This window comes from Spermophilus citellus (genome assembly GCF_964194105.1).
Source record: "Spermophilus citellus genome assembly, chromosome: 7".
Classification (NCBI taxonomy): Eukaryota; Metazoa; Chordata; class Mammalia; order Rodentia; family Sciuridae; genus Spermophilus; species Spermophilus citellus.
In genome coordinates, this window is record NC_138188.1 from 155,038,327 (window position 1) to 155,182,505 (window position 144,179).

Genomic DNA, 144,179 nt, shown 5'->3' on the forward strand with positions numbered 1-144,179 from the left:
GAGAGCAGAAAGTTATAGGAGTATAGATTTTATGAAAAGAAGGGTCAAACCCACATAAATAACTGTCTCCAGCTCACTGAGTTACCTTCTACCATGAAATATTTGACACACAAGAACATTCCACATCTATATTTTTTTTTTCTCCACAAGTCTCCTTCATGACCCTTACCATGCAACCTCTCAGCAAAACACATTGCTACATATTTCCTGTAAAAAGCAGATGCTGGGGGCTGGGGTTGTGGCTCAGCAGTAGAGCACTCGCCTAGCACGTGTGGGGCCCTGGGTTTGATCATCAGCACCACATAAAAATAAATAAATAAAATAAAGGTGTTGTGTCCAACTGCAACTATATATACACAGATGCTGTCACTCAGGAACTCTTTTACATTCTCAATCCAAATCTAAACACATGATCTGTGTGCCTTTCCTCTGTTAGAAAAAAAATGCAAAGTCTCTGCTCCTATGGAAGTTCAACCCATTCAGGTTCCTGGATGCTTCCCACTATTCCCATCTCAGCAACTTCACTCTCACCTTTATATCAACTCTTCCCCAGTATTAATGTATCACTCTGTTCAGGATCATGCTCATACACTATGGGCATGCATTATAATCTCCCACCTTAAAAATATCCACCCTTTGAGATGCCACTGCACATCTGTTAGGGTGGCTAAAATCCAAAACATGACAAAACCAAATACTGGTGGTGATGAGGAACAACAGGAACTTTCATTCATTGCTTGTGGGAATGCAAAATGGTGTAGCCATGTTGGAAGACAGTTTGGCAGTTTCTTACAAAACTAATCATATCTTGCCGTATGATCTAGCAATGTAGCTCCCCGGTATTTAACCAAATAAATTTAAAACATATTCACACAAAATCCTGCATGTGGACATTTATAGCAGCTTTCTTCATTATTGTCCAAACTGAAAGCAAACAAGATTTTCTTCCACAGGTGAATAATACACAAACTGTTCAGACAATAAAATATTGTTCAGCACTAAAATGAGCTGTCAAGCCACAACCTGACATGGAAGAACCTCAAATACATATTGCTAAGTGAAAAAGTCACTATAGAAAGGCCATATACAGTATGATTACAAATAGATAACATTCTAGAAAAGCAAAAATTGACAGTTTTGAAAAAGTCAATAGTTGCCTGGAGTTGAGGAAAGGACAAATGAACACTGAGAATTTTTAGGGCAGTAAAACTGTTCTGTAGGGGCTGGGTTTTATGGCTCAGCGGTAGAGCACTCGCCTAGCACATGCAAGACCCTGGGTTCCATCCTCAGCACAGCATAAAAATAAATTAATTAAATAAAGGTATTGTGACCAAATACAACTAAAAAATAAATATTTAAAAAAACTCTTCTTCTGTGGAATACAGTAATGGTGGATAGTTGGTATTATATGTTTGGCAAAAACCACAGACCATACAATAACAATATTGAAACTTACTGTAAACCATGGACTTTAGTTAATAATAATGTATGGGTGTTGGTTCATCAATGGTAACAAATGTGCCACATTAATGCAAAATGTTAATATAATAATAGGAAATTGTCAGGGCAGAGCAGAGGAGGATATTAAAAGGAGTTATATGGAAACTCTATCTTCCACTCATTTTTTTCCATAAACTGAAACCTGATCTTAAAAAAAATACAACTGGGCTGGGATTGTGGCTCAGTGGTAGAGCGCTCGTCTAGCACGTGTGAGGCCCTGGGTTCCATCCTCAGCACCACATAAAAATAAATAAAATAAAGGTTAAAAAAATACAACCTATTCATTAAAAAATAAAATAAAGTAAAATACGTACCCTTGTCCCAACAGCCTACTTTAGCTCCCTCAGTCTCTCATGTCAAATATGATACTCCATCCAACCATTGCTCAAGCCCAAGGGACAAGTCACCCCAACCCCACGGAGGACTCCTTCCTTTCCTCCTTGGCTGGGCCTTTTGGACTTCAGCATTTGCTTTTCTTCCAGCCCAGCCCTGTGGACCACAGCCCCAGGATGGTCCTTGTTCAGGTCTCAGCTCAGGGGTCCTCCGTGGAGGGAGGGCTTTCCACACTGCCTTGTCTCATGTCCTCCGCTTTTCCAGGCCCTCTGCAGCTTATCACCTGTCGCTTTGCCTTCATGTCATCCTGAAATTAACTTGTTTGCTCCAGGGTTTGCATAGGCATCGCCATCCCCACTAGAATGTGAGGGGACAGTGACTCCTTCTGTACCATATAGCCCACACTGTCTCCAACACCTTCAGCAGAGCTTGGCATGGGAGATGCTACGAAAATATGTACTAAGGGAAGAAGCAGATATGCATTTTGTTTACAGGAAAAAAAATTTGACTATAGACATCTGAGATTTCCCATATATCCCATCTCCCTCCATGCAGTTTTCTTCATAACTAACATCTTGCATGAGTATGGAATATTTGTTACAATTGACAAGCCAATATTGATACATTATTAGGAATTAAAGTCATATGGTTTATATCAGGATTCATTCTTGGTGTCAAACATTCTAGAGGTTTTGGAAAATGTACAATGACATGTAGACATCGTTATAGAATCCTACAAAAGATTGATTGTCACCCATCTCTCCTAGGCTCCACTTATTCATCTCTATCCTGTTCACCTTGAAATCCAGGAAACCACTGAGTTTTTTTCTCAGCTTTTCACTATGTCTATAGCTTGATGTTTCCCAGAATTCCATAGAATTAGAGTAATATAGTATGTAGCCTTTTCATACTGATTATTTTTCATTTAGTGGTACACATTTAGGGTTCCTCCCTGTATTTTTGTGGTTTAGTAGTTCATCTCTTTTTTATTTTTGAATAATATTCCATTGTATAGAGATGCCACAGTTTGCTTATCCATTTAACTATTGAAGAAACAATCATTGCAATCTTGAAGCAATTGTTGCTTCAAGTTTGTAAAATAATTGTTGCAAAGATTGTTTCAAGGTTGCAAAAATTATTAATAAAGCTGCTATAAATGTTTATGTGTAGGTTTCTGCCTGAACATGTAAATGGATGATTCTGGAGGACAAAGTAAGATGTTTTAGCTTTCTAAGAAACTGTCAAACTGTCTTCTAAAGTAGCTGTATCATTTTGCATTCCCACCAGCAAGAAGTGAGAGTTCCTGTTGCTTCCCAGCTTCACTAACATCTGGGGTTGTCAGTCTTCTGGATTTTAGATATTCTAATACGGGCACAGCAAACCTTGTTTTAATTTGTAATTCCCTAATGATGTGCAATGTTAAAAATCTCTTTTTTTGTGGGGGAGGGGCAGAGAGCAGGGATTGAACTCAGGGACACACGACCACTGACCTACATCCCCAGTCCTATTTTACATTTTATTTACAGACAGGGTCTCATTGAGTTGCTTAGCACCTCGATTTTGCTGAGGCTGGATTTGAACTTGTGATCCTCCTGTCTTAGCCTCTTGTGCCACTGGGATTATAGGTGTGTACCACCATGCCCAGCAAGAATCTTTTTACATTTTATTTTTTCATCTCTTGTCTTTCTGATGAAAGGTCTGTTCAAATTCTTTCCCCAGTTTTTAATTGGGTTGTTTATGCTTACCTTATGTTTACCTTAAGAGTTCTTTGTATATTTGGGATACATGCCCTCTATTAGATGCGTGTTTTACAAATATTTTCTCCCACTCTCCAGTCTATAGTCTGACATTTTCTTCTTAACAGTGTCTGTACAAAGAAGAAGTTTTTAATTAAAACTAAGTCCAATTTATCTTTTTTTTTCTTTTCTTTCAAGGATTGTGTTTTCAGTGTGGTGTCTAAAAAGTCATCACCAAACCCAAGGTCACCTAAATTTTCCCCAGTGTTATCTTGTAGTAGTTTTCAAATTTTGTATTTTATATTTAGGCCCGTGATTCACTTTGAGTTAGTTTTTGTGGAAAATGTGAAATCTGTGTCTAGATTCATCTTTTTGCATATCCAATTTGTGAGTGTGAGCTTTCTGGAACTGTAACTTAACAAGAAAAAAAAGTTTATTTTGGCTCCTAGTTTCCAAGGTTATGGTCCCTGATGGAGGCTTCATTGCTATTGGGTCTGTGGTAAGCAGCACATCAAAGCAGGAAGCCCAAAGTTGTTCACCTCATGACCAGGAAGTGAAAGAGAGAGGAAGAAGACCAGACAGGGAGTCCATGATCTCCTTCATGGATACACCCCCAGTGACCCTAAGAGCTCCCAATAGGCCCTTCCCCTTAGACTTTCCACCTCCTCCCAATGGCACCAAGCTGGGGTCTAACCCTTTAACACACAGGACCTTGGGGGACACTTAAGATCCATTTGTTGAAAAAGCTATCCTTTCTCCATTGAATTGCTTTATTATTTTGTCAAAGATTGGTTGACTATTTGTGTGGGTCTGTTTCTAGGCTCCCTCTTCTGTTTCATTGATCTGTTTGCCCCATCTCCAATTAATCATAGTTAACATTTTGACATATTTCTGTATTAATATATATGTTTATATAAAAGGGTACATGGAGTTTTGGATTGTCTTTCTCCCACTTACAGAGGATATTTTTGAAACTTCTCTAAAACAGTGGCTGAAAACATTGTCAATGTTGAATGTCTTTTATAAGGAATCAAGATCCCAAATGAGTTCCCTTCAATCTTGTGGGATTGGTGGGAATTCTGCCCAGCATAACATGATAGGTAGGGCCGTGGCATTCACTTTATGAATACCCCTGTTCCTAGCCTACAAAGGAGTATCAGCCAAGGTTAGACTCCACAGATGAAAATATTCCTTTTTATTCCATCTACAAAAATTACGAAGCATAATCTGAAAAGGAGGAGTTCTCTTTTTCCTCAGTCACCAGAAGGTAAAAGTGAAAGCCTAATTATCATAGGCTAGGTTTATAATATTTCCCTCCTCTTCTTGGAAATGATTTTAACATTTCCATTTTCATATCTTTAATATTTAGAATATGCATACACTTTTTTTTGGTACCTGGGAGCAAACCTAGAGGTGCTTAACCACCACATCCCTGGTGCCCCCCACCCTTTTTTTTGGAGATAGGACCTTGCTAAGTTGCTGAGGCCAGTTTTGAACTTGTGATCCTCCTGCCTCAGCCTTCTGAGCCCTAGGATTACAGGTGTGCACGATCGCGCCAGGCCAGAATATACTTACATGTTACTGAAAGCTGCCTCATGTTCTGTTTTGGAAGTTGAAAGGATATAATATTAGGTAAACGAACTAATATTGTATTTCCTGTCCACCTACTCTGAAACACCTTGAGAAGCAGGGGCTGAGCGTGGGTAGGAGCAAGAAAGAAAGACACACTGAGGATCAGGGTGGTGGGTAACGAGGTCCACAAAGGCCTTCTTAAACCCCCAACCTGCCAAGTCTTTTACAACTGAATGGTAGGTATTTTTAATCCCTGTTTAATTGACTGGAGAATTATGATCAGATAGGTTTTTTAAAGTAGTGAGAAAAGCTAGAAGCCGGGGAGCGCTAGCTTTAAGTTGGGGGCTGGGGGACAGGAAAGGATCCATTTCCCTGATTCATTCATTCAACACGTTTGTGCTGAATGTCTGTAAATATACCGCTCTAGCCCCGGAGAACGCGGATCCCTCTTGGGTGGGAAGGGATGACATAATGTCGAGATATTCTGCATTTATTGGGTGATATTCGTAGCTTGTGTTTTTACTCAGAGCAAACCAGTTATCTGCCCTAGAGTGTTGACCCCCTGTCCATTTATTTCGCTGGCGATGACTTCATTGCAGTAAACGAAACAGACAGGAATCCATCAGCCCTTCCTCTGTGGACCGCCCTTGCCCCAGGCGAGCCAAGGTTAGGACAGTGAGCAGCAGATGCAAATTACCTCATCGGGTAGCCCCGCCCCCGGCTCCGCCCACGTCTGCCCGGAGTCCCCGCCCCGCGTCCGAAGCCTGTAGCTAGCGCTCCCCGGCTTCCAGCTCTTCTCGCCCGGCGGCCAGGAGAGCCCGGGGGCGCGCAGGTGACCCTCCCCAGCGCGGTCAGCGGGCCACCACCGGCCTCGGGACCGCTTTTGCCCCACGCGGGCCTAGTCGGCGCCCGTCAGAAGAGGCCGCCTGCTGACACTGCCCCCGGGATCGCCAGCAGTGTCCTCGCGGCCGCGGGAGCCGAACCCTGGCGCCGACCGCGGCCGGGAGTGGGCGGAGGGGAGCGTCTCGGAGCTGCACTGCGGGGCGAACTGCCAGGGTAAGGCGCGGGCGGCGGGTCGCGGCGGAGGCCGCTGGTGCCGATTACAGTAGAACCAAGGCCTTGTGCCTGCAGTTAGTTCCCGGAATCCCTCTCCTGTTCCTGCCTCTTTCCCGGATTCCGCCTCCTCCTGCCCAGCCTTGCTGTCCTGGGCATTTTGGCTCCTGCGCTCCTGCGCTCCTGCGCTCCTGCGCTCCAGCGACCCCGCAGCCCCACCCGAGAGCGGGCCCCTCTTGGGTGGGAAGGGATGACATAATGTCACGATATTCTGCATATATTGGGTGATATTCGTAGCTTGTGTTTCTACTCAGAGCAAATCAGTTATTTGCCCAAGAGTGTTGACCCCCTATCCATTTATTGCGCTGGCGATGACTTCATTGAAAAATTATGGATGTCTCACCTCCTTTTGTGTTTTACTAAATTTGATGTCCTTGTTTTGCTTAGCAAGAGGTCTTAAAACTTAGCCTGAGCCTGGGACAGAACCTGGTGGGAGGTACTGTTTCTAGCACCAGAGTCCTGCTGCCCCACCCGCCTCATGTCATGACCCAGGAGCTTGTCCCACCAACTGTCCCCAGTCCCACCCTTGCCAATCCGACTGTAGTTATTTAGGCAGATGGCAGAGGCCACACCAAAATCTTCTCTAAGGAAACTAATAAATGTCACTAGCAATTTGGCTGTGGTTAAGATTTTTTCAGTCTCAGGAAGTAGCTTGAACTTTTAGTTTCTGCAGTTTACAGGCTGTCTTCAATTTTAAATCATCAAAAATCTGCATGACTCTTCATTCTTTACCTGTCTTTCCTCCAAAGTTTCTCCTGCATTTATTTAAAAGTTAAAGAAAAATCTGCATGAGATTTGGTTCAGATTATTTGACAAAAGGTACCTTGTTTAAGATAGAAACCAGAAGGATCATAGTCCAAGAGGTACTGTCTTACAAGTGAAATTTATATTAAAATATGTACTCCATCACTCACACCCACACAAAACCACACTGGGTTTATTTTCCTGTTACATTAATAGACCTTCAAACTATTGAAGAGTCAATGACATATATGTTCTTTTATTATTAATCTTTATGTTTTATCAAAACTAATACCCAAACTAAAATTCCATTGATACACTAAAATTATATGTAACTAAGTTTTTTTTAAAAAAATCACTGTAAGGCATGCTATGTGTCATACTACTGGAAATGCCCTCTAAGTAAAGAAATGTTCTAATGTGGAAAATAAAAAGTGGCTTTATAATTTATTAAATATTAGTAAACTAGCATATTGCCTGATATTATAGTCAGCCTTCCTCATCTGCAGGTTCTGCATCTGCAGATTCAAGTAACAGTCTGTACTGAACCTTTACAAACATGTTTCCTTGTCATTATCCCCTAATAATGCAACATACCAACAATTTACATTGTATTGATTTAAAGCATGTAAGAGGATGTACATAGGTTCTACACAAATACTACACCATCTTATGTAAGGAATTTGAACATCCTTGGATTTTGGTATCCTGGGAGGTAGGTCCAATCTCCAAGGGATACTGAAGGTCCACTGTTCTTTTCCCTGTCTTTTCTTCCTTACAGAATAAACTAGTGGTAGGCAATCCAGGAAAAAAATAAAGGAAAAGTTGTTATTTAGTAGAGGAGGTTGGCTGCCTTAAGAGTGGGGAGGGGTAGAGAAAAGAGGAATGTAGCATGAGGTATAAGTAGTTGGGAGCCACTGAAAATGTTCTCTGGAGCCAGCAGGAAAACGAACACACTCAGTTACCCCAGGAAGCCCGGGCTTTACTTTACAAACCAGAAAGCCTTAAGCTTTATCACTGGTTTTTGTTTGCTTGACTGTTTTTCAATTCTGAGGGCCCAAAACTATGTTTAAAATTTAAGTGTGACTGGGTGCAGTGGTGCACAGTGCTCTATCTAAAGTGCAAGTGGTAATCCCAGCAGCTCAGGAAGTTGAGACAGGAGGGTCACAAGTTCAAAGTCAGCCTCAGCAAAAAAGTGAGGTGCTAAGCAATTCAGTGAGACCCTGTTTCTAATAAAATACAAAATAGGGCTGGGGATGTGGCTCAGTAGTTGAGTGCCCCTGAGTTCAATCCCAAGTACCAAAAAAAAAAAAAAAAAAAAAAAAAAAAAAAATTAAGTGTGCCCTAACCACTAGAAACTGGCAAGTCAACAAAAATCTTGAAAATTCTCCCTAATCAATAAGAAAGAGTGCAATAAATAAATGTCTTGCCAGACATAATCAGCCATGAGTTGTTCTTTTTTAAAAATTTTTTATTCTAATTTGTTATTGTGACGGCAGGATGCATTTGTGCTGGGCAGGGCGAGTGAGATGGGAAATTAGAGGGCTGATGGGGAGCAGGGTGCGCCTGCACTAGAGTCATGCCCAAACTGTTGACTGTGCCTCACCTCACCCATAGGGACAGGGAACAGGGTATGCAGGATGCTTACGGAAACCCCCTAGGAGTGTCAGACTGATCTCTCTTTACTCTCCTATCCCAGCACCAATCTTTCAGGCAGGGTCTGGAGAAGCTTCCCTGGCTTTCCAGAACACACTGGTACCAGTAGTAAAAAGAAGTCAAGATGTCACTGCACAATGTCACAGTAGGAGGTAACCGAAGCCTTCCAAGTACAGCAGGAGAGATGGGGGAGAAAGGGAAAGAACAACAAGGAGTTGTTCTCTTTTTTTTAATTTTTTTATTCTAATTTGTTATATATGACAGCAGAATGCATTACAATTCATATTACACATATAGAGCACAATTTTTCATATCTCTGGTTGTATACAAAGTATATTCACATCATTCTTGTTTTCATACATTTACTTTAGGGTAATAATGTCCATCTCATTCCACCATCTTTTTTACACCCCCCCCTTGCCTCCTCCCTTCCCCTCCTACCCCTTTGCCCTATCTAGAGTTCGTCTATTCCTCCCATGCTCCCCCTCCCAACCCCACTATGAATCAGTCTCCTTATATCAGAGAAAACATTCAGCATTTGGTTTTTTGGGATTGGCTAACTTCATTTAGCATTATATTCTCCAACTCCATCCATTTACCTGCAAATGCCATAATTTTATTCTTTTATTGCTGAGTAATATTCCATTGTATGTATATGTATATGTGTGTGTGTGTGTGTGTGTGTGTGTGTGTGTGTGTGTGTGTATATATATATATATCACATTTTCTTTATCCATTCATCTATTGAAGGGCATCTAGGTTGGCTCCACAGTTTAGCTATTGTGAATTGTGTCGCAATAAACATTGATGTGGCTGTGTCCTTGTAGTATGCTGTTTTTAAGCCCGTTGGGTATAGACCAAGGAATGGGATAGCTGGGTCAAATGGTGGTTCCATTCCCAGTTTTCCAAGGAGTCTCCATATTGCTTTCCATATTGGCTGCACCATTTTGCAGTCCCACCAGCAATGTATGAGTGTACCTTTTCCCCATATCCTCACCAACACTTATTGTTGTTTGTATTCTTATTAGCTGCCATTCTGACTGGAGTGAGATGAAATCTTAGAGTAGCTTTGATTTGCATTTCTCTAACTGCTAGAGATGTTGAACATTTTTTCATATATTTGTTGATTGATTGTATATCGCCTTCTGAGAAGTATCTGTTCAGTTCCTTGGCTCATTGATTAATTGGGTTATTTGTGTTTTGTTTTGTTTTTGTTTTGGGTTTTTTTTTTTTTGAGTTTAGCTTTTTGAATTCTTTATATATCCTAGAGATTAGTGCTCTATCTAATGTGCAAGTGGTAAAAATTTGCTCCCAAGCTGCAGGCTCTCTATTCACCTGACTGTTTCTTTTGCTGAGAAGCTTTTTAGTTTCTATTACTTGATTTTAATTATTGTGTTATAGGTGTCTTATTAAGGAAGTAGGAGCCTAATCCGATATGATGGAGATTGGGGCCTACCTTTTCTTCTATTAGATGCAGGGTTTCTGGTTTAATTCCTAGGTCCTTTATACACTTTGAGTTGAGTTTTGTGCATGGTGAGAGATAGGGGTTTAATTTCAGTTTTTTATATATGGATTTCCAGTTTTCCCAGCACCATTTGTTGAAGATGCTATCTTTTCTCCAATGTATGCTTTTGGCACCTTTGCTAATATAAGATAACTGTAATTATGTGGGTTATCATCTGTGTCCTTTATTCTGTACTATTGGTCTACCATTTTGGTGCCAATACCATGCTGTTTTTGTTACTATTGCTCTATAGTATAGTTTAAGGTCTGGTATAGTGATGCCACCTGCTTCACTCTTCTTGCTAAGGATTTCTTTAACTATTCTGGTGTCTTATTTTTCCAGATGAATTTTATGACTGCTTTTTCTATTTCTATGAGGAATATCATTGGGATTTTGATTGGAATTGCATTAAATCTGTATAATGTTTTTGGTAGTATGGTCATTTTAACAATATTAATTCTGCCTATCCAAGAACAAAAAGTTAGTTCTTTGAGAAAACAAACAAAATTGACAAACCCTTAGCCATGCTAACGAAGAGAAGGAGAAAACTCAAATTACTAACATATGTGATGGAAAAGGAAATATCACAATAGACACTACAGAAATAAGAAGATAATTAGAAATTATTTTGAAAACTTGTACTCCAATAAATAGAAAATATTGAAGGCATTGACAAGTTTCTAGAGTCATATGATTTGCCCAAATTGAATCAGGATGATATACATAATTTAAACAGATCAATTTCAAACGATGAAATAGAAGACACTATCAGAAGCCTATCAACCAAGAAAAGCCCAGGACCAGATGGATACACAGCCGAGTTCTACAAGACCTTTAAAAGAAGAACTAATACCAATACTCTCCAATTTATTTCAGGAAATAGAAAAAGAGGGAGCACTTCCAAACTCATTCTATGAGGCCAATATCACTCTGTGTGTGTGTGTGTGTGTGTGTGTGTGTGTGTGTGTACACACACACATACATATCTTGAAACCAAAGAAATTTGTACACCCTACAACTCAATAAAAATTTGAACAATATCAAAAATGAGAAAAAAATCTAAATGAACTTTAAAAGAAAGATTGCAGACATAATGGAATAAACTGAAGATCATAAAAACACAATAACTAAAGAAATAAGTTAGAGGAAAGAAGAAAGAAAATATTAAAATATTTTAATAGAGGAAAGGCTTGATGTAAGCCCCCTTGGGGATGAAAGAGACAAGATGAAGTCAATTAGAAAGAATCTAATCTAGAAGATAGGCCAAACACAACCAAGCATTTAGGATAATTGGATCCCTGGAAGAGAGAAACCAACAAATGGTGCAAAAGTACAAATAAAAATAGGACAAAAGAAATTAATTGAAATGATGATTTTTTAAAAGTGGTCTGTAAACTAAAGAACTGGCCATTTCCAGGAAATTTTCAAATGGAAATGTTCAGCACCAAGATATCTTAAATGGTTTCAAGTCAAATAAAAAGAACTATTTAGGAATGCAAGAAGAAAACTTGAAGGAGGGAGAAACAAAATCAAGCAGTGGAACACTGAAGGCCAGAATGTAATGATTTGAGGGTAAAGTTCTAAGGGAAAGAAACTTTCCCCAAGGGATTCTGTCATTCAAGTTGAAAGTCAGAGGGGGACCTTCACAACTCTGTAGAGCAGAGTGTATAGCACCATGAGCCTGCTGAAAGAAAGAAAACACACACACACACACACACACACACACACACACACACACACCTGCCTGGAAAACAAATTCCAGGAAATGGCCAATTAGAGTTAATAGAAGGGCTGGGGCTGGGGCTGGGGCTCCGGGTAGAGCACTTGCCTGCGTCTGATTCTCAGCACCACATAAAAAATAAATAAAATCAAGGTTTTGTGTCCAACTACAACTAAAAAATAAATATTACAAGATGAGAGAACATAAGGAGATAACAGAGGTAAAAAAAATAGTACAGAAGATGTGGTATTTATTCTATTTAAGTGTGGAAACAATACAGAACATCTATAGAAACTGTGTGTAGTCTAGATGTAATTTTTATAATTCCAGACCAAAGTATATACAGAAAAAAAAGAAAGAAAGAAAAGAAAGTGGGGGGGGGGGAGTAACCAAGGACAGGGTAGGGACGAAGAGCTTGAGAAGAAGATCAACATTAAACAGGGATGAGAGGTGGGAGGGAAAGGGAGAGAGAAGGGAAATTGCATGGAAATGGAAGGTGATCCTCAGGGTTATACAAAGAAGAATAAGAATAATACAAGAAGAGAAGAATAATACAAGTGGAAGAAATGATTTACAGTAGAGGGGGTAGAGAGAGAAGAGGGGAGGGGAGGGGAGGGGGGTAGTAGAGAATAGGATAGACAGCAGAATACATCAGACACTAGAATGGCAATATGTAAATCAATGGAAGTGTAAATGATGTGATACAGCAATCTGTATACGGGGTAAAAATGGGAGTTCATAACCCACTTGAATCAAACTGTGAAATATGATATATTAAGAACTATGTAATGTTTTGAATGACCAACAATAAAAAAAAAGAAAGTGGGGGAGAAAAAACATTAGAATGCTAATGTTCTGATCTTTCAAAGCATGGATCAATAAATATGGTTTCAAATTAAAAGGTACTGTGAATACTTAATAGTATAACTTCCTACTGTTTTTCAAAATTTTTTAAACCTCAGAGGGATATGGTAGTGCAGCACACTATTCTTTCTGATGGACAAAAAAAGTTTTATATTTCAACAATTCCTTCAGCTTTGCTTCATTTTTTTTCCTAAGTAGATTTAAATTTGTAAATCAACCCTGTGTGTGTGTGTGTGTGTGCGTGCGTGTGCACTTGCATTTGCATTGAAGGACATAGGAAGATCTGTGGGATCATGTTCACCCAATGTGAATGATGATATTTGGATGCTGGGATCTGTACTTTTAGACATTATTTTTTAAATGAGCATGTTGAATTTTTACAGAAACAAAAAATATATGTGGAAAAACAGTCTTGAAACAGACATGTGAAGGTATTAATGACCGATACTGGATGGTAGCAATAAGGATCATTGTTACTTTCTTCTCTGTACTCTTTTGTATTTTTTTAATTTCCAGGAAAAGTTGTAGAATTGTATTTGTATAATATTTCTGAATCCAGTCCATTCATTCATTATTCACGGGCTGCCTGGCAGTGTCCCAACCCCCAGGCCAGCTGGATAGAAGAAAAGACAGTTATGCTGCCTACCAGGGTTGGTGAGATAGCAGGTTCCTTGAGGGTTATCTGTCTGTTCACTTAGGAGGAGTTGGAATTCAGAGAAGAAGAATTTCATCCAGGCTTGAGTTAAACTTTGAAAATCAGTAGTGTTTGTTCGCGTGTAAGTGGCAAGGACAGCTCCCAGGTAACAGACCCCCAGAATGGAGAAGACCACGCCAGGGGTGATCTATGTCTGGAGCTTAGCACATGGTTGGGACAGTGACTCCAGGGGAAACTGAAAAGTTGGTGACAGCCTTAAATTCAGTCTTTGGAGCTTGCATGCTGTCAGGCCATGGTGGGCTAAGACTGAGCTGGCTGCATGATTTGCAGGGTCCACCAGAACAAATAAAAATGTAGGGTCCAGTCATTTAAAAAGCAAGGACAAGTGTCACTAAAGAGAAAAATAGGAAGTCTTTTCTTCCTCCCTTTTTCTACGTTCCCCCATTGTCATATTTTTAAATTTCCTTTTTAATGCCATTCTAAGTCAAAAAGTAAAATTTTAATCATTTAGCATGAATTTAGCAGTTGTGCATATTGTGCAGATATCAGATTTATCATATTTAAATGCAGATAAAAGAGCATTTAATTCCAACAAAACACTGAATTAGGGTTTGTAACATATGTTGGGAAGTTTCTTCAAGCCAGCTAGAAAAAGCAAACTCAAGCTAGATTTAGGAAGATGTAAACCAAGGGAGTGTCCTTGGGCACCAGGATGCGGCCTGACATTGCCAGGATCCACCTCTTGCTAACTCCCTCTATCTCTGGTGAAGTCAAGCTTTACATCTCCCTTTCTCAAGGACCCACCATCCTAACCCACAGCATACTGGCCACATCCAAGGGTCTTTAAACCGCTGCTCTGAATATGCTAGCACCTGGGTCAAGCATGACCTAGAGATTATTTCAACCAGACCCAACCTCCAGCCAGCTGTCCCTGGGTGAGGCATGCACTGCCAGCCGAGAGAGAATAGCCTCTGCTCTACCTGGCATAGTCCATGGCGGGACTGGAGCACCAAACCGGGACCTCCCAGGACTGGCACCAGGAGGGCTCCAGGGAATGCTGAGCCCTCTTCCAGTTTGATGCAGTTGACACCCCACCAAAGGGTAGCAGCAGTCAGGGGCACAGAGAGCCCATCCTGTTGAGGATGGGGAAGTGATCCAAATATGAGCTGAAGCTCCCAGCCCTCTGTGTGCACCATAGTGCCGGCAGTAACAAACACAGATTCAAAGATGAAATTATTAGGAATTTTAAGATGGCCGCAGGAGAGCATTAAACCAAGCGTAGGACCCTTCTACATGCCAGGCCCTGATGGACTGAGATGCCCAGGCTTCAGAAATGAGACAACAGAGCTCTTGTTAGGAAGAATGATCTATTCATAGGGAGAGTTTTAAGGAGCCTCATTAACAATTCAGGCTGGACTCCAAGAACTCAAAATTAGATTTTGCAATAAGTAATTATCTGGTATCAGACATCTGGTTCAAAGAAGACAATGGGTCACCAGGAACACAGCAAGGAAGGAGGCATTCTGTGGACTAGAGGGGGTAAGCAGGGCTTCTAGTTCTGTGTATGTGTGTGTGTGTGTGTGTGTGCACGCGGGCACGCCCAAGTGTTTTCTTGGCTCTTGAAGAGACTGAGTCTTGCTACAGACACCTGACAAAGATGTACCATGATCAGAAAAAAAGCAGCAGGATGAAGGAGAGCACAGGTCAGATGTTGAAGCAAAACTCAGTAACCTCAGATGTGACATTCTCCAATTCCAGGTGTGCCCTGCATCTAGAGGAATGTCCATAACCATGCTGCCATGGAGGTATGACAGGAAAGATGACAACATATATCACAAAGATATTCCAGCAGATGTTGGAATATATTATGGGATAAATTGTGAAGAAAGGTGCCTGGGTATTTCATGGGCATGAGTTTGCATCAGGAGTAGAAATTTTAACTTGAGGTGTCTTGGATTTTTCTAAAAGAATACCACGAGTGGGAACCATGGCAGTCAAGAGAATTTTTAGTGGGGCATAGTGGTGCATGCCTATAACGGCAGCACTCGGAAGGCTGAGGCAGGAGGAAATTATGAAGTTATTAAAGCCAGCCTCAGCAACTTAGTGAGACCCTGTCTCAAAGTGAAATATTTTTAAAAAGGGCTGAGATGTCACTCAGTGCTTAAGCGCCCCTGGATTCAATCCCCAGTACCAATAAAAATAAATAAGACTTTTAAAGTCAAGTTGTTTGTAGCTTGAGCTCTGTTTGCTGCTTCACAGTCCTTTCCCATATTGACAGGGGGCTCAGTACTGCCTTAATATTTGGGGGGACTGAAGACAGAACCTATAGGACCTAATTGCTTGGATGGAGAAAAAAGCTCTGAAAGAAAGAAGGACATAAGTGATTGGGGCTCCTTGAAAAATTCCCATCTCACCTTGGAGTAGGGAAGACTCTAAGACTCAGAACCCAGAGGATGAGGAAGAAAATAGTCCTTGCTCAGTGTCCTTGGGGCTGGTTCCAGCATCCCCTATGGACACCCAGCTCCACAGATGCTCAACTCCTTTGCATAAAATGGCATAGTGTTTGCATATAACATATCCTGTGGTATGTTTTAAGTAATCTCTGGGTTGCATATAATACTTAGTACAACGTTCATTTTTTGATCTACATTGGTTGAATCCACAGATGGAAAACTCGCACACAAACATGGCAGGCCAATGGTACCTTTAAATCTGGAAACAAAACTCAGAAACTTCTGAGTGGTTTAAAAAAAAAAAACAGCACAAGCTAGTCAAAGGGCAAGTGACAAACTAGGAGAACAGAGAGAGAGAGAGAAAAAAAAAGATGTGATTCATATCATCAGGATCAGTTTCCCTCATACTTAAAAAGAAGTTCCTGCAAATTAATAAGAAGAGGACCACAACTCAATAGAAAAATGGGCAAAAGTTGGAATAGACAGTTAACAGGAAAGGAGATACAAAGAGCTCTTAAATATAAGAAAGGACACTTAATCTCAGAATAAAAGAAATGCAAATTAATGTTAGTGTGAGGACATTTTTGCACTTAGAAATCTGATAAAAAGCTTGGTGATACCTCTATGAAAACACTGTGGGGAAGCAGAAGTTCTCACGCATTTCAGGTAGTTATGTAAATTGGTGCAGCCCAAGGGCAAGCAGTATGGCAGTTTTTATCAAAATGACAAATTCATAGCCCCAAGGCCAGGTCTCTTCTAACTACCTCTCCAGACACCCCTTCCACCTTCCCTGCCCTCCACTTTGCCCAGGCTCTTGTCCAGTAGAGAACCACTGCCCCTTTGCCCTAAAGCTTCTGATTAGCTAATGGGAAACCCCAAGAAAAGAAAAGGAGAAAAGAAGGATATTTATCCCTGATCCCTTCCCTGCAGTCACCTGGGCCTCCTGTCAGCTCCTCACAGGATTCTCTGCTTCCAAATTCCAGTATTAGCACCTTCTCCTTTTCCCTACAAGTCCTGAGTGGTAACAGCCCCGCCACCGCCCCCTGTTGTTATCTGGAGGAACTGCATGCTCCCCTATGGCCGGCCTGCGTTTTGCGCACACATTTATACATAGTCCTTTGATTAAAGTCATTCTGAAATTATCCTAACTGGGCTCTGCGGTTTGCTGTCACAACCCTGGCTCATACGCCCTTTGCTTAGTGTCTTAGCCCATTTCATGCCACAGTGCCATAGGCTGGATAATTTATAATGAATGGAAATTTATTTTGCTTATGGTGTTAGAGGCTAGGAAGTCCAAGGTCAAGGGGCCATCCATATGTGGTGAGGGTCTTCTTGCTGCATCATAATGTGGACATCACATGGCAAGAAAGCAAGAGAGGACCAAACTTGCATTTACAACAAACTCTTTCCATAATAAACCTTCTTCCTCAATATCAAGGTTAATCCATTCTCACTTTCTCAGCTGTTGAATTGTGGATTAACTCTCTAGTACATGAACTTTAGAGGACACATTCAAATCCTAGTACCTAGCAATCCTACATCTGAAAGTCTGCCTGTGTTTAGACTTTCACATGTGCAAAATGATATGTGTCTAAGAGAATTCCTTGCAGAACAGATTAGAAACAATTCATATGTCCATTGTAGGGGACTAGTTACATAAATTATAGTATGTCCATAGAAGAGAACATCATGCGACTATTTTTAAAACAAAAGCAAGAAAATTTTCTTGGATGAAAGTGCTTCCCAGATATATATGAAGTGGAAAAATCAAGAATAGAGTCTGTACATACTATCTCTTGCCTAAAAAGAGGGAGAAAATCAGAATATATATTTGTTTTTGCTATGCATAAAGGATTCACCAAAATAAAAGTTTTCTGAGAGGAACAAGACTCTTCACATTTTTGTAATGGATTTAAAATTTTTTTTTAACCAAATGACCATGACTAGCTAAGAAATTGGTGCCAGAGCTGTTTGAGTAAATAGGGTAAATGATTCAGCTTCTTGGCAGGCTTGGAAAGGCTGGAGCCAGGAAGTTCCCTCTTTCTTGCTGACCTTTATTTATTTATTTATTTATTTATTTATTTATTTTTGCTGCTGGGGATTGAACCCATGGCCTGTGTATGTGAGGTGAGGGAAGCACTCTACCAGCTGAGCTGTATCCCCAGCCCTCTTGCTGACCTTTTATTGTCATGTCTTTGCCCCCATTTTTATCCTTATAATTTAATTAGAACTTCAGAATTTTGATCACCTAATGTTGGTTTTCCTTTCAGATGTGAAAATGAAGAAAGGACTTAACTAACAATGATGCTCTTGAGCCACGGTTCCTCAGCTGTCAGATCACGCAATTTGTGCCTCATGGGTAAGTGCTGCTTTTCACCCCGGGTGTTTAAGAGCATGCCATTGTGTTCTTCACCCAGAGAGCAAACAGATTTCCTAGGCTGGAGGACCCAGATGGACCCGCCCAGTGTCAGGGGTTCAGCAGAAGGTAGTAAGTCAGTGCCAATGGCTTGGATTCAATACAGGTTTCTGCCTAATATTAATTAAAGGGAACCAAACAGATGAGCAGGAAAAACATAAGCCACAACACTGTTGGGGACTGTCCTTATGTACAACTGAAAGAGCAATTTTTCCTGCTACCCTCACTCCAATCCATTGTGGAGTTTATCCCCTACCCCTATATTTGGGAAGAGGCCAAACCCCTTCTCTCTTACCATTCCCCCAGAGAAAAATCATCCCTAAACTTAGGTTTCTGCATTTCATTTATTATTGATCTTTTTTATTTTTCCCTGGAGTCCTATTCATTCATGCCTTTTCTCTGCCTTCTTTCTGATAATAGTTCAGTATCTTAGTGTCTTCTGTTCCATATTTCATCAGTAGGCATCCATTCACTGACAGTTGTCTCAGTGTAGACTGTCCACACACTGGGGAATGTACAGCATCCTTGGTCTCCACCTCTAAAAATGCCAGGGGCCCCATATCCCCTAAAGCCATTGTGATACCCAGAAAACAAATGAGCCCCCCATAACCTCAAGGGGATGAGACTCACCAATTCCCATTAAAATACGCTTTCTTCTTCTACCACCCTTTAAAGTGTGTTGGTTAGCAATATGCTTATTCATAACTGAGAATTTTTTTCAGGTAGATAACTGCTTCTTAGGAAACTCCCTCAATCAGCCCAACCCTGGTTGTTAGTACCAGCTCCCAAATCCATCTCTTATTTTGGACCCCCTCAGGACACTGCTTGGACCATGTGTCATGGTACCAATGTCAACTAAGAACCATTTACTTGAGTATTTTTATTAGTACAACAAAGTCTCAATCCAATATTAATACATGAGTGTAAAAGAATATCAAACCTAGATTGTTTTAGGTTGAGCCCAGAGTAAACATTCTTGCTTCTCTAACTTGTTTTTCTTCTTCCTAGTGTACCTGAGTCTAATGTTCGTCACTTCACACAACCTTCCTGGTAAGAGATGTTCTTGGCTTTACTAAATATTGGATAGGATCAAAGTGTTGGGGTGGCCATTCAGATGTATAAAATATGGGAAATTTGATTTTTTTATCCCAAATACATTGCTTATTTTATTGGAATCCTTTTTCTGTAAAAGGAGGTCAAATTAACTACTCTTGATTTTCTTGTTTGTCCCACAAAACTATTATAAGAAATTGATACTAGAGATCATTTACAAACCCCTTGAAAAAATATCTAGCTCCCAGTAGTCTCACTAACAGAAGAATAAGGAGACACACGGTACGCCAAACAAAAAAAAATAATTTCTATTTAATTTACATTCTTCCACCTGCTGGTTCCAAATAAAGAAAAATAATCTTTCATTAAATCTTACCTGCATATATAAATCTGTCTACAAAACTTCAATAGCTTCCCATATTAAATGCATGTATCGCCTTCTGCTAAATGGTGGCGATGAGGAGGTAGCAACCAGGAAGCAAAGGCCTTGGGTCTTAACCACAGAAAAGTTAGGTGATCTTTCAAAACTTGCCCAAAGAAAATCAGGATTTGACAAGAGGAGCATTAGTCCCATTCGCCATTGCCACTTTCCAGTGCCTGCCACCGCGTAACTAATCTCACGGTCTAGAAAATGGCTCTATTTGTGACTTAGCATTGTTGTGGGGCTTCAATGCCCAGGAAGGACCAGTCTGAGCACACATTAGATGCCCTCCTACCCATGACCAGGGGATTAGTGCAGGGAGAATCCAGAGGAAGGAAAACTTGCAGTGGGCGGAGCTGAACTGCCTCTGGAGGGGCCAGAAGCATACCAAGAGTCCAGGATGAACTGGATCCAATTGGTCTGGTGAGCTCCAGAAAGTCCCTGATTGGAGAAGCCCTTCAGTCCAAATTCTGTTTACACAGTGCCGAATTCCTGGTTCCTAAGCTTTGCTACCCTGACAGCATATTACTCATTAATAAGCTGTATTAGTTAATTTCCCATGTCTGGAGTTTTCAAGATACCAGGCTTCCAGAAGACGCCTCTCTGCAGAGGCCCCAGTCCTAGATCCCAAGGGACAGACTGAACAGTGGCCAGAAAGCCTCTTTTCTCCTCCTGTTCTCTTTATGTCTTTCAGATGGAAGTTGTAATTTAAAGATGACATTTCGAGATTTCCGGTTAATTCTATCGTGGGAATTAGAAAAACAATCCACCGTGCCAACTCACTATACATTATGGTATACAGTCATGAGGTTGGTTACATCTCATTTTTCTCTTGCTAAACATATCATCTTTTGATTATGTGGTGTCTTCCCCCGCCCCATTGTTTATTGGAGTCTTTTTGACCAAAGGTAAAACACCCATTCATTTTTTTTCTTTTCATACTTACATATGTGTTTATTAGCAAATATAATAATTATAGAACTAGTAACAATGTGATAAAGTAGAGGAGGTGTATAAAATTAAATATTGTGCTCAATTTGAACTTCTTGTCATGTAAAGTCTACTGTACTCTCTCCTGGTTTGTTTTGTTTTCTTTTTTTAATGCAACTAAAGTAAACAAAGAAAATTATATTACAGAGTATTTTTGTGGCAGTAAAGGAAGGAAATAGTTTTGTCACCCATTTGTTTTTAATTAATTTGAATGCTTCCATAATCCAAAGCTACTTTTGACAAAGCTGTATTTATTACCAAAGTCAATATCTACCTGTCAGAACCTCAGAAGCAAAACAGTTATAGGGTTCTCACAAATGATTTCTCTAATTCAGTTAATCTGAATGTTTAAAAGTCCTGTGTTTTCCAAAAGTCCAAAGGTCGATTGACCATATTGATGGTTTATGTTCAGTTTTCTTTACTCAAAGAGGCATGTGGGACACCAGAGAGAAGTCTGGACCAATCCAGCACATGCTGAGTACTAAGATGGTATGATCCTTGACCAGCTTGACACTCAGCTTGGGGCTCAGCCTCTGTGTGTTAATGCCACCACTTAGGGGTGTTTCGAAAATCAGTGACATAATGGATAGAAAACTTCTTTGTCTCCCTTCTTCCCGCATCTGACATTGCTACCATAAGTGGTTCCTTTGATCCGGTAGCCCCTTGGAGTGTCTTTTAGCTGATGGTTTATTTGACTTGTAGCTGTTGCTGCTGGCCCAGGGGAGGACGTATTGTGAGTTTCTCCTCTGCCTGCTAAAGCCTTAAAATTTCTCTCTGCACTGAGTGCTCACATGTGTTGTCTACCTACCCTTCTGTGGCTTGGTACAACAGATATCTGTATTGTCTCTAAACTAGCTCAGGGATGAATTAGGACCAGACCATGTGGCTTTCAGCTAGAGAGGGAGGGAGGGAGTCTCTGGAAAAGCAGTCATTATTGTCCTGAAGGGGGAGAAAGATCTAAGGCCTCTATGATGAAAGCCCAAGGTTCATTCATTAATTCATCCAGCAAATATTTGCTGAGCACCTACTATATGCCAGTAGATCCATCTGGGAGCCAAAGTCCCTACCCTCTGTGGGCTGAAATTCTGAAAGTGGAGACATCATTAAACAAATACAGGTATAATGTAACAAGTGGAGATAAATACTATGAAGAAAAATGTTGAAAGGGTAAGAGGGATTGAGGGGTGGGGGTGAGGAAAGGATCAAGTGTTGAATTTCCAATAAGGTGGTTAGGGAAGACGTTATTTGTGCAGGGCCCTAAAGGAAATGAGGAAGTGGAGCACACAGACTGGATTCTAAATACCTAAAATGCTGAAGTTTTCCATTTTCTATTTCTTTCCTTTCCAAAGTAAACCGGGCGGTATGGAGATTATTGAGAGCTGTACAAATGTCACCACACCATTTTGTGATGTAACGGATGTGTGGAAACAAGCGTTTGAGACCTATGTTCTCAAAGTGCAGGGATTCCGAGGGAAAACGATGCTGTTCAACTGCACCAGCTCCGCCTTGTCCACCAACAGTGAGTCGATCTGTTTCTCTATGGCTTCCTCCTCCTCATGATCATCATTATTTGCTCTGCCATGAGAAAGGAAGGGCTGCAAAGGTGTCTTGGATTCAGAGTTAGGCTTCCTTGTGGCTTGCTATTTCCTCATTCTGTAACAGGGACTAGTTACTAGAGCTGCTCTGAGTCTCAGCTTTCTTACGTGAAAATGGAACCTGTTCTTTGCAGATGGTGGCTCCAGACCTCTGCAAAGCAAGCTCTCCTGGGCATTAGTAGCTGTTATTTTTCTGTTCGCTTTGCATTCTGACAGGAAGTAGGGAGCAGGGTTCAAGTACCTTGTATCTAAACATCAGGCTTCTTTGGGCCAGTATTTCCCTTGTACCACAACCCCACCCCAGACTGAAACTCAACTGCTAAATCTTGCACATGCAAACACCCAGATGTGAATACAGCTAGGGCCCAAAGCAGCATAGAGGCAAAGAGCATAGGTCTCCTTCATCCTTCCTTTCTCTGTACCCAGTGTCTACACCCTAAGGCATTTGCATTAATAGGTCCAGCTTCATCACTTTTTTCAGTTTTCCAAATTTCAACTTGTTTCCAAGAGAACGGGTCAGCTTTGGCCCTGTTACAGGGTGGGTGGGAGTGTACACACACACACACACACACACACACACACACAGAGTTTTCACAAAGTCATGATGATGGCTGAATCCCATGCTTGTGAGACTGATGAACAGGAGTGCACCTTTGGAACGAACAGTCATATCTGTGTGTATATGTAGAAAGGAAAGGAGAACACAGTATATAGACTGTGGTGTCAGGATTGTTGAAGAATGTGTAATGAAGTAATAATGAGGTCTTTTTCGTGGTCCAAATGACAAATATGAAAAGTACATAAAGAGAGAGGACTAGAAGGAATGCAGAGTGTCCTTGGACACAGTCCTTCTGTAGGTATTGGGCAGTGGTATTAAAAACGTGAGCACTGCCAGGTGCCGTGGCGCACACCTGTAATCCCAGGGGCTGGGGAGGCAGGGGGATCACGAGTTCAAAGCCAGCCTCAGCAAAAGCAAGGCACTAAGTAATTCAGTGAGACCCTGCCTCTAAATAAAATACAAAATAGGGTTGGGGATGAGTCTCAGTGGTTGAGTGCCCCTGAGTTCAATGCCCGGTACCCACCCACCCCCCAAAAAAACCTGAGCATGTGTGTGCTCAAATCCAGAATTCCACTTTGCCCTAAAGACATCATTAGGACAAATGCAAAGATTGAGTTCCAAAAATATTTACTGATACCTCAGTTCCGTTCAGAAAAGTAGAGATAATCTAAATGTTCAAAACAGTGAATTGGTTAAATCACAGTTCAGCCACTTGGAGGAACTGAATTAACCATAAACAATTATGGTGTAGGGGACTGGTAGACTTTCTGTAAAGGACCAAAGAAGGAATAGTTTAGAGTTTTGTGAACCACATATGGTCTCTGGCTCATATTCTTCTTCATCTCTGTTTATAATCTTTAATAAACTTGCAGACTGGCCTTTGATGTAGGTAAATATATGTCAATATGTTTATAAAATGTGGTTAAGTGAAATTATGTGTCATAAAAACAGTGTAGGTTAAGTTATTTAATTTTAGTTTATATAAATGTGTGTGTATGTGTGTGTATATATGCATATTTATGTTTGTAAATATGTGTATCCTCGTTTAGTTAATACATGTGAATATGCATGTATTTATATATACAAAAAAGATGATTAAGACAATTGCCTATACATATTTTCTACAATGATTAAGTGTTAGTAGTAGTACATTTCATTATTGAAATATAAAAATGAGTCATTTTTAATTTTGTTTAGAAGACAGAACAAAAATTGGCAAAATAACCATGTTCAAAAAACAGGGGGTGTTGTTGATATGCAGTCATCAACTCAGGTGGGATTTTCTTTCTATTTTCTAAACAGTATTGTATGAGCCACCGGAGTTTGAGATTGTTGGCTTTACAGACCACATTAATGTGATAGTGAAATTTCCACCTATTGCTCCCAAGATTTATGGGGAAGAAATACAGCACCATTTATCACTTTGCATCAAAGAAGAGTCCATGGGGATTGTTAAGATGGTAAGTGGTCGCCGACACTAGGCTCAAAACAGTTCTGACAGACTCGACTCTCAAAAACAGAAATGTGTAGTTGCGAAATTCAAACCAATGGGTCTGGGCTTGAATGTGGCCTCAATTTAGGAAAGAAGAAGTCCGTTTATTGCTGAGATATCTTGATTTAGCCCAGTTGTGAGCTCTTTAAGAGAATAAGCCATGCACACAGCATCAGGGGACACAGAAGAGAGAAGTGTGTGGCGTAGATGGGGGGATGGCCAAATCTCAGCAAGCCAGGGTGACATTTCCTTGAAAGGGCAGTTTAGCTGAGCCATGCATGGAAAACATCTGTTGCTGCCTCTCCATTCCTCAGACACAGCACAGAAAGTGGCACTTTCCAGCAGTTCTGTCCCCACCCAATCTCCCCAAAGGACCCAACTGGATGTCAGTAACCTCTGGGTGACCCTGGTACTCACCAGTAGGCCTTGCTCTATTAGCATCTTTTATTTGCCGAGCCCTTTGCCAGTTGAGCCTTGCACTAAGACCAGCCCTCAGGATTAGGGCAGGGGCACTTCAAACCGAGGGCACAGGAAGTTCAGAGGCTGTGAGGTTGGAGTGGGCCTCGTGGCTCACTTGAGAAATGGCAGGAGGAGGTGACTGGAGTAAAGAAAACAGGATGGGTAAGGTCCGAGAGGGAATGAAGCCAGACCTTGGAGGGCTTTGTGATTCCAGGTCTCCTGAGTGTGAGAAAAGCAGCCACTGACCTAACAGGATGTCCTGGCTGGTACGCAAGGACAGACCATAGGTGGCAGAAGTCAAAGTTGAGATACTATTTGGATGGTAATCACTTAATAAGCAGCAATAAACTATATAATTACTATCATTTTCCTTTAATATCCACATGGGATTATAATCAACACCCTAGGAAAAGAGAACAAAATAATAGGGGAAAAATAAGTTTATATGACTCAAGGACTGTGTCAGATACCATTAACTATTATATTTCAGCCCCGTCTCTTTATGTTCCAACCATGAGCTATGAACTATTACAAATTAATATTTCTAAAATGCTTATTAGACAATTAACACCACTGTAAGAGGAAAACTATAGTTGACAGGCATCTTCTTTAAATTACATTTTTTGTTAAAAAAAAAAGGTTACTTCCCAGGTGAGGGGAGGGGCAGAGTGTGTGTGAGAGAGAGAGAAAGGGAGAGATGCTTGGATTATTTGGTGGTAGTGGAGGTAGTGAGAAGCAATCAAATTCTGCATGGATTTTGCAAGTGGGGCACAGTTATTTTCAGTTAAGTCGGATTCATAATGAGGTAACAGAAGAAGGAAGTTAGGACTCCATCACTTGGGCTTGTCATTAACTAAAATAGGGAAGATTATGGATGAAGTTGGTGAGAGTCGGATGGCAGCTCAGTTTGAGACATGTCAAGTTCAAGGCACCTAAAAGGAGATCTGGAGCAGGAGTTGGATGTACCAAGTGTTCAGTGGTGATCTCCCAGCTAAAGAGGGGTCCTGGGAAACCACTCACTCCTGCATATTGAAGGCCCTGAGATCAGACTCTAGATTAGAGCAGCTTTGGTGAGTCACGGGGCAAAGGGCTGGTTGGAGTGAGTTCTAGAAAGAGGGAGAAGGATTAGAGAGCTCATTCTTCTGAGGAGTTTTTCAATAATGAGAATAAGGGATATGAACTGGTAGGTGGAGGAAAAGGGAAGATGGAGTGAAGGGAGAGACTTTTTAAGATGAGAGAAATTGTAGCATGTTCACATGCAGATGAGAAGTCTCAGGGGAGGTTGCTAGAGCAATGTCCTAGCATAACTGCAGTGGGTGGGATCTCCAGAAGTGGCTGGGAGCATTGCCAGTCACAGGAGTGGATTGTGCAACACAGATGTATAAAGGAGGGTCTCTTTGTACATTTTCTATTATTATAACAAAATACCTGAAGTTACATACCTTGTAGAGAAAAGAGGATAATTTGGGCTCATGGCTCTAGAGGTCCAAGGTTGAGAGATTGCTTCTGATGATGGCCTTCTTGCTGGCAGAGTCTGGAAGTGACAGAGGGCATCACGTGGTCAGAAACAGCAAGCATGTGTGTCTCTTCTGGTCTTTTTCTCTCATCAAACCACCTGTATTCAACCTGGGGCTCCACCCTGGTGAACTTAACCAATACTAATCACCTCCCATAGGCCCTTCCTCTAAACACTAGAGTCAATTTTCAGGACTCTTACTACCTCACAGTAAGGCTTAAATTTCCACACATGAATGCTTGAGGGACACTCAAAACCATGCTCAAACCACAGCACAGGACCATTGTGGGAACTTCTGTTTGCTTGGTGGGAAATAGGAAGTCAGCAGTAGAGACTTGCTCAAGGCCCCATGGATCCCAGATGTTCTGTCCTCCGCCACGTTGTGCTTTTCCGTGGGAGGCAAGAGCCCTCGCACCACGCTGTTTCCACTCTTTGTCACGTTTTCCTTCTTCATTACTTACTTCCACGCATGAGCTTTGACTTTGTTTTGTGTGTGTCTATTTAATAGCTCCTTCTCCTTCCCAAAGAAATGTATAGAAACATATTATCACCAAAGGCTGCCTTCGAACTGCTAGAAATCCCAATTTACAGAACTGCTGGTGAGAATATATTTTAGAAACTAGAGAATGAAATTTTGTAAAAAATTGTTATTCAGGAAAGAGCCTTCATAACATCTTTTTAATTCCAAAGTGAAACCAAACTTCAGGGGAAAGGAAGGGGTGGGGTGAGTTAGCCAGCAGCCTCAGGGCGTGGCTGCAGACAAGCTCTGTGACCTGGAGAAGTTACCTGGCCACTTCAGCTGTGGTTTCCACATCTGCAGAATGGAATGATGCCTAGGCTGTTTTGAGAGTCAGAGGAGTTACCCTAGTGGAAGTCCTTTCTGAAGTGTAAACTAGGTACACATTATCAATTCAACAAGATCATCTTGAAAAATGGCAGGCTAGAGACCTTTATCATCTTTGGGACCTTTTCTCCTCGTGTGTATAATGAAGTTGGTAGACTAGATTTTATGGTTTTCATATATGTGTGTGCCTAGGCATAAATACATGTAGCTTTCTAACCTAATGTGATATTTCTAACCCTATTTGAAATTTGAAGATGGAACCTCAAGGAGTCTCTTACAGAGCTACCTCCAAATGAAAGTCTCATGTGAGTCTTACTAAGTTTTTTTTTTTTTTTTTTTGCTTCTTTTTACAGCATGAACCCAAAATAAATGGAAACACCACTGGAAATTTCAACTATGTCATTGACAATTTAATTCCAAACACAAACTACTGTATATCTGTTTACTTTAAACCTAAATATCTGGAAACAAGAATACAGTCTTCCTCAAAATGCACCTTCCTTCGCCTTGACCAGGAATCAGGTGTGTGGCTTTCTGAAAATCATGTTTTGAAATTTCAATAGGTTTACTCTGAAGAAAACCTATTGAAAGCAAAGAATGTGGAATTCATGGCATGCTGAAATTGCTTGAAGCAACTGCATGCAGAGGCATGGGAGGGTGCCCACTAGCTGGCTGCTTGAGGCTGGGTATGGTCTGTAGATAAGACCTGGCTCCCAGGAGCATTGACTCTAGCTCACAGATGAGAGCGAGCTGAGCCTTGCCAGCAAGGAGGAGAAGGTGAATGATGAAGGTGGAAAGCCTTTCTGTTGCAAAAACACCAGAATAGCCAACAGTGTGATCTTTAACCCTCTTCTGTGTGCAGAAGTGTGCAGGAGAATGATAGAGCTTAGGAGTTTTCCCTGCTGGTTATTTTCTCAGGAAGTCACTCTATTGCTAATATATATTGTTGTAACAAAAGGGAAAAAATCTATGAAAGGTCTTCTGGCAAGAAGCTCTTCTAATCCTCCCAGCCCTGGTGGAAGTATCTTTAGTGTTCTGCTTTACCAGAGTAAGATAAGTGGGATGTGTAAGGAGATGACTTTAAGTGACATGGTTGTTGCACATGCAGTAAGACATGCAGCAGTGCCTGGCTGCAACTGGCTGTGGCCATAGCACAGTGTGATTTTGTCCTCTCGTGTTCCTCAAAGCTGAATGATGCACATGTGGGCTGATTTTAAAGGAAAAAGAATCTCAATCCTCTCGTTTCAGTTGTTTTTACAATATCAATTAAACAAGAGAAAACCAAAAACTGCACAGAATCTTTTTCCCTTTAGCTCTTACAAACATATAAACACAGAAGAAATTTATGTAATTATGTTCTTTTTTTTTCATTTCTCATTTTTATTTCACAGAAAAAGTTGTTCTTGCTGTATAGATTTTTAAAAAACAAAAATGCCTTTTAAGAAACATGAAGAAAAATTGGGGGAGGGGGCCACAATCTCATGGGGGTAGGGGCCAGCTAATTTTTTAACTCCTGCCCCATCCATTCAAGAACACCTCAACATAACTTCTAAATTCTAAACCATCACCCCCAGGAACTTCAGGCGGCTGCACCTCCCAGGGCCTCTCTGATTCTAGGCCTCAGGGTCTGAACTGTATCCTCTCCTCCCCCATGTAATCATGTTCTAAAGCTAGTTATCCGACCTCAAGATGTCCAACAATTCAATTCATTTCTGATACTAACTACCCAAAGTCAGCATAGACCCCAGATGTTAAGGGCTCAGACTCATGATGGCCCCCACTTCAGATGGCAGCCACAAGTTTGGGGGTCCCAGGTCAACTTGACTACAAATTAGAGTGTTCCTTTTGGGTTCTGCATCTCTCTGACCTAACCTATTACTCTTTTGTAATCAAAATTTGCTAAAATTGACTCACAGAACTCAGTGATATGCCACACTTCTGATTATCATTTTACTACAGAGCCTGTGCACCAAGACCTAATGCAGAAGTACGTAGAACCAGGTCTAGAAGGGGTCCCAATGCAGGAGCTTCTGCCTCCATAGAATCAGGGTGTACCCCCTCCCAGTACATCAGTATGTCCACCCACCCAGGAGCTCCCAAGCCTTAGTGTTCTGGGCTTTATTGAGTTTCACTATATAGGTGTGATTGGCTAAATCATTGGCCATAAGATTGGACATAGTCTCCATCTTCTCTCTCCTCCTGGGGGTAGGGCTGGGAGGAAGTTCCAACCCTCTGATCAAATGATTAGTTTTTCTATTGATCTGCCTTCGTCCTGAAGATACCTAGCTGCACCCCCATGAGTCACTTCATTAGCATAAACTCAGAAATCAGTCTTAGCTATTTTCTGCTGCTATAACAGAGTCCTGAAACTGGGTAGCAGGATGGAGGACATCACATATGGAGGAGAGTGCTCATTTTATAACAAAACTACTTCCAACATCTAACCCTTTCCCACAATACCAGCATTAATCCATTCAGAAGGGCAGGGTCCCATGACTTATATACCTCCCCAAAACATCACAGTGACAATTAAATTTCAGTGAGCTTTGGAGGAGTCATTTCAACCACAGTAGTCCCTAAATGGGGCTTGTTAGAAATAACAAAAGTTGGTGCTATCTCTTAGGAAGTTCCACAGCTTTTGAGGTTTTATGCCCAGGACAAAAAACAGAAATTCCAGAGGTAGATTGATGGATGGATGGATGGATAGATAGATAGAGAGACATAAATGAAATTATATCCTAGTCTTATATAAAAACAGAACTCTCACATATATAATACAACTTAAATTGTTAAAATGACAATAGGATGACGCTTTGATGAAACTTAGAGCTGCTGATTGGGCAGCTGACAGTTCTTTGGAGGCTGACATGTCTGGGAGGATGCACTTCCCCCTGACTTTTCTCTAATCCACCTGCTGAGAAATGGTCATGCAGCACCGTTCAGTCATTCCATCTGCACTTGGCCTGACCAAGTCAGCCTTCACTCATCCATCATGTCCAAGACATTTAGACTATCCAAATACTTGACATCTAGATTCTTCTCGTCTGAAACTCAGGAACCAAATAGGTTTGGATACGGTGGCATCTGTCCCTATCTGCTCACCATCTGAACTGCCCTCAACTAGACAAGCTCAAGATTTACACAGGGCAAATGCTGAGGGGTTTAGAGGGGCAACCTGAGACCAGCACTGACTTACTCAGACCCAGCAAAAGCACTGCAGGCTTGGATGGGTCAGACCGATGGGGTAGTTGGGCAGAGTGGGCTGGGCATGGGATGGCAAGTGTGAGCTGAGCAAAGGAAGAATTGAGATGGAGGACCCAGATGTGGGACTTTGGATGCCATTGTGGGTACCCCAAAGGGATGTGAACAGATCTGAATGTCTGGTTGCCACCAGGTGGGGGAGCCAGGGGACTAATGGGCTGGAACTACGGTAACCTAGATGCCATGTCTTGGTTTTTGGTCCACACCAATAAACTGACATTAGTCATCAATCAGCCTTTTGACAAAGTTCTTTTTCTTTTCCATTAAAAAAGAAAATAGTAATCAGATATTACCATTCTTGTTGCTCAGCTCAGCCCTCTTCTCATAAGGTCCTTTATTTTTTTGAAAATCCCAATGCAATTCCATGGAAAATCCAAATTTTGAAGACACAACCTGGTCTCCCCTTCTCAAGATGCATTGATCTTACCCCTCTTTTATGAAGAAGATGGTTAACAGAAATAAAGTCCACTTACAACTTCCTCCTGAGTTGGAACATTGAAACAATTCCTTTCTTTTCAAATAGGAATATTTTAAAATAGTATCCTTGCATAATCTGCCAGTCTTTTTAGATTATCATCAAGCTAAATATAAACATTATAGGCCCATGCCTATAATCCCAGCAACTCAGGAGGCTGAAACAGGAGGATGGCAAGTTTTGAGGCCAGCCCCAGCAAATTAGTAAGGCCCTAAACAACTTTGTGAGACCTTGTCTCAAAAAGTAAAATGGACTGGGGATGTAGCTCAGTGGAAAAGTGCCCCTGGGTTAAATCCCTAGTACTAAACAATAAAAAAATAAATAAAGACAAAAATTTTAAGTTCTCACAAAGAATGCTCAGATTTGTGAGAATACCCCAATTTGACAAGCATTGTTCTAGCTTGTTAATTTCAATTTACATAATTTAGTTTGTAGGATGTCCTATTTCAAAGATTGCATTTGGTCTGTGTTAGTTGCCTTTCTGTTACTGTAACAAAACCTGAGATAATCAACTTGTAAAGAGGAAAGGTTTTTTATTTTGGCTCAAGTTTTAGAAGTTTTGGTCCCTGGTCGATTGGTCCAGTCACTCTGGAGAGGCAGCACATCTCAGTGGAGGGCACATGGCAGTGCAAACTGGTCATCTCATGGCTGGGTGTAAAAGAGACAGAGAGAGAGGTGACTGGGTACCCATTGTCCCCTTCAAGAGCATGCCCATAGTGACCAGAAGATCTCTCACTAGGCCCTCCCTCTTAAATGTTTTCCAACACCTCCCAATAGCACCACAGACGGAGGACCAAGCCTTTAACACATGAGCCTTTGGGGTACATTCTAGACATTCCAAACTATAGCAAGATCCTTTGTAGCTACTCTCCAGAAATTGAATGGGTACATGAGTCAGAACCTCAGTTTTATGCCATTGCTTCACCAATGAAGTCCTTTTGGGGTTCACCATCCTTTTCAGGAGATGTGGAAGAATTTTGCATCATAAAGGTGCATCTGTGCAGCTAGAACAGATTTTAGGACTGTCCTTGATTTGATGATCCTGCACTCAGTTTTTAAAAATTTTTATTTGTTTTAATTAGTTATACATGACAGTAGAATGCATTTATGCACTTTGATATAACATACATAGATGTGATATAATTTCTCATTTTTCTGATTGTGCATGTTGTAGAACCACATCAGTCAGGCAGTCATATATGTATACAAGGTAATAATATCTTTTTCATTCTACTATCCTTCCTATCACCAGGTCCCCTCTCCTCCCTTCACTCCCCTCTACCTAATCTAAAGTAACTCTGTTCTTCCCTAGCACCCTCCCCCATTGTGAATTAGCATCCACATATCAGAGAGAACATTCAGCCTTTGGTTTTTGGGGATTACCTTATTTCTCTTAGCATGATATTCTCCAACTCCATCCATTTACCAACAAATGCCCTAATTGCTTTCTTCTTTAAAGCGTAGTATTATTCCATTGAAAAGAATACATATATATCACATTTTCTTTATCCACTCATCTATTGAAGGGCACCTAGGTTGGTTCCATAGTTTAGCTATTGTAAATTGAGCTGCTCTAAACATTGATGTGGCTGCATTACTGTAGTATGCTGATTTTAAGTCCTTTGGGTATAAACCAAGGAATGGGATAACTGGGTCAAAATGGTGGTTCCATTCCAAGTTTTCTGAGAAATCTCTGTACTGCTTTCCAGAGTGGTTGCACCAATTTGCAGTCCCACCTCATTCATTCTTCATGGAGATGAGGCTGGGTTCGTGAAGTCCATGCTACCTACCAGTGCTGGGTCTTCACCAAGTTTCTTTTTGTTCTTTGCTCACCCTTTCAAAAGACTTAAAGTATGTAGCCCACTTTCATTTCCTTTTTACTCTCCTGTATCTACTTTTTCTGAGCCTTTGGATGCAGGATTAATACTAATAAAGATGTTTCTGGAAATTTTAGAGGACCTTGGTTAAGTAACTACTGATTACTTCTCTGACCATTCATACTTAGGGGGAAAAGTTTCTGTCAGAAAGTTGAAATTTTCCAAAAAGAATTTTGACAAGAAGCTAAGGGGAACTCACAATAGGGAATGGCGAGTTCAGCTGGGCCTGATTTTCGTTCCTAGTGTGACCAACATCCACACGATGGCCCAGGTGGCATCTTCAGTTCCTTCCTCTTCTCCCTGCCTGTGACACATGCTAACAGGTGTCTGTTGGTCCCTTGAGGTGCGGTTAGTGTGATGAAGAACTGAGCTTCTAATTCTGCACAATTTTATTTGTTTGTATTTAAACAGTCACAGCTAGTGGGACAGTGCAGTTTCAGAACATAAACCAAAAGAAATTTCACTTTGAAATACATGAAAAGCTAAATATATTTTATTGGTTAAAGACTACGCCCTTGGCTTGCTCTCCAAGCTTTGGTATTTAGCAAATAGAAAACATTATTTTTCAAACTTCTGTTTCTCAGATAATCACTTTCTAACCCCTGACCAATGTGCATTTATTCCCATCTGTGATCATTTATTGGATTTCTTTTGAAATAAAGTCTTTTTTTTTTTCAACAGAATCATCCGAAAATGCCAAAATAAGTGTGATAATCACTGTGTTTTCAGTAGTCTTCGTCCTCCTAGGCACCATCGTACTACTGAAGCGAATTGGTTATATATGCTTAAGAGATAATTTTCCCAAAGTCCTGGTATGTGGTTTTAAAAATTTTTGTATCTTAATTTTTCTAAACTAAAAATTTTTACTATATATTTAAATGTTTTCATAGAAGAAAGTCTCATTTCCATAAACACCAACAAGTCTTATCAGGCTGGGTTCTTTTCCATCCCTGCAAAAATATATTTACAGTGTGTCTGTGCCTTATGTTTTCTCTTCATATACTGTCCACCTATTATTTATTTCCACCTATTATATTATTTCTAATGACTACGCAGAATTCCACTGTTATTACTGTATCACATTTTTTTAGAGAGAATTTTTAATATTTATTTTTTAGTTCTCAGCGGACACAACATCTTTGTTTGTATGTGGTCCTGAGGATCAAACCTGGGCCACACGCATGCCAGACGAGCGTGCTACAGCTTGAGCCACATCCCCGGTCCTATTGTATCACATTTTTAACTATAGCACATTTGGATTGATTTCTTTTTCACTTCTTTTCCTTTCTTTCCTTGGACATTATGAATAGTGCAAAAGAAATTTTTGTATGGATTATGTTTTGTTTTATTTTGAATTATTTCAGGGGAATCTACACACCAAGTAGATTTTTCTTATAAATGATATTTTAAAGAACTGATACTAAGCTAGGCGCAGTGGCATACACCTGTAATCCCAGGGGCTCTGGAGGCTGAGGCAGGAGGATCACAAGTTCAAAGCCAGCCTCAGCAACTTAGTGAGGCCCCAAGCAACTCAGAGAGACCCTGTCTCTAAATAAAATATTTTTAAAAGGGCTGGGGATGTGGCACAGTGGTTAAGTGCCCCTGGGTTCAACCCCTAATGCCAAAAAAAAAAAAAAAAAAAAAAAAAAACCTACAAGAACTGAGCCAGTAGTGATGTGTATCACTATGTGTGTCACTATGCTCCACTGACCACAATGAATCATTTTTACTGTCTTTATTCATTGTGTACATAAGGCTTCCTGGGAGGTGCTCTCATGTGTGTTACTTTGATTATTAACAAAAACAGCCATTTGTTTACCTTCATTTCCTCTCTGTGCTTCTCGAACTTAGAGCCTTTACAGAGGCTAGATATTGATCGTACACTTTTTTAAACCACGTGGTTGTTTTTTTTTACTCAACTGCATTCACCATCATTTTCCATTTTCCCTATTTTATTCCTTCCTTTTATGTTAGTAACATTTAGAAATACATTATTGTTTATGTTTGAACTCATACACCTAATTCTAATTTTTCAGCAACCATTATAATTAAACATTCCTTCATGGTTGATAGAAGTGCACTCCTAGGCCAGGCGTGGTGGTGCACACCTGTAAGCTCAGCAGCTCGGGAGGCTGAGGCAGGAGGATCATGAGTTCAAAGCCAGCCTCAGCAATTTAGTGAGACTCTATCTCTAAATAAATGAAATATAAAAAAGGGATGGAGGATGTAGCTCTTGGTTCAATCCCCTGGTACCAAAAAAAAAAAAAAAAAAAAAAAAGTACATTCTTCATGCTCATCTTACCATGTTGACATCTTATGTCTGTCTAGTATTTCTCCATTAAAAATTGTTATTCTATGTTTAGGTTAAAAACCCTGGGAATGGAGAAACTGACTCTAGGCCTAGCACTTTTGCTTATGTGTGTTCAATCAAGAATAGCTGTTATGAGCTGGGGTTGTGGCTCAGTGGTAGAGCACTTGCCTGGCATGTATGAAGCCCTGGGTTTGATCCTCAGCACCACATATAAATAAATGAATAGTCCATTGACAAATAAAAAAATATTAAAAATAAAGAAAAAAACAGCTGTTAACATTTTTTTAAGCAGCATCTTCTCTTCATTTAGCAAGTGTAACAAACTTGTCAACATGTTTCTGGGTGTGGAGGACACACCTTAGAGTTGAAAGTGCTGTAGAGACAATGATACTTATTGATGATATATGATTGTCTAAATTTTAAAAGTCACATGATTCTAAAGATAAATTATTTAGGATTAATACGTTTAGCAAAGTCCTCACATTCAAAAATATTTGGGAAAGATTGCGTCTGTACTGACTTGTTTTCTTGTCGTTGTTGCCTAAGCAATACAGTATGCCAGCCATTCACACAGCTGTCCCTCCAGTGTGTGAGCCACCTCCAGGGGACTGAGAGTTGAGAGGGAATGCGTGGAGGTTCCATGCAAATGCACGGCGTTATATAAGGCGCGTGTGCTCAGGGGATTTGGAGGGCCAGCTGTGCCGTGCATCAGGAGCCTGCCTGGCACCAGTGAGCACTACCTAACCCGGGCTCCCCCTGTTGTTCCTGCAGTCATCATCCCCATCCCCGTCATGGTGCAGCTTTATTATGTAGAAAATAAAGAGCAAACACAGTGATAGACTAATTATCTGTCTCTTCCTCTCCCCCCGCTCGCTCGCTTTCTCTCTCTCTCTCTCTCTCTCTCTCTCAAGAATTTTCATAACTTTGTAGCCCAGATATTTCCCGGTCTGCCACCAACAGAGGCTGTGAATGCAGTGGAAGTCATTTCTGTCAACAGGAAGAAGAAAGTATGGGATTATAATTATGGTGATGACAGTGACAGTGACCATGAAGTGGCTCTCAGAACCAGCGCCGGTGGTTACACCATGCACGGACTGACCAGCAGGCTTCTGAGCCAGGTCTCTGCTACCTCCCAGGAGCCTGAGATGGAAGGCTCCGAAGCGGAGGAATCTGATCCATACCAGGCTGAGCCTGAGCCCCACCCCGGGCCCCCTACGGTGCCAAACCCCAGCCCCTGCCACACAAGTGGTCCCTATGAGAGGAGAGAGAGCTGGTGCCAGGACTCTTTTCCTGAGGACAACTGCAGCTCCCCTGGAGGGTCCGGGGACAGAATTACCTTTAATGTGAATTTAAACTCTGTGTTTATGAGCGCTCCTGATGACGATGACTCAGAAGAATCCCCTTTGGTGTCATCTCTTCCAGAAGAGATCATCAACCTAGAAGAGGATCCTGACCAAATGGAATCCTGTCTTCTGGTGGCGAGTGGGGAAAGGTTGCTCGACCTTAGCCCCTTTTCCCAGTGCCTGTGGTCTGAGGAAGATACTCCATCTGATAGAAGTGATACTTCTGATTTTGATGTTGACTCTGGAAGGGACGGTTATATCATGAGATGATTCTGAATATAGCTCATTAACTTGAACTACGAAGTCCACACAGGGTTCTCGCCCTGTACACAGACTTGTTGCCTTATGAGCCACAAGTGGTCTGTGAGGAAAGGAGTACAAGGAGTACAGAACTGTAGGGGCTGGCCAGTTCTTCCTGATGACATAATCTGTGAGCATTCCCAGTAAGGGAATATATAGTATCATCGAGTACACTGTTTACAAGTCCAAGTGATACATTTTGAAGATGCATGCTCTGCCTTCTCCCTTTATTCTAATATACTTCTTAGGAATCTCATCTTGGTTCCCAGTAAGCAAGATTCCCTGTGTTCTTCAGGGTGATCTTGTCCCTCTGGCCCTGTAATGTTTCTGGGAAACAATTGAATTGCCAGGATGGGAGAAGGGAGAAAGAAGGGAAAATCCTAGCAGGAGCTATGAGTAGTGTGAGCAGGTAGAGACCCTGAGTCCAGGAAGCTCAAGGAATGAGCAATAAACCAGGTTGAAGGGATGGGTTGGAGCAGTATTAGCTGGAGAGAAAGGATGCAGATGCATAAGGAAATAAGGGAAGGGCCAGCAATTTCAGTCAGTGGTCCCTGGGCACCTCTCAGATGTCATATTGTCACCACCAAGCTGAGAACTCCACTCAGGTGCTCATGCAGCCCTTCCTGGCTTTAAGAGTGAAATACAGATATGCACATTAATAACTGTAGTATCAGGCAGGGCACATTGCATGAGGGAGAGGGATAAAAATCTCAGTGTCCCATTTTAAGATCTAAAAAAAGAACAAAATCAAAAATGCTTCAAGGTTTTTGGAAGAAAGGTGGCCTACAAGTCTAAGAGATCCTGTTTGTCAAATTTTAAAGTGCTATGTGCTGATTGCAAATGTCCTCAATGGGACCAGTTACTGTAAATGGGGCAAGGGAGGGGGATGAAATCCTAGAATGTCATGTAGCAAACAGTATTAAGCACTGAGAGTCAGAGTCGGAGCTGTATGACCCTGGGCATTTTACTTGGCTTCTCGAGTCTCAACTTCTTTTATTTTTTAAACAAAATTTCTAAAATAAATTATTTTTTAGGGTGACTATGTAATCTCTAAGACCCTTTGAATCTAGGAGAAGTATTTAAAAACACACAGGAATGAGAAATAAATACAGAAGTTCTATGACCCTGCCAGGCTCCCAGGAAGGATGAAAGGTTGAGGATCTTCCCATCTCACTCCCCTTACCCCAAGAGCAGGTTTCTCAGACCCGTCTCCTGGGCCTATTCAAAGGGGGAAAAGCAAAAGTCATGCAGGTTGTGGCTCAAGGATTTTTAATAGGTAACTTATGTAATTGCTGTAAAGTAACCCAATTAGGAAACCCTTATTTAAGGATCTAATGAAATCCCTTAGGAAAGAGGCCTTGTCCTACACAAAAGCCACCACTTTGCCTTCTGAACGCATGTATCGTATTTTGAAAGATTTCGCATTGCTCTTTTGATATGACCTCTCTATGGTGCTGGTTTGTCACCCCTGGCGCTTATTTTTAAAGTTTTGTATAACAGTTGGGTGTTTGGTAAAGGGTAATAATACAAGAATACTTTTTCGTACAAACTTGATGTGGGCCTCAGAATTTTTTCTCATCCAACAGTGTATTTGTGCCGCAGATTTCTGCTTCTGCTGGCATCCCGGAATTGCACCAGCTCCCTCTACAGCGGCCAGGGCCCGCGCCGGGGTCAGGGGAAGCCCTAGGTTGCCCAACACGTCCGCCGGCTGTGTAACCTCACCCACCCTTGCGCAAGTCCCCCAAGAGGAAGTTAAAGCTCTCCTCAGCAGTCTTGTGACGAACTAGCATCTGGGAAACGAAGGACGGGTTGGCCTGTTCCTCCCGGGGAGCCCTGGAGAAGGCTGGGGTCTGCTCACCGAGCGCTTTCTAGAGGACGCGGCGTTCCCGTGGGAAGAACCGGGGGAACACAGAACTGCACAAACCCGGGGCACCTGGTGGCGTGGCAGCGCCTTCTCCAGGCCGAGGCCGCCTGGCGCTCCTGCTCGCCGAGGCCCCGCCCCCGACCGCCGCTTCTCCCGCGGCTCGGGCCGGGCCGGCCCGGGGGCGGGGTCGCGGCGGGGCGGAGCGCTGAGGCCGCTCCACGCGGGTTCCCGGAAGCGCGCGCGGGGTGGTGCCCGCGGCGAGTGTCTCGCGCTCCCTGGGCGCCCCCGGCGCCCTCGCTCGCCCCCGGCGCGGCCATGGCGCGGAGCCTCGCCTGCTGGCTGGGCGGCTGCCTGCTGGTGTCAGGTGAGGGGTCTGCGGGAAGGGGCAGGGGGACCGCCGCGGGCGGAGGCGCCAGGGAACCGCGAGGCCCGGCGAGATGCTTTGCTACGCACAGGGGTGGCGATTCCCCAGATCGCAGCCGGTGGGTGCCCGTAAAGGGACCCAGTGCCGTGACCGGGCGCCGCACCAAGCTGCTGCAGCGGCTGCCCTGGATCCTGCAGCTGGGGAGGAGCCCCACCCACACCCGGCCCGCACGGTCCAGCCGGCGATCTCCAGGGGCGCTCCCCGCGGGCTGTGTTCGCGCTTGCTGCAGTTCCCGCCGGCGCGTCCTAACCCAGGGGCCCCCGGAGAGGCACAGAGCCTCCCCCTGCGGCTGTCTCAGACCCTCCTGGAGTCTGGAGGAGGCCCCTCCACGAGGCCCATTACACATCCTCCTCCTTCTGCCCGATCACCACCAGACCTCCTAGCAGAAGGATCCACATCACCTTCCCCTTAAGCACTCGGCCCTGCGCCTTGAAATCTGAATTCTGCCGCTCAGTGTTCCGCTGTGGGGCTTTTGCGAGCTAAATCCAGTGAAACCTTCTCTGCCCTCCTCTACAACGAGTGCCCAGGTTCAAACAGCGCGATGGCTGACCCCTTCCTTCTTTGGGATGAACTCTGTGCTGGCCTTTGAAGCCCACACTCTCCAGTTTCCTCCATACTTCTCAGGATGGTTCTACTTGGGATCCTCTGCCTGATCTCTCTGTAGTTGAGTTCATCACCAAGCCTTCTCTCCAGCCCCTAAGTTTCAACAGACCAGTGGCATTAAATAATAGACCTGTGACTCTCACCTTTGCGTCTATTGGTACTAGTCGGGTGATAGGTGTGTTTATGATGCTCTCCTCTCTGCTTGTGTGTATGTCTAGAAAATTATATTTAAAAGTTTAAAAATAATTTCTGCCTCTACCTCACATCGGCCCTCCCTGTGACCGCCCTCCCAAGCTGGCTTATCTAGCTGTTTACCTGACCTCCCCCCTTGAATCTTTTTTCAGCCTCTCCCATTTCAGAACTGAAATGGTTCCCTGTCCAGGCTCCAATCAGGGCACCAGATGCATAAGCCAGAAATGGACATTCATTTCAGTTCACCACATCAGAAAGTCTAGAGTTTATACCTCTGGAAATAGATCTGAAATCCACCTGCTGAGCCCTAACTCTCACACCTTTCTTCTAATCCAGGTCACCATCATCTGTCCCCACTTCATTTTTGCTTCCCACCTACCCCCACCCCAAAATTTCTTCTTAAACTAAAACTAAGAAGATTTTAGTTCTTCAAATAAAATCCAGTCTCCTCAGCACAATTAACACACCCCCCCTCTCTCCCTCACCTACATGTCATTTGAAGACACAGAGCCCTAGGGGAGACCAAGGTGTTGAATGTGTCATTTTGGGGGCAATATTTTTGATGAAAAAAAAAGTTATATATATATATATATTTTTTCCTTTGTTTTTACAGCATCGGGGCTGGTGCCACCTCCTGAAAATGTCAGAATGAATTCAGTTAATTTCAAGAACATTCTACTGTGGACGTCGCCTGTTTTTCATAAAGGGAATCTGACTTTCACAACTCAATACCAAAGGTGGGTCTGGTGGCTCTTGGCAGGAAGGTGCCAGAACATGGTGGCCTTGGGCCAGGCCATAGAGGGAGGGAACCTAACTGTCACCCATGACAGCTAAGATGAGCCTCCCTGCTGACCTTTCTCTTTCCATCTAGGGAATTCCTGTGGCCAGCTTTTCCATTTTATGATTCCCTCTTGGACTGTTTATTACAGGGCTGTTTGTAGATCTGGACGTGTTATCATGGGTGTAGATGTAGTCAGCCACAGTGGTAGTCTCACGGTGACTCAGTGTTATGCCAAAACTATCTCATCACCACTGATGTATTTTAAGAGGAAAATGTTACTGCTGTCATCTCCAGTTATTAGAGTAATATTGATACAAGTCAGTGTCCAAATAGAAGCTGACTATCTGAGAAACCAAGGTATGCAAAGCAGGCAGGAAGACCCCTGCCCCCACACCATCCACCGCCTCCCGTGGATTAGAGCAGCCCACCCCAGTGCCAAGCAGTGCAGTTGACTTGCCCAGTGGACTGTCAAAAACTCCATTGTCTGACAACAGCAGAGACTCTGGACAACAGCAGAGACAACTGTCACCCCTGACAATTATCTCAGAAGTGCTCTGAACACCCTCTACCTGTTCTGCTTGGTCACATTTCCCTGATAAAAGATAAAGAAATCCATACCACCCCTCCCTTGGCAGCCTGTCACCATCTGCCACAGGTTGGACTATAGGTGACACACCTTCACACCAGGTACAAATAGCAGCAGGAGGCCCAAGGCCAATGAGTGAGTGCCTGTGGCTCAGAGGAGGATAGACCAGCCCTTCAGTGAGGCAGGAGGAAATTCCTGTTAATCCCATCCCCCACCTGTTAATCCCATCCCCCACCCCACCCAGCTGTCATTTAATGAACACACCCAAGGCCCATGAATCCAAGTAGGAAAAAAAAAGATAATATTTACCTACAAGTTGGGTTTTTGTTTTGTTTCTAGTTTAAAATAATTTCACACAACAAAAAATTCCAAAATTTCAAGTATAATACTAAGAACTTTAGATGGCCTACATCCAAATTCACCAGCTTTAAAATTTGCCACATTTCCTCTCCCTCCTTCCTATTTATCTCTTACACAGAATGCCCTTTGCCCCTTAGTATTTCAATGTATGTGTCATAAGAACAAGGATAATCTTTTATAAACCACAGTATAGTTACCAAATTCAGGAATGTCAACATGGCACAAAGCTTTCATTCAGTCTACAGTATAGAGTCCAAGGATTGAAGGAAGGTCATTCTACAACTTTTTTTTTCCTGGGGTATATTCTTAGTACTAAGTCCTAGGACTCATATTTTTCTCTACTCAGTCTGGAAATCCTTAGAGATTTCACTGTGGAAAATTAACTATCCTCTTTTATCAGTCTGTTTTTTATTACCACAATGAAATACCTGAGGCTGGGAGCTTTATAAAGAAAAATTTTCCTCATAGTTTTGAAGGTCTAAGGCCAAAGTTTATATCTGGCCTTCTTGCTGGCAGGGTCCCAAGGCAGCAGAAGCCATCACATGGTGAGTGACAGGGAGCAACACTGGTCTCTCTCTTATAAAGCCACTAGTCTTCAATCATGGGACCTCTGCCCCTATGACTTTATCTAAACCTAATCACCTCCCAGTGGCCCTCTGAACACATAGTCAATTAAGTGTCCACCCGGTCAATACCTCACAGTGGGGAAACACCGACATGTGTTTTAGAGGGAATAAACCATAGCACCTCTCTTTCTGTCTCTCTTCCCTGTGGTTTATTTTGGTGGGTCTGTGCTTTGCTGTTTTGCCATTATAGTAGTTTTGCCATTGTCTTTTAGACAGAGGTCTCAGTGACTTTGTGAAGGTATGGGAGAGGTCATTCACCAAGTCAGCACCTGGGCTCCAGCTGTCCTCCTCAGGAAACCACAGACAGAACCTGGCATGTGCTAAGGCAAATAAACACATGCTGGCCACGTCCTTGGGGAAGAGGTTGGTCCCAGGGGATCTGATTCCTCTTACTTGGCTTCACAGAAGTCTTGCTTAGATTTAACCTGAACAGTTGCACAACAGGAGCTCTCTGTTGTGCGTCTGTTGTCAGGCTGGCCAGGATGGGGCTCTCTAGAAGATAGATTGGTGGTTACAATATGGAAACATCCAAAACTTAGATGTAAATATGGGGAAGGGGTCATGTTACCTATTGAATGGGGAAAGAGTTATTTGTGAAAGCAGTTAAAATGACCTAGAAGCTATTGCAAGACAACTTTTGAAATGCTGTCAGCCAACTGATACGTCAGTTTAAATTAAGGAAATGGCCAAATGTGAGAAAGTCCCTTAATGACATGACCCCTGGATTTTCCAGATAATAGGATATAAGACAACCATGAAGAGTTGATTAATTGACTCATTGTCTGGGGAGTATTAAGTGGGAAAAGTAAATTATAAAATAGTATGATCACAATTGTCTCTACCTACTTTTTGCAAGGGATTGTTCTAAACATCACCAAGAATGCAGTGAGATGTAGTCTCCAAGACTCTAAAGTGAAACACAACTGAATGTAGTTGGACAGGTTTCCTAGGCTCTGCATCACCATCATTGTCACTTCTGAGGACAGCCAAAGTGGTTTTGACATTTAGACAGGAAGATACAATGGAAAACTAGTCAGACTCCTCACTTATAGGAAGGGAGGCTGTGTGTCCATGGGTTAGATGGTGCCAATTACCCTCCTCAGGCTCTCCTGAGGTTAAGTTGTGGGAGGTGGAATTTGCTTAGCATCCCCGTGTTTCCAAATGTCATCTCTTCTTCCACATGTTTTCCCACCCTGTCTTCAGTGGTCGCTGTTGGGGCTATTGTCCTGACTGAAATTCATATTTGTTTTATACTTTTTCTAGAATAAACAATGTGAACCATTTCTAGGAAATTATTTGAAGTCAGCATAATATACTTACTTAATCTGTGTGTATCAAAATCTCACAAGTCATGCCTCACTGCTTTAAGATACACACAACCAAGGAAGGAAGGAAGCTTTCTTGGTCAAATATTTTGAATACTCAACCCTTTTCTGGAAAGACACATGCTTATTAGGATGTAAGGTCTCTGGGAGATTCTAATATGAAAACATCTAATTTTATGTTTAATGAAATTTCCCCAAAAATTATTTGTCCATGAGATAGATTATCTTTGAAATGCCTTATGATGACCCAAGGATCATTAACTATCCCACGGAGCACAGTTTGGAAAGTGCTAATGTAAATCATGCATGTAATTCATCAAGATCGATGATTAAGAATTGCTTTATTTTCTCTCCTTGTCCCCAGTTAGTCTTTGGTAGCAGAAAGAATAAAGCACCAGTCAGCCCGAAAGAAGCTGAAGTTCGAGCTCTCATGATTTTGTCTTTCTAATTGTGTAGTTATAGGAAATTCCAAGATAAATGCAAGAACATTACCTCGACCCAATGCGACTTCTCAAATCTTTCCAAGTATGGCGACCACACCTTGAGAGTCAGGTCTGAATTTGCAGATGAATATTCAGACTGGGTGAACATCTCCTTCTGCCCTGTGGATGACAGTAAGCCATTCTGATTTCCATTCTGTTGGGGGTCATTGCTTGCCTTGGTTTTGTTCCACCTGGGTTGGTCTATCAACAAGAATTCTTGGAGTGTGCAGGAAGTGGATAGCTCTGCACAAGAAGCTTGAGGAATATAACAAAGAAGGCCGTGGCCTTAAAGAAGCACAGGGGCACAACAGGAAAGGATGAAATGAAATAATTAAATATAAATTTGAAACTTCAGTACCTTCATGGCATTGGGGCCAGCACTATTAATGAGAAGGATTCAGATGACAGTTTTCTGAATGGGAGTCAGTTTTGAATTATGATTTCAACAAAAGTATGACATGAAAGGCAGAAGAGTATAGACAGCTGTGGGGACAGAAAGGCCATATGCAGACAGGCAGCTTGCCCAGAGGAAGGACAGAAGGGGGAGAGAGCTGATGTCGTCGAGTGGGCTGGGATCTGGCTGCTGGTAAGAAAGCTCTAGGGCACACCCAGAGGCCATGAGGACCCACCACAAGCACGGTTAGAGTATCAGGAACTGAAAACCAATTAAACTACCATGTAGCAATTGAAGCAGTAAAGACAATTCAGGGTTTCAAGACACTCATATACCCGCTATTTTAGTTAGCTCTTTTGCCACTGTGACCAAGAGACCTGACAAGAACCACATAGAGGAGGAGAAGTTTATTTGGGGTTCACAGTTTCAGAGGTCTCAGTCCGTAGATGGCCAACTGTATAGCTTGGGGCTCAAGTTGAGGCAGAACATCATGGCATAAGGGTGTGGTAGAGAAAATCAGCTCAGGACATGTCCCCCAGGAAGCAGAGAGGAAAGAGCTCTGCTCACCAGGGACAAAATGTAACCCCAAAGACACACCTCCAGTGACCTCTCCTCCAGCCACAACTTACCTGCCGATAGTTACTGTCCAATTAATCCATATCAGTGCCTTAATGCACTGGTTTTATTAAAAGTTCTCATAACCCAATCATATCACCTCTAAATTTTCTTGCATTACCTCACACATAAGCTTTTGGGGTACACATCTTATCTAAACCATAACAAGCCCTCTAAGGAGCAGTCAGAGAGAAGAACTGAGAGAATTGTTTTTATGCAGGGAAAGGTCTTTGTATGCGTCTCCTGCCCTGGACCCTTGTGTTTCTCTCTCGTAGACTATGAGGCCAGGACGTCCTTCTCTTTCCCAAATTCTGTCCCAGCTTGGGCAGACTTTTATTTTTGGAATCCAAAATTATCAAAGTTACATTATCTTTTCTAAGATTTTCTTTATAAAAACAAACAAACAAAAAAAAGAATACAAAAAGTCCAGTTTAACAATAGTCACGTCTTCAAAACTCAGTGTAGTGTTCCTTGACTTAGTGGAGTTCCATTTCTGTAACTCAATCATAACCTGAAAATATCATAAGTCAAAATGCATTTAAGACCCAAAACCTTTCAAACATCCTCGCTAGCGGCACAGCCCAGAATAGAGTACCGGTTGTCTCCCCTGATGCTGTGTGACTGACAGAGCTGCAGGTCACCACTGGCCAGCATTGCAAGAGAGGATTGGGCTACATATCGACAGCCTGGGGAAAGAGCATAATTCAAAATCCCAGGTTTCTATCAATGCAGCTCACTTTCACAACATCATAAAGTCCAAAACATCATAAGTGAAGCCTTCATAAGTTTAAGACCATCTATTTAGGTTTCTGTTCCTATAATTGCCAGTTGATTCTGACTGGTTCCAAATCCTATTTTAGGTCCCATCTGTGGAAGTTCCCTTTAAAAACAGGCTAAGCAGCTTGTCAAAAGGTCACACAGGTGATAAGTGGCAGAGCAAGGATTCAGACCCAAGCCCCTATGCCCATGCTCTTAGCAGCTCTGGCCCTATATGGGATATTCACCTCCTGAAGTATTCTAGCAATAAGAAAGTGCTTCATGACATCATGGGGAATCTGTTATATTGGCTCTGAGAAAGTATCTAACAAATTTTCTTGTCTGGTTTTCAGACCAGCAGATTACAATGGTAGAAGTAGGCTCCTTAGCAGCCCCCAGAAAGTAACAGTGGCCAGAAAAGAATACAGGACATAGGTCAACACAGTGCAGTTTCCCAGAGCCACTAGCTGTTCCCTCTGATTGTTATCAAGCACCTACTGTGTGCCAGGCCATGCTCAGCATTGAAATTCCAGTAGCAATCAAGGCCAAAAAAAAAAAAAAAAACCTGTTCTCATGGAACATAGATTCTAATGGGAAAACTGATCTAGTAAAAGATAGGTTAGATCTAGAAAAAGACAGGTTAGAAAAATTCACGTGGTAATTATATATGTTAAGCATTTTAGGGTTGCCACTGAAAATAATAGAACTACTATCCGTAGGTTCCAGCCCAGAAAAGGAAAGAAAATTTGAGCTATCAGAAGAAGGAAAAAAGAGGAGGAGGAAAAACAAAATAAAATACAATTTTTTTTAAAGCAGTCCTTACAGGTAACACATGACAATGGATTTGGAATAATTCTAAAAATATTAGAAATTATAATAAACATAAATGAACTAAAGTGATTAATAAAGATAAAGATTATCAGATTTTGTTTTTATAGTGTTGGGGTTGAACCCAGGGTGACTTACATTGAGCTGAATCCCCAGCCCATTTTTGTTTGTTTGTTTGGTACAAGGATTAAAGCCAGAGGCATTTAACCACTGAGCCACATCCCTAGCCCTTTCTTTTATTATGAGACAGGGTCTTGCTAAGTTGCTGAAACTGGTCTTGAACTTGTGATCCTCCTGCTTTAGCCTTCTGAATAGTTGGCATTAGAAGCATGAATCAGATTTTTATTTTAAAGAAACAAACTCCACCTATCACCCTTTACCCCCTCATTTATAGCAAGGTCTATCAAAGAACAGTGTACTTAAATAGACTAATTGTCCTGCACAGTTATAAAAAATTAGTGTTGCAATAGTGTTTTAAAAATGTGACTTTTATTATTTGTCATTTTGATTTGTTCTTATACTTAGCCATTATTGGACCTCCTGCAGTGCAAGTAGAAGCACTTGCTGATTCTTTACACATGCAATTCTTAGCTCCCCAAATTGAGAATGAACCAGAAACATGGACCATGAAGAACATTTATTCCTCATGGACTTACAATGTGCACTATTGGAAAAATGGAACTGATAAGAAGGTAAACTTGGCTAATCACATGCACTTCAATGTGGGCACCCATATTCTCTGTTGAGTTTTGACTCGATGAAAGAAGGCAGGAGTCCACCCAGGCAGGGCCTTGCAAGATGGCAGCATCCATGGTCCAGAGGATCTAAGGCTTCTAAGAGTCAGAGCTTCCCAGGCTGAAGCATGACTGTACCTTGGGCTCAAACTTCCCATCCCCCAATGGAAATACAGAAAGCAGGTTTTAGGGTGAAGTTTGCATGACGAGAATAGACCCTTTTCCCAGGAAGGGAAGTTGCAGGAGAGAGCAGGGCTGAGTCAGCAATTGGTGGGGGAAGTTGGAGTCCACTGAATCAGGTGACCAGCTGAATGATTGCTGAGTCATGGCGTCAACACCCCATGCCCCAGATCAGTCACATATCAGATATGTCAAGTCTGTGGTCAAGGCACCCCCTACCCCAGGACACTACATTCACCTTCTTTTTTTTTTTTTTTTTTTTTTGTAGCGGGGTAGGGGTACCAGGTATTGAACTCAGGGGCACTCAACCATTGAGCCACCTCCCCAGCCCTGTTTTGTATTTTATTTAGAGACAGGGTCTCACTGAGTTGCTTAGCACCTCACCATTGCTGAGGCCGGCTTTGAACTTGTGATCCTCTATCTCAGCCTCTGCTGGGACTACAGGTATGCACTACCATTCCAGGCCACCATTCACCTTCTTTACCACAGTTTTTGCTGTTGCTCTCCTCTCTAGGGAACAACTCCTTTAAAAACTTGGCTTTGGAACTTGAAAGCAAAATGAAAGAAAAAGAAATGGAAACAGACCTCAGTGGATCAGCGATGCTCTATTAAGCACCTGAGGGGCACGTTTTCAAGAGAGATAATGGCAGCTGGTTACGATAGGGGTCTGAGTTTTGTAGGGTTTAGTTAGACTGAATCACAGCAGAATGTCGGGCAGTCAGGGGGATAGTCGTGAAAGTCCAGGGTCCATTGTTTTCCTTCTCTCCCTGGGACTCACTGTTCTTTTTTTTTTTTTCTCCCTGGGTTTATTACTATTTTTTTCTTAAAGACATTTTAGTTGTAGATGGACCCAATACCTTCATTTTATTTATTTATTTTTATGTGGTGCTGAGGCTTGAACCCAGTGCCTCGCACATGCCAGGCAAGCGCTCTGCCACTGAGCCACAACCACAGCCCCCTGCGGTTATTATTTTCTATATCATTCAGACCCGAAAGACCTGATGGGAGTATTCCCCTGCCACCATGTGGCTCAGGTAACATGAATGTCTTCAGCTTCCTCAGATCTTCAAAACGGTTATAATAACCCACTTCATCCATAAAACAGGGTAATAATTCACTTCATAGGATTGTTGGAGAGTTTTAATCACAAAATGAAAAACATGTCCCATTTCCTGGAACAGTGTATGTGATCGCTACATGAGGTCCCCTTCTCTTTATGTAGACATATTAAGGCCATTTGTGTTCATCCTTGGGCAGACTTAGTTTGCCAGTTCAGACCTACTGAACTGAATACCATTCATAGTCCTAAACTGACTTACATATATGTTATATAGGATATATTTCATTAAATGTTGCTCATATCACTTACTTCTCAAAAAATTGGGAGGAAGAGATCACCCATGTTTATCGTCTTAATTAAATACACACACTCACACACATACTAAACAACAACAATAAAAGTTAATCCCCCCACAGTTCCTCATCATGATGCAGTATCTTAATCTGTTCCTGCTGCTATAACAGAATAGCACAGAGTGTGTAAAATATAAACAGTATAAATTATTTCTCACAATACTGGAGATATATGCTGGAGTCTGAAAAGGCCAAGATGGAGACACTGGAAGATTCAGGGTCTGGTGAGGGCTGTTCTCTCTGTTCCCAAGATGAGGTCTTGTTGCAGCATCTTAACTAGCCCAAGATGAAAGTCAAAGGGGGTGCAGAGCCCCTGATTCCTCTTTCACAAGCTTACTAATCCCATTCATGAGGGCTCACTTGTGACCTTGTAAAGCCTCCACCTCTTAATACTGTCATATTGGTGATTTAGCTTCAGGGTAGGAATATAGCAGGGGGACACATACATTCAAACCCTGGCATATGGGGGCATCTGCTTCCTCATAGAAGAGATGATTTGGTTGTAGTCAAGACTCCAGGAAATGTGCCTGGAAAGCAACACAGAATATTTGGTTTTATACCCACTCATCCAATGTAGGTGTTTCTGCTAACCCCTGAGACTCAAAGAGAAGACCCAGAACCCCCTCCGGGGCGAGAAGCATCCTCTAAGGATCTGGCTCTGTACTCACCCCACTGTAGCTAAGTGCCTGCAACACTAAACTAAGCATGAAGTGCAAATCCCATTTTATATTTAGCTTCTTATATTTATTCTTTTATATTAAGCTTCTAGAACACACCACCAGCAACGGCACAGGCATCTCGTTACACATTTGTCCTCTCACTTTGCCGGGTTGTGTGGAAGGAAACGTGTTGCTGGAAAGGCCACTGGTTCCCCAGTTGCTCCCTCCCAGGGGTAAATGTCATCATTACCCACGTATGTGGTTCCCTTCTAGAACGCAAACGTTTCAAGACAGAGTCAGATTAGTTCCCTACACTAATGACACGAACAGCTTTTAGAAATTCCACATATGCTTACCACTTATGGTCTGAGTTTTAGTCTTTTTTCAAAAACTGCATTGTAAGGCTTCAGAGGCACTGGACTTCTAGAAATGAAAGCCAGGAGTTTTTAAGGTGTGGTTTGGTTTGGTTTGCTTTGTTTTTTAAATTAACTTCATAGAAACTCTGTCTTTCTCTTCATATATTCAACAGTATAGTCAAATCTTGCCCTCAGAGAGTTTGATTTTTTTATACAGTAATCAAGCTGTCACCAATCCAGGTGCCAAAGTTTAAAAAAAAAAGGAGTCTGCACTCACTCTGTAGGCTCTTTTAATGCCCTTTATTTTTTTAGGAAATATTTCAGTTTCTCAAATTGAGAAATAGCTCATTAATTATGATATATTGCGTTCAGCTTCAACTGAGATGAGTCAGTAACTCCAGCTGCCAGGGAAGAACAGGCTGTGGAATGCTCCCTGAGTGAGCCAGGGCCTCTGGAGAACCCCACACAGCCAAGATCAAAACATGCTCTGTATTAGTAGCTAGTGCTGCTGTCGCAGAATGCCAACAGTTAGGTAGCTTCAACCACAGGAATTTATTGTCTGCTGAAAATCTAAGACCTAGGTGTCCACAAGGCCGTGCTCCATCTGAAGCTGAGGGGATTTGTCCCACTCCTCTGTCCAGTTGAATTAGAGACCCACCTCATAACCTCAACTTAACTTGGTGACCTCTGTAAAAGCCCTACCCCCCATAAGGTCACATCATAGGTACCAGGGGTTAGGACTTCAACCTATGAATTTTTTTTTTAGTTTTCGGTGGACACAACATCTTTATTTTACTTTTATGTGGTGCTGAGGATTGAACCCAGCACCCCGCGCATGCCAGGCGATCGCGCTACCGCTTGAGCCACATCCCCAGCCCAAGAATTTTTAAGGGACACAGTTCAACCCATTAAAACTGGTTTATCTTTTGGGGAAGGGGCAGTTTGCATATCATTTAGGGTAGAGAATTTGGGAAACAAGATGGTTTGTCAGGGTTGGGGATGTAGCTCAGTGGTAGAGCGCTTGCCTAGGATGTGTGAGGCATTAGGTTTGATCCCTAGAACCACATAAAAATAAATGAATAAATAAAGTTTTTTAGTTGTGACCATCTTCAACTAAAAAATATATTTTAAAAAAAAAAAAAAGAAGAAAAGATGGTTTGTCAGCATCACAGTCCGTCTTGCTGCATCCCTTAGAATAGTGTGGAGTCCCTGAAATGAGCTGGGAGGAGCGAGCACCTGCCATCTGTTCTTTACTATTTTAAGTCTGAAGCAGTAATTACAGCTTGTTAAGTGTGAGAAAAAAGAGAAGAAAAATAATGGTCTCCCTTCACTATTAAGGTGTGTTCTTGTTTCATCCCCATTACCAGTTTCAAACTGCTCTTCAGTATGACTCTGGGGTCCTCAGAAACCTGGAGCCCTGGACAACTTACTGCATTCAAGTTCAAGCATTTCTTCTTGTTCGGAACAAAACTGGGGAATGGAGTGAGCCTGTGTGTGAGCGAACAATGGAGGGTGAGTGAGACGCACAGTGTGTGCTTCAGCCTCTGCGGCATTTTAAAAGAATCACACACACACCACACACAATCCTCAGGCATCATCACAAGCTGCTCAGACTCCTGCTCAGGAATCAGCATCCCCTCCTCTGAAGGTCAGCTTCGTGCTGAGAAGGAGATGCCCGCTTCTGAGACTGCTCGTTCACTTAGCCCAAGGCATTGATGGCAGGGTGGTCCATTGGGCAGCTGAAGTTGGCCCCACAAGCCCCTCTTCGCCTTGCTTGACTGTGCTCTCCAGCTCCCCAAAGCAAGACCATTCTCCCCAGACCACCCTGCAGAGCTGGAGCTTTGCCACACCCCCATGCGCCCTGGAAAGTCTCCTTCCCAGGGCATACACCAGTCCTGCAGATGCACGAGGACTGGGAGGGAGGGTTTGGGAACCTCATCACTGTCCTCAGCTGGTGCTGCTGGTGTAGCCCCTTGTCAATTATGAGATAGGCCCTCACCTCCATCCTGCACATATGGTGGGGACCACAGTGTCCAGCCCAGTGCCTGCACACTTGGTGTTTCTTAAAAGAGCAGACGGGGGCAGGTGAAGGGGAGAGAGAGGAGCCGGTGCCTGGGTGCTAGTGCTTTATGTGCACCATGTGGCGGTTGAGTTTCGTGGGGAGCACTGTCACCTGCATGTCTGCATAGCAGAGCAGCCTTTTTTGTTACACAGAGAGATGGTCAAAAGGTTTGGGAAGCTCAGACCGTGGAAGATGGGACACATGTAGGACCACTCATGTCACAAAGCTTGGAATGAGGGGTACAATTTGATCAAAAAGAAAAATAGTTTAAATAGTTCACAACTGCAAGTGATTACTCTGACAATAGCCAAACATTTTATAAAAGAAAGGGAAAAAGGAAATGACCGAAAACGTGCTCTTGTCAAATATCATTTTAGTTTTGGGGGTTGGGTGGGTTTTTTGGTTTTGTTTTTGTTTTTCATTCTCACTTTATGTAATCTTATAATCAGTTGTGGGGTTTTAAAAAAAATATTTTTAGTTGTAGGTGGACACGATGTCTTTATTTTATTTCTTTTTATGTGGTGCTGAGGATCAAACCCAGGGCCTCACATGTGCTAGGCAAACGCGCAACCACGAGCCACACCCCCTGCCCTTACGATCAGTTTTTAATGAGAGCTTTGTAAGGATCTTTTCCCCTTTTACAGACTAGAAAATGAAGGTTCAGAGATAACAATTAAGTTACCCAAAGTACTCAGCTAGTAAATGACATGGACAGAACAGAACACAGACCAGTCTAAGCCTGGATTGTGTCCCCTATAACTTTCTGCCTACATATTCATTCCAAAGGTAAACTGAGGCATCACATCCCTATGGATAAAACAGAAAGGTGGTCTGTCCCACAGTGTGAAATAGACTGAAATTAAGGGGAATATCCTGGTAACTTGTTTTTCTGCATCCTGTATTTTCTCATAGTGAGAGAAAGGCTGAAGGGCTGTCTGCCTCCCGCCTCCCATCGCCCCCCTGTCTCCTGCACACACATCCATCCCCCACCTAAAGGATACCAAAAAATCTGAAAATAGGAGTTGTTCATGCTAGCTGGCTAACTGCAAAATCTGCATATGTATGTTTCCTGCCTTTTGTACCCACTTTGACACCTCTTCTCTTTTAAAAGCTTTGTTCCCCAGAATATTGGAAACAAAAAGTTTTCTTCTGTCTTGTTTCAGAGCCTAGCCCCACCCCTGAGTGAGTGACAGTTCTAGCACATGAAGCAGGAATTGATGGGGAGCTAGGATAGAGGCTTGAACCTGGTGAGGGCGTGTGCTAGACACACGAGGGCAGTGCCGGCAAAGATGCAAACAGAAGAGGAGGAGGGAAGGAGGCAGAAGACACAGCAGGTGCCTCCCAGCCTCTCCCCCGCACAGATGCCAGTATTTAAGGCATGTCCACTCCGAGTCACACACATGGCGCATTCCCTGGGATACCAGCAGATGCCTGCAGTTAAGGTAGCTCCAGGACCAATACACTGTCCAGAGTTCTTGGGTTTTGGGGGGGTTTTTTGTATGTGGTGCTGAGAATCGAATCCAGTGCCTCACACATTGCTAGACAACTGCTCTACTCTGAGCCACAACCCCTGCCCCCAGAGTTCTTTGATCAACCCTGAGTGACAGTTGACATTTTCCCCACAAACAGTCCTTTTCAGATGACTTGCTCTCTAATAAGCAGAGTTCGATCTCCTGGCCTCTCTTGACACCAAATGCACTGGACTTTACTCATGAGGATGGTACTGATAGGCAGGGGCAGGGCATAGGGAGGCCTGGCTGCCAGGGCAACTGGAGAAGGGGCCTGCTGGTGAATGAGGAGAGATGAGACCAGGAATGACCAGGTGATGTCCTGGATACTGTTCTGGAGAAGCCAAGTGTGATTCCATCTATAAAACCAGATCTGCCTCAGTGATGTTGCAGTAGGAGAAAGAGCCCGCTCCATTTATGCAGAGGAGACGGGACCCCTTACAGGAGAATGAGGGAGTGAAAAAATGACAAAATTCAGGTAAATGCCATTGCCATCAGACCACCTGTGTCTGCTAATTGGCATTTATCAAAGTCAGGCTCCTACTCTCCCCTGGGGACTGTCCTCTCTGGTAGCTTCAAAGGAATGGTGCTCAGTTTCTTGAAGAAGATACTCCCAGGTTGTAGCAGACCACTATATGCATAAAGGGAGAGGAAAGATTCACAGTGGCAAGCCCTTTTTAGTGAAAGCTCTCAGGAGGACAGGTCAGGGGCCCATGGTCTGTGTTGGCAAGGCCACGGGGTGTGCTCTTTAAACAGGCTGAGCATTCTATCAGAAGCTCAGGAGGGGCTGGGTCATCCCAGGGATGCAACTCAGGCTCCCAGGAGCTGTGCTGCAGCTTGGTGGGTCTCTTAGAGGTGGAGTCATTAGTAGTGAGTTTTTGCACCATGGCTCTTTTTCCCTTGGGCTTGGCCTTGGGGGTTGGTTTGCTGCTTCAAGACCGAAGAGGTAGATCCAGAGAGGGGGCTTATTGCCACCTAAAAGTAAGTAAATTGACCCAAATCCTTGCTTATTATTCTTGTTATATGTGCCAGTCGTAATCCCAGAGACCAAACTTTGAAGAAACAGGAAGGGGGTGCGACTCAGTGAGCACCTTGGGTCCTCCACCCCTCTGCTGTGTTTTCCAGGATTTCTAAGACACTGTATGAGATGGACAAATGGGCGCTCTTTTGAGGGATTGCCATTGAATTGCAGTGGCTAACATGGCCTTCAGGTCACTGAGATCCAACCTGTACATGACAAGAGTGTAACCCCCTGTTGTCCCTGGCAGAAACAACCCTTTCCTGGGTGGTGGTCGTCGTGCTGATAGCTTCAGTCTTCGTGGTGTTCCTGATGTTCCTCGGCTGCTCTGTCTTCCTGTGGTACATTTACAAGAAGACCAAGTATACCTTCTCCCCTGGGAATTCACTTCCACAGCACCTGAAAGAGGTAGGTAGGAGGGAGCGAGATGTGCCTTAGAAAACCCCTGCTGGAAAAGTTCTCCAGGGTCAGGCTGCCCATTCCAAGGTCAGGGCTGCCTGTTCCAGACAGTATTTTCCTGGGGAATAGTACACATCTTGTGTGCTGGTCCATCGCCATATGCCCATTTCAGAGAAACCTGAGTCCAAAGACCAGCCCTTAGGAAGAAAGCAAAGGATTGTCTCAGATGTGACCTGACGGCGCCTTCTCTGGCCTGCACTGCCCAAAGCCCCAAGTCCTCAGGGAGCCATGCTGATGGTTCTGGAGCAGGAAAGGAAAGAGCAAAGCTCCCAGTAGAGAAGATGAGAAAGAGAACACTGTGGGCCAAGTGCCAGCGAGGAGCCGAGGGGGAGAACGGGAGCAGGGAGAGGTGTGCTTTTAGTTTGGGAATATCTGAGAATGACTTCAATCTGGGTATGCATCCGAGACTTTAGGGAGGCTATTTTTAGGATTTAAAAGAAAAAAGATTTAATCCATCTAAAGACTTAGGACCGAAGAGGCCGTAAGAAATAAAATTCTGGGTATAAAATCAACCCTCTATGTCCACAGGTCCCACATCTATGGACTCAGCCAGCTGCAGATCAGATATATCTGGGAGTGGGGGAGGGGGAATGCATCTGTACTGAACATGTACAGAGTTTTTTTCTTGTCATTATTTTCTATATAATACAGTTTAACAACTATTTACATTTTATCAGGTGGTATAAATGATCTAGAGATAATTTAAAGTATACAGGAGAACGTGCTTAGGTTACATCCAAATATTACACAAGTTTATGTAAGGAATCCGTGGATTTTGCTATCCACAAGGGGTCCTACAGCCAATCCCCATGGATACTGAAGGACAACTATTTACTGACACTTAAAAATGAAAATATGCCAAGCGCAGACCCAAAAAGCACCTATCTAAGATGCTAAGATAGAAATTTGCATTCAAAAGGCTCCATGGTAAATTTTCTTGGGCATGATACCTCTAAAGGAGTGAAGATGGCAGAATGGGGCACAGAGAGGTTGAGCTATCATGCAGCAGCAACACAGGCCTCACCCAGTCCCCAAGGGCTCTGAGCTGGGATAGCCCTTCAGAAGTGTCCCAAGCTGAGGCAAGAGAGCTGGACCTGGGAACCCCTCAGTGGCCATGTGGTAGATACAGGAAACCCCGGGGAAGGGACCTCACCTAGGACGAGGTACAAGCATCAGCACCAGCATTCCTGGCAGCTGGGAGGGCAGGCACCTGACTCCTGAAGGGAGAGCTGTAGGGTCTCTCACAGCATCCACCACAGCCTGCCCCTTGGACCACTGGGACCTACCAGGAGCAGCTCCTTCAAGATTTCTTTTCCTGGGGAAGATTCCAAGAGCAAGTTAGTAAGACTAACCCCATCTCCCACCACTGCAGCTGGTTCCAAGACCATGAGTAATATTCATGGTCTTTTCCTTCACCATCATTCATCCTCTCCCGTCCTGTGACTAGCCTCTGCTGGCCTAGCAGGACTGAGCTCTGGCCCCCAGGCCCTTCTTGGGCAGTGACTGCTCTGCCTGTCCATTTGCATCAGAACTGGGCAGGAGAGAGCCAGGAGATGCCCCAGTGACTCCATTGGGCACCTACCAGAGCGTGGCCGCAGCATTAGCCCTTCCTGGTGACCAGAGTGGCCATTCCTTTCTTTGCCTACTGGTCTTGCATGAGAAGCAGCAGCCATAGCTTCAAGTTGAATGGGCCTCATGCTGTGTTCACTGGTCAGATGCTCTTACTCTAGAATCCTCTGGACTAGGGTTCAGCAAACTATTCCTTAAAGGGTTGCATAGAAAATTTATTTAAGGCTTTGCAGACCAAGTGGTAAAATCGAAATTACACAGGTACGTATATAACCATTTAAATGTAATCATCTAAATATCTCGACTCATGGGCTGTACAGAAATAATCAGTGGACTAGATTTGGCTCATGGACTGTAGTTTGCTGACTCCTGCTGTAGACTCACAAAATCTACCCAAGTGGTGACCAGAGCCACTCCTTTATCTGTCTCTTGATTCTTGAACCCATGTGTTCTGCCTCCTGAGGCCATAGGAACAAATAGCGGTTGTGGGTTCTAGATGCGTGCCAGGTGCTGGGGCATCTTCACAGGGTATTGTCTCTAAGCAGGCATCCCACTTTGAACAGGTCATTCTATTATTCTTTCTGGCTGGAAACTGCTGGGTGGTGCATTGTATGATATGATTAGTGGGTCCCATGGGCAGGCGCCCACTCCTGGCCCTCTTAGATATCAGGATTATTTTACTAGAACTTCTACTGAAAAGTACGGCATATTGGGTGTCTTAACCAATAGCAGTATATTGACATTTCTACAAACTGAGTTCACGGTGTGGGCAGGATGAGTTCCTACTGAGAGCTATGAGGAGAGTCGCTCCAGGCCTTTCCCCTAGTTTCTGCTGGTTGCCGACAGTCTTTGTCATTCCTTGGTGCATAGAAGCCTCACCCTACCCTCTGTCCTCACCTTCACAGAGCCTTCTCCCTGGGTATGCCCGTGTCCACATTTCCCCTTTTAATAAGGACACTGGTCAAATTGGACCAGAGGCCTGCTGTGCTCCGGTTCGACCTTATTCTACCTTACCTAATCATTTCCTCATGACTGTTTGCAAGTAAGTTCATATTCTGAAGTACTGGAGGTTAGGACTTATGTAAAATTTTATAGGGACACAATTCAAGCTACAGTGTGTGCCAGTAGACCAAATTCTCAGTAAGACCTCCGTGGTGCTGACTGAGGCCCTGTTGGACACAAAATGGCAAGTCATTTCTGAAATAACTGTCCACTTAATAAGGATCCATCACTTCCAGGGAACAAGGGATTTGATGTCATCAACTTGCCACCAGGTGGCCATTTGGTCTCCTGGCGGGTGCTGTCATCCCAGGGGCTCAGCACTGGTCTCTACTACAGAAGGTTGGACATTTGGCCGCAGCTGTTGCCACGTCAGTCTTGGGGGGCAGGAGGTCTGCTCTTGGGTCCATGCAGAGCCTCCATCTGTGGCTCTAGGGCTCTTCTGTTTGTGAGCCCACTGGGCCACATATGGGGGGCACATGGCCAAGGCTGGCTGCCACTGGCTGTGTCATCCTGTCTCCTTGGTTCTTCCCTCCCCATGGCACATGCTGTCAGTGGGGGTTAGTATGTGTTACAGAAATTCACACACTTCAGCTGTACACTGCCACCCACGTGCCTCTTCCCCAGGGATGTGTCCTTGTCCCTGACCTTCCATCCTTCCTTCTGCTAGGTTCCAATCTCCAGCCCAGCCATGACCTCAGCCTGTGAGTGCATGGCAAACCTGATCTTTGGTCACTTTACACATAAAGTGATGACTGGATACATGGTCGGAGTGTCCACCTGTTGGAGGGCTTTCTGCCTGAGGGGGGAGCCCGTGCAACAGCAGGACATTCCCAGCTTGCACCCACAAGCCATGCCAGCTGCCTGTGAACCACAGTTGGCTTTTCCCTTCTTCTTCAGCTGGCCATAAGGACCTGTCCCTCATCTACTCACAGTATGAGCAGGGGCAGAGCAAGGTGCATGGGGACAGGTGACATGGGAGTCTGAGCCACCTATATATGTGACTGACCTGTGCCCTCCGACCCTGTCTTAGGATCTGATGTGACTGAACAGGCCCCAAAGATAGTATCAGTTTATGTAACAAACACAAACTTTCTAAAAAAAAAAAAAGATGATTTTAGGCCTGGAGATATAGCTTTGTTGGTACAGTGCTTGCCTCACATGCACAAGGTCCTGGCTTCAATCCCCAAAACCACACACACACATAAAAAAAAAAAAAAAGCAAGAAAGAAAGGAAGGGAGGAAGGATGGAAGGATGGATGATTCACAAATCCAGGGAACATGCATCATGGCAAACCATGGGGACCCTTGAGCTTACCCGGAGAGGCAAAGGAAACAGGTATTTTAAAAGGTAAAATGAAGAAAGTTATGTAAGTTGTTTTGAAGTAATGATCCTTGGCTCTGAGAATCAATAACCACCTTGGTGTCAGCACAGGGTTGTGACGGTGGTTTTTGGGTGGATGTCTGTCCTTGAAGAGATGGTCTTTGCGCAAGGTTGTGGATTGGTGGAATCTCTTGTAACAGTTCCTGTTATCAGGGAAATCGTGCACGAGGGTCCCACCTACCCCATCCCCACCCCCGCTCAAGACCTTCCAACTCCATTTAGTTTGGTTTGATTTAAGTGGCTCCATTTTGGTACCTAACCTTCATAGTGGTCACTCACGGACAAACATTGTCACCTAGTATCTCATGGCCAGAGGCTCTGCATCTGCCAGGCCTCCATACCACTCCGTGAGCTGTTTCCAGACAGGATATCCTGCTCTGCTGCAGATGACCCAGCCTGATCCCAGAACTCTAGTGTCCACATTGTGATCTTCTTCTTGGGATTGATCTGTGAACTCCACCCAAGGTCATTTTGCACCAAAGACACTTCAAGGATCTGCCAGGTCACATGTCCATCAGGTTCAGTTAGTCTGTCCTCATGGTAGAGACTGCGCCTGTCTGGAGGCAGAGGTAGAGCTGTCTGCTCTGTAGCCCACTTCTGCTGCGGGGCCCTTGCCCGCCCTGGCTTCCCGAAGACAGCAGCCCTCAGTCTCCCGATAAACACCCTGTAGCGAATCCCCATGTGCAGAATGTGCTGCTCCAGTGCCTTAAGGGGCCTACCAAGCTAGTTGGTCCTTCTTAGTGGCGGGAGGGGTAACATATGATGGACTGTTCATAGCCCCACTGAGCTGGGGTAGCGAGATAAGTTGCTGAGAGACCAAAGCAGATATCCAGACATAGCCAGGCGCAGTGGCGCACTCCTGTAATCCCAGTGGCTGGGGGAGGCTGAGGCAGGAGGATGGCGAGTTCAAAGCCAGCCCCAGCAACAGCGAAGTGCTAAGCAACTCAGTGAGACCCTGTCTCTAAATAAAATACAAAATAGGGCTCAGTGGTTGAGTGCCCCTGAGATCAATCCCTGGTACTCCCCCTCCCCCCAAAAAGAAGATACCCAAGATGACATGTGAGACATAAGGGTTTTTGAAAACTGTTTGTGGAGAGGGTCCAGTGGCGACAGGCTAGATGGATAACACCTCCATCTTTTGTGGTGCATTATCCAGTGGCAGCCAGCTGGATGAGCACGTGTCCTCTCCACAGCTTGTTCTGTACCAGGTAATTCAGGGAGGGGGCTTCTAGGCTGAGCCACATGAGCAGCTGTGTCATTAGCTTGCTTTGTTCAGCATCTAAGGAGCAGTTGTCTGGTCACGTGCTAGAAAGCAGTTTCCACAGATAACACTCTTTGCCCTAGTTTCTACTACATGAGTCACTTCCTTCAACATAATGCTTACCTAGACTTGGCTAGGTCCCGGATGCTTCCAGGACCTGGTGTTTCAGTGTACTCCTGCTTTCAGGGATGTCACATATGGTAATTCACTCTTGACTTGGAGAGAATGTCCCAGCATGCCCCACTCCACGGGACCCTTCCAACTTCCCTGATGTGGCAGGTCCCTGTTTCTTCATAGGGCGAGTTTGCCACCGTCTGCAGTGTGTGCCTTACCCGTGCCTTGGCACTTCTTGAACTTCTGGCCCTACTGATGCATTGTGATAGCTAACACAAAGCCTTTGTCCCCACACCAACCAGCCAGGGCTGCCCCTGGGAAGAGATGTGGTATTATGGAAGGCAACTGCCTCCTGTGAAGGGCGCTGCCCAGCGAGGGACTCGGCTGTGAGCCATTCCAGCTGTTGGCATTCCAGGAAGCTGGAGAATAAGGGGATCCACCATGAAGGGATCTGGGTTGCACAGGGCAGCACCCTCTGTGGATAGAAAGTGGAACTCATGACTGGGGGCGAGTGTTTGAGAGCAGCTGGAACCTTCTCCACAGGATGCCTGCCTGCAAGCCCTGCAGCACTAGGAAGCATCAGGAATCCTCTAGGCGTGAGCCTTGTGAAGGCACAAGAACAGCAGGGAGGGTCAGGCCCTTTGTTCTGGGTAGAAGGTATTTTCTTGAGAACCAGAAGGAAACTCTTCACCTGCTATTTTTGCTGCTTGGCTTTTCCATCAAAGAAACTGGTGAGACAGGAAAGAACAGATGGCAAATCAAAGCTGAGACAAGTGTAATGGAGGGGGTCGTGGGAATGAGCGCTCCCCTGCAAGGCTGGCAGTTCCTGTAATATCTGAGCAACACGGAGGTTGGGGTGCTGGAGAGGGGCCGAGGAGAGTAAGGGTCAAGGAAGTTCCAAAGCACTTCAGGGCTTATCAGGGTCTCCCCAGCACCAGATTCTCCATCTTGGCTCTTATTGTAGAGAATGTGTTAATCACGGCCCAGAGAATGATTTGGGGTTTAGGGAGATGAGCTGGGAGGGAGCTTTGAGTTGAGAGCAGAAAGGGTTATTCAACATTGAGCTGCTGAGTCGCCACCTGTTTCTCTGTGTCCAACTGGGAGACTCAGCCCGATATTTGCTTTTTTGAAATTCAGTGCACCTTCCCTTGGTTTCCCTTCCTCTCCCTTCCCCAGGAGAATAAAGGGTAACTTCAGCAAGACTCTGACCGTGGATCCACTGGACATGAGGTTTAGGGAGCTCCGCCTCCTCCCAGCTTTGTCCTTGCCCAGCAGGGAACTGGACACAGTTCCCCTGGCCTCCCCACTCCCTTCCTCGGGTGGAAATCGTGACAGGTGGGGCTGGGGATGTGGCTCAAGCGGTAGCACGCTCGCCTGGCATGCGTGCGGCCCGGGTTCGATCCTCAGCACCACATACCAACAAAGATGTTGTGTCCGCCGAGAACTAAAAAATAAATATTAAAAATTCTCTCTCTCTCTCTCTCTCTCTCTCTCTCTCTCTCTCTCTCTCTCTCTCTCTCTTTAAAAAAAAAAAAAGAAAGAAAGAAATCGTGACAGGTCCAAACCAACAGGCACAGCAGCTGCAGCATATCAAAAGTCCGAGCAGGACAGAACGGGCTAGTGGATTAAAGGGGGGACCACGGCGTTCCATCGGGAGGGGACAGGTTACAAGTGCAAAGCTTTAAAAAATTTCTCCAGTACATGTTTCTCCATGTAACTGCGAGCATTAAGGGCATAGCTCACCTATCGGGATGAAGACTGAAGAACGTGAAATTAGCAGAGATTTCCAGAAATATATCTGGGCATCTTCATTGTTCAAAGTGTTAGACAGATAAGTGTGATTGGACTATGTTCCCTGTCCTTAACTGTCCCTGTCTATGAGAGAAATGACCTGTGGACAAGTCAGTGTCCATCAAATGAACTGAGACAGCACAATTTTTTTTTTTAAAGAGAGAGAGAGAGAGAGAGAGAGAGAATTTTTTAATATTTATTTTTTAGTTCTCGGCTGACACAAAATCTTTGTTGGTATGTGGTGCTGAGGATCGAACCCGGGCCGCACGCATGCCAGGCGAGCGTGCTACCGCTTGAGCCACATCCCCAGCCCCAGAGACAGCACAATTTAATAGGAACATATCATAAGCCATAAGCATGCACCACCACACCTGGCCATCATAACCCTCCCCCACCCCTTTGCTAGATTTTTAAAAGTAAAAAGAAACAGGTGAAATAAACACTAATCACATGTTTTATATAACCTCATGTATATAAAATAGCATCATTTCAACATGTAACCAATGTATTTTTAAGTTATTAATGTATTTACATTCTTTTTTTTTTTTTTTACATAGCCCCTACATAATAGGGTGTAATTCACACAGCACGCATAGAACAAATCTAGCCACACTCCAAGTGGTCAGTAGCCACTACCATCCTAGATAGTTCAGGGCTAAGGGCTGAAATCATGGATCAGGTAGGATGGCGGGGAATGTCAAACAGGGCCTAACTCAGCCTGAGGACGTGAGAGAGACCCTGTGTTCTTCCAAGACATGATCATCCAGGCCTGCAATCTCCCTGATTCCTAGAGGAAATGCCAGCCAGGCTGCGTATGCCCCACAGCGTCATGATTGAGCTGAAAGTCCTCCCTGTTGGACTGGGAATGTAGCTCAGTTGGTAGAGTGCATGCTTAGCATGTGCAAGGTCCGGGGTTCAATCCCCAGCACACCCACATAAAAAAGGAACTATCAGAGGGCAACCTGGGATCACTTAGCAACTGAGTTGCACATCTCATTGTCACATCTTTTAAAATTGTGGTGAAATACACGTGGCACAAAATTTCCACGTAATCTTTTTTTTTCTCTCTCTCTTATACTGGGAATTGAACCCAGGGGCTCTTTACCACGGAGCCACATCCCCAGCTCTTTTTCTTTTCCTTTTGAGACAGGGTCTCACTGAGTTGCCCAGTTTAGCCTTGGGCTTGAAATCCTCCTACCTCAGCCTCTTACCCCCATCACAGTCACTGGAAGTACAGGCATGTGTCACCACACCTGGCCATCATAACCCTCCCCCACCCCTTTTTTTTTAAGAGTATATTTGGGATTTTACAAAATGAGTACCAGAATTGCATACTTCCCAACAATAAAAACCCACTTTTATAAATTTTTTCAACTGATATCAAACTGATGCTCAGCAGTTCATAAAAATCAATAAAGCAAAAATAAGCATGCCTAAAAATCAGAGCAAGTAATAAAGTTTACATTAAAATTATGGGATATCTGGGCTGGGGATATAGCTCACACACACACACACACACACACGAAAATTACAATATATAAAGTATATACATGTCATGTAACTTTAGATTTTCTATTGGTGGTGTATTTTTTTAATTTGTTCTAATCAGTTATACATGACAATAGAATGCATTTTGACACATCATACCTAAATGGAGTATAACTTCTCATTCTTCTGATTGTACATGTTGTAGAATCACATGGTCATGTGATCATACATGTACATAGGGTACTAATGTCTAATTCATTCTACTACCCTTCCTACCCCCATACCCCTCCCCTCCCTTCACTCCCCTCTGCCTAATGCCAAGTACTTTTATTTTTCCCTTGCCATCCCTCCTTATTATGAATTAATATCCGCAGATCAGAGAAAATATTTGGCCTTTGGTTTTTTGGGATTGGCTTAGTGTGCTATTCCCTAGCTCCATCCAGTTACCTGCAAATGCCGTGATTTCATTCTTCTTTAAGGCTGATTAATATTCCATTGTGTATATATACCATCTTTTCTTTATCCGTTCATCTTCTAAAGGACATCTAGGTTGGTTCCATAGTTTGGCTATTGTGAATTGAACTGCTATAACATTGATGCGGCTTCATCACTGTAATATGCAGATTTTTAAGTCCTTTGGGTATAAACTGATGAGTGGGATAGCTGAGTCAAATGCTGGTTCCGTTCCAAGTTTTCTGAGGAAACTTTCCATAATGTTGTACCGATTTGCAGTCCCACCAACAATGTATGAGTGTACCTTTTGCCCTACGTCCTCGACAACACTTATTGTTGCTTATATTCCTGATAATTGCCATTCTGACTGGAGTGAGGTGAAATCTTAGTTTTGATTTTCATTTCTCTTATGCAGCCATCACCACCATTTACCATTCACATTCAGAACTTTTTTCATTTTTCAAAAGTAAACTCTTTACATGTTAAATACTAACTCCCATCCCCTCTCCCCCAAATCCTGGCAATAACCATTCTTCTATCTGCCTCTATAAATCCAACTCTTCCACCCTTAAATAAATGGAATCGTACAGTATTTCTCCTCTGGAGACTGGCCGGTTTCACCTAGTGTAATGTCTTTAGGGTTTATCCATGTGTAGCATGTCTGAGAACTTCCTCTTTTTTAATGCTAACTAATATTCCATTGCAACAAATGCACCACATTTGTTGTATGTTCATCCACATGTGGACACTGGGCTTGCTTCCACCTTCAGTTGTTGTTAATAATGCTGCTGTGAGCATGGGTGTACCAATATCTCTTCAACATACTGCTTTTATTTCTCTTGGGACTGTACCTAGGAATGAATTGCTAGATAATATAATTCTGTTTTTTATTTATAAAGGAAGCACCATACTGTTACGTTTTTAAAATAATATTTTTCATCCCAGAAATCCTATATAAAATCTTTGTAAAGCCAGAAAAAAGAAATGGTACTGAACTGTCCTCTTTCCCCCCCAACAGTTTCTGGGCAACCCCCATCACAGCAAGCTTCTGTTCTTCTCCTTCCCACTCTCGGATGAGAATGAAGTTTTTGACAAATTAAGTGTCATTTCAGAAGACTGTGAAAGCAGCAAGCAGAATCCTGGTGACAGCTGCAGCTTTGGGACTCCATCTGGGCCAGGACCCCCAGAGCTCATTTCCAAGGAGGAGACTCATTTCCAAGGAGGAGACCCATACGGGGACTCCCCACTTCTCTCATCTGCCTCAGAGGGTGATCAGAGTGACTGCCTGAGGAAACCCCAGATCTAGAACTCCTACACGTGGACTTGTCCAAGGAGCTGAGCTTTGAAGGCTCATGTGGCAAAAATACTCCATCCTGTGAACTCACCACTCCAAAAAGACTTTAATGATTAAAAAATAAATTGACTATAAAGAGTATAATTTTTAGCCTCTCATACTCATCAAAACAAGGACCATGTTTTATTTGTGAGAAACAAATATTTAAAATTAGGGATGAAATGGAGATGGTATGAAATCCTTCCAGAGTGCTGATCAGCTAACCTAAAAAACAACCTCAACTCAAAAGCGGTCAGCACCACACTGGACAGACATGGATTTTTTTGGATTTCAGGAAGACTTTGATATTTCTTTTTCTATCTATCTGTGTTTTATGTACTGCAGGTGCTCTGTTAAAGTTTGATTCTCTTATCTAATCTGTGTTTGTGTCCGTCAGCTTCCTGTTATTATGACAAAGTACGTGACATAAACAAGTTAAAAGGAGAAAAGGTTTATTTTGGCTCACGATGTCAGAAGTTCCAGTCCATGTGTTGGTTGGCCCTGTGGCTTTGGGCCTGTGGCGGCACAGTATATCATGGTGGGCTGCATGGTGGAGGAGGCTGTTCCCCTCCTTTCAGCCAAAGAGAAGAGCCAGAGTCCCAATATCCCCTTCAAGGTCATGACCCCAATGACCCAACTTCCTTGGATGAGGCCCTGCCTCTTAAAGGTTCTGCCACACTCCAGTAGGGCCACAGGCTGAGTTCTGAGTCTTTAGTACACAGGTCTCTGGGGACATATAAGATCCAAACTATAAAAGTGTTAATGTTTTGTATAATTGTTAGTGAATAAGGCTTTCATTTGCCATTTTTTAAAAATATTTTTTAGTTGTTGATGGATCTTTTATTTATATGTGGTGCTAAGACTCGAACCCAGCACCTCACACATGCTAGGCAAGCACTGTACCACTGAGCCATAACCCCAGCCCTTCCATTTGCCATTTTTGACATCCATTCCTTCAACAGTGCTGTCAGCCGGGCGTGTGCTGGGTCTGGGGAAGCTTCTTGGAACAGAAGGTCTCCGGGCTTTGTCCAACATAGACTCTAGTCTGTGCCCTGTCGTTTTCTCCTGTGTGAGGATGGAAAGGCCTAAGGATTGGCAATAACATATTTAAAATGCTGTGCCAACACCCGTAGACAGTAGACAGCCGGTAAATGGCAGCTCTTCCTACAGCTAGATCATCTCACAGGCGTGACCACTCTGCAAACGTCGGCCAGCAACAGATGTCCCTTTTGTGCCGGATTTTCCAGTAAAGCAGATCCATCAAAGGCCCCCAAACAGAAAAAGTGCTCTTTTAGTTAATTTGACATTGGGCTGGGGGTACAGCTCAGCAATAGAGCACTTGCCTGGCAGATGCAAGGCCCTGGGCTAGGTCCCCAGCCCCACAAATAAGTGAATGAAATCATTAGACATTTAAATGTGTGTATTTACGTAGGCTGTGGTCAGATGCGGGACTTTCTTCTTGCCCACAGAAGAAGCGGAAACGACCTCTCCACCCAGGAATGACACCATAACATGGTCTGGAGCTGCCACGCTCTCAAGTGGCATTTTTCTTGTCAATGACTAGTGGCACACAGGCAGGGTCATTGTCCAAAGAGTAGAAATGATAGTGCACACATATGTATGTACACACACACACACACACACATCTATCCAAATACAACCTACTACAACTTTTGTAGAATGTGATTTGTACCTTAAGACAGGTGGCGTTGGAAAATCTCTAAAGCCCCTGGAGAAAACCTCCATGGTTTAAGCTGCAGTTGGTTTTGTTTCTTCTTTGGTGGAAAGGTGACATGAGAGAAGAGAATGGAAGGTCGAGTCTGAGTCAGCCCAACAAGGGACTGCATGCTGTTTAGAGGGAGTCACAGGCGTGTTTCCAGAAAGCAGTGTAAGACCTGAGAGTCGGGATCCCAAATGGCCCAGCACTGCTTCAGACAGTCATGGTGCCCGTCAGCAAGTCAGTTTCACTTCCATGACTGCCAGGCACCAGTCCCGTCTCTCAGTTCCCCCAGGCAATTGTGAGATTCAAGGCAGTGTGATCCAAGCTGATCTGCAACCCTGAAGGTGATTAACAACACTCCACCAAGTTCCTAACTTTACATGGGAAACATTTTCATTTTTAGAAAATATTCAGCCTACTTAAGTGAAATTTTTATTGTACCAAAATGGTTTCCCCTACACTATTTATTTCCAAGGAGATACGGATGCACCAGGAAGGGAGAAAGGCTAAATCTTAGTGGAAATGTCAAGTTTGGCAAATGTCAGCTGGCACCTCTGCAGGGTGGCAGGCAGCCTCAGTTGGAAGGGTAATCGTGGTCTCTGTAAAGGGCACAGCAGAATCGGGGGTCACCTAGGCTCTGGTGGGGTGAGAGGGTTTTCTTCTTGCCCACAGAAGAGGCAGAGCTTTGTAGGAGACAACCTCGGTTCCCAGCGATGACACTATACCATGGTATGAGCCCTCACTTTCACGTGGCATTTTTCTTTTGAATGACTATTTGAACACAGGCAGGGGGCATCGTCCAAAAGAGTGGAAATGACAGTGTACATTGACTGGAAAACCACTCCGCCCGCTGGATTTACCTTCCCACCAGGAGGATGTGAAAAGGACCCAACCCAGGAACAAGTGCCTTTCAGTGCTAAGAGCAGAAATGTCTGGTCAGGCCGGGAATCAGAAAGGCACGTAATGGCCTTTACAGACTCAGATCATCTGTAACATCATTGAAAAGGTCTTTAAACCTCACCAGCACGTACTCCTGAGGTAGAATAGAAAAAGTATAAAAGGTAGAAAGGAGACAAGAAAAAGAAAGTCTTTCACTTGAACCTGAAAGCTTGGAGCTGAATTTCCTCATACCTTCGCTCCAGAGGCCTGTTATCCTCCCAGACCGGTTACTCCCAAGTTTCTGAGAAACCTGTTGTCTTAGAGTTACTGTAAACCCACGAACACTGAGTCATGCCTGTTGATCAGCCCTTGTAATGAATAGATTAAGCACGGAGAGATGCAGTATTGAAGAAGCCTGACACCTACAGGACTTTCCAGCATTATCTACTGATCAGATCATGACGGCCACGTCAGCCTAAGGATCCCAAGAGGACCAGACCCCCATCGACTGTCATGTCATCACTGGACGGCTGTCCCATGCCCAAGTCTCCTTTAAAAGAAGAAATTGAAAATCCCCCAAACATCTTGCTCTTGAGGTGACTGTATCCTCCCCTGAATGTGTGTCCCTTGCTTTCCTTAAAAAAAAAAAAAAAAAAAAAAAAAAAAAAAAACTTGTCTCTGACACATTCATTTCTGTGATGTTTGTCAAGGTGACTGATCCTGAGTCAAAGTCCCCTTCCCCAGGAACTCTTCAGATCTCCTTGGTGACACTCCTGTTGTTGGTTTGGGGTTGTTTTTTTTTTTTAACTGTTATGGTCTGTTTAAAGATCTAATGCTATCTTTGTCCTATGTCCCCTCCTCAATTTTAAATTCAGATTTACGCTTAAACAAACAGGCATTTGATTGCCAATGACCTGCGATGGACACCCCTCTGGGCCTGCGCCTGGGTGGAGGAGAAGAGGAGAGCATCACATGTCCTTGGTCCTGGGGTGTGAGACCCTGCATCTGAGTGGCTGATCCTTCCTCCTGCTCAGACCCCTGGGGACAGCACAGCATCTAGAATGGATGGACAAGGGCTCTTCCCCAGAGCACAACAGGGCAGGGGTCCATTCAGGTGACAAGGGTCATCCTGGTCTGCAGGCCTGAAGGCGCTGCTTAACACGGTGTGGGAGCACATGCCCGAATCTGAGTCCTGAGGTGTTTCCAGCGCTTGGTGATGGGGGTTTGTTTGCATCTTCTCCAGGCAGATGTGCAGCATGACATTGCAATAGCTGTCCCCCACCTGGTGGCTCCAGGGAGCAAGAAGTCAGACAGTTTCCACATGGCCTCGCTGTCCACCACCCCATTTCTGTCCTGGTGGGGGCAGACTCCTCCATAGCCATCTGTTGCTTTGAGACCTTGAAATGAAGCATGATGACAGAGAAGGATCTGTTTTGGGGACTTCCTTACCTTCATTTTATGGTATTGATTTAAAATTTTTTCAGTAACATTGCTAAGGAAGAAATCACTGCATTTCTGTTTCTGATGCTGTTTCAATTTCTTCTTACTCTGATTAGGTCTTAGGATCGAAGAGAAAGTCATTCTCTCTCCCAGTTAAGCTCTTCCTCCTGGATGTTGGGTTGGTGGGAGGGCTGATGGAGGTGGCACCTCTGCAGACACATCAAGGCAGTTTCTCCAGCCCTTACAGTGAGTCTGGGAGCTCCACAAAATCACTTTAAGAAACTGTTCGGCGTCTGTCGCTAGGGATGGTTTCTTTGTTTGAAACTGAAACTCTGAGAAGACCTCAGAGAGTGAGGTGTAGGGTGAGGACATGGATTTCCCCGTCCTCAAAATCTACCCATCTAGGTGTGCAGGTATGGGGCAGGGATGAGATTCTCTCTCCCTCTTTCTACCCCTGCCCCACCATCCCCACAGTTTCCCAGCCGAGGAAGGAGACAGCACCTTCCCCCTAGAAGGGGAAAGTCCTAAAAGACCAGAGACTGGCCAGCTGGGGGCAGGAGAATGAGAGAACCACTGGAAGGGAGAGGAAAGGTAAAGTGCAGGTCCTCCTGAGCCAGTAGCTGGCAACAAAGCCCTCATCCCCCTAGGGAAGACTCCAGGATAGAACCAAAGGCAGCTCAATGACCAAGGCCAATAACCACATTGAGAAATATACTCTTTTGTCTCTTCACCGCCACTCTGCACACACTCACTCAGATTCATGAATAGGTGTTTGCTTAGTACTGAAAACAAGTCCTTTCATATAGTCACTATCTGTCAGTCCATTTTGTGTTGCTATAACAAAATACCTGAGGCTGGGAAACTTCACAGTGGAAAGAGTTTTATTAGCTCACGGTTCTGGAGATTCAGGATCATGGTGCTAGTTTCTACTCAGCTCTGGTGGAGCCTGATGGTAGATGACATCACAATACCTGGAGCACAGGCAGAAGAGAGATTTAGGTTAAGGTGCCAAGTCACTTATAGCAACTCATTCTCCTGGCAACTAATCTCATCCCGCGAGACTGAACGCATTCCCAAAGTCAGTGTTAGTCCATCCAGGAGAGTGGGGCCTTATGACCTAAGTACCTCCCACTAGGTCTCACCTCACAAAGGCTCCACCACCTCAACACCACCATACCGGGGGCAAGCTGCCAGCGTGGGAACCCCCAAGGGGAAAACCACATCTACCCCATGGCACTGTCCTAACAATCCTGCTTCGCGCTGGGCCGGCTTCTCAGCCATGAAGGTTGCTCGTGTCTCTGGGACGATAAGGAGATGCCTCTCTCACTTGACCTGCAAGATTTCATCAAGTTAGTGAAGAAACACAACAGGCTTCCAGTACACACACTATAGCTGGCCAGACAACCTCCACGACCCTCAGAGGAAGCCAGCTAAAACGCTGGGCGTGATGTTGGAAGAAGAGCTTTTAAAATGTTTCAACAAGGAAGAAAAGAAATATTCAGAAGCCAAAAAAACTAGAGAAATTAGTCAAGCACCACTTTCACCTCAGAGATAATCTCAGGGGCAGCAGACAAAACCCAGGTGTTATGTTTGGCTGTGACGTGTCCCCCAAAAGCTCAGGTGTGAGACAACGCAAGACGATTCAGAGAAGAAATGATTGGGTTGTGAGAGTCTTAACCTAACCATTGAGTAATTTCCTGCTGGGGGTTAACTGAGTGGTGACTGGAGGCAGGTGGGGTGCGGCTGGAGGAGGTGGGATCTGATTAAAACACCAGGGATCCCCCAGGTGGAGGCCTAGAGGAAACTCCAACAGCTCCTCACCCTGCTGTCGAAGGGTGCATTAGGCATTAAAGAATCTCCTTCCCATCTTGACATTTGTTTCCTGCGGCTGCCATAATAAGTCACCACACTCTTGCTGATATAGAGCATCTCCAGATTCTTAATAACGTTTGCAGAGGTCCTTTCTCCAAATAAGGTCACATTCGCGGGTGCCAGGGTGCCAGGTACTAGGACCTAATATCTCTGGGGTCCTTACTCAGCCAACCACACACCCTCACCAGGAACCACAGGGAAACCATTTCAGTTTGGGTTTTGGTTTCCGAGTGAAGGGCCGAAATCCTTTACTGAGAAATTATCATCTCAAACTGGCCCTCACATGGGTCCACACCCACAAATCACCCTACCTAGGTGGCCAAACTTCAGTTTAACTGTTGGAGATCGCAAAACCCAGAATGAATGCATCATGGACAAACTCCCATAAAAAGAACAAGCAGCTACTAAGTTGTCTCACCAAGACTGCAGATGCTGACATAAATTTCTCACCACGAGTGTGTTTACGTTTAGTATTAAGTGCAAGAAGGCATTGGTATCAGGGCTGGGGTGGTGGCTCAGTGATAAACACCCTCTAGCATGGGTGAGGCACTGGGTTCAATTCTCAGCACTGCATATAAATAAGAATAAAGGTCCATTGACAACTAAAAAATATTTTTTAAAAAGAAGGCATTGATAGGGTGCAGACACCACCAGAGGCTGCATCACTCAGCTTTGCTGGGCTAACAGTAAACCCAAATCTCAGTGGTTTTTTATGACAAAGGCTTATTTCTTGTCCAGGCAACATGTGGCTGGAAGACAACTGTGGGTCTGTTCTAGTCTCAGAGACTTCTTCATTCCCAGATCTAGGCTAAAGGATTTCTCCCAAAGGGAAAGAAATGCAATGGTTACTAGAACTTTTATGGAAACCACTGAACAGATGGGGTGGAGGGGACAAAGACTTCTAAAAGTGAAAATTACAATTAAAGTTTGTAAAAAAATCAGAGAACAAGCAGAGTGCAGGGGTGCACCCCTGTAATTCCAGTGGCTCCTGAGGCTGAGGCAGGAGGATCACAGTTTCAAAGCCAACCTCACCAAATTAGCAAGGCTGTGAGCAACATAATGAGATGCTGTTTCAAAGTAAAAAACTTTAAAAGGGCTGGGTATGTAGCTCAGTGGTTATGTACCCTTGGGTTTGATCTCTGGTACTAAAAAAAGTCAGAGGACAGAGTAATGACAGATTAGACATGGCTGAAGAAATTTACGAACTGGCAGCAAGGGCATCTCCAAAGAAACAGAACCAATAGAATATGTGTATAAATAGAGATTTGTTTTAATTGAGGAGACTGGCAACTATGAAATCTGCAGGGAAGACTAACAGCCTAAAGTCCCAGGGAAGAGGTCAGTTTTTTGAATCCAAAATAGCAGTCTCAAGGCAGAATTAACTCTCCCTCAAACATCCTCATCTCTCCCCTGCCCACATAAGGCCTTCAACTGATTAGATAAGACCCACCCACATTATGGAGGGTAATCTTCTTTACTCAGACTATTGATGGAAATATGTCATCTAAAAAAAAAATCCTTCACAGTAATATCAAGACTAGTGTTCAACCAAGTATTTGTACCATGAACTACTCACATTGACACATAGAATTAACCACCATGGGGAAAGTAGATCTGTGACTACCTTTTCAAGTTTTTTCAATGTTTATTGCATCTACATAGAAATACAATTGGTATTTAAAATCTAAGATCTTGTTAAGCTTAGTAGCTTTTTTGCAGGGTCTTTAGAATTTTCTGTGTATATACTTACATTGTCTGAACAAAGACCATTTTACTTTTTTAAAAAGAGATTTCCCAGGGCCTAATATAGAGAGACAAGATGATGAGAAATATGAGTGGTTAAGATACAAGACATACGAAGGATGTGTATGTAATCCAAGTTCCAGAAGGAGAAGAGAGGGAGAACGCAATATTGAAAAGATATTGATGAAAGATAACCTGTCTATAAATTTTAGAATTCCAATTTGTCTAAATTCCAAGCTTGGCCAAAAAGAAATCACAGCAGACGCCAAACACGGAGGAGGAAGATGACCTTCAAAGGAGAAACAAGCTTGTGGGTGACTTCCCAGGCACAAGGAGGCCAGACGGGGCGGAACACCTTCCATGTACATCAAAAACTTTGTCAACCTAGAATTGTGTACCCTGCAACAAATGTCCTTCAGGAAAAGAGATAAAATAAAGACTCCAACAACAAGTGAGAGAGTTGGACATCAAAAGACCTTTATCAGACAAATATTTAAAAGATTGTTTCAGGCACAAGGAAACTGATCCCAGAAGGAAGCATGCTATTTAGAAATAAAGGAAAGAATCATAAACAAGCTGATTGATCTAAACAGACATGGGTTGTATAAAACATTCATAATTTAAGTGAGAGATCTGTTGTACCACGTTACACTTCATGATGCATTGTATTCTTGCAAATCACTAAGAAAGTAGATTTTAAGTGTTCTCAAATGACACCAAAGCCTGTTAAGCCTGTGAGGGAATATATATGTTAATTAGCTCGATTTAGCCAGCCCACAATAAATATATTCAATAAAGATTGAATAAAATTGAATTGAATTAAATTTTATTTTTTAAAACAAACGGCAATGAGTTTTAAGAGCAACGAAAACACAAAAGAGGGGGGAAATGGAAGTTCAGGTTCCTTGGGGGAGTAGGGTAAGCACACTGAGTAGTTTCAGACGTGGCTAAGGTCAGTGTGTGAAAACGTCTAGAGCAAATTTATTGCTAGAAAAGTGTTTGTCAGTGGGGTGGGGGGAGACGTGTGCTGGGGACATCGGTATCATCTAGAAACACCTCCCTGCCTCGACTGGAGGGAGTATGGCTGATCCCAGTGAGCCAAGGCCAGGGTACTGCTGAGCACCAGCAGCAGAAAGAGCACCCACACCCGGTGACAGTCACCCAGGCGAAGGAGTCTGTGGCGTAGAGTTTGAGAAACCCTGTCCTAGAGGAAAAGTGGAAGAGAAAAATTACTGAGGAAAGAGACCACTCCAACCAGAAAGGAGAGAAGAAAACTTTGGGGAAAAGGGTAGACAGAACGAACAGAAAACATAAAGTAAAATAATAGAAGTGAATGCCAAAGAGAATGGACGTGGGGCTGGGGTTGTGGCTCGGTGGTAGAGCGCTTGCCCCTCATGTGTGAGGCCCTGGGTTCCATCCTCAGCATCACATAAAAATAAAGGTATTGTGTTCATCTACAACTAAAAATACTTTAAAAAATTAAGTGGACTATGATCCAGCAGAGACAAGATCATATTTTTTCAATGTAAATAGTAAGGTTTTAAGTATTTTTAAAAGACCTACATAGAACATAAAGATGCAGAAAGACTGGAAGTAAAAAGAGAACAAAAGGTATTCCAGGAAAATCCTAACCAAGGAAGCTTTTGTTATATTACTATCCCATAAAACAGGCTCGAAGCCACAAAGCATTAAAGCACCATTACATTATCATAAAAAGTTTCAGCTCATCAGGAGGATAAATTAGTTCTAAACATATTTCGTGTCACAACACAGTTTCAAAATAGAGCAGAATTGACTCAGCCATGGGGAGAATGGCCAAGGTCACCACCACATGAACATACTGATAGCTGACACCTCTGCAGCCCAGACGATGAGCACCGTGCTGTTGAGCACATTCCAGTGCAGTTCTTTATGGAACCCCAGACACCACCTGTTATAAGATGCACCGGTAGTATTTGAACCCCTGGGAGAAAAGGAAAATGTTGTCCCCTAAAATATGCCTCATATGATGGCAGGGCACAACTCAACGTCAGAGGTGTTAAAGTGTGTGTGTGTGTCTGCTGTCTGTGTGTGTGGGTGGGTGTGTCTGCGTCTATGTGTGTGTGTCTGTATCTGTGTGTGTGTGTCTCTGTGTGTGTGTCTGTGTCTGTGTGTCTGTGTGTGTGTGTCTGTATCTGTGTGTGTGTGTCTCTGTGTGTGTGTGTCTGTATCTCTGTGTGTGTGTCTGCATCTGTGTGTGTCTGTATCTGTGTGTGTGTCTGCGTCTGTGTGTATGTATCTGTATCTGTGTGTGTGTGTGTGTGTGTGTGTAGAGAGAAAACAAATATGGCAGTGTTAATAGTGACCTAGATGGAGGGGATCTCAGCCTAAAACCTCATGAGGCACTGGGTTCAATCCTCAGCACCACATAAAAATAAAGGTATTGTGTTTTTTTTTTCCTGGAATATCTTTTGCTGTTTTTTTTTTTTTTTTACTTTCAGTCTTTCTGTATCTTTATGTTCTAAAGATATCTTTATGTTTTCTAAAGGTTTAAAATTTTTCAAAATAGGAGTTGGGGAAAATTACAATGAAAAGGCAAAGGATAATAAAGAGTCACCATTCCCACAGGTTTTCAATTTCCATATGTGTTCAAAACAGCACTTTTTAAATTAGAATTTTAATAGACAGAACTGGAAATTATCATGCTAAGTAAAATAATCTAGACTCAGAAAGCCAAAGATTGAGATTAAATAGAAAATTTAAGTCAACTAAAACACCATAAAGCATATGCAAGAGAAAAAACTAGTAAAAATCTTCCGGGTAAAAGGTTATATCGTGTACAGATTATCCCAATGCCACAGTTGGACTATTTCTGTCCCTTCAAAATTCATGCACTGAAATCTCATCCCCAGTATATTCGGCAGTGGCACTCTTGGGTGGTGGTTAAGTCTTGAGGACAGAGCCCTCAAGAATGGAATTAGTGACCTAATAAAGGAGGTTCCAGGGAGCTGTTCACCTCTTCTGCCACCGTGAGAACAAATGGAAGGTACCATCTATGACCAACAGGTCTTCACCAGACACCCATCTGCTGATACCTTGATATTGCACTCCCAGGTTCCAGAAGCATTAGCAAAACACATCTATGAATTGCTGATTCTGAATAGTCTAAGACACCTGGCTTCTAAAATCAAATTGAAATTGTTTTTCAACTTCAGCTTCACCCAGAGTTCTGAATCATCTTGGTTCTACTTTTAATAGTTTTGTTTCTTTGCTGCTAAAATATAGCCCTGATTATAAGTGAAAAGTTAAACCTTAGTGGCAAACTTTCTTTTATTGTTAAAAGTCATCTTTGAGCACAAGAACTCATGATGGAATATTTTTACCAAGTGAACGTTTCAAAATTTAGCTCTCTGGCTGGTCAGATGAGCCCAGTTTTGGAGAATTCTAGATTAATGGTCAAATGTTTTCAGTCTTTGATACTCTGATCATCCTTAGAGGCAGATATGAGGATTGGGGGGCTTCTATGACCTCAATTTTGTTTTTCCTCAAAAACTGACTCTCATTTCCTACCAAGATGGAGTCCTGAGGCTATGACCATCACCAGGAGTTAAATTGCTGTCCTAGAAATGCCTTTTGTTACCACTGCATTCTCACCAATAGACGAGGAATCCAAACACAGGAGCTACAAGAGGGAGGGAGTAACTAATGCAGGAGAAAATTTGTTCAAAAAAATCTAATAAATTCCCTTTCTTTTTCTAGCCTCACAGAAATTCATGGAGAATACCCAATTAGACCATATAGCTTTAAAAAAACAACCCCAAAAATGTTGCATTTGTCAAATAAAATGAGGGGGGACCAGAGGTGTGGCTCAGTAGTGGAGCAACTGCCAAGTATGTTCAAGGCCCTAGGTTTGATCTCCAGATTAAGAAACATAACAGATAAAAATAAAGTGAGGGGAGTTTCATACTCAGATGCTTCCTGTTTAAACCAGAGGAAGCTTTAGAGGCAGATCACAATGCCAGGTGTGGCAGGCTGATACCCTGCACGCCCAGACTTCAGGGCCTTTAGGAAGCTGCTCAGAGAAGTGAGGCTGGTGACTGCAGACTCTGAACACAGGAAGCTCTCTGCAAACCCTCAACCCCGTTAGTTACCCTCGCAGCCTGCCCCAGCATCCTGTGTCAATTTGAACATTTTAATAAATAACAGCTTTACTGAGAAATAATTCAGAAACCAGACAATTCACCCATTGTTTTTTTCTAATCACAAAACAGAACTCTATCTTTACTTCTTACATGTTTTCCACCCTGGAAATAGGTAAACAGCTAAAATGAGAGGAGCCCACTATATATACCTAGAGGTTCCCCAATGTCTTCGTCTGCTTGGGCTGATATAACAAAATAGCACAGACGGGGTGACTTAAGGAGCAGAAATTAACTTCTCACAGTTCTGGAGGCTGGACTTCTGAGATCAGGATGTCTGCCTGGGCAAGTGCCAGGGAGGGTTCTTTTCTTGGTTTGCAGGTGACTGACTGCCTTTCTGTGTTCTTACATGGTGCAGAGAGTAAGCTCGGTGGACTCTTACGAGAACAGTGACCCATCGTGAAGACTTTGCCCTCATCTAATGCTAAGTGTCCCCCAGACGCCCCATTTTCAAACACCATACATTGAGGTTTTGGGCTTCAGCATGTGATTTTGGGGGAGACACAACACATTTAGTCTGTAATATATTTCACCAGTCACTTATTGCACACCAATGTTACATGAAAAAAAAAAAAACAATGTTTATAAATATAAACAATTTTTTTCAAATAAAAAAATCATTTTTCCCTGCTCTGAAGTTCCTCATTTTTTCACTCCCTCCTGGTTCTTTCCCACTAGCCTGTTTTGGCCATATTCAGTTTTCACACTGTGTCTTCATATTCATGGAGACAGTATGGTAAGACCGTTGCTACACACTTACGAGTGCTGTCTTTATCCACCTAAAGACTCACTGTCAGGTGAAAGCAGCATCCTGTTTTGTCAGGAAGTCCCTTTTATGTGATAGTTCTAGTGTCTGAGGAACCAACTAAAACTCTTTCTTCATGTGAACTCAAATCAGGCTCAATGCCCCACCTAAAAAAAAAAAAAAAAAAAACAGTTTTTGCAATTCCATTCTGTTGTATGTGGCCAGTGAAATATCTTCAAAACTACACTAGAAGAAAAATAGCCTGTGTTCTCAAAGACTTATCTAATCTCCTGAGCTTGTCTCAGTTGCTATCAAAGCCACAAGTCAAAAGTCACCAGTGACTTCTGCTCTTTGACTTTCAAAACTAGACACATCATCAGATCATCCCATATATACAAAATATATTAGACCTCCCTACACAAAGGTTTAACCTACAAGTTTGGGGCTTTATGATGGTACAGAAGCAATGTGTACTGTAGAAACCGTTATTTCCAATTGTGATCTTTTCCAGGCTAGCAGCAGGCCATGGGACACTTTCTTATGAAGCTGGGCAGCAGCAGAGGGCACAGCTCCCAGTCAGCCGTGTGATCATGGGGGTGGATGACCAGCACCCAATACTGGGCTGCATGGTAGTTTAAGTGTGTTGTTTTTTATATTTTCAGCCTCTGATGAGTTTTATTAGGACACGGCCCCATCCTAAGGAACATCTGAGAAGACCCCAGTATATACATCAAGGAACATTTCCCCCATGCTTCTGACCACCTCTTCCATAACCTCATTCTTTAGATTTGACAGATTTAAAACATTAGATCTTTTCTTCACAATGTGTGTTTGGGGGCTGGGGTTGCAGCTCAGTGGCAGAAGCACTCATCTAGCATGGGTGAGGCACTGGCTTTGATCCTCAGCACCACATAAAGATAAATAATAAAGGTATTATGTCCATCTACAACTAAAAAATAAAATAAAATCCAAAATGCCCCCAATCTGAAACTTAAAAAAGAAATAAAAAACAGAATGCATGTTTTGATGTCAAATCAGGGACCAGCTCCAACTATATGCCTTCCTATGTTTGCTACATTCACAGAGTTTCTCTGAAGAATGATTTCTCTGATGTCAAATAAAGTCTGTACCACTGCCTTTCCACGTTCTACACACGCAGGGTTTCTCTCCAGGATCACTCCTTTCATGGAAGATGTGCACTGACTAAAGGCCTTCCTACATGTTTTGCATGAGCACGGCTTCTCTCCAGTGTAAATTCTTTCATACAGGCAAGATGTGCAGTCTTCCTTTCCACACTGATCACATTCATAGGGTCTATCTTCAGTATGAATTCTCTTATGTCAAATGAGAGATTTGGTGGCTGAATGCTTTCCCACATTCCTCACACGGATAGGGTTTTTCTCCAGTATGAATCCTCTGATGTTCAATAAGAAATGACTGGTGGACAAGTACTTTACTACATTCATTGCACTTGCAAGGTTTCTTTTCAGAATAAATGTTCTGATGTGTTTTAAGGTTTGAAGTTCCAGAAAACATCTTTTCACATTCCTTACACTCAAAGAGCTTCCTCTACCTTTTGTGGACTTTCTGATGTTGGATAAGGAAGGGGTGAATGCCAATCACAGACCTTCTCGCCTTTATTGCTTCTATACAGCCTCTTTGCACTATGAAACCTTCAAAGCAGAATAAGGATTGAAAGGCACCTAAAGTCTTTATCACATTTATCACATTTGTAGGGTTTTCCTGAAGTGTGAATTTGCTGATAAAGTGGAAGGGGTGCAATCCTACTAAAGGTTTTCCCACATTTTCTTCATTTAAAGGCATTCTCTAAACGGTGACTTCTCTGCAGCACACTCTGACTTAAGACCTTCACACTTTTATGGGGTTTCTCTCTAATATGAATGTTTTCATGTGTAACAAGGGCTGGTTTCTTTTTGAAGCCTCTGCCATATTCATTGCATTTATGTATTTTCTTTCTACTGTGAATTCTCTTCTGAACTAAAAGGGATGACTTCCAACTGAAGGCTTTCCCACATTTTCTGCACTGGTAGACTCAACAAATTTGGAGAGATGGGCATGGACTTAAGGCCTTCCCATTAAATGTTTCCTTTCCATTATGAATTTTTATATGTAGAATAAGGGTTATTTTTTAATTGAACCTTTCCCCACTTTTATCACATTCATGGCTTTTCTTTCCATTGTGAGCTCTCTGGTGAGGAGTGGGAGATGAGATCTGACTGACAGCTTTTCTACAATTACACATTCATAAGGTCTCTCTCCAATATGTGAGTTCTCATGAAGTGTATGTAAGAGAGAAACTTCAACTAAATTTTTCACCACAGTAATTGCATTTTAAATATTTCTTCCCTGAATTATCTTTCTTAGGGGTTTGGTTTGGAATGAATTTTTGTTGTAGCCCCACTTCTCTGTGGAAATCTTTTGTTTTGCAGAAACTGGTTTCTGATAACCCTTTGCCTGGATTTGTTGCATTGATTTGGTGGTAATTTCTTGGTCTCATACTTAGACCCTGAGTCTGGGCCCCTGAGTCTTCTTGGTGGCACCACCATTCGGGGTGCTTTCCCTTTTTCCAGTAGGGTGATAACATTTGGCCTCCAAGAGGAAAAACTCAGTGAAACCAGTTCCTATAGTTCCCAACATGACATCTTCACACAAATCCTTCTGAATGAGACTCAGCCATTCCCACTCCTCCTGGAAGAAGTAAATGGCCAAGTCCCCAAGAGTCACCGGTGCCTTGGATTCCGACGTGCAGTGGACATCCTTTCTGCTCCCTTGAGAGTCCACCTTCAAAGAGAGGTGAAGTGCAGGAGGGACAACAATGGATAGTTTGAAGCCACTGGTAATGTGGCTTATAGCAGCAACAGGAAACGAGTACAATAAGCTTCCGTGGTTTTCCTTCCAATTTAGGACCCCCCAGCCAAATGGACTTCTTTTGTTTTGTCGATGAGTGGCTTGATGCTGCATCCCAGCTGGAGCCCACCACCACAAGTGCACAAGAACCCCACTGCTTGTGTGATCCCCTGTGGGACCCTGGCCCACCGCGATTCTCCCATTTAAAGTGTGCCTCCCGAAGTTCTCAACAGAGAAGGACTTTAGGTGCCTTTGAATCCTTAATTCTGCAATCATTACCACTCGCTATAGGACTTTCATCACCCCCCAAAAGAGGCTCCCCACCTATTAGCAGCCACTCCCATATTCCTGCCACCCCGTCCCTTCCCGGGCAACCCCTAATCTACTTTCTGTCAATGGATTTGCCTATTCTGGACATTTTGTGTAAGTGCAATGATACATAATGTGATACTTTGAAGCTGGATTATTTTTCTAAGCATGTTTGGGGGTTCATTGGGCTGTAGTGTGTATTGATACCTCATTTGTTTTAATTTAAACATAACATTCTAGTTTATGGATAAACCACAACTTGTTTAAATCACTCATCTGTTGATGGGCATTTGTCTGTTTCCATTTTTTGATGACGATGAGCAACACTACTCTGAATGCTCATGCACACATTTTTGTGTGGATCACATTTTCATTTCTCTTGGGTCTACACCTAGAAGGAGCATTGCTGGCTCATATGATAACTTCATGCTTAGCTGTTTGAGGAACTGCTGGGCTGTTTTCAACAGCAGCATAGCATCCTGTAACACTGTCTTTTCATGGTATCTCAACCCACTATTAACAAGGAACTCATACTGCAGTCCAAGACCTGGTCTCCCCAGCCCTTGGAACAACAAAGATGCTAACAGATGTTTGTAGAGACTTCTGCCATTTTCAAGTTTTGCCACTCTTCACTGCCTATCTTCCTCAGTCCACCAATAACCTTGAGACTCACTGGGAGATGGAAAAACATTTCTTGTTAGAGCTTTGCATGGATTCACTGCCCCTACCCAAGCTAAGTCCCTGTTTCCTTTTCCTTAATGAGTATACTTCTGTCTCATACTTTCTACTGCCAGCTCTTCCACTGGTCCAGTGATTCCAGGATTTCCCTGCATGGATTTCATGGCTTTGCCTGTCTGATTTGCATCAGAGGAGCAGAGTGATAGGAACTGGACTTTGTACCAGTCACCTTTCTGTTGCTATAACAAATACCTGATATCAACTTTTTATAAAGAGAAAAGGTTTATTTTGGCTCACGATTTTGGAGGTTTCAGTCCGTGTTGGCCTATTGCTTTTGGACCTGTTGTGAGGCAGCACATCATGGCAGAGGACATGGTGAAGCAAAGGGTTCACCTCACGTCTGGGAAAACAAATCGGAAGAGTCCAGAATCCCACAATCTTCCTCAAGGACACACCCTCAATGACCCATGGTTAAACACCCCTTGTCGCGTCTACCCGCCGGCAGGAAAGACGACAACAGCAGGATTCTTCTTTAACACACTTTATTGGAAGCTTCCATGAGGTATAGATGAGAGAAAAAGGGCCCCGGGCCCGAAAAAACCACCCCTTATATACTTCAGCTGCAGCCCTGCTCGTACACCATTGGACAAAGAGTGCATAGCAACACAGCAGCAGCCAATAGAATGATAGACCCAGCACTTGCACATAATGCAAGAGACACCCAGCTCCAGCTTGTGCAAAGCAACAAGCACTTCTTGAAAACAGTTTGTTCCAGGAGCTGGACAATTGATACATTGTATTCTAGGGAGTGGCTGAAAACAAAGAACTGGGTCTCAGCCCAAGAATTAGGCTCACGCCCACACAAGGCAGCACAGCAAAATGGCTCTCTACAGTTCCCCCCTTTTGTTTTCTAAAAACAATACAGGCAAGAGTAGAGGTGAATTGCCATTACTCATACTAAGCCTTCAACCAGGAACCTTATCAGACCCAAGCAGGTCAGGACGTTCCCGCATGACCGGTATTGGCTGAATATGAAAACAGACACCACAGATCTTACAAGGCCTTGTGAGCTGGCCTCCTTGACGTGCATAAACTTCAGGGCTGGATCCAAGCCCTGGGGGCCGGGGGGAATCCACTGCCAGCAGTGTTTTCCTTTTGTTTGTTGCACGTCAAAGGGAATCAAGTAGCCCCTGTCTTAGGTCGTTCACTGCCCTTACATTGCTTACCCGTCCTTGGGGAGGCCCCATTCCCCTGTCTTAGGTTGCAGTGCAAGCGTGAAAGTTGCCCGTCTCTGGGTACTACAAGATCAGCTCGTTGTTGCCAAGGCGTTTAATGGTATCTACTCAGCCAGTCATTATTAGGTCTCTGAGGCTGAACTGTGGCTATAAAAATACAACGACAAACAAGTTGGCAACACCCTAAAAGAAAGGCACGGGTCCTAAAGCGATAGAAAAGCACTAGTGTGGAAACCCATCTGCGTGCAATGGCAGTAAAGCCGGCAGAGTGCAAGGGCTTTCCAACACTAAGAGAATAGCAAGAAGAGACATGTCGTTCCCAGTGCAATGTCCGTAAACTTGGGGTGCAACGACCATGTCAAAGATTCACTGTTTAATTTGCGCAAGCCAAACTTGAGGTGAGTTGCCATTTTCTAAAGCTGCAAGAGCTTGTGTGAGCATAGCCTTATCATGAGCATTGCGGGCCTTAAGGCGACAGAGAAACCACAAGCAGAGAACCATACCGAAGCAACACATTGCACCAATCTCTGTAAAGTGCTATGCTTCACTTTCAGGCCCTTGGAGCGTAACAGACCATCTAGGGCCGAGAAAAGCGGACTTGAAGGTGCGGCACCCCTGACACAACAACAAGAAAAACACAGAAAACAAAAGACACAGACGACAAAAAGAACACAGAAAACAAAAGTAAAAGCACACATTGCAGCTGCAATAAAATATGAGGCCTACGGGGTCCCGCTCTCGGGGACGAGGGGTCCGCTCACGGACGAGGGGTCCACTCAGGGACGAGGGGTCCACTCACGGGACGAGGGGTCCACTCACGGGACGAGGGGTCCACTCCGGGACGAGGGGTCCACTCCGGGACGAGGGGTCCACTCCGGGACGAGGGGTCCACTCACGGACGATCGGTGCACCACTCCTGTCGACTGAAAGTTCTGATTCTCCCGGGTTTCGGCACCACTTGTCGCGTCTACCCGCCGGCAGGAAAGACGACAACAGCAGGATTCTTCTTTAACACACTTTATTGGAAGCTTCCATGAGGTATAGATGAGAGAAAAAGGGCCCCGGGCCCGAAAAAACCACCCCTTATATACTTCAGCTGCAGCCCTGCTCGTACACCATTGGACAAAGAGTGCATAGCAACACAGCAGCAGCCAATAGAATGATAGACCCAGCACTTGCACATAATGCAAGAGACACCCAGCTCCAGCTTGTGCAAAGCAACAAGCACTTCTTGAAAACAGTTTGTTCCAGGAGCTGGACAATTGATACATTGTATTCTAGGGAGTGGCTGAAAACAAAGAACTGGGTCTCAGCCCAAGAATTAGGCTCACGCCCACACAAGGCAGCACAGCAAAATGGCTCTCTACACTCAAGGACACACCCTCAATGACCCATGGTTAAACACCCCTGGGTTAATTCCCCCCCCCCCAAAAAAAAGAACAATTCCATTGAGAATTGAAACTATTCTCAGTCTGAACTGCAAATGAGGCCTTTAAAAGAAATTCCAGACCCAAAGGATAGCAGGAATATAGGCAAGAGAATCTGGTTCCAGGTTATTATAGAGAAATAAGGGGGCAGGTTGCTGCCAAGGACTGAATCTGGTGGATACCGGGAATAGATTCTTTTGATTCTCCTCAAAAAGGGCCGAGAAGAGACATTCAGAGAGAAGGAGGGTGATCAGCGGGCTCGAGGGCTCAATGTTGGATAAACTTCCCGCTGCTTTTACAATGACGGATTTCCCTCCCCAGCAAATTTCCCTAGATTAAAGGTGATTCTCTGGGTTGTGGTTAACCAATTCCTCACATTGTGAGCCAGGCTGGAGAATTTGATGTTGAGGGGACACTGACGTGCCCTGTAGCTTTTTTTGTTTGGTTTTTTGTTTGGTTTGGTTTGGTTTTTGGAATTTCCTTCACCCTTACTCTGTGGCCTTTTCAGCACCCTCAACCCCCTTATCTCTCGGATATCACAGGGTCTTCTAGCCTCGCAGGTGAGCGCTCATTCCCTCCACCCCCTCCATTACACTTGCCTCAGCTTTGATTTGCCATCTGCTCTTTCCTGTCTGACTAGTTTCTATGATGGAAAAGCCAAGCAGCAAAAATAGCAGGTGAATAGTTTCCTCTTGGTTCTCAGTTAACAAAACACCTTCTACCCAGAGCAGTGGCCCTTCGCCTCCGCGCTCTTCCTGCCCCTACTATGGCTTCACTAATCAGTGCACACCGTATGCATATATTAAAATGTCACATGGAACCCCATTAGTGTGTGCACTTAAGTCATGTTCTTTAAATTAAAAAAAAAAGCCTCCAAGGATTCTTGGCTCATTCTTGTGGTACAGTCTTAGCAGCAGTCCTTTTAGAAGGTCAAAGCCACTCTGAATCGGTCACTTTCACTGGGTGCCCACTGTGTCTTTAGAATGGATCCAGTCTGAGAGATGCTTACAAATCAGGTTTAAAGTAAATGCTTCAAGGAATGTTTACAAGTCATATTTACTCTCATCTTTACACATTACGAGTCATAATTTAAATTTTTCCTCTTTATTTTCTTTAGTCCTGGTGGCAGACTTAATCTGACGAGCTGCAACGATGGAGGAAAGCTAACCAGACATTCTTTTTTTCAATATTTTTTTTTTACTGGTAGATGGACACAACACATTTATTTTATTTGTTTATTTTTATGTGGAGCCAGGGATTGAACCCAGTGCCTCCTACATGCTAGGCAAGCGCTCTGCCACTGAGCCACAGTCCCGGCCCCACCAGACATTCTTCGTAGATGTTTCTCATTGAATTGAGGTTTCCCTGCCAGGACTGACAGGAGCGAAAGGCCAGGGCTTGACCGTGAGCTGGAGATTAACATGATGCCAACTAAGCCTGTGGTGACTCTGTGTCCGTATCTCTGTAAGGCTCTGTAGTCTTCAGAGGTTCTCACAGTCCCAGGGAGGAGGCTGCAGGCACCATCTGCAGAGCCCTCCACAGCCTTACCAGGGGCCCATCTCCATTTTCTAAAAAACACCAACTGCCCACCAGTACACCTAGGTTCAGGGTATCCAGGGGTTCCTTGCCTAATTCTTACAACTTCTCCATTTTAAATGATTTCAAAATAAAACACAAAAGTTTAAAATAGAAAAGAAAAGGAACTCCATCTCAGTTCTCGGCCACGGCCTGCATCTGATCATACACGGAGATCCACGTTGAGGTCCTGGTAGCACCAGGAAAATCTGCAGCACACATGGAAAGGGTGATGGGGTGGGGGTGCTTTTGTATATGGCATTGGGACTGACATTCTCCTGGTTTGTCTTGTGGAAGACTGAAGAGAAAGCAGGGCATTGAAGGTGGGCTCTGGAGACAGACGTCAGTTCACCAGAGGGACCACCCTGCCATCAGGGCCTTGGTCTAAGGGAAGGAGCAGCCCCAGAAGCAGATATCTCCTTCTCGGCATGAAGATGACCTTCAGGGCTGGGAGACCTTGAAGAGGAGGGGATGCTGATTCCTAAGCTGGCAGAGTCTGAGCAGGCGGTGATGACTGCCAAGGCTCGTGGGTGGTGTTTAGAGCTGTTTGCTGAGGAGGCACAAGTGCAGGCTGCGCGTCCCACGACTCGCTGTCACTGGCTGTTGGCTCATGGAAAGGCTCACCCCATTCCTCAGTTTTGTTGGAAGGAACCCTCAAGGCTGATGGCTCAGGGATAGACACTTGCCTAGCATGTGGAAGGCCCTGCATTCAGTCTCCACCAAAGAAGGAGGAGGAGGAAGAAGAAGAATTAGGAAAAGAGGAAAGAAGTCATACTCACCAGTTAAAAATAAAATCTCTGCTTTGGATCTAAAGTAGGAAAGATCAGGTGGCAGGTGCTTCTTTGAGCTCATTTCAAGGGATCTAACACTAAGGGATGCAGCAAGACTGTGATGCTAACAACCAACTCATTTTAACAGTAAATTCTAGAACTGGGCTGGGGATGTGGCTCAAGCAGTAGCATGCTCGCCTGGCATGCATGTGGCCCGGGTTCCATCCTCAGCACCACATACAAACAAAGATGTTGTGTCCGCCGAGAACTAAAAAATAAATGTTAAAATTCTCTCTCTCTCTCTCTCTCTCTCTCTCTCTCTCTCTCTCTCTCAAAAAAAAAAAAAATTCTAGAACTGGATCACAATATGATGTCTGTGCCTCCAGAATTGGAGGATCTCAGAGTATAATAAGAAACCATATGAAACTAGCAAAGATGCTGGGTAGTTGTACTGGACTACGTCGCATCCTCCAAAATTCACGTCCATCCAAAATCTCGGAATGGGACTTTATTTGAAACCAGGGTTTTGGCAGACATGAGTTAGTTAATTTAAAATAAAGCCATACTAGATTAGGATGAATCCTCATCCATTGCCTGGTGTCTTTATAAAAAGGGAAACAAAGAGACAAAAAGGACAGCCATACCCATGGGAACTGAGTGCAGATAAATAGAGACTGGTTGATGCTTTTACAAGGCAAGGAGCTCGGAGGACTGCCGGCCGCCATTGGAGCCAGGAAGAGGCAAGGAAAAATCTTCGTCTGGAAGCTTTGGGTAGATCATGGCTCTGCCAACACTTTGACTTTAGACTTCTGGAATCCAGAACTCCGATAGAACCCGTTCTTATTGTTTGAACAACTCCCTTACCGGGAATTTGCCAGGGCAGCAATGGGAAACTTAAAACCGAGAAAGGACGTGTGGCTCTATCCTGACCAGTTTTAATGTTTTTATGTCCCCCAGAACTTTTTTTTTAAGGTGAGGTTTCCCTAAGTTGCCCAGGCAGGCCTTGAACTCAGTGTGTCAAATGGGAAGGAGAAGGAGGCAAATGACTGCTCCAGGTCGAGTACAGGAAGCCACACATCCTTTCGTTGCAAGGGACTTACCTGATGGGGACGGGGCCTGTTGACTCACTGCCTCTTTTCCTGAGCTCTTGTTCAGAAAATGTTCAACCCACCCAATTCCTGGGCAAACAAGGGAGGCAGGGAGCCTGTGTCATCTCCAGAGATTCCCCATGATTTTCTTCCTGATCAAGTTCATGGTTACTTCTCCTGGCTGCCTTATCACTCTTGGTGAGACACAGCTGACCAGCCGTACACAATGTCTTTGTTTCTTTGTCCCCCAGAACTTTTTCTTTAAGGTGAGGTTTCCCTAAGTTGCCCAGGCAGGCCTTGAACCCAGGATTCTACTGCTGGGATTAAAGTGGTGTGCCACACGCCCCAGCTTTCTCAGAGCTCTTAGTTAAATAGCCACTAACTATTGAGCCAGCCTTTTATGAGCCCAGATTTATTGCTCTTGATTTATGAATAAAAATATGCCCAGGGGCTAGGGATATAACTTGGCAGTAGAACGCTTGCCTAGCATAAGCGAGGCCTTATGTTCTATCCTAGTAAATATTAACAAAAACAACTATGGTCATTATTATCATACTCTAGCAAAAAAATATTAGACTTATGGGAATATTATCTATAAGCAGGATAATCATTACAAAGACAGATTTTAAATTGGGTTGAACAATTCAATAAAAACAGCAAAAGTGGGCAGCCTCAACTCATGTTCTGTCTGCCTTTTGTCCAGGGCCTGCCCTTCAAGGTGGCTGCCAGTGAAGGGTGCCTTGCATATCTGTCCCCATGGAGTGGATGGAGTGGGGTAACAGGAGTCAACTCTTATTTAGTGCTTCCCGTGTGAAGGCCCTGTTCTAAGCACTTTTACATTTTTTATTTGATTCCCACAACAACACAATGAAGCAGATACTATTATTCCCCTTGGTTTTTAGAGAAGGACACAAAGGCATGGAAAGGTTAAGTAACTTACCTACAATCACACGGGCAACATTTGAACCCAACTAGCCTGGCTCCAGAATACGTGACAAGCAGACTCTAGGATGGCCACCTGTAACCTCCACCTCCTGGATTCACATCTTTTGTGTAATCCCCTCCCCTTTTGTGCAGAAGGTGCAATATGACTGGCTTCTAGCCAATAGAATGGGACCCAGGTGACAGGATACCACCTCCCTATTTAGGTTTCATTGATTGTGATATATATCTTGCTGGCTTACTCTATTGCCTTCTCGGATGGCACACTCCAGCAAAGCAAGCTGCTGTGGTAGAGAGGCCCACGTGGCAAAACCTAAAGATACTCTAGCCACCAGCCAGCAAAATACTGAGGTCCTCAATCCAGCAAACCCCAAGGAACTGAATTCTACCAATAACCACAGGAGCTTGGAAGTAGATATGTTTCTAGTTTAGTGTTTGGATGAGACCCTAACCCTGGCCTACACCTTGATTATAACCTTGTGAGAGACCTCAAACCAAGAAGCCAGCTAAGTGTCTCTGGATTTCTGACCCACAGACTCTATGAAGTAGTAAATGTGTGTTGTTTTAGGCTAAGATCAGGGCTAATTGTTATGCAACAATCAATAACTAATACAGCCCTGCTGGAACTGAGTCACAGCTTGACCATGCACTATCTCTGGATCTCAATCCTGGTCAAATGAGACCAACTCATTCCATTTATTCACTCAACTACTGTCTATTAAGCAACTACAGTGCTAGGAACACAGTTCTAAGTATTATCTAAGTAAAAGAGATAATGAGACAGAGTCCCTGCATGTAAATATGTCATGGCAGATTGCAGCAAGTGCCAGGAGGAAGCATAAAGCAGAAGATAGTAGATAAAAAATGTCAGGGCCAAAAGTGGGTCCAGGGGTGGCTCAGTAGAAATGAAACATTTGAGTGAGAGACCTGAAGGAGGCAAAGGAGCAAGATTTGCAGATATTCAGGGAAAACTGTGTCCTCGCTAAGGGAAACAGCCAGCTCAAAGGCACTGTGTGGGAACATGGTTTGCCAGGATCAAGGCTTGGCAAGAGGTCCAGTGTGGCTACGGCAGAGGGACCCGGGAGGGGAGTGAAGACACCCTCAGAATGTCCTCACAGTGCACAGTCCACGGGCAGTAGATGGAACCAGAAAAGCCTACATCCAAAACCCGAGGCCCTACCCCCCAATCCTGAGGTGAACTTCTGAGGGTGACCCAAGGCAGTGCCTTGCAAACAAGGGGTGTGCAAAGGTTATTCACAGGGAGGGCGACAGGAGGGGGCGGGGGCTGGGTGCTTCCGGTCTTCTCCTGTGCATGTGCACACTTATCCTCGACTTCAGTTAAAGCCTGGATTCCCTAACTTGGCCCAGTCCAAGGAGGTCCTGCCCACACTGTTGTGGAGTCCAAGAGCCAGCATGGGATTCTCGGTCCTCTTCATTTGAGTCCTGCATTACACAAGTTAGTCGTTTTATTGCCAGATTGCCTCATGTGTATCTTTTACGGTTTTAAAAGATTTTAAAAAGACATCTGGGAGTCAGATCTGGCACCAGGTTATGATCTATTACGGTGTGTTTTCTGTGTAAGAATGACAACACACGGTCCCAGACTCGCCATAAAGGCCTTAGCCCCTTGTCACTGAGACTGGACAGTTAGACCTACTTATTTGTCCCCATGTTTTCCCTCTGAGGTTGAGTTGGCCTCAATTCCAATCTACATTGCTTCATTTTTAAATGGGCTATCTTGAGGAAATGCCTTAAGACAGCAAAGACTTTGGTTCCAAGTACAAAACACCCAACCCAAATCATAGGAGCAGAGTTAAAAAAAATAAAACTCATGCATATGATTATCATGAAAGAGGGATAATAATAGACAAGAGATGTTGCTATGGTTTGGACATGAGGTATCCTCCCTGAAGCTCCTGTGTTAGTGCAGAATATTCAGAGGTGAGATGATTATGAGAGTTGGAATCTAATCTGTCCATTTATTTGAATGTCTGGATGGTAACTGTAGGCAGGAGGGCTGTGGCCTGAGAAGGTGGGTCACTAGGGGTGGGCTCTGGAAGGGTACATCTTCCCGCTCCTGTCTCCCTCTCTCTGCTTCCTGGCTGCCATGAGGTGAGCAGCTTTCCTTCAGCCTTGATGTTCTGACCTTGAGCCCCGAGAAATGGAGTCCACTGTGGACTGAACCTCTGAAACCAGGAGCCAAAATAAACTTTCCTTCTCAACATTGTTCTTCTCAGGTGTTTTGGTCACAACAGCGAAAAGCTGACTAACGAGGATGTCAACACATATTGCAAATCTGAAAAGTCAATAAAGGAAGAGCAGTTGGAGTAGTGAAGCCCAGAAACTAAGTATGTAGAGAAAGGTTCAGTCAATGAATAACTCAGAGCCCCCGAGAAAGGCTCAGGGTAGGAATGAGCTGAGTACCTCAGGAGGCAAGACCAAGGATGAAGTTGAAACCAGGGCTATTGAGTGACAGTCTGGAGATGAAGGTTTTAGTCCTTGGGGTTCGTTCATTCCAGCTTCCACAAGGCTACCCTTCCTCAGATGCCACAGGCTTATTCTCTCTTAATAAAAATAAATTTTAAAAAATTGAGGGAGTAACATCAGCAAGGTACCTGTTGCCTGTCCCCACCCTACCCCCATACAAAAAGCCAACACAACACAGAGGAAAGAACTCTATTCCAACTGGAGCAGCTAAGAAACTTCTGTAGAACAGCAGGGAAGTAGCAAGATCCCTGTGCAGCACAAAAGCCCAAGACAGCACACAGAGTGGACACCAAAATGCTCTGCCTCTCCCATACTGTCTCCCCACACTAATCAGTTAAGAGCCCAAAAGGACTTCCTATAAGGAGAAGGCAGCTTGGAGACCCAGAAGTCTGCATTGCCACTTGAGACAATGGAGCTCAAAGGAGATGCCCACAGCCCTTTTAAGGCCCAGACACCATGTGGAGGATTGCCCAGCGTTCATGCATCTGTATTGCCACAGAATGGAATACTTCACCCCAGGAGCTAAGCCGCTATGGCTCAGCACCATCTTGAAACCAGAACCTCTGCTACAGTATGTCCAACCCTGGAGGCTAGTAACCCCAGTGTACTTCCATTCTTGAGGCTGGGCCATTTTTCCACCATGCTCACATGGGTGGCCGCAGCACCACAAAGCCAGCTGTTCAGAGTTAAGGCCCTGAAGAAAGACAGAGACCACAGCTTCCCCAAGGTGTGGAGCTCCATTCCCCAGAGAACAGGTGGACTCACACACAGAGGGGAAGCTGACACACAGCCAGCAGCCTGATTTGCCATGTGTGCCTGCACACAGTCCAATGGCCAGCAGGTCTGGGCTCCACCTCCCTGAGGAGCCTGCTACATAGGCAACTCACCTGCAGCATCGACACACTCCAAAACTCAACAGCTACCCAGGAGGCAGTCCCTGTCCCCTAATCATGAATGCACCACCACAACTGACCAGTGCCCACAACACTGAAACCAGGCCTAACAGTCTGCCAAGTAGTGACCCTGTCTCCTCCCTGGTCAACTGTACTGCAGCAACTGTACACACTTAACCTGACCCAGCAGCCAGTCACAGAGCAGCCTCAACTTCCTGGTGAGTCTATAACACAACTAGCCAGCCCATGATACCTATCAATGCCCAAACTTATCCCAACAGCAACCAGATGACAGAAAGCCCTGCCCACCAGAAAACCTGCTCTACCACCAGCAACCCACAGCACCTGCAGCGGCCATTGCCTGGTCCAGCCAGTGGAGCAGGGGTCCCAACCCCAGAATAACCATGCCACACCACTGCAGTCACAAATACGCTCAGCCTAGACCACTGGATCAACTGCAGATGTCACGGATGAAGATTATAGCTGAAGAAATGGCACAGTTACAACATTACTAAGCCCACTCTGTGTCGGAGCCAACACAACATGCCCATGGCACTCAACCACAGGGAAAAGCCCTTCCCTACAAACAAAGAAGCAAACAAAACCAGAGAATTGGAAAAGGCAACTATTTCAGCTAGATGTACAAATTTCAGTGTAGGGACATAAGAAACATGAAAAAGCAAGGAAACATTACCACTCCTCCAAGGGAACTCAATAATTTTCCAGTAATAGACTCCAAAGAAAAGGAAATTTATAAAATGCCTGAAAAGGAGATTTAAAAAGTGATCTTAAGGAAACTCGGCAAGAAACAAGAGAATGCAAGCAGACAATTCAGTGAAATTGGGTAATACACATAATCTGAATGAGAAATTCAGTAAGTAGATATCATTAAAAAAACAGAAAATTTGCAATTGAAGAACTCAACGAAGAAAATAAAAACACAATTTATAGCCACAACAAACTAATGAAACAGATGAAAGAATTCCTGAACTTGAAGATAAGATTTTTTAATTAACCTGGTTGTGGGGGAGGTGGAGCAAAACAGATGGAAAAAGAACAAAGAATGTCTGTGGGAAATGCAGGACGCCAAGAAGTGGAGTCACATTATGGTAAGTGATAGAGAAGGCACAGTGAGGCTCAGAAGACATTTAATGAAATCATAGCCTGAAATCTTCCCAAGTCTGGGGAGAGATGTGGACATCCAGATATACGAAGCTCAAAGAACCTCAGTTAGAATTAACCCAAAGAAGTTCTCTCCAAGGCACATTATAATCCAGCTGTCAAAAGTCAAAGAGAGAATTCTACAGCAAGAGAAAAATATCAATTCACATGTAAGGGAAAGCCCACCAGACTAACACCAGATTTTCTGATGGAAATATTGCAAGCCAGGAATGAAGATATAATATATTCATTGAGATAATATATTCAGAGTGCTGAAATGTTAAAAAAAAAAAAAAAAACAGTTAAAAATGCTATACCCAGCTAGACACAGTGACCCCAGCTGCTTGCAAGGCTGACATAGGAGGATTGTTTAAGCCCAGGAGTTTGAGGCCAGACTGGGGAATATTGCAAGACCCCTCTCAAAAAAAATTTAAAATCCCCCAATGTTGCAGGGACAAACGAGGCAAAGCACTGAAGACAGCAGGAGACAGTTTTATTTGGTTGCAGCCAGCTTCAGAGGGCACAGCTTTTGCTGTAATCAATCAATCCCCTGAACCCCGAGTTCAGGAAGTTTCAGAGTTTTATACCCAGCATGTAAGGGGAGGGGCTCAGAAGTTCAGAGTCTGCAGAAGTTCACATAAAAGCAGCTCTTTCTTTCACTGTTCTGGGCAAGTTAACTCTTCAAGGACAACACCTGAGAAGGGGAGAGCTGCTTCTCCCCTTTCTTTCCTCCCCCTGCCAGCTGTTACCATGGAGCCCAATTGTAACTTATCTTAAAAATGTAGACATCTCTGAGAAGCCCAGCCCAAGGCCAGAGGCCTTGTTTGCACATTTCTTCGAAGTACTATACTGGATATGTTTGTGAAAAGCTAGTAAGGGGGTATCCAGCACCTGGAGTGCTGGTATCTTCTCAGCCAGTGGCCAAGTAAACAGGGCAACACAAAAATAGGAAGTTTATCTACATTGGACTCTTTTGCAGAGACTCTTTTGCTGACCTAAAATCAGTCTGGGTGAAGATTTCCAGAGAGGCCCAGTTAAGACTTTTCAGTGAAGAAAGGGGGTGCCACTTCACCAAAACAAAAATGCTATATCCAGCGAAGCCATTTTTCAGAAATGGAGAAGAAATAAAGTCCTTCTCAGACAAGCAGAAATTGAGGGAATTCATCCACACCAGTCTGATTTTTATAAGAAATGCTTAAGGAAACCTTACATCTAGAAGCAAAAGGATAATAATGACCATAACAAAAACACACAAAACATGAAACTCACTGGTAGCACAAATGCACAAATGTGAGAGAAAAAAGAATCACACCTGAACATTATGGAAAACCACCAAACCGCAAAGATTAACAATAAAAGAGAAAGGAAGGAATAAAGAATATGCACAACAGCCATAGGTAATTAACAAAACGACAACAGGTTGTTTACCTATCACTAATAACCTTGAAAGTAAATTGTCTAAAGTCCCTAGGTGAAAGATACAGACTGGCAGGATTAAGAAAAAAAAAAGACATAATCATATGCTGCCTACAGGAAACTCACCCCACTAGTAAATACTCATAGAAAGTGAAGGGATGGGGAAAAAATATTGAATACAAGCCTTGTGCAGTGGTGCATGCCTGTATAACCAGTGACTAGGGAGGTTGAGGCAGGAGGATAACAGTTTCAAAGCCAGCCTCAGTGACTTACGGAGGATCAAAGCAACTTAGCAAGACCCTGTCTCAAAATAAAAAGGTCTGGGGATGTGGCTCAGTCATTAAGCACCTCTAAGTTTAATCCCTGGTACCAAAAAAAAAACAAACAAAAATATATTCAATACAAATCGAAACTAAAAGTGAGCAGGAATGGCTATACTCATACATATAGAACAGATCTTATGCACCCAGAACTGGACCACACCAAGCAAACATTACTAGAGCTAAAGGGAGAGATAGACTTCAATATGATAATAGTTGGGGACTTCAACAACTCACTTTCACCAATGGGCTGATCAGACACAAAACCAGCAAAGAAACATTGAAGTTAAACTCTACTTTAGGCCAGATGGACCTGACAGATATGTGCAAGTCATTTCAGCCAGTGACTATGTTGTAGGGACAAACGAGGCAAGGCACCGAAGATAGCAGGAAACAGTTTTATTTGGCTGCAGCCAGCTTCAGAGGGTACAGCTTTTGCTGTAATCAATTAATCCCCTGAACCCTGAGTTCAGGGAGTTTCAGAGTTTTATACCCAGCATGTAAGGGGAGGGGCTCAGAAGTTCAGAGTCTGCAGAAGTTCACATAAAAGCAGCTCTTTCTTTCACTGTTCTGGGCAAGTTAACTCTTCAAGGACAACACCTGAGAAGGGGAGAGCTTCTTCTCCCCTCTCCTTCCTCCCCCTGCCAGCTGTTACCATGGAGCCCAATTGTAACTTATCTTAAAAATGTAGATAAGTTACAGAGGCCTTGTTTGCACATTTCTACAAAGTACTATACTGGATATGTTTGTGAAAAACTAGTAAGGGGGTATCCATCACCTGAAGTGCTGGTATCTTCCCGGCCAGTGGCCAAGTAAAACAGGGTAACATGAAAATAAGAAGTTTATCTACATTGGACTCTTTCGCAGAGACTCTTTTGCTGACAGTCCTAAAATCAGCCATGGTGAACAGGGCTTTTCTGTGGAGAAAGGGGTGCCACTTCAACTACAGAATACAGGCTTCTCATTAACATGTGGAGCATTCCCCAGGACAGACAACATGTTAGGCCACAGAACAAGTCTCAACTAATTTTTAAAAACTGAAGTTAGATCATGCATCTTCTCTGACCACGTAGAATAAAATTAGAAATCAACCATAAAAGAACCCCTGGGAATTGTACAGATACATAGAAACTAAACAGCCTGGTCCTATTTGACCACTGAGTCAGTGAGCCTTGCTACCCAGGCACCAAGTGCAAGGGAAATTCAAAATGTTCTTGAAGCAAATGAAAGTATAGACACAACATACCGAGATCAGTGGGCTACAGAGAAGCAGTACTAAGAGGAAAACTGATAGCAATTGACAGGTACACCTAAAGAGGAGAAAGTGTCAAATAACCTAATTGTGCAACTCGAGGAACTGGAAAATCAAGAGCAAATCAAACTGAAAATTAGAAGAACTTTAAAAAATAACTAAGATCAGAGCAGAAATAAATTGCTATTGCAATGGCTTCAAAATGTAATTAGTTAATATGTCAATGTTTGGTGTAATTTAGGGGAAGATGAATGATTAATGACAACCATGTGAGCACATTTCACCAATAGTCTTTGTGTTGTTGTTGTCATTGTTGTTGTTGTTGTTTTAATGACTTCTTGAAGGATCTGACTATGTTGTCTTATTCTTACATTGCAACATGTTCATATCCATAATAGGAGGAGCATCAATTCTGCCATACAATTATACAATTATGCATTTACAGGATTATCTCTAATTTCCAATTCATTTGCAGAAATCATGTGACATCCATTTTGTAATTATTAGATGAGTTAAAAAATCAGATCAAGTAAATGGGTAGACATGGTCATGAACTCCAAAAGGGAACAAGTAGAAGCCACGCTGCACATTTCCACCTTGTGGGTTTCTATTCCTCAAGTGACATGTGATTTCTGATGTGACATGTGATCCTCTGTCATTTGGACTCAGTGAAGGTGCTAGTCCTAAGCCCTATATTAAATATTAGTAAAGTTGAATTTCTTTCTTTCTTTCTCCTTCCTTCCTTCCTTCCTTTGGTACTGGGGATTTACCACTGGGGGTGCTTTACCACTGAGCCACATCCACAGCCCTATTTTAAGACAGGGTCTCACTAAGTTACTGTGGCTGGCTTTGAACTTGCGATCCTCCTGCCTCAGCCTCCAGAGCCTCTGTGAATATATTTCTTATTTAGTATTGCAAACTGAATTTCACTGTACCCCTGTGAACGAACACAAATCTCAGGATGACTGCACTCCAGTTTAGAAATGATTGCTCTAGAACCTTCCAGAAGAATGAGTTCATTTTTTTCTGGGAAGAGAAATGTGCAGAGTCACTTGCTGAGTAGCAGCCCAGCATCTTAGACTTTCGGGAGGTAGAAACAGTAGCTCCAGGAGCTCAAGGGGGAATCTGAGCAGTTCTACTCTAGAATTTCCAGATTTGCTTTTCCCCTTGGTGCTCTATCATCCTATTTCGTTCCTCATCCCGGGAGTCGGGCAATTCAGTGAAAACTATGAATAGTAGGAACACTCAACTAGCTTGATGCCAGGGGAATGGATGGTAGCAGGTATTTAAAGTGGAGACTGGGAGTATCCATAGGAGACAAGAAGAGGGCACAGAGCTCCAAGCAAAAGAAACAGCATATGTGAAGGCCTGTGTTCAGAGTGGCTTGAAGGAAGACTGAGACCAGCTGCACACTCACTGCACACTGGTAAAGAGAGAGATTGTTTCCAAGTGACACTACAGGGGACAGCCACATCTCCTCCCAACTAGTACCTCGAAAACACACGCTGGGCCTGGCTGAGTATGCTTTCTAAAGTTGGTATGTTGGTTGGTCTGTTGGCTCTATCACTCTGGGGCCTTGGGCAAGTTATTTAATTTTATTTTCTTATGGGGACCATAACACTATATAGGTCCTCGTGGTATCAAGAGGCTTTAGTTAATTAATGAAAAGAGCTTAGTGCAAAATCCAGCCTTCAATAAATAATATTTCCCCCAACCATGAAGGTTATTGTTCTTCTGTCCAGAAGGGCTGGGAGGGCTGGGGGAGATCTTAGTCCTGCTAGAGAAACCCGAAGGAGCACACAGTACCCACCAGCAAAGCTTCAGTCTCCAACCTCAGCTGGGCTGAAGTTTAAAACCTCGCGCCTCCCGCAAATGTCTGCCCCACCACTTCTCATTTTCAGCAGATGTTTTCCCACCAATGTCTACTTCTCAGAAGAACGTTAGCCATTAGCAGATCAGGTATCAGCTCCCACCGCCAAGACCTACAAGTCACTTCCCCTGCTGCCATCCTTCCTTCCATCCTAGTGGGAGAAACCTTCCTGGGGTGGCTTCCCACAGTTACATTTCCCTTCTCCCACAAATCCATGGTCTCCCTCCGGCTCCTTCTCAACTCTTCAACGTTCTTGAGTGTCTCCAATTTTATAAAAGCCTAACTCCTCCATTCCCTCCACAAACTGTCCTTTCCACTGTCCTTCATAGATAGATTGAGTTAGGCTTGTCCAGTCTATCTGTGTTTTCTTACTTCCTGTTTATTCGTCAGGCCATCAAGTCTGGTACCACAGTTTACCCTATTATCTCCAGGATCACCACCTAATTTCTAGTGTTGCAACCCATTAGACTATTTTTGCTGTTACTTTGACAGCTTTGTCAAATTTATTTTTTACACAGTTTTCAACCTACTATAAAGAAAACAAATCACCAACAACAAGGGAACGGGGGAACTTGACCTTTTTCAGGACTGGGCTTTTTTGTTTTGTTTTGTTTTGTTGTTTTTCCTTTTTGCTACCAGGAAATAAAACTAAAAATTGTATCATCAAGTAAAAAAATTAAAATTATAATGGGGAGAAAATAATTCTCCAGGAAAATGGCTTTTCCAATATTCCTATATATTGTTTTTCTTTACACTGTTACCTGATTTGTTTTTCTGCACATTTTCAAGACACCTGGATCTGCTCTTGAGGATAAGCACATCACACAACACTTGGCTAGTTGGGCAGGGTGCCCTGTTCTGAAGTGGTGGGAATAGGGTTGGGGTACAGGGGGGAAAAACTACAACCTTCAGCCTCTGTCCCAAGAGAATGCCTCTCCAGTCCTGGGGGATTCCCTCAGGGACTGAGGGGTGCCTCAGAAAAGTGCTGGGAACCGAGGAAGGGTTCAGTCCAATTCAGTCTCTCCCTTGTGAGCCAGAAGGGTCTCCATGGATCCTCTCACATTAGATGTCCCGTGCCCAGCAGATGCATGAATAAGTAACATCACCCCATGGGTACTGCAGGACCCTGTTATTGACACCTTCTTCAACAGCAGCCACATCACAATCTGGATGTTATAGGAAACGCAATCCCATTTGTCCGTGTAGAAATTGGCCCCTGGAGTGCTGGTTCTTAGAACTCTGAGCTGAGTTTATCAAGTCAGGCTCCATTTCTTCCTTGAACCTTATCAGAGGCAGGAATTACCTCCAGGCAGAGTGAATGGAGTGGTTACATCAATAGTTAAAATATGGAGCCGGTTGCAATGGCACATACCTATAATCCTTGCAACTCAAGAGGCTAGCATAGGAGGATTGCAAGTTTGAGACCAGCCTCAGCAACTTAGTGAAGCTGTAAGCAACTTAACAAGACCCTCCCTCAAAATAATTTTTTTTAAAAAAAATGGTTAGGAATGTGGCTCAGTGTCAATGTATTCCTGAGTTAAATCCCAGTTACCCCCCCCCCAAAATGTAAAGACACCAAATTTGTGAGTTGCCTTTACCTGCTTCCTAGTGCAGGGTTATTCCACAATTAGTGAAAGTATATACCTGGGGGATGCAAGACCATGCTTACATCAAAACTGAACAAGAAAAGCCTATTGAAGTAGACCATCTCCTGCCCATCTTGCCTCCTTCCCCACTCCCTCCTGGTGCTTCTCTAAGGTTTTTCATTGCTGAGATCCTGATATCCATTTCTCCATGGCAATCATTTCCTCTAAAACAAGGAAGCAGCCTTCTTGGGGGAAGGGCTCCACGTGTGAAATAGAAAAGCCCCAGGGAAAGGGAACACTTCAGAGATCTGGACATTGAAAGAACAACCAGGCACCAAGCAGCAGAGGGTGGCACCTGACTCTGCCAGGCGACTCAGCAGAAGCAACCTCATGGCCTTCTCTGCTTAGGAGGGACAAGTCCACTGAGAAGGCTGGGCAGCAGGGAGTCAAACGAGTTCAGCCCTCTGGGCTGTCTGGGAAACAAACCATCAATATGTAAGAGGGGAAAACCATTCTCCTGGTCCCTCTTCAAAGGGCTGAGAAATAAAGGAGTTAAAGTGGTATGTTAGCAAGGAGTCTGGATCCTCTTGACCCCATCAAATCTAGAGCTGAGAGCAGGACCCTGGGTATATTCTGGCACACTCAGTCGCTCTCCCTTGGAGGATCCACTTTCTCTGGGGAGGAATCTTCCCACCAGCCTCCCCACTGCACTGTTCCTGGAGAATAAGAAACATTTTCCTGGCAAAGACCAGGACCTGACCCTCTTGCTCCCTTCCTACCTGCCACTCCTCCAACCACACCAAGTCTTTAGGTTCTTTCCCCCAGCAAGCAGGGGTGTGGGATCTGGAGGGCTGCCAGGCCATTGTCAAGCCTGTAGGGCAGAAGGCATCACTGGGTAGCGGCAGGAAGTGGGGGATTGGAGGAAGAGGAAGAGGTGGAGCAGCCTCCCTTCTTCAGTCCCCATGGAGGTAAGGAGATGCAAGTCCATTAAAATTTTTTTTGCTTTCCACAAGGCTCCTTCTCAATGGGGCTGCCCTGCTCTCTATCCCAGCATCTCTCATGGTCCCAGTTCCTTGTTGGAAATAAGCATCATGTCAATCTTCATTATGAAGCAGATTCTGGGGTCCTCTGCTACTCCCCTGGGACAGGCAGGTGACCTGGAACAATGTCTTCCTGGAAGAGCTCTCGCTGGCACCCACACAGGAGGACTTGTCTTCAGTGCCATGAAGACAGTTATGAGAGGAAATAAGGACGTGCCAATGTCATCATTGGTGACCCAAGACTGTTTGATAACTGTAGTGACTGTGGGTCTCAGTTACATCACTGTAATCCCCTGTACTGGCTCTAGACACTGCTTGGAAATGGCACTGCTGGAAATTGCTCCGTTTTGCTTCATGATCTCTTCAAATTTGGTTTCACTCACTATAGAGGGCAAAGAGCCCAGATCTTGGCTGCCAGTGTGGTTTGGGGGTGTTGAGGCCTCCATGTAAGTATCTGGTAGAGGCCCCACTGTAGAATTCGGTGGGAGGAAGAAGGCTGCATTTAGGTGAAGGGCAGCTGGAATGGCCCCAGGGGGAGGTAGAGCCAGATGAGGAGGTAACTGAGGAGAGGAGGGGATGAGATGTTGATGGTAGATGCCAGGAGGAGGAGGTGAAGCGACCCCAAAGCTTGAAGAGAGAGGTAGTGGGGGTGGGATTAGAGGTGGGGGTATACCCATCAGGGGAAGGGCTGAAGAAAGATGAATGAAGTAGGGCAGCACACTTAGCCACCCGAGCAGATGAGGGTACAAGGTACAAGGTTCTCAGGGCATGTGGCCCATCCACTGGCTTCTAGAATATCTAGAATCTCTAAATTGGGTCCCTTGAGGTATTTCCCCTCTTAGGACTCTGACACACTCAAGTTTCTGACAACTGGGATAGATTCTGCCACTTGAACCAACTCCTATCCACTTTTTTTTCCATTATAAACTTTTCTAATAATTTGTGGACAGATTATTCAGAAGCCACCACCACCTCAGCATGTCATTTGAGCTATGAATTTGCTCCATCCTCTGCAAATTCCAACTCTACTACATCATAGACTCCTAAAGAGCAAAAGATCCTGGATCGTCTGCTGCCATGTGATCCACATTATCACAGGACCATCTAATGACCACCAAGAGTTCAAGGTGTTCATTATGAAATCTCCTCCCACAGATGGCCTGCCAGGAGAGACTGCCCACATGGACAGCTGCTCATCTTCTAAGAGGCCACAGTAGGCATACAGAATTGCAGGGACTTTGTTGTTGGGCTTGGGAGATGGCTCCTTCTGCCACCTGAGGGCTGCAGCAAGTCACCATGCAGGTCAATCTGATTTGGATCTATTTGGTTGAACTCAGGTTCCTGACTGAACTCCTTATCAGCATACATATCCATCAAATATACTCCTCTTGACGTGGTTCTGTAAAGAAGATCTTGAGCCCGAAGAACGGGCAAAAAGAATATGGCAGCAGTGGTAGCTCCCCCACCCCAGGGTTCCATTAGAATCTTTATAGCTTTTATCTTATTTAGCTTCTCCACAGAATTTGGTGTCCATCATTCTCCATTCCCTTCTTCTTAGGTCTCCTGATGCTATACTCACTTGCTGTTCTGTTTGTCTCTCTAGCCCTTATCAACCACTTGTGACTTAAATATTGGTGTCCCTTGCTACATTGTCCCACCTCCCCTTAAGTGACTGTCTCTAATAGTCTCCTCCATGTATGCAAGTCCTTGGCTGTGCTTTATGATGATGGCCCCCAGGCTTGTCTTCACTTTAGATCTTTCTCCTGATATCCGAATTTATATCCAACAGCATATTAGAAAGCTGAGCGGGACTTTTATCCCCAACTATTCTGCTCCTCATTGGAGGAGTCTGACTCTAGAACAAAATACTGTGTGTCAAAATCTCACAGCGACAGAAGTTACAAAGGTTATTCTGCCAGACCTCATGAGGGAAACTGCCCTCCTCACACCAGACTTGGTGCACAGACCTGCCCAGGTCAGCCTAGCCCTTCAGCATTTCTGCATTGCTCACCCAGCCACGGCATTCAGAGGCCTGGCTATTGGGGACTGCAGGAAGCCACCTGTGAATTACAGGATCTTCTCTTGTCATGGTAGTCAAGGAGATTCAGGTTTGGCATCTCCAACTCTTGGCGGCTCTCCGGCGGCAATAGATTGCCCAATGCACGTGACCTTTATTTTGGCTCTGCTAGGTAGAGCCCTCACAGTAGCTCCAGAGATGGGTGTAACTCACTAGGAACTTGACAGCCCACCTTTAACCTTTTTTCGGTGAAGAACATTCTATGGAAGGCCTTTGATATTTCCCAATATAAATAAAGCAGGCGCGGGCTCCATTTTGCCATTAGTCTAGAAGCTCCATCCTTCTGATCAGCTTGCCCATCCTGCTCCCAATTTTGAAATTATTTTCTGTGTCCTGTGGTTTTTTTCGTCGTTCTATTTTTGCTAACTTTTATTTCTCAGCCAGCCCATTTCGCCGAGGGGAACCCTATTTCCACTGCCCGTGGGGGATGCAGGATAGAGGGGACCTTGCAGAGGTACTCCTGCTTGGTATCCTTCCACTCCTGGCTGTTCTCCCTCTCCTTTCCCCCTGTTCATAAAGAGGCAGGAGTTTGTTTTGGGTGCCATGGCAATGAGAATTCTCTCTCCCTCAAGCACAGTGACTGTGGCACAGCCATTCCGCGAGGAAAGGGAACAACAGGAGCTGGTGCCTCCTTTGCTTCTCGCTCACAGGGTTCACTGCTGACCGAAGGCTCCACTGGTTGCTTTAGTTTGGCTGATTGTCCTAATCACTACCCGGATGCCTGCTAGATCCCGTCCAGTGCACTTTCCCTCTGAAGGTAGGTGTCTCTCTTCAGATGAAGGAACTTTTCTTGTATTGCTTTTGTGCTTGAGCTTGTGCTTGGAGTTCGTTGAGCTTCTTGGATGTGTGGCTTCATAGTTTTTAATAAACTTGTAAAAAGGTATTGGCCATTCTTTTTTTCAATTTGTTTTTTATTCTCTTCTGACTCCTTCCAAACACACACACACACACACACACACACACACACACACACACACAATAGACTGTTGCAGTCATGCTTTTGCTATTCCTTTTGGGGTTTTCTTTATTCATTTCTCCTCCTCTGTCTTTAACTTTGAGCAGTTTCTATAGCTATTCAAGCTGCTGATTTCTTTTGCAGCAGCTTACAGCAGTTAATCCTGATTCAATGTATTTTTCTTCTTAGGCATTGTATTTTTTCCTCTCTGGATGTTTGATTGGGTCTTATAAATGTATACGCAAAACATATATACATACTAATGCTTCCTTCGATCTTCTTGAACATATGAAAGGTGTTTTAATAACTATTTTAATATCCTATTCTACTAATTCTATTTACTATTTCTTCTCATTATGGGCTGTATTTTTCTGCCTCTCTGCTTGCCTTGTAACATTTTTTTTCTTTTCTTTTCTTTTTTTTTTTTTTTTTGGTGCTGGGGATTGGACCTACAGCCTTGTGCATGTGAGGCAAGGTCTACCAACTAAGCTATATCTCCAGCCTACCTGGTAACTTTTGACTGAATGTTACTTTCTGAATTCCACATTGTTGGGAGCTGGACTTTTCTATATTCTTATACATATACTCGAGGTTTGTTCTAGGATGCAGTTACTTGGAAATAATTTGGTCTTTTCAAGATTTGCTTTGTCCAGTGGAACAAGAAGTGTTTAATGCAGGGCTAACTTTGCCTCACTCTCAGAGTAATGCACACTAGGGTGCTCCACCTGATGCTCTGTGAATTATAAGAATTTTCCATCCTGGGGGCTGGGGATGTGGCTCAAGTGGTAGCGCGCTTGCCTGGCATGCATGCAGCCTGGATTCGATCCTCAGCACCACATACAAAGATGTTGTGTCCGCCGAAAACTAAAAAAGAATAAATATTTTTAAAAATTCTCTCTCTCCTCTCTCCCCCCCCCCCCCACTCTCTCCCTCTCTCTCACTCTTTCTTTTAAAAAAAAAAAAAAGAAAGAATTTTCCCCCCTGGCTCAGCCCTCTATGAGCTCTAGGGGTTTTGCTTTCTTTCCCGTTTCCTCAGATACATACTCATTACTATTTAGCTTCATACTGGGTGAGGACCCTTTGAATCTCTCTAGAGCTTTCTCTGTGTACAGCTTTGTCTGTTCTGTACTCTGCCCCATGAATCTAGGCCTCAGCCCTCTTGGACTCCTAACCCCAGCTACCACTCTGCCCAACCATCCCTCAACGTCAGTCTGACCCTGGACTCTTCTTCTCTAAGTCAAGGCCTGGAAATATTCTCCATAAATAAACTCAGCTTGGGCAATTGTAGAGCTCATCTCATTCTTTCCTTTCTCTCAGGAACCACTGTTCTGAGCTGCCATTGTCTGATATCTAAAATCTATTTATCACCTATCTATCTGTCAACCAAGAGTTCATTTGTAGTTTAAAAAAATCTGGTTCATGTTATTCCATCGTGATCAGAAGCAGAAATTCTACTCATGTACTATGTTTTAAATACTTTCTCCTATCAATTTTCTTTTTTCTGTTACTCTTATTAATAAAAAATTTTGCTTCCTGGCTTGACCATTGATGTCTCAATCTGTCCTCTCTTAGTTTTTATTTCTTTGTATTTTTATCCTTGGTTCTAGGAGATTCACTTCATTTCTTGTGAAATTTTTATTTCTGGAATTATGGGTTAAATTTTCAAAAGCATTTAAAAATTCTGACTGCATACATATCCTTCATCCATTTTTTTTTGGTCTTATGATTCACTAAGATGCAAATTCCTTTAGGATTCAGATTTTGGATTTTGGTGACATTACTTTCTGTTTTATTATTCTATTTCTTCAAGAATCACTTTGTTCTGCTTTTACTCATATTTTTTATTCTGCTAGCTTTTCTTATTTCTGGTAAGCTTTGGATATCCATTTATATTTAAAAGGAAAAGAAATATTGATTCCCCCACACACACCAGGTAGCTTTTGCCAACAGAGTCTTTCCTAGAAAAATGAAAGCAACTATTTGGGGGAAAATCTTGTCACTAGAAGCATCCCTGTAAGGTGGGCAATCATGGAGTCATAATAAGGCTGGGGACAACTGCCACAATGGGAAAACCTTTACTCTGCCCATTTGAACAGCCCAATCATGTTCTCAAGGTAGTTCAGTATTCAAGAAGATAAATCACTACTTATTTTGCAGTCAGAGTAAATGCCTGTCTGCCTCAGGAAGGGGTGAAGCAAGCAGAGGGAGGACAGTGGGCAGCTTCCTGGCATTGCCATTAGATTGACAGCTTTATTAGCCCATTAGTTTTGGGACTTTCTAATCTTGCTTCCACCTTCTTATCCCAGAGGAAGAGCAGTGGCCTTTGATGGTTTGTACCACATCACTCAACAGGGAAAAGAAAGCAAACTCTGATAATGCTTTCCCAACATATGTGTCATTGTTTATAAGCTAAACATACATACTAATGCACTGTTCTGTGCAGGTCATAAATCTTACACAATAGAGACATCCAAAAAGGATGCCTTCAGGATATTTGAAGCATTTAAAGGCATTTTATTTAAAAAAAAAAGGTACATATTGGTTCCCACTCCATGTTGGTCACTGATCTATAGTCCCTGGAGTCTGGTGTGCAGGTCACCTCTCTGCTCCCTCAACCTACCCACTTGGAATGACCTGACTTGCTGCTTCCTCTTTCTTTTGTTTACCATGCTCAGGAAAAGCCCCTGTGTGGAAGTTAGTGGAAAATTCCTGGGCTCTGTACCACAGGGTAGATAAAGGGATTGGTTGACTCAAGGAGAATTATATTTTTAAATCTTCATTTATTTATTTATTTTGATACTGGGGATTGAACTCAGGGACTCTTTAGCATTGAGTTACATATCCCATCCCATCTATCTATCTACCTACCTACCTATCATCTATCTATCTATTTTAGAGAGAGTTTCACTAAGTTGCTGAGAGTTAAGTTGTTGAGGCTGGCCTGTAAATTGCATCCTCCTGCCTCAGCCTCCAAAGTTGCTAGGGTTCCTGGCATGCACCACCATGCCCAGCAGAGGAAGAAATTTAAACTTAAACCTGCACAGAGATGGCTGACATGGCTCCCTCCATCCCCAGGGCTACTGTGGGTTTCACATTACATATATTCCATTTATTGGGATGCTAGCAGTGATCTTAATTTTTTCTAAGTCAAATTCTTCATAGGGTTTTGCAAAGATGGAGCAAATTCTGGAAATGTAAAATAATGCAGCAGATATTTAACCTCCAAATCAATGCTTACTAACTGGTGTGCATCTTACAAACATATATTTCAGAGACAGAAGATAAAATAGACCCAGAAGATAAAATAATAAACAAGACATAAGGTATCTAATAACCTCTCAGGTTGCGGTGAAAGGAACCACAGACTATCTGTTTTAACAATAGAATTTTTTTTTTTTCAGTTTGGGAGGCTGAGAAGTCCAAGATCAGGGTTCTGGTTCATTCATTCCTGGTGAGGCCCTCCTTCCTGGCTTGCAGATGACTACCTTCTGCCTGAATCCTCACAGGGTGGAGACAGCAAGCTCTCTGGTATCTCTACTTACAAGAACACTAACCTTTTCAGATCAGGGACCCACCCTGACAACAGTCATTTAACCTCAAGTACACTTTATAGGATCTATCTCCAAATACAGTCACACTTGGGATTAGGGCTTCAACATATGAATTTTGGAGGGGACACAATTCTGTTGATAGTACTATCTGCTCCTATGAAGTCCACTAAGAAATACTACTATTTATTAGTGGGGGTGGCAACTCGTTGGAATAATTAAACTAAGTTGTTACCTCATCTCTATTTTATGGGGTACAGAAATCATGCCCAAGTAATTTTAAAAAGCAATATTTAGGAAACAGCAAAGTTGAAGGAGGTAAACCTTTGACTTTTGATCTAAAAAAGATTATCCATTTGTTTACATTATATGCAGGTCAAACGGGGTTTTGTTTGTTTGGTTGGTTTGTTGGTTGGTTTTCTTTAGTTCAAAAGACACTTCTTAAGACTTGAGTATCATAACTGATGTTTTCTTTAGTAGATAAAGTTGTTTCTGGGTTAGAGGAAATAAATAGTTATGAACCCCCAATAGAAGGCTCTTCTGACTTAGTGCAAATCTGAGCCCATGAAGTGGCGAACACTAGTTATAGGGAGGCTGTGGAGGCCCCTGTGCACCCACCTGTTTCTTATCCCATTTTAATCAGTCATAAAACTTCCTTGCTGCTTCAGGAATGAACCAAAATAAAACATCATCCCTAGCAGGGTCTGAATTCTCATTTGACAGTCTGAAGACTGGGACTAGACTCTGTGATCTGGCCCTGCACTACTGATGCTGTTGGCACTCTCCTCCCCAGCCCCCATGACTCTTTGGGTCTCCCCTATGTGCCCATGTACAACAGCCTACAGTTTTTAACAGTGAGCTCCTGAACTATTGTTGTATGCAAGGGAACAAAGCCAAGACTGGAAGATGCAGAGGCATAAATATTCGAGCTTCCCCACCTTGGCCAGGATAATTGTGAGTCACAGGCTCTTGAGCTTTTTCATAGATGTGACTTACTCACTCAATTTGAAAGTTGGCTTCCCTTCCATCTATCTTCTCCTCTCTCCTCTGGTAGTGTCTCTGCACCTCCCAGGAAAGCTGTATGTTATCAGTCTTCATTCATCCTAGGATCTCCTTCTGAGGGGAATCAAATTAAGATAGATGGTAATATGAACCCAAAGTGACACCTCCCTGCTTTACCTCCTCCTCACCTGAAAAGCCCCACTCTGCTCTCTAAAGATCAACAAAGGTCTGGTGAAAAGGGGAAATTTTCCATCTTTGAGCTTTCTATGATGTGTGTGTGTGTGTGTGTGTGTGTGTGTGTGTGTGTTTCTTATCCTGTCCAGTGTTGTGGAACCCAGATACCCAGAATGTGGCAGATTTGTCTCAAGACTGTTGTACCACAACCTGCAAAAACAGTCAGAATGCACGTTCCAGCTGTGCTAAAGAACTGCTTCTACTGATGCTGGGGTTTCAGATCCACTTATGTTCAACACAATAGGTTCCTTTCCTACTTCTGCAGAAAGAGAGTCATATCAATTCTAATAAAAGTGTCAGCATGCACAACTTGCGTTCAATGACTTATGTATCCTTTCAGGATGCAGGGTTCTCCAGAATTGCCCAAGGGCCTGTCATCATGCAGAGTAAAGTATAAAGCTCACCCTCAGAGTGTCTGAGCCAGTAGGTCTGGGTGGGGCAAGAGTTTGTGTTTCTAATAAATTTCCGGGTAACTGAGTTTTCCGTTTCAAGGAACACACTTGGAGAACAATGAGGTTAAAGAATTTTTATGTTCTTCTCACCATTAGCTTAGATGATGATGTCTCTTTCTCTGCTCCTTGGGAACAATCTTATATTAGAATATATACAGTTTTACATATAGCCACATTGTATCCATAAAACTATCACAATTTCTTTTAGTGATGGTGAGAAATTTAGAATTATCTACCTATACGGAGTCCTCACCAGTAGTTATCACTTTAGCAGGATTTTTTTTACCTAGTTGTAAAATATTAATACTTCACTTATTTTTTAACAGAATCAGCAATCTTGTTCTTTTCAAATATAATAGTATATCCAAATATACCATGAATATAGTGCAGTTTCTATTGAAAGTTGTGAAGCTTAGAATCTTTCGGGACATATGTACATGCTGCTAAGGACTGGGTATGGTTTGTCCCCCAGAGGTTCACATGTTGGAGCTCAGTCCTCAGTGTGGAGGTTGGACCTCTAAGAGGTGGGGCTGATTTGGGGAGGGCATTAGGCCACTGAGGACACTGTCCTTCGAAGGGATTAGGGTAGTTGTCCTAGCACCCTAAGTTGATGCCAGACTGCTGTGATAAGAGGAAGGGAAATACTCAATTGAAGTCATGACAGATGTGGTCAGCAGTGGATTCCCAGGACTGCCAGCTAAACCTCTAGAGGGCCCAGCAGGTCGGAAAGCACAGGCAGGAAGGCAGAAGCAAGTCAGATCAGGGAGAGGAGCTGGAGAGAAAGACAGACAAGGAAAATGGCATTTATGGTGTGAAAAAAAATGGCATTTTCAAGTGTGAAAAGCCCCTTCCCTACCTGGCTCACAGTGCTTCACCTAAAATAACCTCTAATCTTCTCTTCAAATCTTCTTCTCTAACACAGCAATTGAATGCCACAATGTTTCTTTCTCCAGGGGCTGGGGATGGAACCCAGGACTTCTCATATGCCAGCCAAGTGCTCTGTGACAAGCCATATCCCCAGCACCACAGGGCTTCTTATATAAAATGTTATGTGGAACACTGTGAGCCAGATGGAGCAAGGGGCTTGTTAGCTGACACCATAAATGCCATATTCCATGTTGCCTTTATTTAAAATCTCCTTGGGTTTACTAGTAATTAAAATAAACAAGGCTTTCTAGAGAACTGCAACTTATCTGACCACAAATACTTCTAAGGTGTGTTTGTTCTTGAAAATTGAATGTGCTTGATGCATTGTAAATGAACACACTTGTGGCACTTAGCCCACCACCTTAACCCAAACACCCATCAAGGGATGAATGGATAAATAAAACGCATAATGTGGCCGGCATGGTGGCACACACCTATAATTCTAGCAGCTCAGGAGGCTGAACCAGGTGGATCGTGAGTTCAAAGCCACCTTCAGCAAAAGCAACTCAGTGAGGGGCTGGAGTTGTGGCTCAGCCGTAGAGCACTTGCCTCACAGGTGTGAGGCACTGGGTTTGATCCTTAGCACCACATAAAAATAAATAAACAAAATAAAGGTATTGCATCCATCTACAAATATATATATTTATATTTAAAAGCAATTCAGTGAGACCCTGTCTCAAAATAAAATACAAAATAGGGCTGGGAACTCAAACTAGAGCATTACCAAGAGAGTAGACCACTTAGAAGATAGGATATCAGACAATGAAGATAAAGTATATCATCTTGAAAAGAACGTAGACAGCACAGCAAAAATGATTAGAAACCACAAGCAGAACATCCAAGAAATATGGGATAGTATAAAAAGAACAAATTTAAGAGTATTGGGATAGAGGAAGGTATAGAAGTCCAAACCAAAGGAATGAGCAATCTATTCAATGAAATAATATCAGAAATCTTTCCAGACATGAAGAATAAATGGGAATCCAAAACAAGAAGCCTACAGGATGCTGAATGTGCAAAGTCACAAGAGATCCACACCAAGACACATTATAATGAAAATGCCCAACATACAGAATAAGGAGAGAATTTTAAAAGCCACAGAGAAAAAAAATAGTGCTGGGGATGTGACTTAGTGGTCGAATGCCCCTGAATTCAATTCCCAGTACTCAATAAATAAATAAAATGTAGAATGTATATATAATCTCCCCTCTAGATCACAGGCTCCACATGAATTCATGAATTCAACCAACTGTGGATCAAAAATATTTGGTAAAAAAAAATTGCCTCTGTATTGGCTATTTTCTAGTACTGACATGTACATAATCACCCCCCTAAATGATATAGTATAGCTTTTACATGGTATGAGGTATTACATGTTCTCTAAGAGATGATTTAAAGAATATGGGCTGGGGCTGGGGTTGTGGCTCAGTGCTAGAGACCTTGCCTAGCACAGGTGAGGACTTGGGTTTGATCTCAAACATGGCAACAAACAAAACACACTAGAGATGTGTGGAGGTTATATGCAAATACTATGCCATTTTATATAAAGAACTTGAGTGTCTGCAAATTTTGGTATCCAAGGTAGGGATCCTGGAACCAATTCCTTGGGGGCCCTGAGGGATGACTATAGAGAATATTATTCAACTATAAAAAAGGAATAAAATGATGAAACCTACTAAAATGTAGATGAACCTATAAAACTACAGGAGTTGAGGGCATTTAACCCCCAAATATGCCAATTTCACATACTGATCATTTCCAGCTGAAGGCACTTGCAGAAAGGGCTGACTCACATTTTCTTTTCTAGCTGAAGCAGCTCACAAAATTTCCTTTGAGAAAGGTGCTCTTCCTGTACCAGGGTGAAAAGAACACACCTGAGCTGGAGCAGAGCCATCAACTCAAGCAACAAGCCAAAAATGAAAGTTAAGAGTGAAACTTTGACCATATCTTATTGAACAAGAGGGCACCCCAACTTCCTCCCCCTCCCACCCCATGGACTGGAGCCAGGTGAATCAGTACAGAGATGGGGGTGTGTTGTTGAGGGAGCCCAGATCAAAAGTCTCCTGGAGAGCAGGGGAAAGGGAAGAGGGAAGGGCTAGGAGTGGGAAAGTAGTGACTTCTGAGTCATATTAGTTATCAGTGTCTTCAGGTTCTTCCTTCCTGTGCCTTCCTACACATAAGCATGTCTTGGCAGAGGTACCTGAAAAAAGACCTTGGAAAGAGAAACTAGGAATGATGGTGCTGAGGGCTAGGAATACAGACATGTGCATACTCCATGAGTCTTTGATAGCACCTCTCTCAAAAGACAGCCATGCTCTGGCTGGGCACCGAGTCTTGCATGGGTAGGACAGCTTGAGGCCCAAAAGGTAAAGAACTTGTAATTTCCTATAGTTCAATCTAAAAAAATCCTAGGAGCCACACTCTTCAGTTTCCTGTCTACAGACCCCATCAACAGCATGCAATCACAGTGTAGTGTCTCTCACCTGAAGAGCACAGCATTGACTTTCTGACCCTCCTCCAGGGACTGCCACATTTCTCTGAGTCTTGAAGTTGTATTTCTCAAGAAGATGGTGGCACTTGCTGTCTCAATTCCCATTGCCCCACCTTTGCCACCCATTTGCTCCTCAACTCCCTAAAAGCTAAGGTTCTATTCTCATTGCTGTATTTCCATTACTCTCCTCCTAGCCTATACACTTGATCATGGTGTATAATCTTCTTTACATGCTGTTGGATTTTATTTGCCAGTATTTTTGTATCTGTTCCTTAGGGATGTGGTTTGTAATATTTCCCTCTCTCTCTCCCGCCCTCTTTCCTACTTTCCTTCTTTCTTTTTTCTCATATGTGTGTCTTTGTCTAGTTTTTGTATCAGGGTAATGCTAGTCTTACAGAAAGAAGCATTTCCTTCCTATTTTGGAATGGTTTGAGAATAATTTTCTTTAGAAGTTGGGTAGAATTCAGCAGTGAAGCCCTCTATTCTAGGCCTTTCTTTGTTGGGAACTTTATTTGACTGATTCAATTTCAGTACTCATTAGTGTTCTGTTTAGGTTTTCCATTTCTTCAGTGGTCCAAACTTGGTAGGTTATAGGTGAAAAGCAGATATTGTAACTGAAACACAAAGGATCATTAGGCACTGTTATGGATGAATATATGCCAGAAAATTGGAAAACCTAGAAGAAATGGATATTATTACAAGTATGAAGCACTGGGTTCGGTCCTCAGCACCACATGAAAATAAAAACAAAATAAAGGTATTGTGTCCATCATTTTTTTTTTTTTAAAAAAGCAAACCACTACAATTTTCTTTCAAGAGTGTTTAAGGTAACATAATATTCATCCACTCAGTCTTTACAAAATTTCACAACTGGTGACAATATTTAGAAGTCACTTTTGAGGGTCATAGTTAATAACAAAAGACAAAAATCACATGCCACTTGTTTTTCTTGTCATAATATGAGGATAAATTAATATATATTCCTTAGCAATACTTTTGGAAGATATTAGGAAACATATCTGAAAATCTGAAAAAAATAAAAGTTAAATTTCACAGTAATTAACTTCATTATTATGTGCCACAAAGTACAGATGTTTCCAGCATGACCTTTTCAAAAAATCTAAGGAAGTACTTTTCGGTTAATCACAAAGGTTATACATTCAATAATAATTTATTTCTTTAAAACAAAAGGTTTTAGTACCCAGTTCTTAGTTCCTAAATATCATTTCCCTCAAGAAGAAACCAAGTCCCCTTGGAGAAATGGCTGATTTCTAGACCAGGCAGAAAAAGTATAAGATGAACCTGAAATGTCTTGTGCAAGAAAGTAAAGAAGCATTCAAAAAAACTGATGAGCGGGCCAGAGTAGCTCAATGGTAGAGCCCCTGCCTAGCACATGTGGTCTGGATTAATCACCAGCACCACAAGAAATAAAATAAAGCAAACTGAGGAGGACACATCAATATTCACAGGTGCCAATGTGAAGTGACTATCACTGACAAAATCTGGGACAACTGAAGTATTAAAATAAATAGGAGGAGCTCAGTTGGTAGAGTGCTTGCCTACATGCACAAGGCCCTGGTTCAATCCTCAGGACCAACAAAAAATGAAAGAAAAAGAAAAAGAAAAAGAAAAGAAAAGAAAAGAAAAGAAAAAGAAAGAAGGAAGGAAAGAAGGAAGGAAGGAAGGAAGGAAGGAAGGAAGGAAGGAAGGAAGGAAACAATTGGTAGAGGACAAAGAATTTTAGGGCAGTAAAATTATTCTGTATGATACTATAATGTGGGATACCTGAACTCATGAATTTGGCAAGACCATAAAACTGCACAATCAAAAAGCAAACCCAAATGTAAATCCTGGAGTTTAATACAAATTTACCAAATTTAAGAACTGCACCATACCAATGTAAGACATTAACAATGGAGGAAACTAAAGAAGGGTTAGGAGGAGAGAGTAAACAGGATCTCTCTGTAGTTTTTGTTCAATTCTTTAGTAAACTTAAAACTGTCCTAAACATGAAGTCTATTAACTAAAATTTTTTAAATAAAGGTAGCAATGAAACTATAACCAATGAAATAAGACTATGTGAACCAAACCAATAATATAAGAAATAAAAGCTCTTTGGTATGTCAACTAGTACTTGTAGAGGTCAGGGCAGTGTTAAAAAGGCACACTGCACAACTATAACGGAGATTGGTTCAGGCAAAGATCATCAGTGGACACTAATTCTAGGTGAACAAGTCTGATGAACAGCAGGGTATTTGCAGGACCTGAGTATCTTCATACAGGTCAATTCCAAGGAAAAATGGTAACAATACAGGGAGATTGGCTAACATGTGGCCTTGATGAAAATGGACTTCACGGATAAGGAGATAACAAACAGGATTCTGAGCACCCCACACAATTATGTAGTTCTGCAGTATGCATAATCTGAATCTAACCATGAGAAATACTCTATAAAATAGTTGGCCTATATTTTTCAATAGCAATAACAACAAAAGACAATGACATGAAAGACAAAGGTCAAGAACTGTCCCAGATTAAATAAACCTAAAGAAATCCAGGAAAACAAATGAATAAAATATAAATTTGAGTGCATGTATAAAGAGAGCACAAATGTGGGAAAATATTAACAATGTGGTGAATCTGGGAAGAGTTCTCTTACTATTTTTCTAACTTTTTGTAAATTTGAAATTATCCGAAAATAAGTTACGAAGAACATGCTTTACAGAAAAGGAAGGTATAATCTTTGATGGATCAATTTAACTGGATAAAGAGGGGAAAGGAGGTTCTCAACTAAGGTTACAGAACTAGCATCACACTCCATCCAACGACAAATTATTATCATAAATAAGTTGAAACTGAAATGCTTTCTACTGGGCATCTCACGCGTACAGTACATTTTCTTAAAACACAATTCAATGTCACTAAAATGTAATTCAATATTTAAGACAGGTTGTACTAAGAAGGGGATCATGAAAATCTTTTGTGCCATACAAATGCTGTCAACTTTAAGATGAATTATGGAAAAAAAAAGATGACTTATGTATTTTTTTAAAAGATTATTTACTGATCATTTGTTCAACAAATGGCTCACATAACTATGCTTTTATAACAATTATCGGAAAAACTACTAGAACCTTTAACACTACTATTATAGTCAGAAAGTAAAAGCCAAAAAAAATCCTTTGCATTTTTAAATATATTTGGAAATATTTCTACTTGGATTTAATTTTTGTTACCAAAAAACACTTCGTGCATCTATGAAAGCTCTAGCTGCCCACCAAAGAAAGTAGAGAAAAATTGACGGCATGTTTAAAAATCTTTTAAATGTTCCAGTCGTTTTAAGCTTATTGTTCTAAAAAAAAAAAAAATGCCATCTATTCCAACTAGTTTGCAGGAACTTTCAGACAGGAAGTGGAAATTCTCATGAAAGCCTCAAAGATTCATTGGAAAGGCTCTTAAAATGGTATGATTTCATAACCACAATCGGGACTTTTCTGCTTTCCTTTGGATCCACGTCTTCTTGTGGTACTGTTTTAGCTGCCATGTCACAGCAAATACAAATCACTGATACAACCAGAATCAGACTCCAATAACTTTGAGTCGATAAGTGAAAATCCAAGGTTTTCTAAAAGAGCAGATTACCAGAAATCATTGTTACTGAAAAATACATGAACTTCATGGTATGTAAATTATATCTCATGAGAGGTTTTAAAAACAGGCACCTTCTACCGGTTTGTCCCTCATTACAAATATTCATTTTACCATACAATTGATAGTTTGTTGTTATAAGTAACAACTCTCTGGTTGTCCATCTCTCATCCTTTAAAATCCTTTTGCATATCTTCCTGATGAGCATAATGTGATTAAGGTGTCTGGATCAATAACCCTTTGGATGGCAGGGTCCAGTTGTTTACTGGTAAAAAGGTCAGCGATCAAAAAGGCTTGACACAGCAGTTCCAAAACACCTCCAGCCCAGAGGCAGGTTCTCCCCAGCGCCCCCCGCGCACCCAGAAAACTAGCGCCCGACTCTGGACAACCCGGCCCACAGGAAACCTCACCCCTACGTTCTTCGAGCCCCCACCGCCCCGTCCCCCGGGGATTCCCAACGGTCGCCTAGCACGACCATTGGGTCAGCCACTCCCGGGCGAGGCCAGAGGAGAGGGCCCAGCGACCGCTGCACGGGCGCCCCGCCCCGCGCGGCCAAGGGCCGGAAGCTGGGGGCGCACGTCGCGCCCGGAGCTCCGCGCAGGCGCGCCGGAAGCAAGCCGCGGAGCAGTCGGGGCCAAGGCCTCCCTGGACTCCAGGAACTGGGCGGGACGAGAAGGCCGGGCGACCTCCTTTCCAAGCCCGGGGGCGGGGCGTTCGCGGCGGGGGCGGGGCTCCGTGGAGAGGCGGGGCGTTCGCGGGTGGGGGAACCGGGGAGGCGGGGGCGGTGCATCCGCGGGCCTCGTTGGGCTCAGAAGTTTGGTAGCAGCGGCGGCACTGCTCGCGTGACAGAGGATGTGAGTGGCGGGGCCCGCCGCGGCCCGCGGACGATGCTCGCCCTCCTGAGCGCGACGACGCTGGCGCTGGTCGCCGGGGCGCCTTGGGTGCTCCCCGCAGCCGCAGGTGGGAGACCTGGGATCTGGGCGCAGGGCGGGTGGCGGGGCGCGAGGGCCGGGACGCGGGCGGGGGAAACCGACGTCTCTGTCTGTGTGGTCGCCAGTGCCTGAGTGGTGTGGGATCGGGGCCTCAGCGCTCAACTTGAACCTGATGTGGGCTCGAAAATCAAACTGGAGCCCTGGCACCGCTAGCTTGTTAGCCAGTGTACGCGCCCCGCGTTGGGGGCACCCCTAGGCCACCAGCCCTGGGGCCGCGTGCCGGCCTCCCACCCTCGGAAACCAGCTGTGCCGGGGCCTCCTGTTGGCGTTTGCTTCTTTTGGAGAAATGCTTGGCTCTGCTGTTGGGCTTGATAATAAACAATGTGTCCTTAAAACGCACTTCCTCGATTTAGTAAACAGTTGCCCCCAGCCCCGGGATGGAGTGAAATAAGTGTTGAAGGAATTTCTCTGCCCGCAGGATCCTCATGGTCTAATAAAAAAATAATAAAAGAACATCTGGGCATGCCTGTGAACCCAGCTACTAGGGAGACCGAGGCAGGCGGATCCCATATTTAAGGCCAGCCGCAGCAACTTAATGAGACTCTATCCCAAAAAATAAAAAGGGCTGGGGATGTAGCTCAATGGTAAAATTCCTGAGTTCCACCCCCAGTACCATTTAAAAATAAAAAAGAAAAACATGCAAGAAGCCACTACTAGCTTCTTGCAAGTCATAATACTTAGCTGGGATGGTTAGCATCAGGGGGATGGCAACTGTTGTTTACGAATTGAGAGAAGAGCTGTGCTGGGTGGTGCATGCCTGTAATCCCAGCGCCTGGGGATGCTGAGGCAGGAAGATCCCTAGTTCAAAGCCAGCCTGACAAAAGTGAGGTTGTAAGCAATTAAATTAGACCTTGTCTCTAAATAAAATACAAAATATGGTACCCCTGAGTTCAATCCCCGGTACTCCCCCCCCCCCAAAAAAAAAGAAGATCGAGAGAAGAGAGGAAATTTTGTAGTGAGAGAAACAGGGCCAAGCATCCCAGCACAGGAATCCAGGAGGCCTCTGAGGCTGGTAGTAGGGTCAGAATACCCCTTTTCTTAAAAAACTCTATACCTGTGTAGTGCATGATATAGTATTCCTCAAACCCTCCACAAATAGTAACTAATAGTATATGGGTGTTAGGATCCTGGTACAACCCATGATAATTTCTTTGAAGTTTTTTATGAAAAATTTGCATTAAACTCATATTTGCTTTAATAGAAAAAGAATTTCCCCAAAATTTTCACATAAATTGACCTTCAAGGAAGATGCGCACTGAGAAATTCATTTTAGACTAGAGAACTATTAAAATATGATTTATAGGTACTTAGCATTTATTTACTAACTATATACGAATCACTAATTTGAGTGTTTTAGAGATGCAGACTCACTTAGCTTTCAAAACCTAGAAAGTATTGTCCTCATTTTACAGATCTGAGAGCTTTAAGTAACTTCATGAAACCAGTCAGCCACTGGTTGAGTGGGAAATCATATCCTGAGAGTCTGAAAGCCTTATGTCTTAACCAATCTGGACTGTTTCTGAGAAGCCAAACAATTTAAATTCTCAATCCACCTATATGTTAAGAGCCTACTTATCAGTTATCTTTAGCTAACATTCTTTTTCCCCAGAGCAATAATAATATTCAAAACTAAGTGAAATGTTAACCCAAATTTGAGATTGTAATGTTGGTCTTTCAAAAGTCATAGAAATATGCATACTTTTTAACCTATTAAATACAATTCTAGGACCCTAGTCTAAGAAAATTGTCCGAAATGTAGGAGGAAGTTTGCATTCATATTTGTATGGATGTATGTGTGTGCATTTACATCAGATTTAAAAAGATAATTGTGTAGGCTTTCCAATGCTGGGATGAATATCCGAGAAAAAACAAGGAGCATTTTGGCTCATGGTTTCAGGGGTTTCAGCTCATGATTGGCCAGCTCTATTGCTTTAGTGAACCTCATGGCAGAAGGATGTGGCAAAGCACAGCTGCTCACCTCATTTCAACAGTGAAGCGGAGAGAAAGAGAAAGGTGAAGGAGCCAGGGCAAGATAAAACCTTGTAGGCATGCCCCCAATGAACCACTTCCTCTAACTAGACCTCACCACCTACAGTTTCCACTACCTGCCAATAATACCATCAATATGTATCCATCCATGAATTAATCCACAGATGAGGGAAGAGCCCTTGAGATTCAATCAATTCCTAAATACAACACTGCTGCATTGGGGATTAATTCTTCAACACAGGAGCCTTTGGGGGATATCCAATCCATAACATTCTGCCACTGGCCCCAAAGGCTCATGTTCATCTCTAAGCATCCCTTAGTTTTAACAGCGTTTCTCAAAAGTCAAATCTAATGTTTTCTCTCAACTCAAGGCAACTCATAGCTGTGATTCTCTGTAAAAATTGAAAAGCAAGTTACATACGTTCAACATACAATGATGGGACAGGCACAGGGTAAATATTCCCAAAGGGAGAAGTGGGGGATAGAAAATAAGGATGGGTCCCAAAGCAAGACTGAAACCCATCAGGGCAGACGCTGAATCCTGTAGCTCCATGTCTGTCATCCAGGGAACAGGTGATGAGATAGGAGCTACATGATTTGAGCAGCCCCACCCCTATGGCTTTGCTGGTTGCAGCTCACATGGCCTCTTTCTTGGGCTGGCTCTGCTCACTGCCTGCACCTTTTCTTGGCAGACAGTCCACATTACTGTCATCTGTGCCTTCCTGAGGTCTCCATTGAAGCTTTAGTTTCACTCAGTGAAAATCTCACTGAGAACCTCATAACTCTTACATTCTGCATTCCTGCAAAGCCAGCACTGTGGGGATGATGCCAAGGTCTACTTGGACCATGACTGCAGCAGCCTCTTAATGCTTGGGAAACTGAGCATGGTGAAACATCCTGGGGCTATAGCTTCTTAGGTGGCCCTGTGAGTACAGGGTACCCCGTACTCTCTTCTAAAAGCAAATTGTCTCAAAGGAGTTTATACTTTTACACCCTGAGCCTGCTGTAGGCAGAGACTGGCCAAGCCTGAGATGCTTTCAAGACATCTTTCCTGTTGTCCAGGTCAAAATATCCATTATCTCTTTAGTGGCACTAATTTCTTCAGCAAGTTCACCTTCCTTGGTCACAATTCACTGGCTTCTTTCCTGGCCAAACTAAATTTGTCATATCTTTTCACTCTGATTCTTATTCCTGATTGTCACTGACTAAGAAACAGCCAGCAATAGCCATGCCACCTGAATATAGTGCTGCCTTGAAATTTCCCCCTACTAAATTAATTTGCCCATCATTTTTAAACTGAGATTCATGTAAGGGCTCAGAGCATAGACAAAATGTAGACAAAGCTCTTTGCCAGAATGGAACATGAAAGGCCTCTAGTCCAATTCTCAACAGGATTCTTGTTCCCAAAGCACAGTCTTTACTGTCCACTTTCCTATCAGCATTGTGGTCTTCTGTGCTCCCACCAGAATTGCCATAGCTCCACTTAAAACATCCTGAGGCTTCTCTAGCATATATCTCCAAACTTTTCAAAATTCTTCACACAACCAGTTCCAAAAACTTCTGAATCACATGGTTATGTATAGTCACTGCAAAAATCCCACTCTTGGTACCAATTTTCTGTATTAGTCAACTTTTTGTCACTGAGACTTAAAATAGGAAATATTTATTTTGGCTCATGGTTTCAGAGGTTTTCAGTCCATCATTGGCTGGCTCCATTGCTTTGGACCTGAGGTGAGGCAGAAAATCATGGCATCAAGGATGTGGTAGAAGACAACAGCTCACTTTATGGCAGCCAGGAAGCAGAGAGAAAGGAAGGAGAAAAGATCTATCCTTCCAGGGTATTCCCCCCAATGAACCACTTCCTCTCACTAGGCCCCACCACCTTCAGCTTCAGCCATTTGCCAATAATGCTATTAAATATGAATTCCTCAGGGCTGGGGTTGTGGCTCAGAGCTAGAACGCTCCCCTACCATGTGTGAGACACCAGTTTCAATCCTCAGCACCACATAAAAATAAAATAAAGATATTGTGTCCACTTGTAACTAAAAAATAAATATTTTTTAAAATTTTTAAAAAATATATGAATTCCTCAATGCTTTCATCCATTGATGACTCAGAGCCCTCATATTGCAATGACTTCCCAAAATCCTACTTTTGAACATTGCTACATTGGGGACCAAGCCTTCAACACATGACCCTTTGGGGGACATTCCAGATCCTAACCATAATAATAGTAAACTCCACTGGCCAGAGTTTAGTAATTCATGCTGGCAGTCCCAGAACTAGGGAGACAGGCAGGAGAAGCACCTGAGCCCACGAGCTCGAGAACAGCCTGGGCAACATACACAAACAACAACAACAAAAGAGATTAGTGTGAAAGGTTATAAGCAGCCAAAAACATTAATAAATGCCCATTTATACATTTTGCATGCTAGAAAGGTAAAATAAATTTTATTAAGAAGAGATTGCTGATGCACAGCAGAATCTAGGAAAATTGAAATCTTGTTTGATAACTATTATCTCCAAGTTCATGTTCACTTTCTAATAAGTTTTTTGTTGGTCTCCCAAGTGCCAAGATGACTCTAACTCTAGGATCTCCTTCATTTAGCAATAGAAGGATTGCAACCTTGAGTACATCCCTGAATCTCCCCATCACATTTCCTTTGCCTCTCTCAAGGCCTAGAATTTCTTGAATTAGAGTATTCTGAACAGTATACTATAAATATTACAAACACCACCAGATATTTTGTTAACCCCTGTAAATCCAACTACTACCTGTTGGCTGCACAAAATCTATAAATTCCAACAAATTGGATAGGAATCAAGTTAAGAAAATAAGGGATAAAGAAATTTGTTCTTGTTAAGGGATAGAGTTGCAAAGATTTTTAATATGAAACTTAAAATTGAGGTGGAAAGACCTGATTACCCATTTAAATTCTTTAAATTAAAAAAAAATTAAATGTTTTCTCAGAGTTTCCTCACCTGGCACTGTGGCATACACCTGTAATCTCAGCAGCTCTGGAGGCTGAGGTGGGAGGATTGCAGGATCAAAGCCATCCTCAGCCATTTAGCGAGGCCCTAAGCAATTCAGGGATACCCTGTCTCTAAATAAAATTCAAAAGAGGGCTGGGGATATGACTCAGTGGTTGCCTGCCTGCCCCAGGGTTCCATCCCTGGTACCAGGAAAAAAAAAAAAGTCTCCTCTTTTGGCCCCATACCATATCTAACTTTAAAATAGAAGAAACAATCCTAATAAAAAATGTTCTACAAGGACCTCTGTGGTAAAAATACAATAAATAAATCCACCTGTAAGGAAATAATATAATTGTAGAAATAAACGCTAAACAATATTAAATTTATCAGAAATAAAAGGTAATTTTTAAAAAATTAGAGCTTCCAAGTAAATTATCTTTATATTTAAGAAATTTCTGGAAGCCCAGCTGATTATCCTGAAACACACAAATGTAGTATGATGCTATATAGACCCTGCCTTTAATGGTTTGAAATGTGTGTTTCACACAGAGAAGCAGTTGGTAAAAATATGTATTTGGGGGATTCTGGAAATATAACTGGAGTAGAAAGCGAAAGGGTCTCTCTGCTCCCCACACAGCTGGAGCAGCGTACTCTGTCTGGTGTGACTGTTTCAGAAGTCTGGAGTATATTTTGAAGGCTTACAACATCAAGGGAAAGACTTAGATGAACAGAGGTATCTATATTAATATTAGTAAAAATGTACTTCACACTATTGTTGACATAAAATAATGATTCTCCTTTAAATGAAGTAAGAAAATAGTTTATTCTAAGCCATATATGAGTGACCACGATCTGGAAACACGGGTTCAGGTTACCCTGAATGACATGTTTCTCTGAAGTTCAAATGTTACTTGAACTTTTATAGCCACAGAACAAAGTCATAAATCAATAATGCATTCATTTAATATGTTAGCGGGGACATTGCACAGGCAGGTTAAGGGAAAAGGGAAACTCTGACCACTGGACTGGGGTGGTATCTTGCAGCATTCTTGACCAGAAGATCAGTCAGGTTGGGGCGCTGTTCTTTTCCCTAATTGTTATGAGGTGAGCTATAGGAAATCAGAAGTAAGGGCTCGTTTTCTCAAGGCCCTGGGGCAGCCTTTACCTCAAGCCCCCCACCCTTGCCTCATCTCCTTTCAGGAGAGAGAGCTTGCCTGTGTCATGTACTTGCTTAAAGAGTTCCATTGTAATATAGGTTTTTTCTTCCAGAAATGCCTAATTTCACACAAGAAAAGTTACAAGAGACAGATATTATACTTTAATTAAAGCTTTGATACAGCCAGGAGACATAATAGTTATGCAGATTTGTGTACCTCATGGCAAACCATCAAAATACCTGAAGCAAAAACTGGTGGAATTGAAGGGAGAAGTAGACTGTTGTACAATAATAATTGGGGACTACAATATTTACCCTTCTTGAAAATGAATAGAATGACTAGACAGAAGATAAGGAAACAGAAGACACTATCAATAAAGTAAAAAGTCAACCTACAAATGGGAGCAAATATTTGCAAAGCCTGTATCTGATAAGGAATTGATACCCATAATACATAGAAAGTTCCCAAAACTCAAGAACAAAGTAACCTAATTCAAAAATTGCCAAAGGAGTTGAATAGATATTTCTTCAAAGAAGATGCACAAATGAAAATATGCTCAACATTGCTAATTGTTTTTTTTTTATTGTTGGTCGTTCAAAACATTACATAGTTCTTAATATATCATATTTCACAATTTGATTCAAGTGGGTTATGAACTCCCATTTTTACCCCTATACCGATTGCTGTATCACATCAGTTACACTTCCATTGATTTACATATTGCCATTCTAGTGACTGATGTATTCTGCTGTCTGTCCTATTCTCTACTATCCCCCTTCCCCTCCCCTCCCCTCCCCTCCCCTTTTCTCTCTCTACCCCCTCTACTGTAAATCATTTCTTCACTTGTATTATTTTTCTCTTACCCCTCCTTTCCTCTTATATGTAATTGTGTATAACCCTGAGGCTCACCTTCCAATTCCATGCGATTTCCCTTTTCTCTCCCTTTCCCTCCCACCTATCATCCCTGTTTAATGTTAATCTTCTTCTCAAGCTCTTCATCCCTACCCTGTCCTTGGTTACTCCCCTTATATCAAAGAAGTCATTTGGCATTTGTTTTTTAAGGATTGGCTAGCTTCGCTTAGCATAATCTGCTCTAATGCCATCCATTTCCCTCCAAATTCTATGATTTTGTCATTTCTTAATGCAGAGTAATACTCCATTGTGTATAAATGCCACATTTTTTTATCCATTCATCTATTGAAGGGCATCTAGGTTGGTTCCACAATCTTGCTATCGTGAATTGTGCTGCTATGAACATCGATGTAGCAGTGTCCCTGTAGCATGCTCTTATTAGGTCTTTAGGGAATAGACCGAGAAGGGGAATAGCTGGGTCAAATGGTGGTTCCATTCCCAGCTTTCCAAGAAATCTCCATACTGCTTTCCAAATTGGCTGCACCAATTTGCAGTCCCACCAACAATGAACAAGTGTACCCTTTTCCCCGCATCCTCGCCAGCACTTGTTGTTGTTGGACTTCATAATGGCTGCCAATCTTATTGGAGTGAGATGGTATCTTAGGGTGGTTTTGATTTGCATTTCTCTGACTGCTAGCGATGTTGAGCATTTTTTCATGTACTTGTTAATTGATTGTATGTCCTCCTCTGAGAAGTGTCTGTTCAGGTCCTTGGCCCATTTGTTGATTGGGTTATTTGTTATCTTATTATCTAATTTTTTGAGTTCTTTGTATACTCTGGATATTAGGGCTCTATCTGAAGTGTGTGGAGTAAAGATTTGTTCCCAGGATGTAGGCTCCCTGTTTATCTCTCTTATTGTTTCTTTTGCTGAGAAAAAACTTTTTAGTTTGAGTAAGTCCCATTTGTTGATTCTAGTTGTTAACTCTTGCGCTATGGGTGTCCTATTGAGGAATTTGGAGCCCGACCCCACAGTATGTAGATCATAGCCAACTTTTTCTTCTATCAGACGCCGTGTCTCTGATTTAATATCGAGCTCCTTGATCCATTTTGAGTTAACTTTTGTGCATGGTGAGAGAAAGGGATTCAGTTTCATTTTGATGCAAATGGATTTCCAGTTTTCCCAGCACCATTTGTTGAAGATGCTATCCTTCCTCCATTGCATGCTTTTAGCCCCTTTATCAAATATAAGATAGTTGTAGTTTTGTGGATTGGTTACTGTGTCCTCAATTCTGTACCATTGGTCCACCCGCCTGTTTTGGTACCAGTACCATGCTGTTTTTGTTACTATTGCTCTGTAGTATAGTTTGAAGTCTGGTATCGCTATACCGCCTGACTCACACTTCCTGCTTAGCATTGTTTTTGCTATTCTGGGTCTTTTATTATTCCATATGAATTTCATGATTGTTTTATCTATTTCTACAAGAAATGCTGTTGGGATTTTGATTGGGATAGCACTGAACTTATAGAGAACTTTTGGTAATATCGCCATTTTGATGATGTTAGTTCTGCCTATCCATGAACAGAGAATATTTTTCCATCTTCTGAGGTCTTCTTCTATATCTCTCTTTAGGGTTCTGTAGTTTTCATTGTATAGGTCTTTCACCTCTTTTGTTAGGTTAATTCCCAAGTATTTTATTTTTGGGGGGGATATTGTGAATGGAGTAGTTGTCCTCATTTCCATTTCAGAGGATTTGTCGCTGATATACAGGAATGCATTTGATTTATCAACATTGCTAATTGTTAAAGAAATACAAGTTGAAACTACAAGATACTACCTCCCACTCCTTAGAATGGCTATTATCAAATGAGTAAATGTTGGTGAAGCTATAGAAAAACTGGAAGCCTTGTGTACCATTGGTGAGAATTAAATGGTGCAACTGCTATAGAAAGCAGTATGGAGGTTCTCCAAAGAGTGAAAAATACAATTATTTTAAGATCTAGTGATTCCACTTCCAAATGCATTCCCTAAAAGATTGAAAACAGGGTCTCAAAGAGACATGTATATCCATGTTCATAGCCACATTATTCACAATAGCTAAAATGTGGAAACACCAAAATATCCATCAATGAATGGATAAGCAAAATGTGGTATATAAACAATTGAACACTGTTAAGCCTTTAAAGAAGGGAAATTCTCACATTTGCTCCAACACTGACAAATCTTGAAAACCTTACAAGTGAAATAAGTTAGCTGCAAAAAAGGAAATACTGTATTATTACACCTGTATGAGGTATTTAGTCAAAATCTGAGAGATGGACAGTAGAATGGTTGTCAGAGCTGGGCCATGGGGAATAGGGAGTTATTGTTTAATGGGTATAGATATTCAATTCTCCAAGATGAAAGGAGTTAGGAACATGGGTGGTGATGGTTGCAGTGTTATCAATATATTTAACGCTTACTGTTGAAGATGGTAAATTTCACATTATGTGTATTTTACCACAATTTTTAAAATTGGAAAAAGTATATTCTGCACTCAACAAGTATTTGAGAGCTGAGAACATCTACTGAAGTGTGAAATTGAGTGGTGCAAATTAAATGGCATGAGTGTAAGAGAACAGCAAGATCAACATGAGCCGCAGTGTTCAGGGAAGTTTCTCTAAAGGGGTCAAGAACTGGGTCTTGGAGGATTTGGGTCATCAGAGAAGAAGAGAGGTACACTGCAAATTGGAGGGGCCAAAAAGGGAAACTGAGGAAGGAGGTAATCCAATTGGTAAAAGATATTTATTAGTAGTAAAAAATAAGGAAAGGGGGCTGGGGTAGTGGCTCAGTAGTAGAGCATTTGCCTAGCATGTGTAAGGCACTGGGTTCGATTCTCAGCACCACATATGACTAAATAAAATAAAGGTCCATTGAAAACTTTAAAAATATATTTTAAAAAAATAAGGAAGGTTCATAGATGGGAATCCTCAGAAATAAACAGAAAACCTCAGTCGACATATTCAAAAGTTGAGAAATTTTTAGGTTCCTGAGGGGCTCAGCTGACACAAATATTCATCTCTGTCTCTCAGTTTTGTTATGTGAGTTCTGAAAACTGCTGTCAACTTTGAAATCACATCTGTTCAATTCTCCATCAGAATATGTGAAGCATCTATCTCTGAAAAGGATGTGAAACCAAACTGAGGCTGTTAAACGGTTGAACCTTGTGTTTCTGATGTCAGTATTACTTCTGAGGCCAGAGTTTTTTTCAGTTAAAGGACAAATTTTTTTATGGATGGAAAACTTAACCTTTTTTCCAGGTCTCTCAGATGGAGAAATATAATTAACACACTCCCGTGGTGAAAGCAAACATTAGGTTTTAGATTTATTAAATATAGCAGCTCACCCTCACCTTATCCACAGTTTTCCTTTCCATGGTCAACCAGGGACTGAAAATATTAAGTAGAAGTTTATAGAAATAAGCAGTTCATAAGCTTGAAATTGTGTGCCACTTAGAACATTGTAATGAAGTATCACTGCAAGTTGCCTGGGTCAGGAGTATCTGTCCCAACATATTCCTTGGTGGACTTTCGCTCCGGCATAGTCTACCAGTTACTCTTTCTTTACTTAATAATGACCCCAAAGCACAAACTTTTATTACAGTGTTGTTTCAATTGTTCTATTTTTGTTAGTATTGTTAATCTCTTACTGTACCTACTTCATAGATTAGACTTTACCACAGGGGTGTGTGTGTGTGTGACAAAGAGGTAGGAGCAGAAAATGGACTGTATAGTGCTCAATTCCGTCTTCAGTTATTTCAGGCCTCCACTAGAAGTCTTGCAATGCAACCCCCATAGATAAGGAGGAAGTATATAATACTTGTTTGAATATATTCACTCTTCAATTACGGATGTGAAGGGAAGAATAACATTTTTAAAAATATCTGTATAACATCTACATAATTTTGTTTCTGATTGTCTTTATAGGTGAAAAAAATCTACAGCCACCTGAGAATATAGAGGTCTACATCACGGATGACAACTTCACCCTGAAGTGGAACAGCAGGATTGAGACTGTTGAGAATGTGACCTTTTCAGCAGTTTATCAAACGTAAGTGACTCTACTTACTGATTTGCCAGAATGGTTTGGATAATATTTATGATTTTCCTATATTTTTGTTGGTACATTATAATTATACATAATGGTGGGATTTGTGTTGTTTGTGCATGCACACAATGTAACAATATAATTTAGCCAGTGTCATCCCCAGTATTTTCCCTTTCCCTCACCCCAGTCCCTTTCCTCTATATTACTGATCCACCTTTGATTTATCTGAGATTCTCTCCACCTTCCTATTCCTTTTTTCCTCTCAATATTATTATAACTTTATCACCATAATTTCAGGTTTGGGAAACATTTTTTTTTCATGTATTAGAAATTTTCTCTCTACATAGTATTTGTAATCCATTTCTACAAATAGAGACTTAGTCAAATTTATCTTTGAAGCAAAAGGGATTTGAGAAAGTGTGGTAAAGGCTTTTCTAGCCCACAACTACCTCATACTTTCTCTGCTCTGGATATTCTGTGAAATCTATGTAAGTGTCTGAACTAGAGCATGTCTTGAGGATATCAGAGAGTACCCAAAAAGGCTAATCCAAGGTCTTGGAATAAGTAACCAGACCTCCTATGGTCAGATTTTCCTATGATCTCCATCATACACAATATTTTAAATTCAGATACAGTTTATAAACTATGTTGGACTCTATTGAAGTTTCAGGGTCTCTTTCTTGGTACTGTCTTTCTGTTTCATAGTTGCCAAGAGGGTAGGCAGGCAGGGCTTATGGAGAAAATGTTTACAGAAGGGGACCCAGCTCAGGACCTATAGCCCTGGGCCTTTCATCTGGTGTCAGGACTCTGTCTGCTAACTGTGGTCCACTGTCCAGGCAGGAGAAGGCAGTGAAGAAGCAAGGGGTTAGGGCCTTCAGAACCAGGGTCCCACCACTTCAGCCACAGCCATGACATTGTGGTTCTCCAATTATTAAAACTGGAATAGCAGGGGCTGAGGTTATGGCTCAGCAGTAGAGCGCTCACCTAGCACATGCAAGGCCCTGGGTTCAATCCTCAGCACCACATATGAATAAATAAATAAAATAAAGGTATTGTGTCTAACTACAACTAAAAAATAATATTTAAAAAAAACTGGAATAGCAGTCTGACAGCTTTGAAATTGTGTGTATGTCTGCGTATGTGCACATAGACATTTTTATCTCCAGAGATTTTCTTTAAATTGAATTTTGCTACCAGTTTATTCTTTAATTCAAGAATCTTCTTATGAAACGGTTGCCTGAGGTATAGAGGGGTCATTTCAGGTATGCTTATAATGAAGAGCAGGAGGCCATTGCTCTCACACCTGCATTCCTTCTCACATTGCTTATGCCAGATGCTCTAGTTCATCATAACCTTTGACCCTTCCACTCTAACTTTTGCATCAAATGATTTTTTCAGTGTATTCTTACCCTATTTTGTTCTGCTAATTTACAAACAACTCTCTTTGCCGAAATATGTCAGAATATACATTTGGATTGGTGTAGTGTAGTGCAGTGTAGTGTAGTGAGGACTCGAGCCAGGCTATTTGCATTGAAACCCATCTTCTGCAAATTTTCTGACTAAAACATCAGTGTGTGTAACTTCTATCTAAAATGGATTGTGATGTATGTAACCTGTAGCACTCATTGTTTTGTTATAGTTAAAGCTTCGTCCCAGGGTTTCATAAACTGACTTCCAGACCACTCACGTATAATCGAATCAAGCCTTTATTGAAGCACACCGGTGGCGGCTGACCAGAACATAAAGCTGTTCCCCTGAACAGCCCCGTACAATTGCAAGGGCACTCCTTATAAGCCTGAAAACCGCAAAAGGGATGTTCAGGGAGTCTAGATAATGCAAGCAAGCCAGGTTACAGAAGCGGGACAGTGCAGTCAAGTGGAGGGAAGCCTAACCAATCACAATTAGCCCAGTCACCCCAGTTACAGAAACAGAGCCCCGTTACCCTAGTTACAGAAACAATACCCCATTAGGTAGTTTTGTGTTCTTAAAGATTTCTATAGCAAAAGGAATAAAAAACATCTTGCCCCAGTCATGACTCTTCTACTTGGCATGGTTGTTTTACAGGATGAAGTCATAAAACAAAATGGAGTCACATTTGCTCCTCTATCACAGTTTCAGTCAATAAATACTGGATGCCTTCTATGCTAAGCACTCATTCTGAGTGCCCAGAAGACCTCAGTGAAAAGGAGAAGTAAAATAGTTCTCTTTCACAAGTTACATTGTGAAACTGCTTTTATGAAATGAATCTTACATTGGTTACATACTCACATTTCACATTGAATTCTGTTCTGATCTAATTATTGGAGATGATAAAGATTTTTTAAGAAAGTATAAAGGTAGCCTTTACTGAAATAGTTCTCTTAAGGGCAAAAGCATTTTAATAAAAGTTTTACTGCATTTTCTAAAGAGAAAAGAAGATAAAGAGTGAGCATGGACCAAAACCATATTAATATATTTATTTATTTGTTATTTTTACCAGTGCTGAGAATGGAACCAAGGCCTCATGCATCCTAGGCAAGTGTTCTACCGCTGAGTGACACCTCTAGCCCCTGCCCCTTTTTAAAAAAGAAGAATCCATTCTCAAATCGTATAAACCTTTTTGGTTGACTAGTTCCACTGAAGGAAATTGTTCATGCTAACATTTTAAGTTTTTTTATTTTTTTAAAGAGAGAGTGAGAGAGGAGAGAGAGAGAGAGAGAGAGAGAGAGAGAGAGAGAGAGAGAGAGAGAGAGAGAGAGAATTTTTTTAATATTTATTTTTTAGTTCTCGGCAGACACAACATCTTTGTTGGTATGTGGTGCTGAGGATCGAACCCGGGCCGCACGCATGCCAGGCGAGCGCGCTACCGCTTGAGCCACATCCCCAGCCCATTTTAAGTTTTTTTGTTTCTGGTGGTATAATAAAAGAAATGATGAAGACCAGGAAGCAGAGGAGTGATTTGGTTTGGGAAAGGGCAAAGGAAACTCCTAAACCGCATTGATGTGTGAGGTCTGCCTTAGGACAGGTAATCTATCTATAGAAGAACAGAGGGGATCATCAAATCCAATTTTCAATTAGAAGATCCAAGAACAGAAAGTGAATTGCCAGAAGTCATACAACTGTCCTTTACAAAGCCAGCCAAAATCTGCTTTTGACTTATGGGTTATGCATATATCTGCTTCCATGAAATATTAATGCAGCCACCCATAAAATTATATTATAGAACCTTATTAAAAATCAATTATATTCTGGGCACGGTGGCACATGACTGTAATCCCAGCAGCTCGGGAGGCTGAGTCAGGAGATTGCAAGTTCAAAGCCAGCCTCAGCAAAAGTGAAGCTCTAAGCAACTCAGTGAGACACTGTCTCTAAATGTAAAATACAAAATAGGTCTGGGGATGTGGCTCAGTTGTCCAGTACCCCTGAGTTCAATCCCTGGTACCAAAAAAAAAAAATCAATTATATGTCTGAATGATTCCGTTTTATATGTAGTAGCTTGGTTTATAGGTATTGGAAAAGAGTGGAAGGGCACAATACTAAAATGTTAATAGGACGTGAACTCAAGTAGAGGAAATAATGTCTTAAGCTAGCTTTATAACATTAGTAAGGGGAAAATGTATTTGACACTATTTTGTCTGACATGTGCTCATTCATTCCCTTGCTTTTCACTTAAAGACCTGAGGTGGATGACTGGATGAAATTGCCTGGCTGTCAACACATTGTGGTCAACAAATGCCACTTTTCTCCTCTCAGTTCAGATGTTTATGAAGAAGTTAAATTGCGAATAAGAGCAGAAAAAGGAAATGACTCTTCTTCATGGAGTGAAGTTTACTCATTTATACCATTTGAGGAAGGTAAGAAAAGTAAAAGTTGCCATCCGAATTATATTATATTCTTCAGTAAATGTTGCCAGAATAGTTCTCTTTCCAAACCTATTGATTTGCAAGATGTAAAATCTCCTATCATTAAAAAAACAACGATGCCTTTAAATCTCTTTCTTCCTTCTGCTCTGGCCCCATTTTTATTCTTTCTTTCTTTCTTTCTTTCTTTCTTTCTTTCTTTCTTTCTTTCTTTTCTGCTTTCTCACAGTAGTAGTTCTCAAAGTATGGGTTTATCATTGTTTTTTGGTTTTGTTTTGTGGTATTGAGGATTGAACCTGGGAGCATTCTGCCTCTGGGCAGTTTCCCCATCTCGTTTTTTTAAAACGTTATTTTGAGACAGGATTCACTAAATCATCCAGGCTGGCCTCAAACTGGCACCTCTTGCCTCTCTAGTAGAAGGGGTCCTGAGACCAAAAAAGAAGCACAGCCCTGAACCAAACAAAAGAAAATGGTCTGCACTCCCTGTCTGTGCTTAATTTTCCCCATTCCCTCATCATCCCTTTCCCTTTGAGCCTTCTTCCTCCTTGCAGTACTAAACTCATTCTTCTCAAGGTCACGAGCGACCTCCATGTGCAGGTGAATTTCCAGTTCTCTTCCAGGTCAGTCACCTGGTGGTGCACGGATGTGGACTTCTCTCCAGCTCTCTAGAAACACCTCCTCTTCTGGATAGAAGGCATTTCTAGGGCACTTCTCCTTCCTGGTTCTCCTGCCCACTGGTTGTCCACTGACAGTTTTTTTTACTCCACCCAGACTTTAAATGTCAGACTGCAGGGGCCAGTCTTTGAACTTCTTCTCTGCTCACTCCAACAGTAATCTTATTGCTTTCCAGATGGATTGTCTGTATGCTCTTGTCTCACAAAATTGTTTCTCCAGCCACATTCCTTTAGACTTGTATCACTCTCTGACCTTTAGACTTGTATCACCACCTTTATTCAACACCTCTGGATGTCAAAAGTCATCTCACATTTAAAATAGTCAAACAGAGCTCTCCATCCCCCCTTAAAACCTGCTCTTTTCCTGCAGTCTTTACCATCTCAGTTAACATCAGCTGTGTCTTTGTTCACACAAGAGCCCAGAGTGATCCTTGACACAGCTTGTCTGTCATCACATTCTGATTTGTCTTCAAAGTATACCTGACTTCCCTCCCTTCCAGCCTGAAAACCAAGCCAGTTTCATTCTTCACTTGATTTCTTACTGGTTTCCTTGCCTCCTCATATCTTAACAGGATGCTCTTTCTAAAACCTGAGTCACATCTTTTTTTTTAATGATCTTTTTTAAATATTTTTTTTAGTTGTAGTTGGACACAATACCTTTATTTTTTATTTATTCATCTTTATGTTTGCTGAGGATCAAACCCAGGGCCTCGCATGTGTGAGGTGAGAACTTTACCTCTGAGCCACAACCCCAGCCCCTGAGTCACATCTTGGTACTCCTAATCTTAGCCCTCAGATGACTTCATGGACTACTAAGGCTTCGAAGTTCTTCTTTCACATCTAGCCTCTAGCCTCCTCCCAAATCTGTTTCAGCCACTCCCAGCCATTCTAGCAACTTCATTGTCTCCTGAAAAAGTTAAGCTCATTCCCATCCTAAGGGCTCAGCCAGGGTGACTTTTTCCCTAGATATTTGTATGACCACTCCATTACTTTATTCAGGCCTCAGCTCAAATGTATCTCTCAAGAGATATGCTAACTAGCATATCTAAAAGAGCACTTCCAAACATTCTTCATCCCTTCATATGACTTTATTTTTCTTTATAGCACATGGCATTTCATATGTTAGTTTATTTGAGTTTTTTGCCATCTCCATGAGAGTGTAGATCCTCTGTTTTGCTATGTTGGGGACACAGTACTTGTTGACCTGACATTAAAGAAGTGTCATAGTGATTGTCTTGTTCCTACAGCTCAAATAGGTCCTCCAAAAGTACATTTAGAAGCTGAAGATAAGACAATAACAATACACATCTCTCCTCCTGGGACAGTGGACAATGTTATGTGGTCTTTGGATGTTTCAGCCTTTATATATAGCTTAGTTATGTGGAAAAACTCTTCAAATGTGGAAGTAAGCATTTTTTTTTTACCTTTGTTAATATGAGAGAAAAAATTAGGTGAATTAATTGTAAAATTTGTCTTTATATTTTTATGAAGAATAGACCTCTTTTTTTTTTTCTTAATTATAGGAAAGGATTGAAACAGTTCATCCTGGAGATAAAATTTATAAACTCTCACCAGAGACGACTTATTGTTTAAAAGTTAGAGCAAAACTACTTTTGTACAACAAAAATGGTAGCTATAGTCCAGTATGTTGTATAAATACCACAGGTAAGGAGAACCTTTTGCTTTAGAACTATTAACTATATTTCGCAATATATTTATTTTGGAATTTTTCCCATAGTCACTGAACCATGTGTTATATGATGGTTTAATAGATATTAACATGAAAGCATTATAACAGTATTTATATAAGTTAAAAACATTATTTGGGATTTTTGCCTCAAGTAAATAAATAGTAATGAAAATTAATTATACTTAAAAGTCCAAATATTTTATAATGACAAAATGTTTTTTACTTGCTCAAAATCCATAGACGGGGGAGGTAGTTGATAGTAGAATGGTTAGTCTTCCAAAAAGGTATACCTCTAAATGAAATGTGAAAATATAGCATCCTGTTATATCTAGTCTTTGATATCTTGCCAATAATTAAGTTCAAGAGTGGGAGATTAGAGTTGTTTATTATTTTAATTATAAACTTAACACACATTCTTTCTTAAAAATCAAAACAATGCAGAAGAGTTTAAAGTGAGCTTTTCCTCTCTTGCTCTCTTACCCCTAACTCTGTTTCCCAAAGGTAAGCATTGTTAGCAGTGCATATATATACTTCTTTTTAGGACTTATAATATGTAATTTAGGGGTTTTGTTTTCAAATTAAAAGAGAATCCTGATGCATATGTTTATTTTATAGCTTGCTTGTTTAACCCAATATGGTGAGGATAACTTCTGTATCAGTACATACAGATCTATCACAGTCTTTTAAATGGCTGCTTAGTATTTCATTGTGTGAATGTACACCACAGCTTAGTTGTTACCTTGATGATGAGATGTAATCCTTTTATCATTTTGCCCATGCTGTTAAAAATTTTGCCATATATTCTTTAACTAGAGTAAAATCGCATGCTATTTAATGTATGCTTTGGTTTCTAGCTGAAAATAAGCTGCCTCCACCAGAAAATTTAGAAATCAGTGCTGATAATGAGAACTATATTCTGAAATGGGATTATGCATATGTGAATGCGACCTTTCAAGTTCAATGGTTCCAGTAAGTTCTTTTCCATAAACTTCCTTTTTCCCAGTGTGTTTTGATTATTCTTTCATGCCACTTTAGCTACCTGAAACTCCTTGCACCTACAGTGACTGACTGAGAAGTAGGCATGACACATTGGAAATTTGGGGGATTTAATTATAGCTCCAGCTATGCCCATAACTAGCTGGTTGATGTTGAGCTCATGACTTAACCTTGTGGGCCTCAGTGTCTTCATCTGTTACAAAATGGGTATGTTCTAATTCCTAGGGTTCTTACTGGCTCTTTTTGTAGATAAGTGTGACTTTAGTAGCTTTTCTTTCTTTCTTTTTTTTTTTTTTTTTTTTTTTTTGGTGCTGGCCATGGAACCCAGGGCCTTGTACATGATAGGCAAGTGCTCAACCATTGAGCTTCACCACCCACCCTAGTTTCATGTATTATTTCCCCAATCAGGAGTGCTTGATTTTTGACTCTGACCTTTTCTTCAGAGCTCACTTTTCCCATAAGTGTTTGAAATTTTTTCAAGCTACTCACTTCAATCTTGTGCAAAAAGTTAACCCTCCTATTTTCTTTAGTGGTTTTGCTGAATTTTTATGGTGATCACATTAGTGGGAAATTAAAGAAAGTTGAAGAGAACAGATTTTTTTCCTCTTTATTGGCAAATAATTATACATAACAGTGAAATTTGTTATAATATATTCATATGTGCACACAATAAACCAGTATAATTTGAACAATTTCATTCCCCAGTACCTCCCCTTTCCCTCTCCTCCTTCCCCCAATCCCCTTCTTCTGTTCTACTGATCTCCCTTCAATTTTTTTAAAATTTGTTCTAATTGATTATACATGACGGTAGAGTGCATTTTGACACATTGTACACAAATGGAACACAACTTCTCATTCCTCCGGCTGTATGTGGTGCAGAGTTGCACCAGTAGTGTAATCATACATGTATATAGGGTAATAATATCTGTCTCATTCTACCGTCCTTCCCATCCCCACAGTCCCACTCCTCCCCTCACTCCCCTCTGCACAATCCAAAGTTCTTTCATCCTTGCCTACCCCACCTACCCCACTATGGATCAGCATCTGCCTATCAGAGGAAACATTCAGTCTTTGGTTTTTGGTATTTGGTTTATTTCTCTTAGTATGATGTTCTCTAGTTCTATCCATTTACCTGCAAATTCCATAATTTTATTTTTCTTTAAGACAGAGTAATATTCCAATGTGTATATGTACCACATTTTCTTTATCCATTCATTTGTTGAAGTACATCTAGGTTGGTCCCTTAGTTTAGCTGTTGTGAATTGAGCTGCTATAAACATTGATGTGGCTGTGTCACTATAGTATGTTGTTTTTAAGTCCTTTGGGTATAAACCAAGGAGTGGGATAGCTGGGTCAAATGGTGGTTCCATTCCAAGTTTTCTGAGGAATCTCCATACTGCTTTCCAAAGTGGTTGCACCAATTTGCAGTCCCACCAGCAATGTGTGAGTGTACCTTCTTCCCCACATCCTTGCCAACACTTATTATCTCTTGTATTATTGGTAATTGCCATTCTGACTAGAGTGAAGAGTTTTGATTTGTATTTCTCTAATTTCTAGAGATTATGAACATATTTCCATATGTTTGTTGATTGATTGTATTTCTTCTTCTGAAAAGTGTCTGTTCAGTTCCTTAGCCTATTTATTGATTGGGTTATTTGGGTTTTTTTTTTTTTTTTTTTTTTTTTGGTGTTACGTTTTTTGAGTTCTTTGTATATCCTGGAGATCAGTGCTCTATCTGAGGTGCATGTAGTAAAGATTTTTTTCCCATTCTGTAGGCTCTCTCTTCATATTATTGATTGTTTCCTTTGCTGAGAAGAAACTTTTTAGTTTGAATTCATTCCATTTATTGATTCTTGATTTTACTTCTTGCACTTTAGGAGTCTTGTTAAGGAAGCCGGGTCCTAAGCCAACAAGATGAAGATTTTGGGCCTACTTTTTCTTCTATTTGGCATAGGGTCTCTGTTCTAGTGCCTAAGTTTTTGATTCTCTTTGAGTTGATTTTTGTGCAGGGTGAGCGATAGAGGTTTAATTTCATTTTGCTACATATAGATTTCCAGTTTTCCCAGCACTATTTGTTGAATAGGTATCTTTTCTCCAATGTTTGTTTTTGATGCCTTTGTCTAGTGTGAGATAACCTTATTTTTATGGGTTTGTCTCTATGTCTTATATTTTGAACCATTGGTCTACATGTCTATTTTGGTGCCAATACCATGCCATTTTTGTTACTATTGCTCTGTACTATAGTTTAAAGTCTGGTATTATGATGCTTCCTGCTTCACTCTTCTTGTTAAGGATTGCTTTGGCTATTCTAGGTCTCTTATTCCAAATGAATTTCATGAAATTCCAATTTCATGATTGTTTTTTTTCTAGTTCTGTGAAGAATATCATTGGGATTTTTTTTTAATTATTTTATTGTTGGTTGTTCAAAACATTACATAGTTCTTAATATACCATATTTCACAGATTGATTCAAGTGGGTTATGAACTCCCATTTTTACCCCGTATACAGATTGCTGTGTCACATCAGTTACATTTCCATTGATTTACAAATTGCCTTTCTAGTGACTGATGTATTCTGCTGTCTATCCCATTCTCCACTGTCCCCTCTCCCCTCCCCTCCCCTCCCCTTCTCTCTCTCCATCCCCTCTACTATAAATCGTTTCTTCCACTTATATAATTTTTCTCCTACTCCTCCTTTCCTCTTATATGTAATTGTGTATAACCCTGAGGCTCACCTTCCAATTCCATGCAATTTCCCTTAACTCTCACTTTCCCTCCCGCCTATCATCCCTGTTTAATGTTATTCTTCTTCTCCAGCTCTTCGTCTCTACCCTGTCCTTGGTTACTCCCCTTATATCAAAGAAGACATTTGACATTTGTTTTTTAAGGATTGGCTAGCTTCACTTAGCATAATCTGCTCTAATGCCATCCATTTCCCTCCAAATTCTATGATTTTGTCATTTCTTATTGCAGAGTAATACTCCATTGTGTATAAATGCCACATTTTTTTAATCCATTCATCTATTGAAGGGCTTCTAGGTTGGTTCCACAATCTTGCTATCGTGAATTGTGCTGCTATGAACATCGATATAGCAGTGTCCCTGTAGCATGCTCTTGTTAGGTCTTTAGGGAATAGACCGAGAAGGGGAATAGCTGGGTCAAATGGTGGTTCCATTCCCAGCTTTCCAAGAAATCTCCATACTGCTTTCCAAATTGGCTGCACCATTTTGCAGTCCCACCAACAATGAACAAGTGTACCCATTTCCCCGCATCCTCGCCAGCACTTGTTGTTGTTGGACTTCTTAATGGCTGCCAATCTTACTGGAGTGAGATGGTATCTTAGGGTGGTTTTGATTTGCATTTCTCTGACTGCTAGCGATGTTGAGCATTTTTTCATGTACTTATTGATTGATTGTATGTCCTCCTCTGAGAAGTGTCTGTTCAGGTCCTTGGCCCATTTGTTGATTGGGTTATTTGTTATCTTATTATCTAATTTTTTGAGTTCTTTGTATACTCTGGATATTAGGGCTCTATCTGAAGTGTGTGGGGTAAAGATTTGTTCCCAGGATGTAGGCTCCCTGTTTATCTCTCTTATTGTTTCTTTTGTTGAGAGAAAACTTTTTAGTTTGAGTAAGTCCCATTTGTTGATTCTGGTTGTTAACTCTTGCGCTATGGGTGTCCTATTGAGGAATTTGGGGCCTGACCCCACAGTATGTAAATCATAGCCAACTTTTTCTTCTATCAGACGCCGTGTCTCTGATTTAATATCGAGCTCCTTGATCCATTTTGAGTTAACTTTTGTGCATGGCGAGAGAAAGGGATTCAGTTTCGTTTTGATGCAAATGGATTTCCAGTTTTCCCAGCACCATTTGTTGAAGATGCTATCCTTCCTCCATTGCATGCTTTTAGCCCCTTTATCAAATATAAGATAGTTGTAGTTTTGCGGATTGGTTACTGTGTCTTCTATTCTGTACCATTGGTCCACTCGCCTGTTTTGGTACCAGTACCACGCTGTTTTTGTTACTATTGCTCTGTAGTATAGTTTGAAGTCTGGTATCGCTATACCGCCTGATTCACACTTCCTGCTTAGCATTGTTTTTGCTATTCTGGGTCTTTTATTATTCCATATGAATTTCCTGATTGTTTTATCTATTTCTACAAGAAATGCTGTTGGGATTTTGATTGGGATAGCATTGAACTTATAGAGAACTTTTGGTAATATCGCCATTTTGATGATGTTAATTCTGCCTATCCATGAGCAGGGTATATTTTTCCATCTTCTGAGGTCTTCTTCTATGTCTCTTTTTAGGGTTCTGTAGTTTTCATTGTATAGGTCTTTCACCTCTTTTGTTAGGTTGATTCCCAGGCATTTTATTTTTTGGGGGGATATTGTGAATGGAGTAGTTGTCCTCATTTCCGTTTCAGAGGATTTGTCGCTGATATACAGGAATGCATTTGATTTATGCGTGTTGATTTTATATCCCGCCACTTTGCTGAATTCATTTATTAACTCTAATAGTTTCTTTGTAGACCCTTTTGGGTCTGTTAGGTATAGAATCATATCGTCTGCAAATAGAGATAATTTAAGTTCTTCTTTTCCTATTTTTATGCCTTTAATTTCTTTCGTCTGTCTAATTGCTCTGGCCAGTGTTTCGAGGACTATGTTGAACAGAAGTGGTGAGAGAGGGCATCCCTGTCTTGTACCAGATCTTAGATGGAATGCCTTCAATTTTTCTCCATTCAGAATGATGCTGGCCTGTGGCTTATCATAGATTGCTTTAACAATGTTGAGGTATGATCCTGTTATCCCTAATTTTTCTAGAGTTTTGAACATAAAGGGATGCTGTACTTTGTCGAATGCCTTTTCTGCATCTATCGAGATGATCATATGGTTCTTATTTTTAAGTCTATTGATGTGGTGAATAACATTTATTGATTTCCGTATATTGAACCAGCCTTGCATCCCAGGGATGAATCCTACTTGATCATGGTGTATAATTTTTTTGATATGTTTTTGAATCCGATTCGCCAGAATTTTATTGAGGATTTTTGCATCTAGGTTCATTAGAGATATTGGTCTGTAGTTTTCTTTCTTTGAAGTGTCTTTGTCTGGTTTAGGAATCAGGGTGATGTTGGCCTCGTAGAATGTATTTGGAAGTTCTCCCTCTTTTTCTATTTCCTGAAATAACTTGAAAAGTATTGGTGTTAGTTCCTCTTTAAAGGTTTTGTAAAACTCTGCTGTATACCCATCCGGTCCTGGGCTTTTCTTAGTTGGTAGTCTTTTGATGGTTTCTTCTATTTCCTCTATTGTTATTGGTCTGTTTAGGTTGTCTATATCTTCCTGACTCAATCTGGGCAGATCATATGACTTAAGAAATTTATCGATGCCTTCACTATCTTCTATTTTATTGGAGTATAAGGATTCAAAGTAATTTCTGATTATCTTCTGTATTTCTGAAGTGTCTGTTGTGATATTGCCTTTTTCATCCCGTATGCTAGTAATTTGGGTTCTCTCTCTTCTTCTCTTCGTTAGCATGGCTAAGGGTCTGTCAATTTTATTTATTTTTTCAAAGAACCAACTTTTGGTTTTGTCAATTTTTTCAATTGTTTCTTTTGTTTCAATTTCATTAATTTCAGCTCTGATTTTAATTATTTCTTGCCTTCTACTTCTTTTGCTGTTATTTTGCTCTTCTTTTTCTAGGATTTTGAGATGATATATGAGATCGTTTATTTGTTGGTTTTTTCTTTTTTTAAGGAATGCGCTCCAAGCAATGAATTTTCCTCTTAAAACTGCTTTCAATGTGTCCCATAGATTCCGATATGTTGTGTCTGTGTTTTCATTTATCTCTAAGAATTTTTTAATTTCCTCCTTGATGTCTTCTATGACCCATTGATCATTCAGTAACCTATTGTTCATTCTCCACGTGATGCATGATTTTTCCTTCCTTCTTTTATCGTTGATTTTCAGTTTCATTCCATTATGATCAGATAGGATGCATGGTATTATTTCTACTCCTTTATATTGTCTAAGAGTTGTCCTGTGACATAATATATGATCTATTTTTGTGAAGGATCTATGTGCTGCTGAGAAAAATGTGTAACTACTTGATGTTGGGTGGTATATTCTATATATGTCAATTAAGTCTAGGTTGTTAATTGTGTTGTTGAGTTCTATAGTTTCCTTATTTAACTTTTGTTTGGAAGATCTGTCCAGTGGTGAGAGAGGTGTGTTGAAGTCTCCCATGATTATTGTATGGTGGTCTATTAGACTCTTGTACTTGAGAAGAGTTTGCTTGATGAACGTAGCTGCACCATTGTTTGGGGCATATATATTTATGATTGTTATGTCTTGTTGGTGTATGGTTCCCTTGAGCAGTATGCAGTGTCCCTCTTTATCCTTTTTGATTAATTTTGGCTTGAAATCTATTTTGTTTGATATGAGTATGGACACTCCTGCTTGTTTCCGCAGTCCATATGAGTGGAATGATTTTTCCCAGCCTTTCACCTTCAGTCTATGTATATCTTTTCCTATCAAATGCGTCTCCTGTAGGCAACATATTGTTGGATCTTGTTTTGTGATCCATTCGACTAGCCTGTGTCTCTTAATTGGTGAGTTTAAGCCATTAACATTTAGGGTTATTATTGAGATTTGGTTTGTTCCTCCAGTCATATTTGTTTATTTATGTTACTAAACCTGATTAGTTTTCCTCTTTGGTTACTTTCCCCCCTTTACTGTCCTACCTCCCACTGATGGTTTTCAATGTTATTTTCAGATTCCTCTTCCTGTAATGTTTTGCCAAGGATTTTTTGAAGAGATGGTTTTCTAGCTGCGAATTCTTTTAACTTTTGTTTATCGTTAAAGGTTTTAATTTCATCTTCCATCCTGAAGCTTAATTTCGCCGGATACATGATTCTTGGTTGGAGCCCATTTTCTTTCAGTGTTTGAAAAATGTTATTCCAGGATCTTCTAGCTTTCAGAGTCTGTGTTGAGAGATCAGCTGTTATCCTGATTGGTTTGCCCCTAAATGTAATCTGCTTTCTTTCTCTTGTAGCTTTTAAAATTCTCTCCTTATTCTGTATGTTGGGCATCTTCATTATAATGTGTCTAGGTGTGGATCTCTTATGATTTTGCACTTTTGGCGTCCTGTAGGCTTCTAGGATATGGGATTCTGTTTCATTCTTCAAGTCTGGGAAGTTTTCTCGTATTATTTCATTGAATAGATTGTTCATTCCTCTGGTTTGGAGCTCTGTGCCCTCCTGTATCCCAATGACTCTTAAGTTTGGTCTTTTAATGTTATCCCATATCTCTTGGATGTTCTGCTCATGGTTTCTTAGCAGTCTTGCTGAACTGTCTATGTTCTTCTCAAGTTGAAATACTTTGTCTTCATTGTCTGATGTTCTATCTTCTAAGTGATCTATTCTGCTGGTAGTATTGTCAATTGAGGTTTTAAGTTGGTTTATTGCTTCCTGCATTTCTAGGATTTCTATTTGTTTGTTTTTTATTACTTCTAACTCCCTGTGAAATTGATCTTTTACTTCCTGGATTTGTTTCTGTAGTTCCTTGTCAATGTGATCTTTCATTGTCTGATTTTGCTGTCTCATGTCTTCCTTGAGACTCCAGATCATCTAAGCATGTATATCCTGAACTCTTTATCTGACATTCCATCTGTTGCAGCTATTACCTCTTCTAGAGTTGAGTTGACCTGCATTGCTTGTGGTCCTTTCTTTCCTTGTCTTTTCATGTTGCTTGCGTTTCTTTCTGCTTCGTGAAACTGTTGTGTTTTTGAAATTTTTCCCCCTGTTTATGTATGTTGCTCTTGTATATTTGGGATATCTCTCTTGTAGGGCGGGTAGTGGCTGTGATCCTCCTCTAATCAGGGTGATCTATCCACTACGCTGGTTGGTCGTATGTCTGCCCGCCCTGCGGGCACGGGTGGCTGCTCTACTCTGCCCCCACTCCAGTTGCGGTGACGTTCCTACCACGTCCTCGGATCGTTGGTCCTGATCCGGACGTGGGCAGCAGCTCTTCTCCACCCCTACTCCAATTGATGTGACGTGTCTACCACGCTGGTCGGCCTCCAAGTCTGTTCCGCCGGTGGGTCTCAGATCTGCCCACCCTGCGGGCCTGGGCGGCAGTTCTGCTCAACCCCCACTCCCAGTGGGGGTACCTAACTGCCTCTCCAACGGGTCTCTGGGCTCCTTCCGGACGCTGGCGGCGGCTCTGTTCAACCCCCACTCCAACCAGTGTGACGTGACTGCCTCGATGCTACTCGTCCACCACACTGGCTGGCTGCCGAGCCTGTCCTGCCAGTGGGACGCAGGACTGCCTACCTTGCAGGGTCAGACGGCAGCTCTTCACGGCCTCCACTCCAAGTGGGTTGACTTGGCTACCCTGCCGTCGGGTCGCTGGTCCTGTTCCAGGAGTGGGCGGCTACTCTCCTCGGCCCCAGCTGCAGTTGGGGTGTCGCGATACCACACCGGCGGGACCCTTAGCCTGCTCTGGGCACAGGAGGCAGCTCCACTCTGCCCTCCAGGCCCCCGCAGCACCCAGCAGGACCCGGACCAAGAAGCAGTCCCTGTAGGATCCCCAACCCTGAGCCAGAGCCGCTTTGGGAGCCAGGAGCCGGTCCCTCTGATCCCCGCCACTTTCTGCTAGGAGCAGGCTCCTCAGGGCTACCGCTGCGGGTTCCCCAATCCCAGGCCAAAGCCGCCCCGAGAGCCCAAGCCTG

The 144,179-nt window shown here is 42.6% G+C and overlaps 2 protein-coding genes and 1 long non-coding RNA gene across 7 annotated transcripts in view; 2 read left to right on the top strand and 1 right to left on the bottom strand.

The window, feature by feature from the left end:
- The first annotated feature begins 5,887 nt into the window (after positions 1-5,887).
- LOC308653428 (interferon alpha/beta receptor 2-like) lies at positions 5,888-66,084 on the top strand. The gene is made up of 16 exons (XM_081301988.1): positions 5,888-6,197; positions 18,118-18,206; positions 19,272-19,313; positions 20,432-20,546; positions 22,077-22,246; positions 24,184-24,341; positions 27,546-27,714; positions 33,487-33,617; positions 36,028-36,725; positions 38,518-38,987; positions 40,456-40,579; positions 43,977-44,134; positions 47,121-47,287; positions 51,305-51,449; positions 54,776-54,933; positions 65,062-66,084. Exons 2-16 carry the CDS (start codon positions 18,149-18,151, stop codon positions 65,347-65,349), a joined length of 3,051 nt encoding a protein of 1,016 aa, XP_081158114.1. The 5' UTR covers positions 5,888-6,197; positions 18,118-18,148; the 3' UTR covers positions 65,350-66,084.
- A 38,344-nt stretch (positions 66,085-104,428) lies between these two features.
- LOC308652676 lies at positions 104,429-116,775 on the bottom strand. 3 transcript variants are annotated; one of them, XR_014022889.1, is made up of 3 exons: positions 116,615-116,775; positions 108,451-108,566; positions 104,429-104,766 (listed from the first exon to the last, which is right to left on the bottom strand). It is a non-coding gene; the product is annotated as an uncharacterized lncRNA (long non-coding RNA). The 3 variants fall into 3 exon arrangements; XR_014022890.1 differs by having other exon boundaries at positions 108,447-108,566; XR_014022891.1 differs by lacking the exon at positions 116,615-116,775 and adding an exon at positions 112,549-112,721 and having other exon boundaries at positions 108,447-108,566.
- A 173-nt stretch (positions 116,776-116,948) lies between these two features.
- Positions 116,949-144,179, top strand: part of IFNAR1 (interferon alpha and beta receptor subunit 1) — a 39,306-nt gene continuing 12,075 nt past the window's right edge. Inside the window, exons 1-6 of one of the 3 annotated variants that reach the window (XM_081302203.1) lie at positions 116,949-117,164; positions 128,131-128,254; positions 131,906-132,084; positions 134,012-134,169; positions 134,288-134,429; positions 135,309-135,423. In XM_081302203.1, coding sequence (XP_081158329.1) covers positions 117,092-117,164; positions 128,131-128,254; positions 131,906-132,084; positions 134,012-134,169; positions 134,288-134,429; positions 135,309-135,423 — 791 coding nt within the window. In that variant the 5' untranslated portion in view covers positions 116,949-117,091. Of the gene's footprint in view, positions 117,165-128,130; positions 128,255-131,905; positions 132,085-134,011; positions 134,170-134,287; positions 134,430-135,308; positions 135,424-144,179 lie in introns of those variants that run through there. The other 2 variants (XM_081302205.1, XM_081302204.1) reach the window with 2 other exon arrangements.

Coding starts and splice junctions, on each gene's coding strand:
- LOC308653428 (XM_081301988.1), top strand. CDS start 18,149: ATGATGCTCTTGAGCCACGGTTCCTCAGCTGTCAGATCACGCAATTTG. Junction 18,207..19,271: donor ACGCAATTTGTGCCTCATGG/GTAAGTGCTGCT, acceptor TCTTCTTCCTAG/TGTACCTGAGTCTAATGTTC. Junction 40,580..43,976: donor TTCACAACTCAATACCAAAG/GTGGGTCTGGTG, acceptor CTAATTGTGTAG/TTATAGGAAATTCCAAGATA.